The sequence below is a fragment of the Adiantum capillus-veneris genome, chromosome 13 (genome assembly GCF_014529385.1).
Source record: "Adiantum capillus-veneris isolate H3 chromosome 13, ASM1452938v2, whole genome shotgun sequence".
Taxonomy (NCBI): domain Eukaryota; kingdom Viridiplantae; phylum Streptophyta; class Polypodiopsida; order Polypodiales; family Pteridaceae; genus Adiantum; species Adiantum capillus-veneris.
In genome coordinates this window covers 741,906-885,991 of record NC_140943.1, presented here as the reverse complement: position 1 = coordinate 885,991, position 144,086 = coordinate 741,906, and the positions used below count along the sequence as shown (strand labels likewise).

The following is a 144,086-nucleotide window of genomic DNA, read 5'->3' as shown; positions in this document are numbered from 1 at the left end:
ATATAGATACGATGATCGAAATTAAGCATGCACCAGTGAGGAAAATATATGGCTAAACTACTTTGACAAACTCAAAAATACAAAAGGCACAAACAGACTATAAACATTAAACTACACTACTAACCTGATAATCGTGTACGAATGTCATCCAATTGTGCAAGCTGGAGGAACATGTCTGAATCAAGCTACAAAAAAGCAATGTGAATAGTTAAACATATCGTCTTGCAATGAAACATCACAGGCTAAAACTGCAAAGTATACAGTGCACGTCATGCAGAGGTGCCATACAAAAGTACGATGGAGAGCTGGCACTGTGGTCTCTCCAAAAATTATAAGAAACGGAAGCCGTGTCCTGCCCCGTAGCGTTTATGTGTTGCGCCAAGCAAATGCATAGTCGTGGGGTGTTGGATATAGATAACGAACCTCGTAGTGTTGTCAAGCTGGAGTCGCGGTTGTGCAATTGAAACGTCGACTATTGTGAATATATGTCCGAACTGCTGCCAACAAAAGATATTAATGGAAAAGTACACGCAATACTGCCAACAATGCACTTCAATTACGTCAAAGAAGACGGCAAGGGAATGGGGCATGTCGTCTGTTGATCATGAATCTACGTCTATCCATGTGCAGGTAGATGTTGAGACTCAACTCCATCTCTCTAAGGACACGTCCATGCTCACGCAGCTCTGTGTGTACCCTAGTATCCCTCATTGCCATGATATCCTTTTTCAGTCTCCCTCGCATGCAGGTGTTATCCACCATCTCTGTTTGTAAAAAATGCTATGAACAAAAAACTCCTTTTTCCGTATCAGGAAGGAGAGAGAGAGAGAGAGAGAGAGAGAGAGAGAGAGAGAGAGAGAGAGAGAGAGAGAGAGAGAGAGAGAGAGAGAGAGAGAGAGAGAGAGAGAGAGAGAGAGAGAGAGACCTGTCGTATAGTGCTTGTTGATTGAGAATCCGAAGCCGAGGTGAAGCAAGGTGCAGCCGGTGCTTTTTCAGAGTGCTGGATACTTTTTCACAACATTGGATGCTCTTTTCACTGTGCTTGTTGTCACCTTGGTGGAAGCCGAGGTACAGAAGGGCACGCAACGAGGATCTAGGCATCTAGGCTCACCAAGCGATAAGCAATAAGCAATAAAACAAAAAAAGCATCCATCACTGTGAAACTAGATCGTCTGATTCTAGTGAAAAGCAAATGGCCTGGATTGTGCCAAGCGGCCTGCTTGTTCCAGCCCTCGATGCTACTTGCTGATGATGATGATGATGCCCTTGTTTCCTCCAGTCAGGTCCCTCTTGTAGGTCCTACGTCCAATCAAGCAGGCCATGCTTCAACAACGTCGTCCCTCCTTGCAGCCATGCTTGAGGCCCTTCAAAGTTTCTCACCTCTTGGGCATGATCTCCTTTTTCCATTTGATGCCCAATGTTGATCTAATTTCATCCCTTTGGTGGCTAGCTATCATGCTGATGACGCCCCAATCTGCTATTGCTCTAGTGCACCCCCTATTGTGCTGGCGAAGCCTGTCCAAACGGGACTACCTCGCAAGATGTCTCACCTTGCGGAACCTCCTCCAAAAGACGAAATTGTGCCACGTGGTCGCTTGCGAGCTCAAAGAGTCGAATTAGGACGTTTGGCTCACCAAGTAAATAAATAAATTAGTGCTATGCTATGTTCAACACTACTTTTGTCCAGTGCTCTGCTTCTTTCTTGAAGGCCTGATTAAATAGAATTTGGATGTCGATGTTTTGTTCTTGGACAAGCAAAAGAGACGAAGCAAACATTTGTAGGAATTGAGGGGTCAAGGCCATGCCACATCAACCACGCAGCCCTCTACTTGGAGCTCCCTCAAAGAATTCTTAAAACTGTCGACAAGTGCAGGCGTTTTGTAATTGAATGCCACTTGAGGAATTCTTCTTGTGTTGGTAGCAGGCACAAGCTTGTTAGCCAAGCTGATAGATGCATATGTGTCAAAACTACCCTGCAAATCACGCTCAATGGATATGTTAATTTTCTATTTGTCGTGCAATATGACAAAGTGTTCATGAAGTTCAAAGCCATTCTCTTCAAGGATTTCAACAAACATTACCTGCTTCTAACTCTTATGAGTGTGGGCAATGAGATGAACGCTATTAACACTTTATCAAAACAGGCAACGTTGGCTTCGAGCTCTATGCTCAAACTGACCCAATGCTGCATGCACGGAGTGCTCTGCCATCCATATTGTGCCATCTGAGACCATGTAGACGTCACTATTTTTGCGCTCGAGGAATGCAGGGATAATATCCTCATAATCAACTGAAGTGGACTACTTTTTGATAGGCAAAGTTTCTTGACATTGAGAGGGTAGCTCCACCGTGGAAGGTCGTGATCCTAGTTTTAATTTTAAAGGGGTTTCAGAGGGCTTGCAGGTGCATGCCGAGCGTGTGAGACTACAGCGCTGAACAACGAAGAAGCTTATAAAGCGTATGCAGGAAAAACGATCTTGGTTTTAATTTTGAAGGGGGTTCAAAGGGATTGCGGGTGCATGCCGAGTGAATGAGGATGCAGCCTGAACAACGGAGGAGCGTGCTCATCTAGAATGTAAATTCCTAGGGCTTGCTGGCCGTGCAACATTTGGCATACATGTCGACCAAGGTAGTGCCAAGCATAACAGGTTTTTTTGACGGCCCAGAGCTTCTTGGCCCTGCCGCTGTTGAGCATATCCCGCAATCAGCATGTTCAAAGAAATGACATTCTTGACAGAAGCACTTTTTGTGTTTTCTCAAGCACGTCACATCTGGCATACATGTCCATCAAGGCAGTGCCAAGCACGAAGCTCCTGTCTAACAATATCATTATTGCTCATATCGGAGTCCTATGTAGTGCCACATGCTTACAAGATGCAAACAGAGGTGATTACATCAAGAGTAGTGCCCTCACTTCGCATCCTAAAAACAGCCAGCGAGAGCTTCGTGGCCCTATCTCTGTTGGGCATATCCCGCAATTAATGCATTTCAAGAGAAGACATTCCGAACATACATATCAACCAAGGCAGAGGCACATACCATTAAGAGGAAAGCATAGATGATTGCATCTGGCAATCATCTGGAGAGATGCCCTCACTTCACATCGATTGAAAACACCCCAAGCTTCCTGGCCCTGTCACGTTTGACATACATGTTGGTTAAGGGAGTGCCAAGCATAGCTTTTTGTCGACAGCCCCAGACTAACACTATCATCGTGAGTTCTATTGCCCATCTCAGCGTCTTTGAAATTGCCACATGCCTTCAAGATGCAAGTATAGATGATTGCATCTAGAGGGAGGCACTCGCTTCACATTAGCTGAAAAAAATCCACAGCTTCTTCTATAAGATGTTGACCAAGGTAAAGCCAAGCACAACTCCTTTTGCTAACAGCCCCCTTGACTAACAATATCCTCATGAATTTGTTGCTCATATCAGATTCTTGCGTAGTGCACCATGCCTTATAGTTGAAAGCATAGGTAATTGCATCTGGAGCAATATCCTTGCTTCGCATCTGCTGAAAACAGCCCAGGGTTTCCTGGCCAAACACATTTGGCATACATGTCGACCAAGGCAGTGCCAAGCATAATGTTTCTTCAGTCCCTTACTAACACACTTCTTCAGGCATTCGGCAAACGTTTCCTGCTTCATAAGTCTGCAGGTGTTATTCCCTCCAACCTTTTTGCTTGCTTTTGTGAAATCTCTTGTAGCATTTCTTCCTTCTTTATCTGGTATCTTAACTCCCCGATGTGTGCTACTGTGCTGCACATCTCCTACCCAAGCATGGCCACATTCTTGCAGACAGACACCGAACCAACCACATCTGTTGGCGTTTGCTCTGCAATAGCCTCTACCTCATTCACAAAGATCAAGTAGTCTGCATCCGATGGCATGTCTGGCATCTCCAGTGTGTCAACCAATCAGACGACTCTGCGCTCGCAAGCTTTTCCCAAGCTGTTGGGGCCAATTTCTTCTTTTTTCTTTTACCAACTTTTGATAACATGCTTTTATTAACTGCTTCCTATATTGTAGATGCGCCACGTGGTCAGTTGTGGGCTCAAAGAGTCCAAAAAGGACCTTTGGCTCACCAAGTAAAAAGACATATTGTTGGCCTCTGCTAGCGCTACAAGGTAGAGAGAGAGAGAGAGAGAGACTATAGTTTCTTTGATATCAGCTTCGGACTCTTCGACATTGAGTCTGATCTCTCTGTCTTTGACATTGATACACATAGAGTGTGCGTGTACATCTCAACCTTTGACATCGACTTAGTTTGAGAGAGAGAGAGAGAGAGAGAGAGAGAGAGAGAGTAGAGACATTACTAGTTCTCTGACATCGACATCGTCTCTCCGGCTCAAAATCCACGACATTCGTTCTCTAATATCGGGTTTTCTTTTAGTCTCGATGTTTTTGACATCGAGATCACTTTTGGCATCCGTTCTTCTTGACATCTCCGGCATTGGCTTTTTCGTGGATGACCATTTTTCATGGACGATTGCGTTCATGACATGTGCGGGTGAGGTATCTCTATCATAGAGGAGTGACACCCGACATCGGCATTGAGTGCAACGATTACGCTTTATAGTACAGCTTTTGCTTCAACTCTTTTGGCAGCTACTGAACTATCACATTTTCGTCCAATGGCAGAAATCGGCATCAATCTCATAATCTACACCGACACAGAGGTTTACAGGTTCTCAGAGAAGCACAAGTATAATGCCTATTTCATGCATTTTGACAGTCATTTTTTGGTAGCATTTTCTTTGCAGATGGTTATGCGTTGATAGATGCATACTTTTTTGAGCACACACAGTGCCATTGAGCTCTTTTGAGAGCAGATATCTCAACAGATTTGTGTACTGTATACAGTATTTTGACGCTCATTTGTACATGGTTGTTCATGTACGTTGAGTTACGATTACTGTTTATTCTACTTCGTGTGGAGCCATTTTTTGGCTATTTTGATAGTTTTTTTTGGCTTTTTTGAGATTTGGATCGAAAGAGCCCTTTTTGAAGCTGTGGCTAGTCTTGAGTCTGCTTTAGTCTTTTGGAGTGTCGTTTGCGTGAGGTTTTCTTGAGTTGGAGTGTTTTTGAATGTTGATACACTTTCGATGATACAGGTTGCTGGAGTATCCCTGTTTCGGTATCTTTTCCATAGGCCATGTATCTGAACGGGCTCTTGTGCTTTTGACATCGAGTTGGTGGTCACATGACAGTTTGTTACGTCAGTCTTACGTCCAATGGTTGTTTTTGGCAACTTATGTGTTGATTTTATCCAGTTGGTTTGAGAGTTTGCTCCTTGTACAGAGGAGACTCTGTCAGATTTTTTTCGTGAGTCCACCATATGCGTTTTTGGCACACTTGAGTGCTTATAGCCAATGATTTTACGGCATTTGCTTTGAGTTTCTGCTCCTATTCTAGGAAAAACCTTGTTAAAATTGTCCCAACATTTTTTGCCATAAATCTTTGGTGATTTTCTCTTGAGTTATGGCTGCTAGTAGTGCTTCGAAAAGGGAAGACTACTACATAAAGAAGTTCGATGGAACAAATCTCATAATTTGGAAGCAACATATGCTTGATGTTTTGGTCAACAAGGGTCTGGCAGCGCCATTGAAAGAGCGTAGAGAGAATGCTTACACTGATGATCAGTGGGAAGAGTTGGATGCCCGTGCTATGGCTACGATTATATTACATCTTGGCGGGACCATATTCTTCACAATTATGGACAAGACTATAGCATGAGAGCTTTGGGATTCTCTATACACAGCTTGGGATGGAAAAAGTGCTTCCAACAAACTTTTCTTGATGAATAAATTTATGTGTTTAAATATGAAAGAAGACAGCAGTGTCAGTGCACATTTGAATGAGTTCAATAGCATCAGTTCTCAACTAACATCAAAATCGTTGAATTTTGAATTTGATGATGAAATGAATGCCATTTTCTTGTTATGCTCTTTGCTTTCCTCTTGGGATACATTCAATACACGATTAGTAACTCCACACCTGGTAGTAAACTGAAGTTCATTGATGTTACTAGTACTGCTCACTGAGGAGATTAAACGTCAATCTCTAGATAGTGTTGGACATAGAGATGTATATATGGCAGGTGGGATCTTTTAAAGCATGAAAAGGACAAAGCTATTGTGAAATCTGATGCTCGAAAGAGCACTGTAAGGATAGAGGAGACCAATGTGGTTGAATCTCCACCTCCAGAGATTGTGCGTTATTGGCTCTTGATGAGTGTTATGCATAAAATTGGATCATTGATTCAGGTGCCAATTTCCATGATACTCCCCATAGGGAATGGTTCTCCACATATACTGCTATGCATGGTTTAGTCAAGCTTAGAGATTCCTATGAGCTTGATATATGTGGTATGGAATATGTCAAGTTATGCATGAAGAATGGCAATGAGTTTATGCTTTGTGGAGTCAGACATGTTTCTAAAGTGGCTAAGAGTTTGGTGTCAGATGGTTAGCTTGATGCTCTTGGCTATACTACTGGTTTTGGCAATGGTTCTTGGATGGTGAGTAAGGCAAATTTATTTACATAAAAGGTCACAAATCTGGTTCATTGTACTCTTTGTATGTCTATTCAATCAAAAGAGTTCTATCTATGTAGCCGAGCAGCCTTCTACTGAGTTGTGGCATAGCTGGCTAGGCCATATGAGCCAGAAAGAAATGAAAATCCTTCAATGTTTGGCCTATTTACCTTTTGATTTCAATATATGTGAGAATTGTATCAACAAAAATCAAATTAGACAAACTTCATTGTCATTACATGGAGGGTTGGAAAACCCTTTAGATTTGGTTCATAGTGATTTATGTGGGCCCATGCCACACAAATCTTTAGGAGGAGCACTATATTTCCTGACATTCATAGAGGACTCTGCTAGAAGGTGTGGGTCTACCTCTTGAAGGGGAAAGAAAAAGTGTTTACTACATTCCAAAAATTCTTACCCATGGTTGAGAACCAATTTGGTAGAAAGCTCAAAGCTTTTTGAACGAACAATGGTGGAGAGTATGTCTGCACAGAGTTCAAGAATTTTTGTAGTAAACGAGGGATTCGGCGATAGTTTACTATGTTGTATATACCTACTCAAAATGGTATTGCTGAGCGTATGAATCGCACGATTTAAGAAAGAGTCATAGCCATGTTATCTATGGCGAATTTACCTCCTGAGTTTTGGGGAGAGGCTGTTATGACAGCGGTACACGTTATCAATAGATCCCTTAGTGCTCCGTTGAATTTCAAGATTCCGCAGGAGATGTGGACTGGCAAGAAGCCAACTTACGATAGACTACGTGTATTTGAGTGTGAGGAATTCTCACATGTGCCAAAAGAGCTCAGGCAAAAGCTGGACTTCAAGTCACATAAGTGCATCTTCATTGGTCATGGTGCAGATGGAGAGATGGGATATCGTCTCTGGCACCCGTGTTCTAGAAAGGTCATTCGCAAATCACAAGTGATATTCAATGAGTCTAAAATGCATATACAGCCTGTTATAGAGGCTGAATATCAAAAAGTCAGATTTGAGGATGTAGCCTCCACAAATTTGAAAAAACCAACTTAGTCTACTGGTGATGTTCCTATCACTAGTAGCACTCCAAAGAGAGCAGAATCGAATAGGCAGACAGTGAAGCGATCTACATGTGCACCTTGTGTCCCTCATCGGTTTGAGCCAAGATTGGACTATATATTAGTCATTGACTGCGATGAGCCCACTTCTTACAAAGAGATTATCCAGATGGAAGATAGCATGAAGTAAGAGCAAGCTATGCAATCTGAGTATAGCTCAATTTTAGCAAATGAAACTTGGGAATTGATAGAGTTACTAGAGGGTAAGCAGACATTGCCTTGCAAATGGGTGTACAAGAAGAAGTACACGGCAAAAGATCTGGAGCCTAAGTATAAAGATAGATTGGTTGCTAAAGGCTTAAAGCAGAAGAAAGGCATAGATTTCGATGAGAACTTTTTTCAAGTAGTTAAAATGACTACACTACATCTTGTGCTTGGTTTAGTAGCCACTGAGGACATGGAATTGGTCCAAATAGATGTGAAGACAACGTTTCTCCACGAGGATCTTGAAAGTGTGGGTTTTGTCCTAGAGTCTAAGTGAAGGAGGGAAGAGGGGGAATTATCCCACATGTAATGGAGTCAAGTTGTAGAGCTACTTAAAGCTCACTTTCATGCATAAAAAACACAATTCAAGTTTGCACTACATGCTTGTCTATGGTGAGCCTGTGCTAAGCTAAGTCAATACTCAAGATTGTGTTTATGAGTCCAAGCTAATCGATGAGATTACGCTTCTCAAGGATGCCTTAAGCAAGCAATTTGCCATGAAAGACTCGGGTGATCCACATAATTTTCTTGGTGTGTCTATCCAGAGAGATTGTAAGTGTGAAATACGTGAACTATCATAGGAAGAGTATATTCACAAGGTCTTGCAACGTTTTAACATGCAAGCATTGAGTACCCCAATGGCTGCATATGTAAAACTTAGCAAGAATGATTTCCCCAAATCGGATGCTAAAAAGGCAGAGATAAAAAATGTGCCATATTCCTTGACAGTTGTTTGGAAGTCCCATGTTCTCCACGGTTAGCACGCGATCAGATATTGCATTTGCAGTGGGAGTGGCTGGTAGGTATATGGAAAATTCGAGCAGAAAGAATTGGGAAGCAGTGAAGCATATCTTGAGATATATCAAGGGTTCAGTTAGCAAGTGCTTACGCTTTGGGAACACTGATGCATCCATAGTTGGATACACTGATTTGGATTATGCAAGTTGTGTGGACACTAGGAGATCCACATATGGCTATGTTTTCTTGTTTGTTGTAGCGACAGTTTCTTGGAGAAAAAGTCTCCAAAATTGCACTTCGTCTTCCATCATTGAGGCTGAGTATGTTGCAGTTTTTAGTGCTAGCAAGGAAGCTGTATGGTTATCTCATCTTGTGGGAGATCTTAGTATACACCAGATTCCGGTGTTACATTGTGATAGCAAAGAACTCCATGTTCCTTTCCGAGTCGAAACACATCGAGGTCAGGTATCATGTGATACAAGATATTTTGGCTAGAAAACGCATTGAGTTAGCAAAATTTCACACAGATGATAACCCTGCAGATGCTCTTACGAAGAGCTTAGCCACAGAGCATTTTGCGCTTAGCGTTGAGATGATGGGCATAAGGTGAAGCTTCACGGTGCTTCACATTTGTACAAGTTTGTGCTAACATAGGGCACGTGGGCCACTCTGGTCTCCAAGTGGGAGATTGTAAGGGTGCAGACCATATTGGCCGGGCATCGAGCACTGTCCATCTGTACACTAATCTTATTATTTAATAACTAAAGCAATAAGGATCAGTGTTTAGTTATCCACTCATGCTTCACCCCAAACCCAAGCGTACTATCTCTTGCACACGTACTCGTGCACTTGCATAAGTGCATCCGCTTGCCTCACACATGGTGCTGGAGCGGTCTTATACAAAGACTCTCTGAAGTAGTGTCTAAAATCCAAATTACAAGATATTTGCATAGGCATGGTAAGCGTTGTTGATGTTCTCCTCAACCTTCTACAGTTGGCGTATTCATAGTTGGTCGTCAAGAGCCTACCTGCCAAAAATCTCAATGTTGTTTCCTTATAAGTCTTGGTGTGTATGTCTTCAAAACCTTGTGTTGATTTGTTGAGGTAGAGTCTCTTTCTATGCTAAAGGTAATAAGGGATGGTACTAGGGACACCACCTCAATGGGAATAATCTCTAAGACAAAAAGTGCTCAAAGCTTCTTAAAAAACCACGTACGATGACTCAAGCACTATAAGATGAGCATGGTCTTGCTAGCGTAGCAAGATCAAACTCGGATGCTTGGCAGACGACAATTTGGTGGCGTGGAAAAGCTTGGTAGATACAATACGACTAGTCAGTTGACAAGGGGCCCTTCTCGTGATGTCGCCAACGAGAAGGTATGGGTAGTGGGTATGGAGCTTAGGCAAGCTAACGATGCCACCAAGGAGAGCTACGGGTAGCGCTTGGCAAAAAATAACAGGTGCAAGATTATAGCAATTGAGAGAAGGTGTTTTTGGCAAGCCGTGAGGCTATGGCTCCTTCAAGGATGGTGGCATGAATGCGTGTGGGTATATTGCACTTATAAGGATTGGGCCAAAGAAGGGCTTGACCCAAGCCTTACAAGTGCGTGCAAAAAGGTGACAAATAAGAAAAACAAGAAAAATTGGGTGCTAGTAAGGTCAAATGGCCTTCAAACTTATTAAATACTCAGAGTTACATGTGAAGCACATGAGGCATGGCCTTTACACATGATATGCATGCAAAAGGACATCAAAATTCTCTTTAAAAATAGAAACCTCAAAAAAGAAATATTTACAATGAAATGGATATTTTTAATAATCATAAAATGAGCCTTACATAAGCTTTGATACCACTTGCAAGGCTAAATTTAAGGAGGATAATTTTGAGTAGTGTTCATCGTATTAGTAACAAACTTAATAATGTTTCATGGAGAGTCGATGCCAAAAGGATATAAAAAAGACGAAAATGATTAGATTCATGAGGTATGTAAAATGCTAGGCTTGTATAGTACGATGGGATGTGCTATGCTTCAACAATCATATTTGTAAAATGAGGTGTAAAATGTACAATGATATGTGCTTATATAGCACTATGGGATGTGCTATACATAAATCCAAGCTACTTCAAGGAAGTTTCTTTTGGCCAAGATTGGAGTGAGATGTGTTATGTTACCAAATGCTTCACATGTCAATGCATTAAAGTTAAATGATTCCAATATCGTGATAAGCTTTATCCAACGGTGCACCTCAATCCATGGTTCTATATCAATTTATAGTAATGAGAAGTGTTTCATTTTATTGATCAACTGGCCCAGCCATTTGCACGCTCTTACTATGGACATAGAGAATCTCAATGCATTGAGAGCGAGCCAGAACACCTCCATCCCATGCCAACTTTTCCTCTCTCCATGAGCACGAGCTATGAAAGGATTCCAAGTACCTGTCGGTGGTAGGATATCAATACCAACTAAACACATTTAGGTGCCATGTCTCTTCGTTGAACCTCATTGAGTGCCAAGAGAGACCTCTTATATGCAATGAGCTGTATAGACCTGACACATATATTTTTGGTTCTCAATAGATTCGGTCCCTTGGAAATCCTACCTTAGCCAACCCCTCCTACATGGACACAATGGAGCTGACCTGTAGGTCCCCACTTGATTGTTGTGTAGTGGATATTGCTAGGCGGTTATCCAACAAAGTTTCATATCAATAAAAACATGAGTTTTATTTATGCGTCCTCATATGCATTAAATAGTTTCTTCCAAGACAATCAAACATGGGCCTTTACCCTTAGCATGAACCATAAAATGCAGGCATGGATCACATCACATACCATCGCACCTTGGCTACGATCACGAAATAAACCATAATCAAACTATAAAACATAATCCATCGTAGGGGTGAGCACTCCCCCCCATTTTGGATGATACACAACCATCCTGTAAAACCACTTTAGTACATCACATTGTTGTAGAAATCCTAAGAGCACAATCATACCACCCAAGAAAATTTCCAAGAGCCACATCGACTATCACAACCAAAACCATAAGGGAAATTTCAACCCTTGACCATAAACATATAACTATCCTTGAAAACAACTCCCACACTTGGAATTTAATTGTTTCCATTTTCAATAAACTCATCATATACATGTGATGTTTGGGACCATACCTTTATGCATAAAAAAATTTCCAACCAGCGAGTGGGCATCTTCTTAAATCACCAATTTAAATGCTTTTAATCATATGCAAGCGACACACCATAACCACACCTCATCCTTCTTATACATAGAGTTAGTTTTGACCTAAACAAATGAAAAGCAATACATATATTCACATGAGATATCCACATATTCTCTTTAAAGTTCCATGCACAACAGAGCATCATCACATGACCATACCCATGATACAAAGCAGTCCCCATCACTTTCTAACTTCATTCTTATGTGCAAAATGAATATTTTCAAGAGAGAGAGAGAGAGAGAGAGAGAGAGAGAGAGAGAGAGTTTGATATCATATCAATGCATCAAGATAAACCTTACAACATAGGCTACCACCTTATCACATCACTTCACTCATATGAGAATCATGTAAATAACTATGATGTGAAAAGAAAGCCCTTTTATGCAAAATTGACTATATAGCTCGATGTAGGTAGCCATACGTCCACACATATCTTTATTTTAAACAAGTGGAATCAACTCACACAAAAAAACCATAAAAATATATGAACTTCACATCAAACCTAGGACCACATATGGTACCCTCTCTAAGTAGCACCTCTATCTACACATGTAGGCAATCCCGTATTCATAGCGATTAATAACTCACAACCTTCATGAGAATGTTTAATCAAGGTCTTTCTTGGCTAAGTAGGATCCTCCATCTGACAAGTACATATGGTAGCCCTTCAAGGAGCCTACGGTCCAAAATTTTGACTTCAATACAGAAGACAACAGCTTGTATATTGACCGTAACTCTTTCTGCAAGCACAAATTTGATATCAACCATCCTATAAGAGAAAACACCCTTAACAATGTAGTTAATAATGGCTTTGAAGGGGTAGACCTAATTCATAGCGGTTTGGGAGATGCAATCGAAACATTGTCCCTACTACATGATGACATAGGAAAAGTGCATGCTGCATGCTTTTTACATGTCTACGTGAGCTACACACCATACATAGACATGATCATGTTAAACATAATTATAGAAGCATGAATCAACATCGAACGCTTTTGACAACCCCATGCATGCCTATGTGCAAGCAAAAACACCAATCAAGAGCATAGTTTCGTTGCACGAAACCAAAATGAAAGTAGAGAGAGAAAGAAATGGTGGATATGGAGTTTAGAGCTCCTTATCATAATCAAAGAGTAATTCTTGATTGTCAAGAGACTTCTTGTGTTGCAACAAGACAACGTGATAAGAGCTACGTAGAGATTTCTGCCATGAAGTTGATGACGAGCACACTCGTCGTGAAAGGAGAAGAGTTACATAATGAGAGTAGAAAGAGAGTGCTTTTTCTTCTGGCATTCAATGAGTGAGAGCTTGTGCATAGATTATGAAGATGGTTATGGAGAACTTGCTTCACCTTCGATAAGTAGTTTAGAGTTTCACTGCATATGTAGGCCATCGTACATGTGTTGTGTGGGAGCACACATGCTCCTTATATAGGTTCTCCGGTAGGTAGAGTGGAGGCCAAGCACAAAAGAGGGTGTTAGTTTTCAGTCTTAAAAGCGACCCCAATTTCGTAAAAAACAAATTTTCCCCAATTTTTCTTTCATAAAAAACATGGCTTGCTTTTGGTAGTCAACTCTCATCCCCATGACCATCCAATTTTAGGACCAATTTACTCGCTAAAAAGGTAGCTTATGCAAACAGTCTAAATCTTACTACCCTATCCTTGCATAATCATAGTGCTCATCATACCACCTTGGCATATTTACGATGTCGCTTTCATAAAAATAATTCTCGTAAAATTTGTTTAATCTTGTTTCTTAGTACATCTAATGGTAAAAAATATTGTTTTTAGGCTTAGATAGTATCAAAAAGTATCTCTTTTAAAGCACAAAAAAAAAGAACGCAAAAAGTGAAATTTTTTTTCTAAAATTGAACTATGGCTTCACTTAGCCTACCAAAATTAGGAAATAACACTGCATTCAACCAAAAGCGTTGAAAAGAAAAACAAAAAACAAAAATTGGACTTCAGAATCACTAGAGCTAGTAGTAATAGGATTTGGCTCTGCTTTTTGCTAAAAAGCACGAAAAAGCATGAAAATCAAGAAAAAGAAAAAATTTCCAAAATTAAACCAAGTGTCCGTGTGACTGAGTAGAGCCTAGAAACGGTTTGGGTTTCCACTTTAAAACATTACAACATTTCATAGCAAGCATTCTATATCAAAATGATCAAGGTAAATTTATGTGCACTTGGAAAACGTATTTTTAAAAGAAACATGAGGATCTTACATCCTCTCACACTTGAAAGATTCAAAGTGTCATCACCTCAACATAAAGGTAGGGTAATTTTGTATCAAAATGATCAAGGTAAATTTATGTGCACTTGGAAAACGTATTTTTAAAAGAAACATGAGGATCTTACATCCTCTCACACTTGAAAGATTCAAAGTGTCATCACCTCAACATAAAGGTAGGGTAATTTTGTTTCAAAATATCATCACGCTCCCAAGTAACATCGTTTTTAAGACACATTGACCATTCAACAAGATGCTCAATAAGAGTCTTGTTACCAAGTGGTTTGGTTCTACTTTGAAGAATGTATACTTCAAAAGTTCCATTTGTGGAAGTAGTAAAAAGAGAATCATCAAGTATGTAATCTGGGTTGGATACATATTTCTTAATTAAACTCACATGGAAAACAACATGTACCTTGATGTAAAGTAGCAATAGTAGTCGATAAGCTTGATCATTAATGTGATGACAAAAGATCCACAATACCTTTCACTAAGTTTCTTGCACTTATCCATTGAAAGAGAATCGAGTGTATGTTTCTCTCTCAAAAATAGTTTATCTCCTTCTTCAAAGAGCGGAGTAGATTGTTTAGGTCAGCATAACTCTTTTGTCTCTATCCTGAGCAATCTTTATAGCTTGGTGTATAAGTAAGGTCTTTAACTACATCTCATCCAATATATTTTTAAAGGCTTGAACTCTTATGAGTGAATCCATCCATTTTATTGGAGTAAAGCTTGAAAAGGAGACATCTCAATTGTACATTGAAATAATGAATTATATGCAAATTCAACCAAATATAAATACCTTGTCTGCTTGCTTTGTTCATGCATATAATAAGCTCTCAATACATCTTTGATTATTTAGTTTGTCCTTTCTATTTGGCTGTCAGGCTGAGGATGGTAAGTAGTACTAACGGCTAATTGAGTTCTTGTAGTAAAAAATAAGGCCTTTTGAAAATATGAAGTAAACTTTTCATTGCGGTTCAAAACTATGCGGTGAGGTAAACCACAATGCATAAGAACACCCTTCATGAAAACTACCTGCATCAAGAACATCCACAAAATTTGTAAGCCTTAAACTCTAAATTTTAGTTTTCAATGAGTTGTAATTCAAACACAAAGCATGCTACCTTGACCTTTTGAGTCATCCTTGGTGAAGCGTATTTGACTAAAGTTAAGAAATGTTGGTAGTATGATTCTAGGTCTCTAGTTCCTTGAATGCAATTGAGAAATGCATTCATACGGTTTGAGTGATATGCTTTGTTGCGATAATTCTTCTTTGTTTGTTAAGGTATTCTCAAGTTGTTGTGGCTTGGTTGATGTGATTCTCATTGTAATGATCCTTCCACCAACAATTAACGGTGTTTTCAAACCTAAACTTAGCAATTATGGTCTTGTTATCTGCAGATGAATTCTTATGATATATAGCATATATACTATATTACTTTTTATCTTGAACACTATGCTATAAAGCTTGCACTATGCTCATAGCATCTAGCATCGGCCAACATGGCACACACCATGTCATATCACATTGTCCTTGCTATTTTCCTTTGTACAAAGCATAAAGGTTTTTTATAGAATCAAGCCTTTTCTATAAAGCACACAAAATTTCAAATACTGTGATTATTGTAATAGCACCCAGGCAATAAGTTATGTAGTGAACAATCTATCAAAGAATGGAATAAGTGAGGTGGCTAGATAGCATTATGCCTCTCATTTTGTTGTGATATAGCACTAGACCTATCATCCCATAGCAAAGGCTCATTGCAATAAAAGCATGGTCTTATAGTTGAAAGAAAGACTCTACACGCTATGAGAGAATATCTCTCATAACTGAGAATCATCAAGGAAATGAAATGCATTGGATGCTTGATATATTTCTGGGGCCAATTTGACGTTAGGTGATATCTTTGTTATTTAGAGATACTCAAGTGTGGTCCATCCAAAATTGGATTGCAACCGCCTTCATTTTAGACGATAACTTGCTATTGATGGCCTTTCTTTTACATAAATGCAATGCCAGCATGTTGGAAGATCTTTCATCAACCTCAACTCAAGTCATAGTAGCATACATATTTCTTGGATGAATATTGAATGAAAATTTGATACTTGGATAAGACTTACTTCCTTATCAGCCGTTTCATTGGAATACATTCGAGCATTCACAAGCATGGTAAGAGTGTTTCACTTTAAAAACATTCATCATTGCTTTTGATATACTTTAACAATTGAAGGGAGCATCTCAAAGCATTGACAAGACTAGTAGAATGGTCACATGTCCTCTCTGTGAACTCTAAGATGTCCTCACCACCTTCAAATGTGTTGAACAAATTGATCAATTATTTCTTCTTGATTGCTTGAAGGTCTGGTTTCTCAAGATCAACAATTTGCACTTGTTTTTCTAAGCGGCATCTTCTTTGTACTTTTGCTTGACAATACATTCATACTTCTTTATTGAATGGATTTGATGCTCATCAAGGAAATCCTTTCTTTCACGATGATGAGAACAACCTTCGTCCATCATTGTCGTTGTATATGGGTATGGAGACATTTGACAAGTTGGTGATAAGGATTCAAAAGAACACTGCACAACAACGATCACCTCTCTAGAGACATCTACCATATTTTCCTATGTAAATGGAAAGTTCAGCTCTCAGTTTCCTTCCAAAGATTCTTCCCTTGAGGAAGAATATGCTTAAAAACTATAATTTTTGACAACTCCATTCTATCCATTTGCAAAATGAATGTGTGTGTGTGTGTGTGTGTGTGTGTGTGTGTGTGAGAGAGAGAGAGAGAGAGAGAGAGAGAGAGAGAGAGAGAGAGATTAGGGCTTTAATAAGGAGAAAGAGAAAGAATAGCACTTGTGTGTGTGTGTGTGTGTGTGTGTGTGTGTGTGTGTGTGTGTGTGTGTGTGTGTGTGTGTGTGTGTGTGTGTGTGTGTGTGTGTGTGTGTGTGTGTGTACGAGAGAGAGAGAGAGAGAGAGAGAGGAGCGAGTTCCAGGAGATGGAAGGAAGGAAGGAGATGAAGCTCAGTGAGCCTCTATGTGTTTCAAAAGCAAGGAAGGAAATGGAGCTTAGTAGGCTCTCTTTGTGTGAGAACATGAATAAGGGGAGAGAGAGAGAGAGAGAGAGAGAGAGAGAGAGAGAGAGAGAGAGAGAGAGAGAGAGAGAGAGAAGTCGTTCACACTATTGGCCCACCCACATTCTTGCTTTAGTTTCTTGCAATTTTACTTTAACTTGTGACACTTCCATATTCAGGGTATGTGATGGGAATAGATCAAAAGCTAGTGTCTATGGACACAAGTATTTGCACCATCCTACCATGCATTCACCCAAATTCTTTAACAAATAACCATGCATACAGTAAAGATTAAGTGCTCAATGTATTATAGCCTAAAAGTGATAGTAATGGGTTAGTAGTAGATTATAAGTAGTACTTAAGACCATATCTTGAATTCTGCAAAAGGGAAATTCTATTGGAAGTTTTGGCTTTGCACACTTGTAGTGGCTTGTCGATGAGACCTCTGCAAAATGTACAATTGTCACTTTCGTGCATTAAAATGATATGTTTCATCAATACACAAAGGCTTTTAAATCAAGCCTCCCTCCCCAAGAGTAGCTCACATCTTTTTTGAAGACGATTAATTGTTGTGTTCCCAATAACTCGAATTTTTTAATCCAATGTGCATCTTCCCTTCATTCTCATTGTCCTCCTTTATGGACAAAGAATTGGAGTCCTTCTCTCCTATCTCAGCTTTTTCTCTTAGGTTCAAGATCTCGATGAAGTTGTTGGCTTGAACCCCCGTTTTGGTGTATTTTTCTTAAAGCCTTTGGTTTGAGTTTCAAAGTTAGTTAGTTCTCTAGGCTTAAGCATGCGCAACTAGTGCAATGTGAATCCATCTAGGGTGTGACAAAAGCGTTGCACCATTATGTGTGCATTGCTTACTCTTTCAATATACACCACGGGCTAAAAATACACCACAAGATGACATGTGACATCAAATTTGTTGCACTATTTTGCTAGCTTGGATGGCCTTGTTTTGTTGTGACAAGCATTAGTAGGCCTACTACTTTGTTCCAACTATAGAAGGCCCATCTAAGCTGTCAAAGTCAATGATGCGAAAGCGTAGGGTTAGAGAGATGATGCATGAGAGAGAGAGAGCTTCTTGAACCAACGAATTAATTAGATCATTATACAATGGGAGCCTAGTGCTCCTTTATACTAACTTGGGGAACCTTAAGGACCACCTCTCAGGACCTAGTACCTAAAAGACAAAATAACAAATGGGATCACATTGGGCATTCACTTGAGATGCATAAACTTTAGTACCCTCTCTACCAAAGTCCATGAAGAAGTTACCATGGACACCCCAATAGTACATACTACCGGATACACCTTGGGCAGATTTGCAACCACCAACATGTCCTAAAAAAAAGAAAGGCATCTTAAGAACCTCGGATACACCTCGGATTTGCATCCACCAACTTGTCCTAAAAAAGAATTGCATCTTGAGGACCGGTTTCCTCATATAAAGTTGAATTGTACACCACACTACATTCAAGAATCCCAATTTGTGAACTGTGAACACATCACGTCCAAGATTTTTCAAGATAATGAAATTTCAAAACACACCCTATCCATAATCTCGCTAAGAGCAATGGATTGCATCACAACATCCATAGTGTTTTGAATACATCATGTTGGTTTTGACACACGGGCCAAAACACTAATGAATTGAACTTTGAGACACAGATCCAAATCAAGGATTGGAGCCCTTGCCCCTCTTTGCCACTCACGTGCCTCTCTTTGGCTGATGAAGCATATTGTGGCACTCCCTTACTTGGAGTAGAGGGCGGCCTAGACGAGTTCCGCCACACAGGGGCCCTCACTATACTTGAGTTCACTAACATCCTCTTTCCTAGCACCTTTGACCCTATCCATGTCTTTAGTTGGGCTCTTGTCGGTGGAGTCTCAATCACAGCTACAGTAGAGGCTATGCCAAACTTTGTCACTTTGGCTTCCCTCTAAGCAATAAGGCCCGACTCCTCCTCGATCAAAGAAATACTCAATACATCAAAATCCAACTTTTCCTTTGTAATCTGCAATTAAATTGCTTGCCCAACAACAACATACTCCTTCGAAATTTGGTGAGTACCAAGGCCGCATATTGGGTAACTAGTCAATGCACTTTTCATAGCTAAGTTGATCAAAGTTTTGGTGGGAGCACCTTCTTCCCTAAGCATCTCAAAAGGCAAAAGAAACATACAGCAAAAACGTAGCCGCCGTCAATAGCGTTTCAAAATGTAACAGACATAGGTAGTTTTCTTGCACCGCTTCTTTTCCTCTTCATCATGCCACTCCTTTCCTTTGATCGAGGAACACGAGGAAACGAGAGAGAGAGGCACAAGAGAGAGAATTTCTCAAACCAACTAATTTGGCAATGAATTGAATGATTCTACAATGCGGGCAACATGCCCTAGCACTGTTTGACACCTCCTTGTTTGGAGGGGATGTATGATCCCAGAACATTGTTGATTATGGGCCATTTGATCCATTTGGAGGAAAGAATATGGGTTGGGTGAGATTTGACCTCATGACCTCCCTATCCCACGGCCATTACTTTACCACTACGCTATTGTAGGCATTTGGAAAGGCATGGAGAATGGTAGCATTATATTGCATAGTTTTGGCTCGTCGTGATCTTAGTTCACACCGAGTTCACTTCGAGTTTACAACAAGTTCACAGTTAGTTTACACCACAATAATATAGTGCTTCAGAGTATGTCTTCAGATACTCAAGCAGGGTTACTTCTCTCTCTCTCTCTCTCTCTCTCTCTCTCTCTCTCTCTCTCTCTCTCTCTCTCTCTCTCTCTCTCTCTCTCTCTCTCTCTCTCTCCCGAAGAGTGTCTCGACACACTCTCGACGAGTGTCTTGAGCAGATTCTATCTCCTCTCTCTTGTTCGGCAAAAATAAGGGAAAACTTGAAATTCTCTCGATTTTTAGGTCAAAATTTGAAGCTTAGCCGATAATTACACTAAAACTTGTGTAAATTTTCCGCTTTTCTCAAAGGCAAGCTCAAAATCTAACCAAGATTTGACAATTTGTTGGCAAAAACACATTGCACCTCAATATTTTTCTCGCATTGTTTCTCGCATGCTCAAAGTTGGACCTCAATTTTTTTCTTGCACTGTTTCCCGCATGCTCAAAGTCTGTGGCCCTAACCTCATGCTGGCTTGTGTTTAAACTTTTCTTTTGGGGTGTGTGTGTGTGTGTGTTTTGGTTGGGGGGGGGGGGGGGGGGGACTCATGACTAAGTAACACGGGGTATTGAAGGAAGCTAAACGCTTGTATGCACGTGGATTTAAGGACCCGTGCTACTTATGTTTTTTTTTTTTTTGGGGGGGGGGGGGGGGGGTTATCTCCTTAATCAATATGATTTATTATTATAGTTGCCAGGATTTTCTTGGTCAAATAAGTAAAATAATACCCCCAAAGACAAAAAAAAACTAATAAGATCACAATGGGCATTTCTTGAGATGCATAAACTTAATAAGTTTGGGTGCGGCAGGTCTTTATTGGCTGGATGGCTGTCGTTTCTTGTTGGATATGGGGCCATAGGAGTTATTTCGATCTTGTGTCCACATTTAGGTCTTCTGCGAGTATCCATCCTTCAAACCTAAGCAAGCAGTATCCCAATGTTGTGTTTCCCATTGATTGCGACAGAGACCTATAAGAACTCAAACTCAAAGTGCCTATACTGTCAAGCACTGTGATAAAGAGAGAACCTTTTTTCTTGCCATCATCAAGTCCACGACCTTCAAATACAAATACATCATCAAGTACTTCCTCAATCGACAAAAGTCTTGCAAGATCATCTTACAACCAAGATCACACACCTCAAAGTTAATTCCCAATTTGACTCTACTTTGGCAATCAAAGCAGTAGAGATATGATGAATTTAAAGGGGGGTCACCGCTAAAACCCTCCTATAGCCACCAATCTCTCTTATAATCAATCCTCTCCTACTCTCAACTAACTACCCTCACCAACACCAACAATAGAAAGTGATTAAAACATCACTTTTGAACTTGAAAAATGACATTAGTCTACTGACCAACCAAAATTGGACAACAAAGGTCAGGTTGAGGAAATGGCATTACAATAAATAAAATCTTTCTGCCTTATAACAACTCCAGAAAAACATTTTGAAAGAGAGAACAAGCATCATAAAGTAAAAAGTTTCCAAATGTTATTCCTTTATATTAGCATATCCATGTTGCTTCCACGCCCATTTTACTTTGCTTGCTTCTATGTGAGAGGCCCATCATGACACGTTTTGTGTTTTTTCTTATTTCTTAGATTATGATGTTTGTAAATCATCAAAATAGGAATTTTCCTTGCCACGGTGTGAACTAGCTTTAGTTTGATCAACCTTACTTTCTACGTATATTTATGAGATTCACTTCGAGACTCATTTGGTTATTTTCATGCTAAGGAACTCTCTCCATCAGAATTTTATATTAACAAACATAAACTCGAAGCAACAACCGAGCCCTTTCATTTGTAAATTATCCCCCCAATTCATTAGATCAATGATAATCCTTGAAGAAAATGAGTGAAAGCTCCTTCTGTTGAGAAAATGGCACATATTCTTGAGCTCTCTTTGTTCTTAGCAAAGTTGTGGTTTGAATGGAGACACTTTCTAATCCTTCGAACTTTCCAGGTAAACACCTTGACCAGAGCTTGTACCAATTGCTCCATTTTGCAGACTCACAATTGACCCCCTTCAAGTTTGTTTAAGTAGTCAATTGAGGTTTGAAATACTTCTTAACACGCATGAGCTCTGTTTTGGGAGTCCTCTTCCTCTTTTTTGTCACCTCACATTTGTAACAATGCCAACTCCAACTCCAGTCCGGTGCCGACAGTTGATAAATTGCTGACATATTTCTTAGTGCTACATCACACCTTTTCAGCAAGTCACATAGCTGATATTCCTCTCTAGACTTCCTTCACCTTGTTGAGATTCACCCTTTGGATGCCCTACTCAATCATGCTCCATGTTCAGTGGACAAGCTCGGTGGCCATAGGACGGGCTCCTAAGTCAGTTGACATGAATACTTCACTGCTTGAAAATGAGGGGCTTATTGCTTAGCGATATTGCCTCATGTTGCATGCGCAAAGATGAGCCTGTGGATGATGTGGCCAACATTTCCCTTCATCCACTCCTCCCTACCAAATTCTGACCACTCAATAAGAAATGGAGGCCAGAGTGACTATCCTCTGACATTCCAAGTAGCTTACACAATATCATAGTCACATGACATTTGACAAGGACAAAAAGTCCTTGTTACTCGAGCCTGAGAGTGATCATAAGCTGTAAATAAAAGGCATCACTGAAACTACCTGGTGGCACACAGCCCCCATAGCCAGATTTACCTATGAAGGGAAAGTGCAAGTTCCACACTCATGGTAGTCATCCACAAGACAGTATGCCCATCAGCTCCAATGGTGGACAATACGAAGCAGAATCATATGATTAGAAGCAGACACTTGACTCCAGCTTTTTATTTTCCTTCAAAACTGTGTATTTAGACTGATTGCTCTTTATTTCTAAGTTCTAACAAGCAACAAATGCGAAAAGTACACTAAGGCCTTCGCCAAATACAACCGCTGTTCTAAATTGCTGCCTGAGCAAAACCTCAAAGCTTAGAAGCTGCAGGTTTGTCTAAAAACCACACCAGACTCCCCTCTGTTGGAAACACCATTTGCACAGGCAAAACACCAGGAGCCTGCAAATCCCCAAAAGCCTTCTCGAGCACATCAGCCTTGTTCGCTCCAGTGAGTACCATCGCAATATTGGCAGCAGAATTTAACACAGGAAAGGTGAATGTGATTCTCTCAGGAGGAGGCTTAGGGGAGTCCTTAATGGAGGCTATCCATTTCTCTTTTTCATGAGTCAAAGGATGACTTGGAAATAAGGATGCAACGTGCCCATCTGGCCCCATTCCAAGTAATATAAGGTCAAACCTTGGGCAGTCAGAACTTGTAGAAACGTCCACAATTCGAGTCTTGACTAGTTGCCTCAAACCAAACTCATAGTCTTCTGCAGCACCATCTGCAGACATGGCATCGTTGATGGAGTACACTTGGCCAGGGATTATTGGAACCTGCAACCAATGAACATAGTCATGATGCATCACACATTTGCAGCAACAAGCGAAAACTGTTTTAATTGACCATGGGCTTGGGTATGGAGCCAAGTACACAGTATAAGGTTCTTCTTTGTTTTGCAACATAAAATTTGTTTGAGCCACTCTTTTGCCACCATGTACAATTATTTTGAATAAAAACAAGTGACAGCTGCTTTAGCCTTTTTTGCCACCATGTACCAAACTTACGAACTGTGGGAGAAAATGGAAACAAACACATGCCATATGCTAATGTGAGCTATAACTCATAGTTTTTTATGTTGACTAAGGCAGAGTTCACTTTGAGTTGATTATGTCTGGTCTCTACTAAACGATCCAAAAAATAAAAGTCCAGAATAACAATGTAGCCTTAGCTTTTCCACTAAAAATTCCAAGATTCGTGACAATGCTCACAAAATTTTCCCTCACAACACAGTTGAGCTTGTCAAAATTTGAGAAAATCCATACTATTGTATTGTTCAAAAAGTTAGAGCAACCCTTAAAGGCACATTCTGCATTTTATGATAAAGAACTTTTTCTTTTCAAACAATATTTTGTCTCCTTCAAAAATAGTAAGCCAGTAATTTTTATCTGTTGCCTTTACAAACCGGTTATTCATGTTTTCCTACAAATGTTAGCAATTCATGTTTTTAAAAAGCACATTCTACATTTTATGATAAATAACTTTTTTTTTCAAACAATATTTGGTCTCCTTAAAAAATAGTAAGCCAGTAATTTTTATTTGTTGCCTTCACAAACCCGTTGAAAAAGTCTGGAATCAGCTATCTGTTAAAGAAGTGGGTAATTGCATCCTCATATCTGAAGGCACTATGGCCCAGCTGTACAAGTCCTCCTGAAAAGCCACTGATATCAAAAGCTGGTGCCCCAAAAGATCTATTAAGTCAATGCTTTCATAATGGCCGAAAAACAGCCCGCATCCATGCTGCCTCGTCACCAATGACAATCTCTCCATCAACAAAAATGAGTGATCTGCAATAGACTGCTTGAAACTAATCTTCATCAGGAACCTGCTTATCTTCTCACACCATGCTCTAGGTGTCTGCTTCAAACCATGAAGTACACATACAGTGCGGAAAATCAGGATGCGCATAACCTTCAAGCTATGTCATGTAAGCTTTCTCTTGCAAGTCACCATTCAAAAACGCATTTTTGACATCCATCTGCCACAAGTTCCAACCATACAAACTCACCATGGCTATCACCATTCTCGCTATTGTCATCTTTGCAATTGAACTGAATGTCTCATCGTAGTCAAGACCTACTGTTTTGTAACGTTTAGCAACCAGCCTTGCCTTGTATCTTTTCACACTACCATTTGACTTGCACTTCACTTGAATCAATTGCTTTCTTTCCAACTGGAAGGCGAACCAAATGCCAAGTGTCATTCTTGACAAGAGCATCGATCTCTTCATCCATGCCTGGTTCCCCTTCCACCTTTCCAATTGCCTCTTGAAAATGTGTGGGATCTTTATGTTGCACATGAGAAACCCTATATGCATAGTGCATACGATTATAACCATCGTATGTCAATCTATCCATTAGATAGCGTGCCCTTTATGACCTTAATTGTAGTGCACTCTTCTCTTCAACTCTTGCATGTGGGGGAACATACTTCTCAACATTTTTAGTGCCAAATCTTCTCACATGAGGCAAATCATGCTCTTCATCAACACTTTCATCTCCATACTCTCTTCAAACACTTTTTTCTTTCAATGTCATATTGCGTAAACGATCACTCCATGTATTCACACTTTCTGTACTCTCTTCTGACATTTTTGGTCCTAAAACATTTCGTGTAGATGGGTACTAGTTCATCAATAGCGTGACAAGCATCTTTTTTTTTCGAGAAAAAGATCCTTGTATTAGTTAATGAAACTGCCCATAGGGCTACAGCCACCTCTACTAGAGAGGGCAACAACAATCATAAGGGGAGACTCCCCCAATGAAAAAACAGCATATGTACAATGAGGCTAAATCAAGAAATGGGAGGGAAGAGCCACACAGGTAGACGGTAGTGCCATCTGAGCCCACCCGGACCATGGTGAAGAAAGAACCAGGGCGCCAGAGTCGAAGGAAAGCCTCTCTACGCTCCCGTATGCGGTCGGAGCTGCCCTGGAGTCTCTCGAACTGAAACCGGCCCGTAGGGCGGTAGGCGTTGGCTTTCACCCGAAATTCTTTACTTTAAACACACACACAGAGCACTTTGTAAAAGAGACCTGTAACGGGAATTAACACTTAATCACAAACACGGCTCGGAAGCTAGAATGCTCCGAGCAGACGCCGACAACCTGTAGGCCCCAAAATTGGCGCCCCTTTCGGTATTTCTTTATTCTTTAGGAGGGTAAATTACAAGGTAAGGTCCTGGGAATCCTTCACGTGTATCCACCTAGATACCATTTGATTTGGCCAAATTTCGACAGCATAACAACCCCAAAACTTGCGTGAAACCAATTCCTCTGCTGAAACTCGCTTGCACTGGCGTATACCCTCTGATTCCTGTCCAAAAACAGTAAATTCAGCACGCTGTATTTACTGGTTTTTGCCCTGTTTTCAGCCCTAAACAGTCCCCTAACTGTCCTTTGGCAGTGGGGCACGGTTCCCAATGATCCTGGCGTCCGTACGACTGAAAAACAGTGAATTTACAACGCATACACAGCGCTGATTTTGCACCTGTTCGGTGAGGTTATGACCCTCACCAGTGCCTGCTTTGGAGCAGCAGCTAGCTACCCCTGTTCCTGCTCAAGGAGGCTCTTGCCTCAGCACAAAAGCATGAACCCACACAACTGTACATCAGTCAAATGAGTAGCCCTCTTGTGGGGCATCACATAACTGCACGTAGGGGAGAGAGAGAGCAGTGTGTAGTGTGCAGGGCATCACTCCTAGCACCACACTGTACATGAGAGGGAAAGAAAGCACTCCATAGCTCTTAACCTGTGACAGGTTGCAAATGAGGCCTCTCCCAGCATAAAAATCAGCGCCCATTTTTTTGCAAGAGGCAAGTGCATGAAAAGTTGACACTTGGCGCATTTACAAGCATTTTCCCGTTTCGGGTTCGCCGCTTAAAAATATCCCAACCGACGCGTCAGTTGACTTCGCGGCAGAGTTATAAAGTGTTCCCCTAGTCATACCGGAGGTAATGACACGAACACATTTCACGGCCCAAAATAGCAGTTCCCTAAATTTTAGGAGATGCTTCCGTTGGGCTCCCACTGGTCTTCTGACCATCTATCCTCATTGGAGCCGCATCCAAAAGTGCAATGTGGCCCAACTGTCGGATACTTTTTGTTGGTAGTCCCACCTTGACTTTACGCCTTAATTGAGTTCACTTCCTAGTATCCACCAACTTGCTAAGTGTGACGGGGGGACCTATATGATCTTGCTCTGAGCCTAGACATCCTCTTACCATACGAATTCCAGTGCCGACCACTTCCCGTCTGCGGGTGAATCTACCGTTCACATTGGCCATACAATGTCCGACCATTTGCTACTTCAAAAAGAGGGTCTCAAAACAAATAAAATAAACCCCATTGGAAAGAAACCAACAACCAAGGTTAGCAGTTGCCACATCTCTGTGACATGGTTAATAACTGCCACGTCCTCGTGACATACCCCCCTCTTGAAATCGCAAACGTCCTCGATTGCATACCATAAATACACGCCATTGATGATCTTGTGCTATTAACACTCTTTTATCATCGCATGTATCCGCAAGAAAGGTCGTAACATACATAGATACAAATGACTTAATGAGGCCTTCATACTTTTGCCATTTCCATCTATGGCACTGAATTCATATGTACATTTGATGTACTAGCTCTATCATTACCCCTCCTTTGCACACGTTGGGTTGGGGCATAAGTAGGCTGTAACCCAAAGGCTTCAAGGTAGAGCTGCAATACATTTGGTGACTCTGACAGTTCATGCTCTTCCATCCACTTTGCATCCATAGGCGGATAGTTCTTGAACTTCACCAAATAACGTCTTGCAACTTGTCCTTTAAATTTTCTGTCCTTATGTGCCAAAACTTGCTCAGGTACCAGGATCTCATCAAGTTCCTCAACTTCTGGCTGATCCTCAACTGGCATATCTTCTGGCACATCACCCACGAAGGGTCTTAGAAGACTCACGTGAAACGCATTATGAATCTTCCACGCATCAGGCAGTTTCAGCCTGTAAGCCACATCGCTGATCTTGTCAAGCACTTGAAAAGGCCCATAGTATCGCATGCTGAGCTTAGGAAACAGTCGTTCCTTGCCCTTCATCTTCTTTAACCTTGCCTTTTCGAACCTTAAGAGAACCCAATCACCAGGTGATAGTAGCAATTCACGACGGTGACGATCAGCAGCCTTTTTCTATTTTGCCTGAGTCTTCTCCAAGGCAACTTTAATCTTCTTATACATCTCATCCATGTTCTCAACATATCGATCTGCCTCAAAGATCTTGTCCTTTGTATGCAAAATGGGAGGAACCTTTTTGCCGCCTTCAACAATTTCAAAAGGTGCTTTGCCAGTAAACGAATGCACCGTATTATTGTACGCATACTCAAGCATAGGCAAATACTGTTCCCACTTGCCCTTATTATCTGACACATAGCATTTCAACAGAATTGGCCTCTTCTGACTGTCCGTCAGTTTGTGGATGAAACGAAGACGAAAACTTGAGCGTAGTGCCCATGTTCTCAAACAATCCTCTCCAGAACAAACTGGTCATGCGAGGATCACGATCACTGATAATCGATTGTGGCATACCATGGTACTTAAACACATTGTACATGAACAAGCGTGCCATCTGATCAGATTTTATCTTCTTCCTGACAGGGATAAAATGGGCTTGCTTGCTGAACCTACAGATAATGGTCCATATACCATCATTCCCTGTTGGCGTCCTTGGAAGATCAAAGATAAAGTCCATAGCAATGCTTTCCCATGGCTTATCCGGAATCGGCAGTGGTTGTAACAACCCTGGTGCCTTTTGCCTGTCAAACTTGACCTTTTGCCAAACTATGCATGCTCGCACAAAGGCATCCACATCTCTCCTCAAGGTAGGCCAATAGAAGAACGTCTCTACCGCTTTAACTGTTGCATCAATGCCACGATGCCCTGCATACGGTGGGACATGACTCTCTTCCATGACCTTATGTCGCAGTGGCCTAGTGACACAAAGTCTGCCATGCATCATCATAAAACCATCTCTGAGGAGGTAGTGCTCGTGATGTTGCCCCTCTTGTAACTCTTCAAAGATCCTTGCAAAATCTTCATCAGCAGTATATTGTTCCTTCATGTCATCTAACTCATGATGATAAGGAATTGACACAACTGAAATTTGTGGCTTTCTTGATAACGCATCAGCCACAACATTCTTCTTGCCTTCCACATGCATAATCTGGAAGTGGAACATGGAAAGAATGTTTGCCCATCGCATATGCTTTTCGGATAACTTTGACTGTATCAAGAAGTATCGCAAGGTCTGATGATCTGTTTGGACAACAAAATCAGCACCTAAGAGGTAGTGCTTCCAGCTAGAAAGCGCATGAATCACGGCCAAGAGCTCTTTCTCATACACTTGCATAGTCCTCTCTGGCCCTTGCAAAATTCGGCTTTCATAGGCTACTACCCGTCCATCTTGCATTAGCACTGCTCCGATGCTACTGCCACACGCGTCACACTTGACCACAAATGACTTCCTGAGATCTGGCAAAACAATAACTGGATCTGAAGTCAACTTTTCCTTTAAGAGACTAAAAGCTGAAATCTCTTTTTGGGTCCATCTGAAAGTGACCTCTTTCTTTTGCAATGCGTGAAGAGGCGATGCTATCTCTGCAAAATTTCTGATAAACCTTCTATAGTAGGAACACAATCCCAAGAAGCTTCTGACATCGTGCACAGTCTTCAAGTCTGGCCATGTCTTGATAGCTTCGACCTTTGCGGGATCCATTCTAACACCATCCTTTGAGACTATGTGGCCCAGAAAGTGGATCTCTTCGAGGAAGAATTCACTTTTCTTAGGATTGACAAGTAACCTGTGACTGCGCAACTCTTCGAACACAATGGTCAAGTGCCGCCTATGCTCCTCTTCATTCTTCGAATACACAATCATGTCATCGAAAAATGTTCCAACAAACTGTTGATGCGAGCGGAAAATCCGGTCCATCATTCTGTTGAACGTGGCAGGAGCATTTGTTAGCCCAAACGGCATCACTAGAAACTCATAAAGACCAAATGTCGTTCTAAACGCAGTCTTGTGCACATCCTCTGGGCTTATACGAATCTGATGGTACCCACTCTTAAGGTCTATCTTGCTGAAAATTGCAGCACCCTTTAAACGATCGAGAATATCATCAATGCGAGGAATAGGAAACCTATTCTTGATGGTATTCTTATTCAACGCACGGTAATCAATACACATGCGCCATGAGCCATCCTTCTTCTGCACTAGGAGCACTGGGGAGCAAAAGGGTGAAGAACTAGGCTGAATCAGCCCCTTCTCTAATAACTCCTCAACCTGGCCCATAATCTCTTTCTGCTGCGCCGCACTAACCCTGTAGGGAGGTCTATTTGGTGGGCTACACCCTGGCACCAAATCTATCCGATGGTCCTCAGGTCTCTCTGGCGGCAATTGCGACGGTAATGAATCAGAAAAACAGTCACTAAACTTTTGCAAAAATGCTGACCTTTCTTTATCTAACACAGATAAATTTGACTGATCACTATCTGAGACATCACGTGCAAAAATCAAGTACACAGAAAGATGATTCTTTATTACAGAAGTGATAGCAGAAGCAGATACAATAGGGACTGACTCTCCTTTAAGCTTTACATCCAAGATGTGAGTTTTGCCCCTATGCTGTACAGTGATCTTTTTGTTGTAGGCATCCAAGACTCCATGCACTCGGAACATCCACGGGATCCCCAACAAGGCGTCACAACCTTCCAATGGCATGATGTAAAACTCTTCAGTGTCCACATACGACTGAATATGCAGACGCAGTTTTCCAATGATGGGAGTAACACACTCTGAGTGGCCAGGACATGCCAACCCTGCCTCTGCGGTGTACCCCATCTCTTCAGCTCTGATGCCCAGCTTCATAGCTAACTCTGGTGAGATAAAGTTGGCTTTGGCACCTGGATCAAAGAAGATGAGTGCCGTCTGATCCCTAACTTTACCCCATGCCCTGCATAACTCACTGGCATCTGTGCTGGGCCTGTCACCCACCATGTCTGGCACTAAACCTGCCGTGGGTTTAGGCTTCTTGCCTTTCTGGTCTTCTTTATCCTCTGAGTCAGCTGGCCTTTTCCTTTGTGGACAATTTATAGAAATATGACCAGGCTACTCGCATATAAAGCATTTGTTTTCAGCCATTAGGACCTTCTTTTCCTCGAGCGACTTGCGCACAAAAGGCTTCCTTTTCTGTTTCTTTGCCTGCGCTCCAGAAGTCCCAGCTGAATCCTTGTCTTTGGTGGCCTGTTCTGACCCCTGTGACGCATCAGGAGCCGTTTTCACAAAGGGCTTCTTCGCTGAATTTTTCTTTTGCTGCCCTCCTTTATCACTGCTCGGAAATCCACTGTCCTCTCCTTTCAACAGGGCAAGACCAGGGTTCGCAACTTCCATAAGCTGAGTAAGGGTAGCCACTCTGTTCTTTGTACAGTAGTCACGAAGCCCTTTAGGCAGCCCACAACAATACTTCTCTATCTGCTCTGTCAATGGCACAAATTTGTAGGAGGTCACTGAGAGTAATGCTTTACAAAACCTCCTATTGTACTCCAGCAAGCTCTTACACGAAGCTACCGTAAGCTAGTGCCAATCTGTCAGGACATCAGCTTCAAATTCATTTGATAGCCAAGCAGATGCAAACATTTTCTTGAAGTAAACCCAAGTGGCGGGTGCCTGTCCTTGCATTAACAATGTCGTCCACCATGTAAGCGCATTGTCCTTTAAGAAAGTGGCAGCTTTCCTGACCTTCGAGGCCTCTGTAAAATTCCCTCCCGCATAAGCTGTATCAAACTGCTGGAGGAAAGTGAGTGCCTTTGTCTTATCCTCGAAACCACTGAAGGTACTGAACTTTACCGCTGCACCACCTTCTTTGTAAGCCTTCGGCTTCTCTAGTGCCCCCAAGTTGTCATACGGGATGGTCTGCAACATGGGCACTGTACTAGGCATGATCGGCACGCCTTGGCCATTCACATTTTGCGTAAGAGGTGCGATATCTGGCTGCTGTCCAGAAAAACCAGCCATGCCAAAATGAGCCTGTGGCACCCCAAACTAGCCCTGGTTGCCGTGGAAACCTTGCTGCATGCCGATAGTACCATACATGGGGTTTGGCATGATGCCCTGCATACCCCCGAACACTGTTCCTGGCATGTACGGCTGACTTCCAGACGCATAACCAGCCATACTTTGGAACACTGATCCACCCCCGAAATACCCAGGATGTACCGTGGGTGGTGGAAAAACTGAGTGCATAGCCTGGTATCCAGCTCCCTGTCCATTCAAGACAACATGCTGGCTGTGAAAGGTGGCGGGCTGAACTGGCATAACCTGTGGAATAGGCGTTCTAGCCACCTGTTCAAGCACGGGAGGAACCTGCTTTGGAGCCCCCGACTCCGCAACATGCAAGTGTTCCCTTTCCTCCTGCACCTCATGAAGTACCTGGGCTTGAGCTTCAACAAGCTCCGTACGCGGCGTAGGTTGCCTATTTTGCTGCTGCAGTGGTGGCGCTTGCAAGAATTCCATAAACCTCGGATTCTGCACCAGCTACGAAAAGACATTCACCGCGGCAACTAGCTGAGTCTTAAACGCATCATCCTCAAGTTGCCCTGTCATAAAGCCCTGTACTACTGGAGGGACATTCACGTTGACAGGAAGTACAGACTGACGTGGCCGTGAGCTCTCGCCAATCTCAAAAACCATAGGAATCTCCTGCCTGTCCTTTGGAGAGGAACCCTCTTCCATAATTCCCTTCCCCTTGTCGGCCATAGTGTAATCCCCGCGTTCTTGCACTGTGTGTCTTTACCCTGAACAATCCAGGCTCACTCTTTGAGAAAAAAGTGATTGATGTCCCGGCAATGGAACCATGAAACCGGCCCGTACGGCGGTAGGCGTTGGCTTTCACCCGAAATTCTTTACTTTAAACACACACACAGAGCACTTTGTAAAGGAGACCTGTAACGGGAATTAACACTTAATCACACACACGGCTCGGAAGCTAGAATGCTCCGAGCAGACGCCGACAACCTATAGGCCCCAAAATTGGCGCCCCTTTCGGTATTTCTTTATTCTTTAGGAGGGTAAATTACAAGGTAAGGTCCTGGGAATCCTTCACGTGTATCCACCTAGATACCATTTGATTTGGCCAAATTTCGGCAGCATAACAACCCCAAAACTTGCGTGAAACCAATTCCCCTGCTGAAACTCGCTTGCACTGGCGTATACCCTCTGATTCCTGTCCAAAAACAGTAAATTCAGCACGCTGTATTTACTGGTTTTTGCCCTGTTTTCAGCCCCAAACAGTCCCCTAACTGTCCTTTGGCAGTGGGGCACGGTTCCCAATGATCCTGGCGTCCGTACGGCTGAAAAACAGTGAATTTACAACGCATACACAGCGCTGATTTTGCACCTGTTCGGTGAGGTTATGACCCTCACCAGTGCCTGCTTTGGAGCAGCAGCTAGCTACCCCTGTTCCTGCTCAAGGAGGCTCTTGCCTCAGCACAAAAGCATGAACCCACACAACTGTACATCAGTCAAATGAGTAGCCCTCTTGTGGGGCATCACATAACTGCACGTAGGGGAGAGAGAGAGCAATGTGTAGTGTGCAGGGCATCACTCCTAGCACCACACTGTACATGAGAGGGAAAGAAAGCACTCCATAGCTCTTAACCTGTGACAGGTTGCAAATGAGGCCTCTCCCAGCATAAAAATCAGCGCCCATTTTTCAGCAAGAGGCAAGTGCATGAAAAGTTGACACTTGGCGCATTTACAAGCATTTTCCCGTTTCGGGTTCGCCGCTTAAAAATATCCCAACCGACGCGTCAGTTGACTTCGCGGCAGAGTTATAAAGTGTTCCCCTAGTCATACCGGAGGTAATGACGCGAACACATTTCACGGCCCAAAATAGCAGTTCCCTAAATTTTAGGAGATGCTTCTGTTGGGCTCCCACTGGTCTTCTGACCATCTATCCTCATTGGAGCCGCATCCAAAAGTGCAATGTGGCCCAACTGTCGGATACTTTTTGTTGGTAGTCCCACCTTGACTTTACGCCTTAATTGAGTTCACTTCCTAGTATCCACCAACTTGCTAAGTGCGACGGGGGGACCTATATGATCTTGCTCTGAGCCTAGACATCCTCTTACCATACGAATTCCAGTGCCGACCACTTCCCGTCTGCGGGTGAATGTACCGTTCACATTGGCCATACAATGTCCGACCGTTTGCTACTTCAAAAAGAGGGTCTCAAAACAAATAAAATAAACCCCATTGGAAAGAAACCAACAACCAAGGTTAGCAATTGCCACATCTCTGTGACATGGTTAATAACTGCCACGTCCTCGTGACACGAACTGTCCCTGCCAACAGTACCTGACTGCGTGTCACATGTGTCCGTCTGTAAAGAGCTGACACGCCTCTGATTCAGGCATCTGAGAAGCCCATCCTACATAGAGTGCCCTCCAAAAAGTCCCAGTCAACTCTATCATAGGCCTTCTCAAAATCGAGAAGAAGTATCACCAGATCCTCACCGTGGAGTTGAGCAAGGACAGACGCCTCCCAAAATGTAAAGATGTTGTCAAGGGTACTACGCTCCTTGACAAAACCTGTCTGTGTCCCATGTATAATGCTCTCTAGAGGTGGCTGAATCCTCAAACTCAAAGCCTTGGCAAGAATTTTGTAGGCTGAGTTGAGGATGATGATGGGCCGCCACTGTCGAATCTCATCCAAGGAGCCACCCTCCTTGGGGATGAGGTAAATTAGACCCTCACTCATGCTGTCAGGCATCTCTCCTGCGTGCAGGATATACTGAAAAGCGCTGCAAAGATTTGAGCCAAGCACTAAAGAAAAAGCTGGGAGTCAAACCATCCTCGCCTGGACAACTAATACGGGGAAGTGCTCTGAGGGCCGCGTGGAGCCCCTCTAGCTGAAGAGGCAGCTCAAGCCTCTGGCGCATCTCCTCAGTCACAAGACAAGGCATTTGTGCCCAAACCTGCTATTGTATGCATCCTGACGCTCTGACTGAGGCTTTGCTGACAACAGGTCAAGGTAAAAGTCGGTGGCAACTACTTGCATGTCCTCTGGCTCTAAAGCCACTGATCCGTCAAGCCTCCTGAACTGGCTGACATTAGTATGCGTATGTCGGGGTCCCACTGTCTCAAAGAAAGCCCCTGTCACTCTATCACCCACATGGTCCACTGAGATGCCTGTCGATGGAAAGCAAACTCATCGCGCCTCTCCTCTGTGCTGGCAAGCTCTTGGCGAGCCTGCTGCAACTGCTCCTCCAACCAAGGACTGTCTGGATGCTGCTCTTGCATCCTCTGCAAGGAAGTGACGCCCCGTCGAATACGCTGCTCCTCCTCTCTCGCTACAGCCAGGTGGGCCATGGACTCCTAAAGAAATAGCCGACTAAGCTGAGCAAGTCCAGAGGCCACTTTGTGAGCAAGAGAGTCTTGCATGTCTAAGCCCTCTGTCCAAAGAGCTACCACTCGCTCTCTGAGCGCAGAGTCCAGCAAAACCCTCTAAAGGATACGTAGCATCGTGCTCCCCCTCCTCTGTCTATCTGTCACTGTGAGGATCACTGGTGCATGGTCCAAAAAAGAAGTCCCAGCCAGAATGCAAACTGTCTCACCCAAGTCACAGAAGCGGTCACTAGTATAGAAGCGATCTATCCGAGATAGATTCAGTCCTCCCACTCTGCGGTCCGAACGAGAAAAGGCCACGTTGTCTGGGGGCCTCACAAAGCTAGAATGTTGCCACACATTTGAAACCCGCAGAGCCATACATAACCTCTCCCAAGCTACCAGCTCAACTCCATGCACAGTAGTATGGCTACCTCCAATCTTGTCAGAGGGGTCCTCCAACATGTTGAAGTCACCCCCAATGCACCATTGCTCTGCCTGCGACAGAGACTCTAAAATTTTGAGACCAAAACTCTGCACGTGCAGCCTAACCTACTTATTTACTGGTACAAGGGATGCTCAAAAGCAGAGGCCCAAAAGCAGTAATCCAAAAGCTTCTCAAAAATAAAGCAACTGAGCCCAAAAGCTGCCAATTCAGCCAGCAATTTTCCGGAAATCCGTACGCTCTGCCACGCCAGCAAGTCAACGCAAAAAGCATCAGATTTTACGGAGCATCCATACAGTACTGCCACGTCAGCCTACGCCGCATTTTGCAGGCTTGTACCCTGCTGCTGCCAGTCTAAGTGAGTGTGTCTGGGCATGCCACGTCACCAGTTTGTGACACCGCATGCTATCGAGAGGCCACTGTGCAACTCCCAACTGCAATCGCTCTGTGTGTCACCAGCCACTGGAACAAGGTAACTCTCCTCGATTGTCGATTGTCCCACAACCGCACGCGAAAGTCTGCTAGAAATTCTGCCGCGAGGCCCTCCTCTTGCCAATGGGTCGCTGCAGCAAGCCGAGCCTCTCTCCGAGCTGTCGGTATGTGACGCCCCAGCCGAGCTGTGTACTGAAAAAAGGGGTCCCAGGGTAGTCAGCTGGCGCAAAGGAGTCTCACCAGAACCACTCCCTTGGGTCGCATTGTAGCCGTGTCAAAGGCCGGCTCTCCCATGCCCAAAGCCGCCAATGTCCTGTCTCTAGAGCAGTAGGTTCGGGGTCGATGACACAGGTCCTCCCACTTATGCCCACTACTCGAATCCTCTAGAAGCAGCACTCAACCACCTTGGGTGCCTCGACAGGGACGCCGAGGAGACGACCCTCTCTCTGTACCTCAAAGAACAAGCAAGAGCCCGAGTCTGAGCTCGCCCTCACTGCTATGAGGACCTCTAGTCGCGTGAAGGCCCCCATCCAACAAGGAGCTGACAGCTCCAAAGGGATGAGCCAATCTGCTGATAGAGCCTCGACAATGTCCTGACACATGCTCTCTGCCCCTCTCATGCCCTATAACTGTGTGCTATGAAGCTCCTTTGGAAGACCTGTAAACTACAACCAGTCCCTAGGCGAAATGGGCTGGCCCCTTTGCTATGGGGCCCCAAGAGATGTGGTCGGCTCCCAAACATGTGGTGCAACCGGGCCGTAGGGCAGTAGACTTTGGCTTTCACCCGAAACTTTACACTTTAGGACACAGAGAAATTTTGCAAATAAAACCTGTAACTGGAATTAACACTTCAAACACACACAACTTGGAAGCTAGAGCGCTCCAAGCAAACGTCGACAACCTGTTGGCCCTATTCTTATAAAAGAGGGAATAAAACTTGCGTTTTCCTCCGACCTGTGCCGCATAATCCGGGCTGAAAAAGACCTGTTCTGGCCCGATTTCAGCAACATAACTAAACTAGGAAACTCATAGACAAAATCCCCACGCAATGGATGACTTTCCCGGGCTTTACAAAACCTGGCGAGAATCTGCAGCACGCTGAATTCTCTGTTTTCTGCCCTGAAAATGCACCAGATCACCTATTTAATGATCCCCTCGCTTCCTAGGACCTCCTGGGGGTATTAGGGACCAAATAGGGCTGAAACCCTAAACGTGCAATTTTACACAGCAGGCTGTAATTTCCTGTCTTGGGCTCTGTTTCGCGAGCTGAACACATCCGTAGCGAGCCCTCGTACTCCCACACTTGTTGGGCTACTTGCCCTCTGAATCGGACAAGGATTTTCGCTCCGAATCCACCTGTACCTACGGGGGATTAGCAATTAGCTAATCCAGTACCTGGACAAGAGGCTCTTGCCTCGGCATACGCGATGAACCCACGTAACTGTACATACAGATGAGTAGCCCTCGAGCGGGCATCACGATTCTGTATTCAAAGGGGGGGAGAGGTGTGCGAGAGCGGAATCATCGCACTACATAGTGCAAGGGAGAAAGCAAGCTTTCCATTAAAGCTTCATCACCTGCACCAACTACTCACACACACTCTATAGGTCACACTGAGTCAAATCAGCCTCCTCTCTCAAAATGGGCGCCTCCTCTTCATGGAAGCTAGGAAAACTGCTCTAGAGCCGCCATGTGTCCAGTTTGCCTCTTTTGAGTTAATTTCGTAGTTCCCAATGACTTAAAAGTGTAGCGAGGGGCCTAAATGACTTTGAACTGAGCCTAGACACCCTTTTACTGCTCGGATTCCAGTGCCGGTCAGCCCGACCAACTCGTGGCGACGAGGCCTTCCCATCTGCCGTGAAACTCTTGGCCGTCTGCCGTTTCACACTGTCCATACAATGTCTGGCCATTTGCAACTTCAAAAAGAGGGTCCCAAAAATTAAATAAAAATCATTGGAAAGAAACCAACAACTAAGGTTAGCAGTTGCCACGTCCTCGTGACATACCCCCCTCTTGAAATCGCATACGTCCTCGATTGCATGCCATATATACATGGCATTGATGATCTTGTGTTGTTAGCACCCTTTTATCATCGCATGTACCCGCAAGAAAGGTCATGACACATAGATACAAATGACTTAATGAGACCTTCATACTTTTGTCATTTCCATCTATTATAGGCATAGTTACAGGGGAACGCCCTTTTAGGGGGGGGGAGAACGCCGGAACGGCATTCCGGGATCCAGTCAAGCCAAGGAACGTTTCGGAACGGCTGGCCGTTTCGGACAAGCAGTTGATACAGGAGCGGATGGCGGCGGTCAAACTTTCAGATTTTGTTCTTGTGAGCCAAATTTTCAGGTTTTGGTTTTCTATCTTGTAAGCCTTTGGCTTATAAAATGCCCCACCCCTTGCCTTCACAATGCACACAAGGCTCAAGCTTTCAAGGGCCAAGCCTCAAGCTCTATCCTCTCGAGTCTTGACTCTCAAGCTCTAGCCTCTTTCAAGATCTCAAGTCTACATAGTAGAAGCTCTCTCCCTATCTCTCTCGAGCTCTCCCTCTCTCTCTCCCCCTCTCTCCCTCTCAAGCTCTCGAGTCTACACAGCACACGTCGTGCCACGTTTGCCATAATAATGTTGAATGGTCTTCAAATCTAGGTTTTTGTGAGTATTAGAGTCAAAGGAATCAAGGACTTTCATCATTTGTCTCACATCTTTGGCTTCATGCGGCTTGTCCAGCATCCGGTACTGAGTGTAAGGTGCAGCGGAAATGAATGTTGACTTTGCCCAAGAAGAGTGCTCCAAACTGTGCTCAAGGGTTCCTTTTACTTAGGGAAGGGAGAGCCTTCCGTTCCTTTAGTGAGAGTGCAATGATCACAAACAAAGTGAATGCTGCTATGAATGAAGGTGCTGAGAGAGAGAGAGAGAATACAACAACCGACGGTTCTCAAACCCTCCTCCAAGGGCCCCCCTCTCTATGGCGAGAGAGGTCTATGCTATTGATTGCCCAAATCTGGTACAATGGTCTAGATGCAATGGACTTGCCGACGATGTCGATGACAATGATGACGACGACGAGGATGGGCTGAAATCTGAAAATGCTAGGGCTGAAATCTGTAAATGCTAACGTTCTGCTGAATTCTGACACTGTGTCGACGAGGACGGCGATGGAGATGGCGACAACACGACGACGATACGCTGCAAACGCAAATACTGAAATCTGTGGGCAGCGGGCTGAATCTGAAAACGTTGGCTGACTCGACGGTACGTCGAGGATCTGTTGTGGGTAGGTGAGATCTGCGAGGCTAGGGGCTGAATCTGCGGTGTCTAAGTGCTGAAAACTAAAAACGCTGATGCCCTGGGGCCGATCTGCGCCGGAAACTGCAAAATGCTAGGCAAGGTCTGTAACTGAAAAACGCCAAGTGATCTGTAGCAAAAACACCAAGGCTGATCTGCAACCTGAAAATGCTATGCTGAATCTGTTGGCTGGAAATGCTAGGGCCTCCTAGCGGTCTTGCTGAGAAGGGAATTGCAAGTTGCTGGAACTTCTTCTGCCTCTTCTACCAGAAAGTGCTAGCACTAGGTTTCTTATATAGTGACTTAGCAAATTTGCCCTACCCAGTTTTTCAACAAAAGTCACTTATTAAATAATAAATGAAAAATGAGTAGATTGGGAAAATGGGTTCTGTGCATTGTAAAATGCTCATGATGGGTACTGAATGTCATGCTGATGATCATGCTGTGGTCAACCAGAGGATATGCAACTACTCTAAGTGCCTGGACATGCACAGCCTGCGCACAGGCTCACAAAGGTGCCAGAACACTTCCTAAGCTGACCTGAACCCTAAACCTGAAGTAGCTTGTCCACATGCACATAGGGTTAGATGTGCACGTGACATCCCCTCCTTTTCAAAGTGAGGTATTGGTACCGAACTGTATGGCTTCCTTGTAGTCCGCCAACAACTATGGGTAATCTCTAAAAAACTCTTCGCCGGCCCACTCTGATGCGTGGGGTCGTGCGATACTTGTACTTCATGAAGGTCTGCAATGCTTGCTTCTTTGGGCCGCGCCGAAAGCGACACAAAGTGATATGTCGCTACTTCAATGCTCCAACTTCGGCTATGGACGTAGGTCCACCTTCTGCAAGAATCTCCAAGGAGGAAAATTCCTAAAACCATTTCCGACATAAAATCATAATCATACCCATTCCATGTAGAGTAACGTGAAAAATACAATGATTGTGTATGCAATGCAGATGAACAAAGTGACGGAGTGTCACACCATTCATCAAACACACACAACGAGTGAGATCGAATCTTGACTTGTCGACCTAAACCTATCAACTGTAACAAATCACAACGGAAATGCCGATGCTTGATGGACAATATTTCTTATGCTCTTTCTGAGACTGTGTCATGCTAAGGAAGAGACCAAGGAAGAGACATGTAAAAGCGATTGACCAAATGGACAATCGGGAAACAATGTGAATTCCTTGAATGCAAACTTTTTTCCTTTTCAAGAGAGATCCGCATACATCCGTGCTCATCTATAAGTGAGTCATGTGCATCGTACAATACGGCATGCCTGTGAAAAGGGAACACGTAAAGAGGGTGACGAAAATACAAGAAACCTTCGGGAATGAAACACTCGAACAATGCGTGCTGACTAATCATGCGAACACACAATACTTCTTGAGTGGGTTCTTTGGACCTCGACTCGAGAGCCAAGATCGAATCTGCGTAATTTATCGTACCTGCAATGAGGTTAGCTTCACTAGAAAAATCATCATCTAAACCATCATCCTTGTGAACAATCACATCTCTATGAGAAGGTGGGATCTGCGAGGTTTGGGGGTTCTACTACGGAGTTTGATTGCTGAAAACTGAAAACTGAAAACACTGATAGCCGATGAACTGCCAAAACACTGGGCTGCTCCAAAAACGCTAGGGCTGAATTGGGGTCTGCTGCAGAAACGCTAGGTAAACTGCTAGAATTTGCTACCACCAAGCTTCTCCTGCTGTCTGCAAAACGCTGGCTGATCTTGGTGAAAAACGCTAGGCTCTTCTTTGGTCTGTTGGCTGAAAACGCTATGTCTCGTGCCGGGGGGTCTTGCTGAGAAGGTGCGTTGTCGAACACGCGGTTCCTGTTGTCTCTTCTGCAAGAAAGTGCTAGCGCTAGGGTTTTCTAATATACATGCTTGTCAAAATTGCCCGACCCAATTTCCCACAAAATACTAAGTGAAAATTGGCTAAATAGGGAAAGTCTCTTGGCTGAAAACGCTATGTCTCCTGTCGGGGGGTCTTGCTGAGAAGGTGCACTGTCGAACACGCGGTCTTTGCTGCCTCTTCTGCCAAAAAGTGCTGGCGCTAGGGTTTTCTTATATACATGCTTGTCAAAATTGCCCTACCCAGTTTCCCACAAAAGTCACTTAAAAATAATAAGTGAAAATTGACTAAAATAGGGAAAATAGGTCTATGCACTGTAAAAATGCTCCTGATGGGTTCTGATGGAAATCTGACGATCATACTATGTACAGCCAGAGGATATGCATCTACTCAAGTGCCTGGTTATGAACGGTCTACAAACAGATTCACAAAAGTGTCGGAACACTTCCTAGGCTAAGCTGATCAAACCATTGTCATGAAGTAGCTTGTCCACGTACACATAGGGTTAGTGACAGCCCCTCCTATTCAAAGTGAGATACTGGTACCAAACTGTATGGCGTCGAGGGAGATCGCCAACAGCGTCTGGAATCTTGGAAAGGACTCTTCACCGACCCACTCTGATGCGTGGGTCGTGCGATACTTGAACTTCATAAAGGTCTGCAACGCTTTCTTCTTTGGGCCGCACCGAAAGCGACACAAAGTCATCTATGGCTACGTCAAAGCTCCAACTTCGGCTATAGTCGTGGATCTTCCTTCTTCAAGAATCTCCGAGGATAAAAATTCCTGAAACCACTTTCAACGCAAAAACATGAACATACCCATTCCATGTAAAGTGACTAAAAAAAGACTATTCTTTCAAAAAAACTGTGCATGCAATGCAGATTAACAAAGTGACGGAGAGCCAAACCGTTCATCAAACACACGCAAAAATGGGGTCGAATCTTGATTTTCTGATCTAAATCAATCAATTGTGGCAACACACAATGGAAATGCCGATGCTTGATGCTCAATCCTTCTTGTGCTCTTCCGGATACTGCGTCATGCCAAGGAAGAGACATGGAATGTGAATTCCTTCAATGCAAACATTTCTTCTTTTCATGAATAATCCGCATACATCTGTGCTCATTCATAAGTGAATCGTATTCATCGTACAATATGGCATGCCTGTGAAAAGGGATCACATAAGGACGGTGGCTAAAATACAGGACAACATCACGAATGAAACACTCGAACAATGCGTGCTGACTAATCATTCGAACACATAATACTTCCTGTGGGGGTGCTTTGGACCTCGACTCGAGAGCCAAGATCGATTCTTCGTGATCTATCGAATCTGCAACGAGGTTAGCTTCACTAGACAAAGTATCAACTAAACCATCATCCTTGTAAACAATCACATCATTATTCTGCAAATCATCATGCTCGTGAATAATCACATCTTGATCATGCAAATCATCATGCTTATCATTATCATGTAGATCATGTGTATCGTGCTAGGGAGAAGAAAAGACTGAGAGAGTCTCCTTCTCTTGATTCTTTCCAATCTGTGTGAAACCGGCCCGTGGGGCGGTAGGCTTTGGCTTTCACCCGAAATTCTTTACTTTATACACACACAGAGAGAACGTGCAAAGGAAACCTGCGACGGGAATTAACACTTAAGCACACACACAGATCGGAAGCTAGTATGCTCCAAGCAGACGCCGACAACTTGTAGGCCCCAAAATTGGTGCCCCTTTCGCTATTTCTTTATTCTTTAGGAGGGTAAATTACAACGAAGAGTCCTGGGAATCCTTTATCATTATCGAGCTAGATACCACCAGTTTTGGCCAAATTTCCGCAACATAACAGCCCCAAAACTTGCACGAAACCAATTCCCCTGTTGGAACTCTCTTCCATTGGCATAAACCCTTTGATTCTTGCCCAAAAACAGTAAATTCAGCACGCTGTATTTACTGGTTTTTGCCCTGTTTTCAACCCCAAACAGTCCCCTAACTGTCCTCTGCCAGTGGGGCACTATTCCCAATGGTTTTGGCATCCGTATGGCTGAAAAACAGTCAATTTACAGTGCATACACAGCGCTGAAAATGCACCTGTACGGTGAGGTTATGACCATCACCGGTGCCTGCTTTGGATAGCAGTTAGCTACCCCTGTTCCTGCTCAAGGAGGCTCTTGCCTCAGCACAAAGCATGAACCCACACAGCTGTACATCAGTCAAATTAAGAGCCCTCTTGTGGGGCATCACATAACTGCACGTAGGGGGGAGAGAGAGAGAGAGCAGTGTGTAGCGTGCAGGGCATCACTCCTAGCACCACACTGTACATGAGAGGGAAAGAAAGCACTCCATAGCTCTTAACCTGTGAGAAATTGCATAATGAAGCCTCCTCTCTTAAATTTCAGCGCCACTTCTTTTGTAAGAGGCAAGTACATGAAAATTTGCCACTTGGCACGAAACAGACTTTTGCCCGTTTCGGGGTTGCCGCCTAAAAATCTCCCGACTGGTTGTCGGGTTGACTTTGCGGCAGAGTTGTTAAATGTTCCCCTGGTCATACTGAAGGTAATGACGCAAACACATTTCACTGCCCAAAATAGCAGTTCCCTAAGTTTTAGGAAATGATTCCGTTGAACTTCCACTGGTCATCTGACCATCTATCCTCATTGGGACCGCATCCAAAACTGCAATGTGGCCCAATTGTCGGATACTTTCTGTTGGTAGTCCCACCTTGACTTTATGCCTTTATTGAGTTCACTTCCTAGTGTCCACCAACTTGCTAAGTGCAACGGGGGGACCTACATGATCTTGCTCTGAGCCTAGATATCCTCTTACTATACGAATTCCAGTGCCGATCACTTCCCGTTTGCGGGTGAAACTACCGTTCACATTGGTCATACAATGTCCGACTGTTTGCTACTTCAAAAAGAGGGTCTCAAAAATAAAAGAAAAATCATTGGAAAGAAACCAACAACTAAGGTTAGCAGTTGCCACGTCCTCGTGACATAGTTAACAGCTGCCATGTCCTCGTGGCATACCCCCCTCTTGAAATCGCAAACGTCCTTGATTGCATACCATAAATACATGCCACAGATGATCTTGTGCTATCAACACTCTTTTATCATTGCATGTATCCGCAAGAAAGGTCGTACACATAGATACAAATGACTTAATGAGACCTTCATACTTTTGTCATTTCCATCTATGACACTGAATTCATATGTACATTTGATGTACTAGCTCGATTATTACCCATCCTTTGCACACGTTGGGTTGGGGCATAAGTAGGTTGTAACCCAAAGGCTTCAAGGTAGAGCTGCATGACAGTTCATACTGTTCCATCCACTTTGCATCCATAGGCGGATAGTTATGTGCCAAAACTTGCTCAGGTACCACGATCTCATCAAGGTCTTCAACTTCTGGCTGATCCTCGTCTGGCATATCTTCTGGCACATCACCCACGAAGGGTCTTAGAAGACTCACGTGAAACGCATTATGAATCTTCCATGCATCAGGCAATTTCAGCCTATAAGCCACATTGCTGATATTGTCAAGCACTTGAAAAGGCCCATAGTAACGCATACTGACCTTAGGAAACAGTCGTTCCTTGCCCTTCATTTTCTTTAACCTTGCCTTTTCGAACCTTAACAGAACCCAATCACCACGTGATAATAGCAATTCACGACGTTGACGATCAGCAGCCTTTTTCTGCTTTGCCCGAGTCTTCTCCAAGGCAACTTTAATTTTCTTATACATTTTATCCATGTTCTCAACATATCGATCTGCCTCAAAGATCTTGTCCTTTGTATGCAAAATGGGAGGAATTTTTTTGCCACCTTCAACAATTTCGAAAGGTGCTTTGCCAGTGGACGAATGCACCGTATTATTGTACGCATACTCGAGCATAGGTAAATATTGTTCCCACTTGCCCTTATTATCTGAGACGTAGCATTTCAGCAAATCTAAGACTGTAGAATTAGCCTCTTCTGACTGTCCATCAATTTGTGGATGAAACGAAGACGAGAACTTGAGCGTAGTTGGTACTTAAACACATTGTACATGAACAAGCGTGCCATCTGATCAGATTTTATCTTCTTCCTGACAGGGATAAAATGAGCCTGCTTGCTGAACCTACAGATAATGGTCCATATACCATCATTCCCTGTTGGCGTTCCTGGAAGAATAAAGTTCATAGCAATGCTTTCCCATGGCTTATCCGGAATCGGCAGTGGTTGAAACAACGCAGGTGCCTTTTGCCTGTCAAACTTGACCTTTTGGCAAATTATGCATGCTCGCACAAAGGCATCCACATCTCTCCTCAAGGTAGGCCATTAGAAGAATGTCTCTACCGCTTTAACTGTCACATCAATACCAAGATGCCCAGCATACGCTGGGACATGACTCTCTTCCATGACCTTATGTTGCAATGGCCTAGTGACACAAAGTCTGCCATGCATCATCATAAAACCATCTTTGAAGAGGTAGTGCTCATGATGTTGCCCCTCTTGCAACTGTTCAAAGATCCTTGCACAATCTTTATCAATAGCATAATGTTCCTTCATGTCATCTAACTCATGATGATAAGGAATTCACACAGCAAAAATTTGTGGCTTTCTTGATGACGCATCAGCCACAACATTCTTCTTGCCTTCCACATGCATAATCTGGAAGTGGAACATGGAAAGAATGTTTCCCATCGCATATGCTTTTCGGATAACTTTGACTGTGTCAAGAAGTATCGCAAGGTCTGATGGACTGTTTGGACAACAAAATCAACACCCAAGAGGTAGTGCTTCCAACTAGAAAGCGCATGAATCACGGACAAGAGCTCTTTCTCATAGACTTGCATAGTCCTCTCTGGCCCTTGCAAAATTCGGCTTTCATAAGCTACTACCCGTCCATCTTGCATGAGCACTGCTTTGATGCTACTGCCACAGGCGTTACACTGGACCACAAATGACTTCCTAAGATCTGGCAAAACAATTACTGGATCTGAAGTCAACTTTTCCTTTAAGAGACTAAAAGCTGAAATCTCTTTTTGGGTCCATTTGAAAGTGACCTCTTTCTTTTGCAATGCGTGAAGAGGCGATGCTATCTCTTCAAAATTCCTGATAAACCTTCTATAGTAGGAACATAATCCCAAGAAGCTTCTGACATCATGCACAGTCTTCAAGTCTGGCCATGTCTTAATAGCTTCGACCTTTGCAGGATCCACCCGTTTTCACAAAGGGCTTCTTCGCTGAATTTTTCTTTTGCTGCCCTCCTTTCTAGTTGCTCGGAAACCCACTGTCCTCTCCTTTCAACAAGGCAAGAACAGTGTTCGCAACTTCCATAAGCTGAGTGAGGATAGCCACTCTGTTCTTGGTACAACAATCACGAAGCCATTTAGGCAGCCCATAATAGTACTTCTCTATCTGCTCTCTCAATGGCACAAATCTGTAGGAGGTCATTGAGAGTAACACTTTACAAAACCTCCGATTCTACTCCAGCAAGTTCTTGCATGAAGCTGAAATTAGCTGGTGCCAATCTGTCATGACGTCGGCTTCAAATTCATTTGACGACCAAGCAAATGCAAACATTTACTTCAAGTAAACCCAAGTGGCGGGTGCCTGCCCTTGCATTAACAATGTCGTCCACCATGCAAGCACATTGTCCTTTAAGAAAGTAGCAGCTTTCCTGACTTTCGAGGCCTCCGTAAAATTCCCTCCTACATAAGTTGTATCAAACTGCTGGAGGAAAGTGAGAGCCTTTGCTTTATCCTCAAAGCCACCGAAAGTACTAAACTTTACAACTGCACCACCTTCTTTGTAAGCTTTCGGCTTCTCCAGTGCCCACAAGTTGTCATAAGGAATGGTCTGCAACATGGGCACTGTAATAGGCATGATCGGTAAATCTTGGCCATTCACATTTTGCGTCAGAGGTGTGATATCTAGCTGTTGTCCAACAAAACCAACTATTCCAAAATGACCCTGTGGCACCCCAAAATGACCCTGCTTGCACTGAAAACCCTGTTGCATGCCAATACTACCATACATGGGGTTTGGAATCATGCCTTGCATACCCCCAAACACCGTTCCTGGCATGTACGGCTGACTTCCAGGCACATAACCAACCATACTTTGGAACACTGATCCACCCCCGAAATACCCAAGATGTACGGTGGGTGGTGGAAAAACTGGATGCATAGCCTGGTAACCAGTTCCCTGTCCATTCAAGACAGCATGCGGGTTCTAAAAGGTGGCAGGCTGAACTGGCATAACCTGTGGAATATGCGTTCTAGCCACCTGTTCAAGCACGGGAGGAACCTGTTCTGGAGCCCCTGACTCCGCAACATGCGAGTGTTCCCTATCCTGTTGAGTCGCATGAAGTACCTGGGCTTGAGCCTCAACAAGCTCTGTATGCGGTGTAGGTTGCCTATTTTGTTGTTGCATTGGTGGCGCTTGCAAGAACTCCATAAACCTTGGATTCTGCACCACTTGCAAAAAGACATTCACTGCGGCAACTAACTAAGTCTTGAACGCATCATCCTCAAGTTGCCCAGTCATAAAACCCTGTACTACTGGAGGGACATTCACATCGACACGAGGTACAGACTGACGTGGCCGTGAGCTCTCGCCAATCTCGCAGACCACAGGAACTTCCTGTCTGTCCTTCGAAGAGGAGCCCTCTTCCATAATGCCCTTCCCTTTGTCGGTCATAGTGTAATACCGCGTTCCTGTACTCTCTGTCTTTACCCAAAACAATCGAAGCTCACTCTTTGAGGAAAAAGTGATTGATGTCCCGGCAACGGAACCTTGAAACCGGCCCGTGGGACGGTAGGCTTTGGTTTTCACCCAAAATTCTTTACTTTAGATACACACAGAGGGAACGTGCAAAGGAAACCTGCGACGGGAATTAACACTTAAGCACACACACGGCTCGGAAGCTAGAATGCTCCGAGCAGACACCGACAACCTACAGACCCCAAAATTGCTTTTCTTTCTTCGCGTTCACGAGCCAATTTTGCCTTTCTTGCTTCGCGTTCTAACTTCCTGTCCATCATCATCTTGTTGAAAGCCTCCATAGGAGTTAATGCAATCCTTGGCATAGATGGGGAAGGGGGAGTGTCAGAAAAACCTCTTGATGGGAAAAATTCTTCTTCGCCACTTCCATGCTCATCACCTCCATGCGAAGTATCCATTCCGCTTCGGGTAATAACCATACACTGAAGTCTTGGGTTCTTAAGTTCACGAGGGACTTGGGTTCTTGTGGTTCTTGGGTTCTTGAGGTTCTTGAGGGTCTTGAGTTCTTGAGGTTCTTCTTTCGCTTGCAATCTGTGTTAGAGAAGGATCTTCTCTTACCCGAGCTCTCCTCTTTGCCGCGGGCGCACCCCTTGGCCGCCTTGCGCTCAAACCAAGGTTGCTTTTTCCCACCTCACATCGATTGGCCGGCCGCTAAGTGCACGGTCCGCTCTAAATGAGTGAAAAGAGAAACAAGGGGAGGCTGGACAAGCCCTTTTTTCTTGGGATTCCTGCCACTCTTCAAAAACACGATTAGGAATCGGCACGCCCAAGTGGACTTGGGTTACGTGCAACCGCAACAAGCAAAAATATTTCTTGTGGTTCTTTCCTTGAGTGATACAGAATACTGTCAAAGCTCTAATACCAATGTAAGGTGCAGCCGAAGTGAATGTTGAACTTTGCTCAAGATGAATGCTCCGAACTATGCTCAAGGGTTCCTTTTACTTACGGAAGGGAGAGCCTTCTGTTCCTTTAGTGAGAGAGTGCAAGTGATCACAAACAAAGTGGATAAACAATGTGAATGAAGGTCCTGAGACTGAGAGATAGAGAGAGAAGAACACGACACCAGAATGTTGTCAAACCCTCCTCCAAAGGCCCCACTCTCTATGGCGAGAGCGGTCTACTATTGATTGCACAAATCTCTACAATGCAATGGACTTGGCGACGATGAGGACGGCGACGAGACGGGCTGAAATCTGAAAACGCTAAGGGCTGAAATCTGCAAATCTTGTATCTACTGAATTCTGACTCTATGTCCGACGACAACGATGCAACAACGACGCGCTGAAAACACAGATGCTGAAATCTGCGTTTCCTGGGCTGGATCTGCAAACTTCGGTGGATCTTGGTGAAAAACGCTAGGCTCTTCTTTGGTCTGTTGGCTAAAAACGCTATGTCTCTTGACGGGGGGTCTTGCTGAGAAGGAGCACTGTCGAACACGCGGTTCCTACTGCCTCTTCTGCCAAAAAGGGCTAGCGCTAGGGTTTTCTTATATACATGCTTGTCAAAATTGCCCTACCAAGTTTCCCAACGAAAGTCACTTAAAAATAATAAGTGAAAATTGGCTAAAATAGGGAAAATAGGTCTATGCACTCTAAAAATGCTCCTGATGGGTTTTGATGGAAATCTGACGATCATGCTATGTGCAACCAAAGGATATGCATCTACTCTAAGTGCCTCGTCATGCACGGTCTTCGAACGGACTCACAAAAGAGCCATAACACTTCCTAAGCTAAGCTGACTAAACCCTTGTCATGAAGTAGCTTGTCAACATACACAAAGTGTTAGATGTGCACGTGACATGGATTATGACCTTTAAACCACTTAATGCCAAAACTCACATCGTATCCTGAGAGATGAGAAATCAAAAACTTTCGACCAAAACGGACATTTTGAATGGACACGGTCACATCAGGACATTCATGCGTAAACAAAGAATGCATGCCAGGAGCAAACCCAGAGGCCGCAATGGGATCAATGGGTCGAGCTTCTAGACGTGCGCTAGAGTCGCTAATCACATCATGCATACTACCAGAATCAAAGAAGACCACAATGCGTTGACCATTCACATAACCATAACAATGCATGAGAGATGCATCAGCATGATCGTGGAAAACTTGGTACACATTAGTATGCTCTCTGATTGCATTAATAGAAGATGTGAATTCTGTGGGTTCTTTAGGTGAGTTCTTAGGACAATCTCGTCTTATGTGATGTCACGTGCACATCTAACCCTATGTGTACGTGGACAAGCTACTTCATGACAAGGGTTCAGTTCAGTTAGATTAGGAAGTGATCTGGTACTTTTGTGAGTCTGTTCGCAGACCGTGCATGTGTAGACACTTAGAATAGTTGCATATCCTTTGGTTGCACATAGCATGATCATCAGATTACCATCAAAATCCATCAGGAGCATTTTCTAAGTGCATAGACCTATTTTCCCTATTTTTGACATTTTTCACTTATTAATTTTAAGTGACTTTTGTTGGGAACTAGGTAGGGCAAAATCAGTAGCCAAGTATATAAAGAAACCTAGCGCTAGCACTTTTGGCAAAAGAGGCAACAGGAACTCCGCGTTCAACAGGCAACTTCTCAGCAGGACCCCCATCAACAAACCTAGTGTTTTTTCTACAGCAAAGACCTAGCGTTTTCAGCAAGACCAACCCCTGGCGTTTTCAATTGCAGATCAGCCCTAGCGCTTTGCATTGCAACAGCCTGGCGATAGCAAGACCAGCAGTTCTCCTAGCGTTAGCAGATTTCCACCGCAGCAGAACAGTTTTCAACCCTAGCGTTTCGGTTTGCAGATAAGCCCCTGGCGTTTTGTAGATTCTCCGCGACAGTTTTCCACAATAACACCAACATTTTCAGTTTTCAACAGTTAGACACCGCAGTAGAAGTCCCAAACCTCACAGATCTCACCTTCCCACAGTAGATCCTCGCCGCACGGTCAGATCCATCGAATTTTGCACATTCAGCCCGGGAAACGCAGATTTCAGCATCTGCGTTTTCAGCGCGTCGTCGTCACATCGTCGCCACCGACATCGTGACCGACATAGAGTCAAAATTCAGCAGATAAAGATTTGCAGATTTCAGCCCTTAGCATTTTCAAATTTGTTGTCCTCATCGTCGTCGACATCGTCGGCAAGTCCAAAGCATTGTAGAGATTTGTGCAATCAATAGTAGACCACTCTCGCCATAGAGAGTGGGGCCTTCGGAGGAGGGTTTGACAACATTCTGGTGTCGTATTCTTCTCTCTCTATCTCTCAGTCTCAACACCTTCATTCATAATGTTTACCACTTTGTTTGTGATCATTTGCACTCTCTCACTAAAGGAACGGAAGGCTCTCCCTTCCGTAAGTAAAAGGAACCTTGAGCACAGTTAGGAGCACTCATCTTCAACAAAGTTCAACATTCACTTCCGCTGCACCTTAATTGGTATCAAAGCTTTGGCAGAGTTTTGTATCACTCAAGGAAAGAACCACAAGATTCTTTTTTGCTTGTTGCGGTCGCACGTAACCCAAGTCCTCTTGGGCGTGTTGATTTCTACTCGTGTTTTTGAAGAGTGACAGGAAACCCAAGAAAGAAGGGCTTGTCCAGCCTCCCCTTGTTTCTCTTTTCACTCCTTGAAAGCGGACTGTGCACTTAGCGGCCGGCCAATCGACGTGAGGTGGGAAAAAGCAATCTTGGTGTGAGCGCACGGCCGCCAAGGGGTGCGCCCGCAGAAAAGAGAAGAACTCGAGTGAAGAGAAGATCCTTCTCTAACACAAATTGCAAGCTAAAGAAGAACCTCAAGCACTCAATAACCCAAGAACCCAAGTTCCTTGTGAACTTAAGAACCCAAGACTTCAATGGATGGTCACCACCCAAAGCGGAATGGATACTTCGCATGAAGGTGGTGAGCATGGGAGTGGCGAAGAAGAGTTTTCTCCACCAGGAGGTTTTTCCGACCCTCCCCCTTCCCCATCTACACCAAGGATTGCACTAACTCCTATGGAGGCTTTCGACAAGATGATGATGGACAAGAAGTTAGAGTGCGAAGCAAGAAAAGCCGAAAGAAAGGCAAAACACAAAGAAAGAATGGCAGCCATAACACGTGAACACGAAGAGAGAAGGGCAGCCATAAATGGTGAATACACAGAAAGAAGAGTCGAGTTGGATCGCGAGCGCGAGCAAGCGTGCTTGGTGGCCAAACAGAGAGCCCAACATATGCAAGAGTTGTTCTGACTCTTTTCTAATGTGCAGGCACAGATGGCAAAGGATCAGGAGAAGGAGACTCTCTCTCAGTCATTTCTTCTCCAAAGCATGACACACATGATTTGCATGATGATGATAAGCATGATGATTTGCATGATCAAGATGTGATTACTCACAAGCATGATGATTTGCATGATAATGATGGGATTGTTCACAAGGATGATGGTTTAGTTGATGCTTTTTCTAGTGAAGCTAACCTCATTGCAGACTCGATCAATCACGAAAAACCGATCTTGGTTCTCGAGTCGAGGTCCATAGAACCCCCACAGGAAGATTCGATCGATCACGAAGAACCGATCTTGGCTTTCGAGTCAAGGTCCAAAGAACCCTCACAAGAAGTATTAAGTGTACGAATGATTAGTCAGCACGCATTGTTAGAGTGTTTCATTCGTGATGTTTTCCTGTATTTTAGTCACTGTCATTATGTGAACCCTTTTCACAGGCATGCCATATTGTACGATGAAAACGATTCACTCATGAATGAGCATGGATGTATGCGGATTACTCATGGAAAGATGAAATGTTTGCACCCAAAGAATTCACATTCCATGTCTCTTCCTTTGCATGACACAGTATCCGAAAGAGCACAAGAAGGATTGAGCATCAAGCATAAGCATTTCCATTGTGCTTTGCCACAGTTCATTGATTTAGATCAGAAAGTCAAGATTCGACCCCATTGTTTGTGTGTGTTTGATGTAACGGTTTGGCACTCCGTCTCTATGTTCATCTACATTGCATGCACAGTCTTTAAAGAAGACTAGAATTTTTCCAGTCACTTTACGTGGAATGGGTATGTTCATGTTTTTGTGTTGGAAGTGGTTTCAGGAATTTTCATCCTCGGAGATTCTTGAAGAAGGTAGACGCAGCGGAAGTGAATGTTGAACTTTGCTCAAGATGAGTGCTCCGAACTGTGCTCAAGGTTCCTTTTACTTACGGAAGGGAGAGCCTTCCGTTCCTTTAGTGAGAGAGTGCAATGGACACAAACAAAGTGAATGGACACTGTGAATGGAAGTACATGAGACTGAGAGATAGAGAAGAAAATACGACACCAAAGACGTTGTAAAACCCTCCTCTGAAGGCCCCACTCTCGATGGCGAGAGTGGTCTACTATTGATTGCACAATCTGGTACAAGATGCTAAATGCAAATCTAATGGCTATGTCGATGTCGACGGAGTGGACTACGAGGACGATGCTAAGGCTGAAAACTGAGTGCTTGGGATGCTTCTTGTCGGGTTGTCTTTTCTTGCTTGGAATGGTTGAATCTGTTGGCTTCTATCGGCTGAATTTACTAATGAAAAACACTGATATGGCTGAGGTAAAATGCTGAGTTTGGCTGGGGTTTCCTTGCCGAAGTAGCTGCTGCAATGTGCAATTATTCGCTGAAATTTCCCTTGCTGAAAACGCTGGACAGCTGCCGTAAAAACGCTGAAAGGGGCTGGCTGAAAAACGCTAGGCAGCAGGTAAAACAAACGCTCACTTAAGAGGCTTGTGTTGTTGAATTCGCTGGCTGAAAACACTGCTTGGAAACGCCAATGCAAGGCTGAATTTGCTGAGCAAAAACGCTGGCTGAGGCTGCTCCAAAATGCTAGGTTGAGAGGGGGGAAATCATTTTGCTGAGAAGGGTCTCCAGAGGCCTGCTGCGCTTGAGTGCCTGATATTCTCCTTCTTCTTCTGCCAGATAGTGCTAGTGCTAGGTTGCTTATATATTATCTTAGCAAAATTGCCCTACCTAGTTCCCAACAAAAGTCACTTAATAAATAAGTGAAAAATGTCAAAAATAGGAAAATGGGTTTAATGTACTGGAAAATTCCCCTAATGGATTTTGATGGATTCTGATGGGAAAGCTTATGGTCGTGCTGTGTGCAACCGGAGGATATTCATCTAATCTAAGTGACTGGTCATGCACGGTCTGCGAACAGACTCACAAAAGTACCAGATCACTTCCTATTCTAGACTGACTTGACGGAACTGAACCCTGGTCATGCTGTAGCTTGTCCACGGACACATAGGGTTGGATGTGTCACGTGACATCCCCCCCTTTTCAAAGTGAGGTACTAGTACCGAATTGTATGGCGTCGAGGGAGATCGCCAATAGCATCCGGAATCCTGGAAGGGACTCTTCGCCGGCCCACTTTGATGTGTAGGTCGTGCGGTACTTGAACTTCATAAAGGTCTGCAACGCTTGCTTCTTTAGGCCGCGCCGAAAGCGACACAAAGTCTTCTATGGCTCCTTCGATGCTTCAACTTCGTCTAGAGTCATGCTTCTTTCTTCTTCAAGAATCTCCATGGCTGAAAATTCCTGAAACCACCTCCAACGCAAAAACATGAACATACCTATTCCATGTAAAGTGATTGGAAAAAATCTTGTCTTCCTCAATTACTGTGCATGCAATGTAGATGAACAAAGAGACGGAGTGCCAAACCGTTTACCACACACATGCAAACAATGAGATCGAATCTTTCTCTTCTGATCTAAAGCAATAACTGTGGCAATTCACAACGGAAATGCCCATGCTTGGTGCTCATACTTTCATGTGCTCTTTCTACAACTGTGTCGTGCCAAGGAAGAGACATGCTTGAATGCATACTTCTCAACTTTTCATGAACAATCCGCATACATTCGTGCTCATTCATGAGTGAAACGTGCTCAACATACAATATGTCATGCCTAGGAAAAGGAATCACACAAAGACGCTGACTAAAATACACGAAACGATCACGAATGAAACACTCGAACAATGCGTGCTGACGAATCATTCGAACACATAATACTTCCTGTAAGGGTTCTTTGGGCCCAGGCTCGAGAGCCAAGATTGGTTCATCGTGTTTGATCGAATCTTCCTGGGGGGGTGTTGTGGACCTCGACTCGAAAGCCAAGATCAATTCTTCGTGATTGATCAAATCTGCAACGAGGTTAGCTTCGCTAAAAAGCATCAACTAAACCATCATCCTTGTGAACAATCACGTCTTGATCATACAAATCATCATGCTCATCATTATCATTCAATTCATCATGCTTATCATCATACAAATCCTGTGTATCATGCTTTGGAGAAGACGAGACTAAGAGAGTCTCCTTCTCCTGAATCCGTTCAATCTTCGCCTGCACATTAGAAATGAGAGATGGAGAATGAACAACTTGCTCTTCACGAATGACAATGGGAGAGTCACTTTTGGCATTGAAAGTAAACGTATTTTCCGCCCAATCAATGAGAGGGTTGTGCTCATGAAACTATCGAACGCCCAAAATCATATCACATCCTGAGAGAGGAGAGACAAAAAATTCTACAGAAAGAAGCTTGTTGAACTGTAAACAACACATCAAAGCACTCCTTCGTGATGAGAGACTCCGTACTGAGAGCGAAGCCAGAGACCTCGAGAGGAAATTTCTAACTAACCTCTAGGCGGACTCTCTCAAAAAGAGAGGGACTGATCACATCATGCATACTGCCTGGGTCAAACAATATGACAAAACGTTGTCCCGTCATATGACCATAACATTTAATGAGAGACTCATCAATGGGAGGGTCATGAGAAACTTGGGGCACATTCGTGTTGTCATTTATTGCATTGACAGAGGAAGTGGGTTCTGTGGATTCTTTAGATTCATTCGATTCAAGCTTAGAACATGTTCTTTTTATGTGACCCTTAATGTGACAATGGAAACAACGACCTTCCTTAGAATAAGTGCTTTGCTCTTCCGACGTGATGTATCCTCCTAAAATTCCTTGTGTAGCTACCTTTTCATCTGGAGTGAGCTTAGGTTTAGCGATTGTGTTAGCTTTACCCTTAGGTTCACTTTCACAGTTCTTTTCTGAGAGACTATTGGAAGATTGGTTAGAAGAGTTACCGTTCTTACCGTTCTGAGGGTTCTGAGAAGTCTGAGAGGTACTTGTCGAAGTCTTGTTTTCCTTAGGCTTTCCCTTGTTGTGCTTCATCTCCTATGCGAGAGGAATCGCTACCGCCTTGTTGAGATCGATTGGATCGAGCACCTCGACATCATACTTGATATACTCGTCCAATCCATAAAGGAATGCCTCTTTGTGCTCATCATCCGACTTGCGTAATTGGGTACCTAGCTGCAAAACAGGATTAGAGAAAGATATAACTGGCATACCATTTTGCTTGAGAGCGCGTCAATTGTCCTTCAATCGTGCAAGGTATTGAGGTGGCATAAACCGCGCCTTGAGCATGTCTTGGAAATCAGCCCAATTGAAGGAAAGGGACGTGAATTCGTCGGCTTCCTCTAGGTGCACGGCTAACTGTGCCTCTTGCCATGTGTGGTACCAATTTATGGCATCACCGGCAAGGTACATGGCTGCCGTAAAAACCTTGCTATTTCCTGTCTTCTTAGTTGTCGCAAAATAAGCATTAAATTGATGCAACCAAGAATGAATAACTGTAGCATCCATCTTACCATCATACTTACTGAAAGTCAACTTCTCTGTGACTTGGTTGTTGGAGTCCGAATCTCGGCTTGAGCCACTTGAGGAACTACCAACATCTTTGGCTAGTTCAGACTTCGAGGCAAGAACCTGTCGAACCAATTCTTGAGTACGGAGGTCCCTTTGAACCTCTCGATCGGCCTCGAAGGCCGCTCGTCTTAGGCGCATTTGCTCACGCTCAATAGCCGCTTTTCTGTCTGCTTTTCTTTCTTTGCGTTCATCGCGCTCGCGTTCCTTGTCAATGCGAGTCGCTTCTTGTCGTGCCTTCATGTCCATCATTGATTTTACCAAGGCCTCCATAGGATTTGGTGCAATCCCTGGCATAGATGGCGTAGGGAGAGAGTCAGGAAAACCTCCCTGGTGAGGAAATTCTTCTTCACTACTTTCATGCCCATCACCTCCATGCGAAGTATCCATTCCGCTTCGGGTGATGACCATGCACTGTGAGCTTTGGTTCTTAAGTTCACGAGGAACTTGGGTTCTTATGGGTCTTGGGTTCTTGGGGGTCTTGAAGATCTTGAGTTCTTGGGGTTCTTGAGGTTCTTCTTTCGCTTGCAATCTGTGTTAGAGAAGGATCTTCTCTTCACCCGAGTTCTGCTCTTTTCCGCGGGCGCACCCCTTGGCGGCCTTGCGCTCACCCCAAGGTTGTTTTTTGCAACCTCACGTCGATTGGCCGGCCGCTAAGTGCACGCCCACTCTCAATGAGTGAAAAGCGGCACAAGGGGAGGCTGGACAAGCCCTTCTCTCGTGGGTTTCTTGTCACTCTTCAAAAACACGATTAGAAATCGACACGCCCAAGTGAACTTGGGTTCGTGCAACCTCAACAAGCAAAAAAAATTATGTGGTTCTTTTAGTTCTTTCCTTGAGTGATACAGAACACTGCCAAAGCTCTAATACCAATGTAAGGTGCAACGGAAGTGAATTTGAACTTTGCTCAAGATGAGTGCTCCGAACTGTGCTCAAGGTTCCTTCTACTTACGGAAGGGAGAGCCTTCCGTTCCTGTAGTGAGAGAGTGTAATGGACACAAACAAAGTGAATGGACACTGTGAATGGAAGTGTATGAGACTGAGAGATAGAGGAGAATACGACACCAGAGACGTAAAACCCTCCTCCGAAGGTCCCACTCTCGATGGCGAGAGTGGTCTACTATTGATTGCACAATCTGGTACAAGATGCTAAATGCAAATCTAATGGCTATGTCGATGTCGATGGAGTGGACGACGAGGACGAGGCTAAGTGAGTGCTTGGGATGCTTCTTGTCGGGTTGTCTTTTCTTGCTTGGAATGGTTGAATCTGCTAGCTTCTATTCGCTGAATTTACTGATGAAAAACGCTGATATGGCTGAGGTAAAACGCTGAGTTTGGCTGGGGTTTCCTTTCCAAAGTAGCTGCTGCAATGTGCACTTGTTCGCTGAAATTGCCCTTGCTGAAAACGCTGGACAGCTGCTGTAAAAACGCTGAAAGGGGCTGGCTGAAAAACGCTAGGCAGCAGGTAAAACAAACGCTCACTGAAGAGGCTTGTGTTGCTGAATTCGCTGGCTGAAAACACTGCTTGGAAACGCCAATGCAAGGCTGAATTTGCTGAGCAAAAACGCTGGCTGAGGCTGCTCCAAAACGCTAGGTTGAGGGGGGGGGAATCATCTTGCTGGGGTCTCCAGAGGCCTGCTACACTTGAGTGCCTGATGCTCTCCTTCTTCTTCTGCCAGATAGTGCTAGTGCTAGGTTGCTTATATATTATCTTAGCAAAATTGCCCTACCTAGTTCCCAACAAAAGTCACTTAATAAATAAGTGAAACATGTCAAAAATAGGGAAAATGGATTTAATGCACTAGAAAATTCCCCCGATGGATTCTGATGGGAATGCTTCTGATCATGTTGTGTGCGACCAGAGTACATGCATCTAATCTAAGTGACTGGTCATGCACGGTCTGCGAACAGACTCACAAAAGTGCCAGATCATTCTAAACTAACTTGACGAAATTGAACCCTGGTCATGCTGTAGCTTGTCCACGGACACATAGGGTTGGATGTGTCACGTGACACTATCATTATGTGATCCCTTTTCACAGGCATGCCATATTGTACGATGAACACGATTCACTCATGAATGAGCACGGATGTATGCGGATTACTCATGGAGAGATAAAATGTTTGCACCCAAGGAATTCACATTCCATGTCTCTTCCTTGGCATGACACAGTATCCGAAAGAGCACGAGAGGGATTGAGCATCAAGCATAGGCATTTCCATTGTGCTTTGCTACAGTTGATTGATTTAGATCAGCAAGTCAAGATTCAACCCCATTGTTTGCATGTGTTTGATGAACGGTTTGGCACTCCGTCTCTATGTTCATCTACATTGCATGGACAGTCTTTAAAGAAGACAAGAATTTTTCCAGTCACTTTACGTGGAATGGGTATGTTCATGTTTTTGTATTGGAAGTGGTTTCAGGAATTTTCATCCTCGGAGATTCTTGAAGAAGATAGACCCATGACTATCAACGAAGTTGAAGCATTGCAGGAGCCACAGATGACTGTCGCTTTCGGTGCGGCCCAAAGAAGCAAGCGTTGCAGACCTTTATGAAGTTCAAGTATCGCATGATCCACGCATCATAGTGGGCCGGCGAAGAGTCCTTCCAGACGCTGTTGGTGATCTCCCTCGACGCCATACAGTTTGGTATCAGTACCTCACTTTGAAAAAGAGGGGATGTCACGTGCACATCTAACCCTATGTGTACGTGGACAAGCTACTTCATCACAAGCGTTGGGTTCAGTTTGGTTCAGTTTAGTTCAATTCAGTTAGATTAGGAAGTGATCTGGCACTTTAGTGAGTCTGTTCGCAGACTGTGCATGTCCAGACACTTAGAATAGTTGCATATCCTCTGGTTGCACATAGCATGATCATCACATTACCATCAAAATCCATCCTGAGCATTTTTACAGTGCATAAACCTATTTTTCCTATTTTTGACATTTTTCACTTATTATTTTTAAGTGACTTTTATTGGGAACTAGGTAGGGCAAATTCAGTAGCCAAGTATATAAAGAAACCTAGAGCTAGCACTTTCTAGCAGAAGAGGCAGCAGGAACTCTGCGTTCAACATACAACTTCTCAGCAGAACCCCCATCAGCAAACCTAGAGTTTTTTCTACAACAAAGACCTAGCGTTTTCAGCAAGACCAGCACCTGGCGTTTTCAATTGCAGATCAGCCCTAGCGCTTTGAATTGCAGCAGCCTGGCGACAGCAAGACCAACAGTTCCCCTAGTGTTAGCAGATTTCCACAGCAGCATAACAGTTTTCAGCCCTAGCGTTTTCGTTTGCAGATCAGCCCTTGGCGTTTTGCAAATTCTCCGCGAGACGGTTTTCCACAGTAGCACCAACGTTTTCAGTTTTCAGCAGTCACCGCAGTAGAAGTCCCAAACTGTCACAAAACGGGGGCGTACACGAGCACTTAGAAAATCTGAAAATTATAATACTTTGCAAACATGAGAGAAGGGAGAAGATCGACACAGTATTGGGGACCAGAAGATGGGCTGGTCCCCCCCCCCCCGTTAAGAGTATTCTTTTATTCAGGGAGAATTCTTATACAAGCACGAGAACCCGAGGAAACCCCTCCGTTCTGTAATCTTAGACCCAAAGGTCGTGCTTTCCCGTAAAGGGCTTGGGCACAAGGCCGTTCCTTCCCGTAAGGGACTTAGGCGCGAAGCCGTACTTTCCCGTAAGGGACTTAGGCGTGAAGCCGTACTTTCCCGTAAGGGACTTAGGCATGAAGCCGTACTTCTCGTTAAGGGCCTTCCCGTAAGACGGGAGATTCCTGCAAAACAAACCACACAAAGCAACAATTCTCAATGCGTATCAACACCTTGTACCTGTCACTCCTTGCTCGGAGAATCGACCTCCGTACTCAGTCGTCACGCGAGCACTTGCAATTTCCGTCGCCAGCCTCTACTCTAGAATCCCAGCACTAGCACTTCCTGTTGCTTCCGGCATGTTGAAAACTGGAACGCTGGCTTACCCTTTTATAGGGTCTGGCACCCGGCGGGAATAGAGGCCCAACAAGCAGAGCCTGGCGCTCCTAGAGAGAGGAGAGAGAGAGATCGCAATTTCAGCCCCCCTGCGTTAGCTTTTAGCGCTGGCTTTTTTTTAAGAGCCTTGCTTGCTTTATTTTATTAATAAAAGGGCTGGTCACTTAGAAGTGACCGGCCACTTTATAAAATAAAGAGTGAACCTGTTCAAACTTAAAAAACTCACTCAGTTAGTGAAAACAATGCTACACGAACACATTCCAGGCGTCCTCGGGTGCAGGACACGGCACAGATGCAATGCATACATAGACTCCTCGAGGGAAAATATCTGCCCTCCCGCGACTGTTCCTGCTTTTCGTAAAAAGCTTCATTGAACCCATCTTTATTCTTGTGCTTGCGTTCTTACGCGTATTTTCTTACTCAATCGGATTTCCTCCTTAGCCTATAGAATGCCCCCTTACTGATGCACCCGTCACCCATCATGTGACGCATAAGGGGCACTCGTAACCCGGCCCTTTCCACCGAACTTACGGAAACTCCTTCGCGATGTTTACGGTCACCCATCAAATGACACATCAGAGTTGTCCGTTCCTCATGGCAATTCTTGTAGATACAATCTTTTTTACAGTTCTTAGTGCACATAATAAAATATCCTAAAAAAGAGATTTAATCATTAAAAATAAGAAAATAGTCCAATTAGCAACATCCCTCTGGCTTCTAAACAATTGACCTCAACTGTAGTGCTTGGACATATACCTCCAGTATCTCGGGATAAGCTGCTAATTCCTCCTACGTCATCCATTGAGCATCTAGATTCGAATAGTTCTTAAACTTAACCAAATACTTCCGTGTTAGCTTTCCAGATTTGAGAGACCGCTCCTGATGACTTACTATCTGCTCCGGTTGGAGTATTTCTTCTGTTTCCTCAACCTCAGGAGGTTCCTCAGCGCTAGGCTGGCTCGGAGGCGGTCCTACATACGGCCGGAGTAAACTGACATGGAAAGCATTATGGATCTTCCAATTAGGCGGTAGCTCTAATCGGAAAGCGACATCATTCACTCGCTCAGTGATCTTAAACGGCCCATAATAACGGGTAGAAAGTTTTACCACTTTCCCCTTATGAGACGCTTGTTTCTTAAGTCTTGCCTTCTCAAACTTGAGTAAGACTAACTGTCCGACTGTTAAGTATAGATTCCTTTTGTGCTTGTCTGCAGCTTTCTTATGCTTTTCCTGAGAGCGTAGAATAGCTCTCCTAACTTGCCCGTAGGCGGTGTCCAAACCCCGGACAAATTCATCTGCTGCAAAGATCTTATTTTTAGTTAAAAGGATGGGTGGAAGCAAAGGCTTACCATAAAGAATCTCAAAAGGTGCTTTCCCCGTCGATGAGTGTATGGTATTGTTATACGCATACTCGATGAGAGGCAATTCTCCCAGTCAGATTGCCGGTCTGACACATAAGCTTTTAACATATCCAATACTGTGGAATTGGCTATCTCACTTTGCCCGTCCGTTTGAGGATGGTAGGCAGATGAAAAATTCAGCTTTGTACCAAGATTATCCATCAAGGCACGCCAAAAATTTCCTGTCATGCGAGGATCTCGATCACTCACAATTGACTTAGGCATTCCATGATGCTTAAAGATCTGTGCCAGGAAGACCCTAGCCATATGATCTGCTTTGATCGTTTTCTTGACTGGTATAAAGTGTGCTTGCTTGCTAAACCTGTCCACAATGGTCCAGATCGCGTCATTTCCAGCCTGAGTTCTAGGGAGGTCCATGATGAAGTCCATGGCAATACTTTCCCAAGGTTCATTAGGCACAGGCAAAGGTTGTAGCAACCCAGGCGTCTGATGCCGATCATACTTCACTTTTTGGCAAACCAAGCATTCCCTGACATACTTATCAATGTCTGCTTTAAGGCTAGGCCAAAAGAAATATCTTTCCATTGCTAAGGTCGTAGGGAGAATACCGCGATGACCCGCATAAGGCGAAGCGTGTGCTTCATCCATGATCTTCTTTCTTAATGGTTCCGCCACACATATGGCCTGATGGTGGTAGAGATAACCGTCCCGAATGGAATAGGGAAACTCATTCTCTCCACGATGTAGCTTTCCCCAAACGGTGGAGAAGTCTGGATCATTCGGATATAAATCCGGTAGTTCTTCTAATTCTTGGTGATACACCGAAGTGATAGCGTTCACCCTTGGCCGCCTAGACAGTGCGTCTGCGACTACATTCCTACTCCTAGCCGTGTGAAGGATCTGGAAGTGAAACATAGACAAAAAGTTTGCCCCCTCATCTGCTTCTCAAATAGTTTCCTTTGCGTAAGAAAATACCGCAAACTCTGGTGATCAGTACCATAGTGGGAATAGGCCAATCTTCTACCACTCGGATCTTGGCAGGATCAATACTCACTTTATTGTGGGAGACTATATGGCCGAGATAGTGTATCTCAGAGAGAAAGAACTCGCTCTTCTTTGCATTCACATGCAACTCATGCTTTCGCAATTCTTGAAACACTAAGTCCAAGTGCTTCCGATGTTCCTCTTTTGACTTAGAGAAGATGAGTATATCGTCAAAGAATACTCCCGTAAAAGCTCGATACGGGCTGAAAATGCGGTCCATCATGCGATTGAACGTCGCAGGAGCATTGGTCAAGCCGAAAGGCATTACCAAGAATTCATATAGTCCAAAGGTTGTGCGAAAAGCAGTCTTATGGACATCCTCAGGGGCGATCCGTATCTGATGATACCCACTCTTTAAGTCTATGCGACTAAAGACACTCGCACCCTGCAACTTATCAAGTATATCATCAATCCAAGGGATCGGAAAGCGATTCTTGATTGTGATCTTGTTTAAAGACCGATAGTCTATGCACATTCGAAACGTGCCATCTTTCTTCTGCACCAGTAGAACTGGAGAGCAGTAGGGTGAAGCACTTGGCCGTACTAACCCTTTCTCTAGAAGCTCGTTGACTTGCTTCAAAATTTCCTCTTGCTAAGCAAGACTTACCCGATAAGGGGGTTGATTGGGAGGCGAGCTACCCGGTATGAGATCTATGCGGTGATCTTCCGGGCGTACCGGAGGGAGTTCATCAGGAAGTGTTTCCGTGAAACAATCCTTGTACTTTTCAATAAATTGAAGACGCTTAATTTCCACACTAGAGAGAGTCCCTACTAGTTTTATCCTTTGCAAAAATCAAGTAAGCAGAAACACACTTCTTCATTTCTTTCTTAATGGAGATATGGCTTACAATTGGGAGCTGCCAATCTCCTGCATCAGCTTGAATCTTTATTTTCTTACCCCCATGATCAAAAGTGAGGGTCTTTTCCACATAATCGGGAATAGGTGTCATGTGGAAGTGCCCTGGCATACCCAAGATGATATCACATCCCTCGATGGGTGCCATCAAAAATGATTCACGGTCCTTGTACTCGCCAATCCGAAGATTGAGCTGTCCTTGCACGGGAGTTGCATTGGTTGTCAACCCCTCGAATGCCGATCCGGATGTAACCGGTGTGCCAAGCTGAGCCGGTGTGAGGCACAAACGTTCTGCAGTATCCAGTGAGATGAAGTCATCCGTGGATCCTGGATCATAAAGAATCAGTACTCGCTGGTTGTTCAAAGACCCCCAGCCCTTCAGAAGTTGACGCTTCCCTTTCTCCGTTTCTGTGTTTCCTTGAACATCTAGAATTGAGTTCGAGCTTGGTGGTACGGGTTCCTTCCTTGCTTTCTCTTGCCTCGTAGAGGCTTGCTCTTGCCGTTGCTGCTTTAGCGGGCAGTCCGGTTTCATATGTCCTTTCTCGCCACAGTAGAAGCATCTTCCTTCCTCTCTAAAAGTTTGAAGTTGGGTAGGAGAAAGATACTTAGTTCGCTTGCCAGTGCCCTCTGGCTTCTTAGAATGATCATCGTCCCTAGATGGAGGACGTTTTCTTCCTTGGCCCCCATGGTCATCGTAGACCCCTCTTTGTCTTGCACGGTAAGTGCTATGCTCCATCTTTCTGGGCGTCCCAGTTGAGTGCAAATCCACAGCAATGATTGCTGACTCCATCATCCTCTGAAGAGTATCATACGGATACACCTTCATACTCTTTCGAAGCTGCGGTTGGAGATCCGCTTCGAACTTTCGTTTCTTTTCCTCGTCGGCAATCTTCATGAAGGGAGTGACCTTCAGAAGAACCGACCAATACTTGTATACATAGGTCGTTACTCTTTCATGTTCCTTCTGGGCAAGCCAGTCCCATTCCTTCCGTATGTCCTGCTCAAAGTCAGGCGGAAGAAATTGTTCATAAAATTCAGATTTGAAGCTCTCCCAAGTTCTGGCCTGAGAACCTTCCAGAATCTTGGCTAACCACCAATTACTGGCCGTTTCCTTGAGGTGTATCCCCACATGGCGTAATTTGGATCTTTCTGTGAAGTGCCCATTGGTAAAGGCGGCTTCAAACTGTCTGATGAAGGACAGTGCTTTGGAGATGTCTCTCCGTCCGTTGTAGGTTTCGAACTTGATGTCCTTGTCACCCGATTTGAAGACTCTCATGTGATGTTGAGACTTGCGACCGTGCTTCTTGAATCGAGGCTTATCTTTAGGTTGATGTAGGGTAGTGGCAGTAGTAGCGGCTTCCATCTTCTGACAAGATGATCGAGAAGTAGAAGTATAATCAGGAGAGTAAGATGGAGATGAGATAGAGATGTCCTTGCTCTCGTCTAGCAAAGAGAGCGCTTTTTCCTGGCCTTTCCTTGAAGTAGGCCGTTCATTCCGATCCGTAGATCCTTTGTACCCCTCTGCACGTTCTGCTTCTCTTGCCTCCTGTGGTCTCACGCCAACAGTGTTGTCTGGATGCTTGGCTGCATCAGTTCCATTCGTTTTCTTCATTCCGCCCAAAAGCTTTTGGACGTCTGGCAACAGTAAGATTTGTTGCAACTCCGCAAGTTGAGCTTGCACTTGTTGAAGCTCCTCTTCAACGCTTCTCCCTTGGCTCAACATGGTTCTTCCCGTTCTTCCCGGAATCGTCCTTCTTTGCAGAGAAAGAGAGGAGTCCGAGCTCTGATACCACTGTCACAAAACGGGGGCATACACGAGCACTTAGAAAATCTGAAAATTATAATACTTTGCAAACATGAGAGAAGGGAGAAGATCGACACAGTATTGGGGACCAGAAGATGGGCTGGTCCCCCCCCCCCCCCCCCGTTAAGAGTATTCTTTTATTCAGGGAGAATTCTTTTACAAGAACGAGAACCCGAGGAAACCCCTCCGTTCTGTAATCTTAGACCCAAAGGTCGTGCTTTCCCGTAAAGGGCTTGGGCACAAGGCCGTTCCTTCCCGTAAGGGACTTAGGCGTGAAGCCGTACTTTCCCGTAAGGGACTTAGGCGTGAAGCCGTACTTCCCGTTAAGGGCCTTCCCGTAAGACGGGAGATTCCTGCAAAACAAACCACACAAAGCAACAATTCTCAATGCGTATCAACACCTTATACCTGTCGCTCCTTGCTCGGAGAATCGACCTCCGTACTCAATCGTCACGCGAGCACTTGCAATTTCCGTCGCCAGCCTCTACTCCAGAATCCCAGGGCTAGCACTTCCTGCTGCTTCCGACATGTTGAAAACTGGAATGCTTGCTTACCCTTTTATAGGGTCTGGCACCCGGCGGGAATAGAGGCCCAAAAAGCAGAGCCTGGCGCTCCTAGAGAGAGGAGAGAGAGAGATCGCAATTTCAGCCCCCCTGCGTTAGCTTTTAGCGCTGGCTTTTTTTTAAGAGCCTTGCTTGCTTTATTTTATTAATAAAAGGGCTGGTCACTTAAAAGTGACTGGCCACTTTATAAAATAAAGTGTGAACCTGTTCAAACTTAAAAAACTCACTCAGTTAGTGAAAACAATGCTACACGAACACATTCCAGGCGTCCTCGGGTGCAAGACACGGCACAGATGCAATGCAGACACAGACTCCTCGCGGGAAAACATCTGCCCTCCCGCGACTGTTCCTGCTTTTCGTAAAAAGCTTCATTGAACCCATCTTTATTCTTGTGCTTGCGTTCTTACGCGTATTTTCTTACTCAGTTCGGATTTCCTCCTTAGCCTACGGAATGCCCCCTTACTGATGCACCCGTCACCCATCATGTGGCGAATCAGAGGCACTCGTAACCCGGCCCTTTCCACCGAACTTACGGAAACTCCTTCGCAATGTTTACCGTCACCCATCAAATGACACATCAGAGTTGTCCGTTCCTGATGGCAATTCTTGTAGCTACAATCTTTTTTACAGTTCTTAGTGCACATAATAAAATATCCTAAAAAAGAGATTTAATCATTAAAAATAAGAAAATAGTCCAATTAGCAACACAAACCTCGCAGATCTCACCTTCCCGCAGCAGATCCTCGCCACACGGTCAAATCCATCGAGTTTGGCAAATTCAGCCCGGGAAACGCAGATTTCAAGATCTGCGTTTTCAGCGCATCGTCGTTGCATCGTCGCCACCGACATCGTCACCGACATAGAGTCAGAATTCAACAGATAAAGATTTGCAGATTTCAACCCTTAGCATTTTCAGATTTTAGCCGTCTCGTCGTCGTCCTCATCATCGTCGACATCGTCGGCAAGTCCAAAGCATTGTAGAGATTTGTGCAATCAATAGTAGACCGCTCTCGCCATAGAGAGTGGGACCTTTGAAGGAGGGTTTGACAACATTCTGGTGTGGTATTCTTCTCTCTCTATCTCTCAGTCTCAGCACCTTCATTCACAGTGTTTTACCACTTTGTTTGTGATCATTTGCACTCTCTCACTAAAGGAACGGAAGGCTCTCCCTTCCGTAAGTAAAAGGAACCTTGCACAGTTCGGAGCACTCATCTTGAGCAAAGTTCAACATTCACTTCCGCTGCACCTTACATGTGACCCTTAGTGTGACATTGATAACATCTACCTTCCTTAGCATACATGACTTGGTCCTTTGACGTTCTGTATCTTCCTATAATTCCTTGTGCAGCTTTGGTGAGCTTAGGTTTAGCAGGTGAGTTAGCTTTACTCTTAATTTCATTTTGAGAGTTCTTTTCCGAAGGATTAGAGGAAGATTGTCCAGAAGAGTTACCGTTCTTACCATTCTTACCGTTCTAAGGAATCTGAGAGGTACTGTGAGAAGACTTGTTCTCCTTAGGCTTTCCTTTGTGGTGCTTCATCTCCTGTGCGAGAGCAATCGCTACCGCCTTGTTGGGATCTATTGGATCGAGTACTTCGACATCAAACTTGATATACTCGTCCAATCTATAAAGGAATGCCTCTTTGCGCTCATCATCCGATTTGCGTAATTGGGTGCCGAGCTGCAAAACACGGTTAGAGAAAGACATGACTGGCATACCATTTTGCTTTAGATTACGTCAATCTTCTTTCAACCGCGCAAAGTACTGAGGTGGCATAAACCCCGCCTTGAGCTTGTCTTGGAAGTCGGCCCAATTGAAGGAAAGGGGCACGCCTTCTTCGGCTTCCTCTAGGTGCGCGGTCAACTGTGCCTCTTACCATGCGTGATACCAATAGATGGCATCATCGGCAAGATACATGACTGCCGTCAAAACTTTGCTATTTCTTGTTTTCTTAGTTGTCGCAAAGTAAGCATTAAATTGATGCAACCAAGAATGAATAACATTAGCAGCCATCTTACCATCATACTTACTGAACGTGAACTTCTCAATGACGAGGTTGTTGGAATCCGCTTCTCGACTTGTGCTACCTGATGATTCGCCCACGTCCTTGAGTGGCTCGGACTTCGAGGTGAGTACCTGTAGGACCAACTCTCTGCGCCTCACGTTCTAATTCCAAGGCCTCTCGTCTGTCTTCGGCCGCTATGCGTTGAACTTCGCGTGCTTGCTCACGCTCAAGGTCAATAGCTGCCTTTCTTTCTTCGGCCGTGTCACATGACATATCCCAACCCTATGTGTCCGTGGACAAGCTACACCACAACAGGGTTCAGTCAGTCCAGTCAAGTCTAGATTAACAGTGATCTGGCACTTTTGTGAGTCTATTCGTAGACCGTGCATGCCCAGTCACTTAGCATAGATGCATATCCTCCGGTTGCACACAACATGATCATCGGAATTCCCATCAGAATCCATTAGCATCAGTTAGGGGAATTTTCCAGTGCATTTAGCCTATTTTCCTATTTATTGGTATTTTCACTTATTATTTTTAAGTGACTTTCCAACAAAAGTAGGTAGGGCAATTTTGCTAAGTTAATATATAAGCAAACCCAAGTTAGCACTTTCTGGCAGAAGAGGCAACAGGAGCTTCCCGCTCAACAGGCACTTCTCAGCAGTACCCCCCAGAACCCTGGCGTTTTTGGCTTTTCCATCCTCGCCTACACTCAAGCATCCCTAGCGTTTCCTGTCTTGGCAGTCACCGCCTCGGCAGCAGTACCCAGCACCCTAGTGACTGCAAGTGCCCGTTGTCGCCAGCAGATTCAAGCCTTGCTAGCGTTTTTCCCACTTCAGCCCATTGGCGTTTTTGGACCTTCAACAAGCTAGCGTTTTTGGCAAGGGACAGATTCAGCCAGCGTTTTTAATTCTCAGCCTTTACCGCATCAGACCACAGCGTTTTCAGCCCTATGGACAACAGTAGATCAGCCCCAAGATGGTTGCAGATGTTCCCCCATTTTCAGCCATAAAAACGCAGCCAAAACAGTCATTTTCAGCCACCGAAACAGTCCCGAAATTCAGCGATCAGAAGATCTCAGATTTCAACCATCAAGTCGTCGTCGTCGTCATCGGCATAGTCCAAGTTGCATCAATCCATTGCATTCGCATTGTACACCTTTGTGAAATCAAAGTAGACCACTCGCCGATGAGAGTGGGACCTTCGGAGGAGGGTTTTACAAACTCTCGGGTGTCGTATCTCTTCTCTCTCCTTCTCTCAGTCTCATTCACTTGCACGCACAATATCCACTCACTTTGTTCGTGATCATAGCACTCTCCATAAAGACGGAAGGCTCTCTCCTTCCCTAAGAACTAAAAGGAACCTTGAGCAAATAAAGATCACTAATCTTGAGAAAATACAACATTCATTCCGTTGCACCTTACAAGCCGCCAAGCGCACTTGCTCACGCTCACGCTCCAAGGCTACCTTTCTTTCTTCGCACTCGCGATCCAAGTCTACCTTTCTTTCTTCGCGCTCGCGATCCAAGGCAACGCGTTACGCCTCTTGTTGTAACATCATGTCCATCATCGACTTGACCAAAGCCTCCATAGGATTTGGTACAACCCGTGGCGTAGATGAGAAAGGGGGAGGGTCGGAAAAACCTCCCGGTGGGGAAAATTCTTTGTCACCACCTCCATGTTCATCACCTTCACGCAAAGTATCCATTCCGCTTCGGAGTGATGACTATACACTGAGATCTTGGGTACTTAAGTTCGCGAGGAACTTGGGTTCTTGAGGTTCTTGGGTTCTTGAGATTCTTGAGGTCTTGAGCTCTTGAGGTTCTTGAGTTCTTGACGTCTTGAGGTTCTGTAGCTTGCACTCGGTGTTTAAGAAGGCTTTTCTCTTACCCGAGCTCGACTTTCCTACGGACGCACCCTTTGGCAACCTTGCGCCCACACCAAAGTTGCTTTTTCCCACCTCACGTCGAGTGGCCGGCCGCTAAGTGCACAGTCCGCTCTCAATGAGTGAAAAGAGGAACACGGGGAGGTTGGGCAAGCCCTTCTTTCTTGGGTTACCTGTCATTCTTCAAAAACACGATTAGGAATCGACATGCCCAAGTGGACTTGGGTTATGTGTGACCGCAACAAGCAAAAAAATTCTTGTCGTTCTTTCCTTGAGTGATACAGAACACTACCAAAGCTCTGATACCAATGTAAGGTGCAACGGAAGTTAATGTTGACTTTGCTCAAGATGAGTGCTCCGAACTGTGCTCAAGGGTTCCTTTTACTTACGGAAGGGAGAGCCTTCCGTTCCTTTAGTGAGAGAGTGCAATGATCACAAACAAAGTGAATGCTACTGTGAATAAAGGTGCGGAGATTGAGAGAGAGAGAGAGAGAGAGAGAGAGAGAGAGAGAGAGAGAGAATACGACACCACACGATTCTCAAACCCTTCTCTAAGGGCCCTCCTCTCTATGGCGAGAGAGGTCTATGCTATTGATTGCACAAATCTGGTACAATGGTCTAGATGCAATGGACTTGCCGACGATGTCGCCCACAATGATGACGACGACGAGGACGGGCTTTAAATCTGAAAACGCTAGGGCTGAAATCTGCAAATGCTAACTTTTTGTTGAATTCTGACACTGTGTCGGCGAGGACGGCGATGGCGATGACACGAGGACGATGCGTTGAAAACGCAGATACTGAAATCTTCGGATAGAAAACCCTGGCTGACTCGACATTACGGCGAGGATCTGCTGCGGGTAGGTGAGATCTGCAAGGCTAGGGGCTGAATTTGCGGTGTCTAAGTGCTGAAAACTGAAAACGCTGATCCACTAGGGCTGATCTGACGCCGGAAACTGCAAAACACTAGGCAAGGTCTATAACTGAAAAACGCCAAGTGGTCTGCAGCAAAAACGCCAAGGTTGATCTGCAACCTGAAAACGCTATGCTCAATCTGTTGGCTGGAAACACTAGGGCCTCCTATCGGTCTTGCTGAGAAGGTGCACTGCAAGTTGCTGGAACTTCTTCTGCCTCTTCTGCCAGAAAGTGTTAGCGCTAGGTTTCTTATATAGTGACTTAGCAAATTTGCCCTACCCAGTTTTCCAACAAAAGTCACTTATTAAATGATAAGTGAAAGATGAGTAGATTGAGAAAATAAATTTTGTGCACTGTAAAATGCTCACGATGGATACTGAATGTCATGTTGATGATCATGCTATGTGCAGCCAGAGGATATACAACTACTCTTAAGTGCCTGGACATGCACGGCCTGCGCACAGGCTCATAAAGGTGTCAGAACACTTCCTAAGCTGACCTGAATCCTAGACCTGAAGTAGCTTGTCCACATGCACATAGGGTTAGATGTGCACGTGACACTGAGACGGGGTGTTAGACTTACACCACTCTACTGCTTCACAGATCATGGGCATGCATGTACGGCTAGTGTGCCTCCGCGCTGGCCACCCTTTGCATATGCATTTAGACTGCATCACCGTCCGACAGCCCACTCCGGGCCGGCTGCCCACTTTTGTTCGGGCGCGCTCATATATTTCCATATATCATTTTCTTGTTGGGTTGTGGGGATTTTTATCAAGCTTTGCCCTACCTCCCCTTGGGCACCTATTTATAGGGCGAGGGGGATACCCACTTCCATAGTGAGTGATTGGCATTTGTATTGGGTCTTCTGTTATGGTAGTCATGGGGGGCTGATCGCCCCTCCTCACATCTTCATGTGCTCTTTCTACAAATGTGTCGTGCCAAGGAAGAGACATGGAATGTGACTTCCTTGAATGCATACTTTTCAGCTTTTCATGAACAATTCGCATACATTCGTGCTCATTCATGAGTGAAACGTGCTCAACGAACAATATGTCATGCCTAGTAAAAGGGATCACATAAAGACGCTGACGAAAATACAGAAAACGATCACGAATGAAACACTCGTACAATGCGTGTTGGCGAATCATTCGAACACATAGTACTTCCTGTAATGGTTCTTTGGACCTAGGCTCGAAAGCCAAGATCGATCCTTCGTGATTGATCGAATCTGCAACCAGGTTAGCTTCGCTAGAAAAAGCATCAACTAACACATCATCCTTGTGAACAATCACATCATCTTCGCGCAACTCATCATGCTTGTGAGAAATCACATATATATACCTAGATGAATCCAGGATAAGCCCAGATTCACCCTTGAAAGAAAGTGCAAGGTATAGACCCATGGTAGTCACCCACAAGACAATATAACCATCAGCTCCATCATGCATAGTATTGACTAAATACCACGACATCCCCACTAACGTCGTCAGTGCCCAATAGTGGGTGTAGAACTAGGTACTAACATATGCTCCCCAACACAACACACACCACACACACACACACACACACATGAGCATACATCAACACAAAGTTCACCGTGCTGAGTTTCTGTCATGACTCCGGAGATCAAGGGCAGACTCAGCCATAATGAAGCCTAGCACTAAAAGAAGCATTAAATCGGAAAAATTAGCACAAAAATGAGGTAGTTGATAGGGCATACGCACCACAAAAGATAGAAAGAATTAGCACAATATCAACTGGTCGTAACTCGGACGAAAACTTCACAATGTGAAGTCTGCATGTCCGCAATACGACTAAGATGATCAAGAAATCACATCTTGATCATCATGCAAATCATCATGCTTGTGAGAAATCACATCTTGATCATGCAAATCATCATGCTTGTCAATGTCATCCAAATCATCATGCTCATTATTATCATTCAAATCCTGTGTGTCATGCTTGGGAGAAGAGGGGAGTGAGAGAGTCTCCTTTTCCCGAATCTCTTGCATTTGTGCCTGCACTTGAGAAAAGAGTCGCGACAACTCTTGCATGTGTCGCGCTTGTTCATGCTCACGCTCTATGGCTGCCTTTCTTTCTACTTCTCTTTCTGCTTTTCTTTCTGCGTCTGTGATCCATTTCAGCCATTCTTTCTACTCTTCTTGCTTCGCGTTCTAACTTCATATCCATAAACATGTGCTCCAACTCCTCCATAGGAGTTAGTGCAATCCTTGGCGTAGATGGGGAAGGGGGAGGGTCGGAAAAACCTCCTGGTGGGGAAAATTCTTCTTCGCCTCTCTCATGCTCATCACCTCCAAGCAAAGTATCCATTCTGCTTCGAGTGATGACCATCCACTGAAGACTTGGGTTCTTGTGGGTTCTTGTGTTCTTAAGTTCACGAGGAACTTGGGTTCTTGTGGGTCTTGGTTCTGGGGGTTCTCGAGGGTCTTGAGGTTCTTGAGGTTCTTCTTTCGCTTGCAATCTGTGTTCGAGAAGGATCTTCTCTTCACCCGAGTTCTGCTCTTTTCTGCTGGCGCACCCCTTGGCGGCCTTGCGCTCACACCAAGGTTGCTTTTTCCCACCTCACGTCAATTGGCCGGCCGTTAAGTGCACGGTCCGCTCTCAATGAGTGAAAAGAGGCACAAGGAGAGACTCGACAAGCCCTTCTTTCTTGGGATTTCTGTCACTCTTCAAAAACACGATTAGGAATCGACACGCCCAAGCGAACTTGGGTTTGTGCGACCGCAACAAGCAAAAAAAATTATTGTGGTTCTTTCCTTGAGTGATACAGAACACTGCCAAAGCTCTGATACCAATGTAAGGTGCAACGGAATGAATGTTTGAACTTTGCTCAAGATGAGTGCTCCGAACTGTGCTCAAGGTTCCTTTTTGTTCTTATAGAAGGGAGAGCCTTCCGTTCTTAATGAGAGTGCAATGATCACAAACAAATGAATGAACACTGTGTGTGTAAGTGTATGAGACTGAGAGATAGAGAGACAAGAGAAATATGACACCAGAGACGTTGTAAAACCCCCCTCCGAAAGCCCCACTCTCGTCGACGAGAGTGGTCTACTATTGATTGCACAAACTGGTACAAAGTGGATGCATGTGACTGATGCAAGTCTAGGCTAGATCGATGACGACAACGGGGATGGCGAGACCGATCTAAGGGCTGAAAACTGAAAACACTGAGGTTTCTTGATGTTCCGTCGTGGTCGGTGAATCTGCAAAACGTTGGGTTATGATGCAGATGCAAAAACGCTAGGGCTGAAAATCTGCAAATCTGTCCCCGGTTGTTCTGCAAATGCAAAACGCTAGGCTGATCTGCTATGTAGCGATGGCGCCAGGGCTGATCTGTTGTGCACCAACACGTCAAGGCTGACCTGATCCAAAACGCTAGCTTTATGCTTGTGAAGCAAAAACACTAGAGCTTGGGGTTCTGTTGAGAAGTTGCCTGTTGAGCGAGTGCTCATGCTGCCTCTTCTGCCAAATAGTGCTAGTCTAGGTTTTCTTATATACAAACTTACTCAATTTGCCCTACCTACTTTTCAACAAAAGTCACTTTAAAATATTAAGTGAAAAATGTCAAAAATAGGGAAAATAGGCTAAATGCATTGGAAATTTCCCCTGAAGGATTCTGATGGATTCTAATGGGAATGCTTATGATCATGATGTGTGCAACCAGAGGATATGCATCTACACTAAGTACCTGGGCATGCTCGGTCTGCGAACAGACTCACAAAAGTGCCAGAACACTTCTAAATCTAGACTTACTGGACTGACTGAACCCTTGTCGTGATGTAGCTTGTCCAGGGACACATAGGGTTGGATGTGTCACGTGACACGATATCCCTTTGAAAGAGTATTGTAGCCGACAACAACCAGACAACAACCATTCTCCTGGACTTGGGGTCAAACTTTCCCCTCTGCTCCTCCTGTACATGGACATATGCATCACTTCCAAAGATCCGAAAATGGGAGACGTCGCACTTCTTACCAAAATAAGCTTCGAACATGGTCTTATATACCTAGATGAATCCAGGATAAGCCCAGATTCACCCTTGAAAGAAAGTGCAAGGTATAGACCCATGGTAGTCACCCACAAGACAATATAACCATCAGCTCCATCATGCATAGTATTGACTAAATACCACGACATCCCCACTAACGTCGTCAGTGCCCAATAGTGGGTGTAGAACTAGGTACTCACATATGCTCCCCAACACAACACACACCAGACGCACACACACATGAGCATACATCAACACAAAGTTCAGTGTGCTGAGTTTCTGTCATGACTCCGGAGATCAAGGGCAGACTCGGCCATAATGAAGCCTAGCACTAAAAGAAGCATTAAATCGGAAAAATTAGCACAAAAATGAGGTAGTTGATCTTGCCTGTGTGAGGATTCTAGGTACTAATCCTTAATTAAATACTTAAACTCATGATTACGACTTAAGAAACTTGAACATGGTCTTGCCTGTGTGAGGATTCTAGGTACTAATCCTTAATTAAATACTTAAACTAATGATTAAAACTTAAGAAACTTGAACTGAACTCAGAAACAAGACTCAGAAGACTCTGTGTTTGATTGATTGAATGATTGCTTGAAACTGAGACAATAGGCTCCTTATATAGGAGACGAAGAGACACAAATGAAAAGACACATCTCATGGTGCAGAGACGCGACTTTAGACGTAAAGACACATCCTTTTAGCGAAGAGCTGCAACCATTGGACAAAGAGTCGCACCCATAGAGCGAAGGGGTGTGGCTTTTGGCGAAGAGGCACGTCTCTTGAGCGAAGGGTCGTGACCATCCAAGTGTACGGGTTCTCCTTGGCATGGCACTTTGCGTATCTACAACTAGGAGTAGATGTAATACTGCAACATAGTCACAATCGTGACATTCCCTCCCTCTTTAAATAAAACCCAACGTAGATGAAGAAAACTCCAAGAGAAGGAAATGTATTTTTTGTAGTGCTTTTGCATCCAAAGCTCTAACTGTCAAGTCCCATGTCATGGCACTGTTATTGACCATGTCTATTTCGCCAAACTTAAAACCAGAGTTACCCGGAACGCGGAACGGGAACGACGACGGGCCTCCCTGCGGAACGGGGGAACGGGAACGGCGCGGAACGGCAGGCTAAAAAAGCACCCAAATTTTTATTTTTTTTGCGTTATGTGTTTGAATACAAGTAGTATTAGAGTCCTTTGACTCTAATACCCACAAAAAACACGATTCGAAGACTATTTAACCTTATTATGACTTGATTGGGATGTGAGGCGCCCAGAGTACATAGCCAGATGAACAACATAGCCAGATGAACAACAATGAGCAAACACAATGCCCATAGTACATACACAATGCTCTCAAATAATTGCAAGAGTAGTAGTCAGAGATAACACTTTGGAATTAATTATGGCTGACATAGTAACAAGCCTCAAGGGTCGCCAGCGGCCAAGGTGCTACAAAAAAACCAAAGGGGGGCAAAGTTCAAACCAAACTTCAGTGACCACAATACCAAAAGACTGAAGGTGACAAATACCATAAAGATGCTAGTAGCTACAAATGGCAAAGAGGGCAAGGCTCAAGCAGCCATACAAAAAGGTGGATAAATGGCAAAGACTCAAGACTCAAGAGCCACTAGCCTGAGAGGCCTCCCAATCCGTAGTAGCCGGCTGTAAATCATGCACATCCTCCCATTCCTCATCATCGAGGTCTAGGTCCGGCTCGATCTCAGCCACAGATGAAGTACTTGGTGTTGGTGGATGTACATCTCCACCCGCCTGAGAAGCCTCTTGCTCCATCTCCCACTGTGTAAAAGGATCTGTCTGTTTGTCTGTACTCTTGCAAAGCATTTTCAAATTTGCGCTGACGAAGACAAGATCATTAGCCTTCTCCACTCCAAGCCGATTTCTCTTCTTGGAAGCAATGTGGCTAAAGGTACTCCACAATTGCTCCAAGCATGAGGTACTAACTGACTGGCTGAGAATACGGATCGCCAATCTCTGAAGCTCAGGGCCATCATAGCCATAGTCCTCCCACCAAAGCACTGAACCTATTTTCCTGCGATCAATCTGAGCATCTGGACTGCCAAATGACCCCCGCATCTCTCTGTACTGTCTCAGCTGATCTCTGACAATGCGTCGCCCATCTCTGTCTAGAACCATCTTGTTTAAGATCTCTGTAAATTGGTTCATGACTTCCCTAACTGTCTCTTGCCCTGCACCTTGGAACTCTGGATCCACCATGTACGCTGCCCCGTGTAAAGGAGAGGCATATGAATTCCACCTCGAGCTGCAAAGCGCATGGATCTCCTCATATCACTCTGCGTTCGGCTCAAGCTGTGCAAGCTGCTCAATCATGCGGTCCATTGCCTCATAAATCTTGCCAATGCAAGGATCCATGCCATCCAGAACTCGAAGCAAATGAACCACCGGTTTTACCTGTGCATCTAGACTCTTGAGCTCCTTCCAGAACTCAAGATCCTCTGCCTTATCCTTGCACAAAATCCCTGCAACTGTCTTTGCATAGGGGGAGGTGGTGAACTCATCACTGATGAAGACCTGTCGGACCGCATTTTGACATTCAGACAGCCTGCGTACAAGAAGAAAGTTGAATGCAAAGCGGGTATCTGAATACTTAAGAAGCACTTTGCCGCCCGACCTCTTGAGGTACTCACTCCAAACCAAGTTGTGATTGTTGATGAAAGTAACCATCTTCACTGCATCAGCAATGACTGGAGCAATCCAGTCTAGCTTGCCGATGTCTTTTAGAAGGTTGTTCAAGCAGTGTGCCATGCAAAAGCACACTCACATGCGGATAGTGGCCCTCTATGATAGCTGCTGCTGCCCTGTTTGATGCCTCCCCATCTGTGACAAAGGCCACCACATGTTGCTCACCGATGGTTTCTATGGCCGCTGTCCACTCTGCAGAGAGGACATCGACGGACTTGCCACTCTCAGTGGCATCATGAGAGTGCACAAAGTACATCTCTCCACTGGAGTATGCGACGAGACCATGGATAGATCTCTTCCTTGTATCGCTCCACCCGTCAACAATGAGGGAAACGCCATGTTTTGCCCAAAGACGCTGAATGTTGAGGGTTGCTTGCTCCACGATAGCCTTCTCTCGATCGAGAAAGGTGGTTCGGAGAGCCTCTGAAGATGGCGGCACATAGCCGGTGCCACACTCTCCTATCCGTTGCACCATGACTTTCCAATACTCCGACCTATTTCGATCAAACATAGAAGAGGTTAGTATCAAAAAAGTGAAAACGACGATAACGGAAGAAATGAGAGAGAAGATTGATGAATCATAAAACAATGAACATACCTCATTGCGACAAATGGGATATGGTCGTGATAGAAGAATCGGGCCACGGCCGCATCCACCTCTTCCTTCTTCTTTGGGTCCCAAGAGGTGGCAAGGGTCTTTTGGCGACGAATTGGACCTTTTGAAGATGCACCAACACCTACACCGGGTAGAGACGAAGAAGGGAAAATGAGGGTCTTTGGATCAATACCTTTGCGTGCCGGCTTGGCTTTATGGTTGAATTGCCGATCCTTTTCCTCAAGCTCCTTCCTCTTCTCGATGGTTACGTTGGCACAAAATTTCACCTCATGTCCCGGCACTCGAAGAAAGTGTGCCCTCACTTTGTCATGCCCCCCTTTCCGCGTGTAAGAGCATAGCTTGCATCCCCATGCACGAGAACCTCCCGCCGCCGACAAGGTGCCCTCCGAGGTCACTTCATCCCACCACGACCATTCCTTCGCCTTTTGAGTGTTGCCTGCATGAACGGAGGGGGTTGAACGAGAAGAAGAGGCCATGGATGATGGATTATCCGTGAAAGAGAGAGCTTGATCTTGAACTTTGAGAGAGAGAGAGGGATTGAGAGAGAGAGGCTTGCCGCTTGATTCCGTGAGAGCTTGAGCCTTGAGCCTTGAAAGTTGAGGGTTAGAACTTAGAAGTTAGCCCAAGAGAGAGAGAGGTTGAGAGCTTGAGCCTTGAGGCATGCCGCAGCGCCACACTATGGCTTGAGAGTTGAGAGCAAGCTAGGGAGAATGAGCTTGGCTTGAGAGTTGAGAGCAAGGCTCAAGCAAGGGAGAATGGGCCTTGAGGCTTGATGAGTGTGTGAAGAATGGGGGAGGAGGGAGGCATTATATACTTTTTTGACTGCTGAAAATGGTCGTTGGCTGCCTAACAGTCATTTTTTTCAATTTCAAAAACTGCCGTTTATGGCCGTTGGGGCCGTTCCGGTCCGTTCCGTCCAGTTACAGCCCGTTCCGGTCGTCCCGTTCCGGTGACAGTTTCCAGCCGGAACGCCGTTCCGGCGTTCCAAGGCCCGAAATGTCCGTTCCCTGGTAACTCTGCTTAAAACTCATCATATCTGCAACTTGATTAGTGTCTTTGTCAAAGTCATTTGTAATTTCGAGCTTTGTTCAAGAAAAGATTGAATCTTTATCTGCTTCGAGTGAAACTATTGGTAAATTGACTCGAGTTTTTTGTTGAGTGATGACCATTGGTTGAAAATCTGCAAGGTATTCCATTGGTTTATTTGGAACAGTAAAATCCTCTTGAAGGGATGTCGTAGACTGAGACAGAGTAGTGTTTGGAGGTATATCCAGCTGTAAAGGTTTATCACTGGAACAAATTGTACCCAAAGATTCAATTGCAACGATTGAAGTCATGCTGCAAGAGTCTGCATCTGTTTTATCCTTTGTACCACTGAAGGTAAGGACTGGTATCTTCAAGTTTGAAGAATTATCATTCACCACTGCATTTGGTATCTGTTCAGAACAAAGACTGTATTCCACAAGGGCGGTGATGAGGCAACTTTTTCTACCTGGATCACGGCCATAGAAGGGGTCTTGTGCTTGTCCGTTGTCACACAAGAACCAGAATCTTCTGGTTCTTCAGCTGTTTCACCGGGTATTAAGGCTTCCAATTGACAAGGGGGAAGTTGAGGGAATTATTGCCTCTTAGACCTCTAAAGAATCCTCTTGCACAAGGAAAGGATCAATAAATCTTCAATTGTACCACCATCAGACAAGAAAGATTTAAATGTAGGGCATGGCTTACGAGGGGGAACTTGTCCAACATCGCGGCATTCACGACCCAATACTCGACTAGGGTCGGATATATGTGCCAGTAAATAAGCGCATCTTGATATTGCTGATGATCCTTTGGAAGCTTCATATTGCTGCTTCTGTTGCTGACGATTCCAATAAGAAGTTGGTTGCTTAGAACAACAACATTTCCAAGAATTCATGCTGAAACTTTTGATGCTCGCACGAAGGTACTTTGTGTCTAGTTGTCTCTGAGAAACCATGCTTTGGGTGAGAAAATTTGGGCTCGAAAACCTTTGGTTTGAGCGGTTCTTCCTGGTCAACCATTGAAGCTTCAGAAGAAGATGGCGGATAAGCAGCATGAATAGTTCGAGAAGCAGTAGGGTGACTTCGTGAAGAGGGTTGCATCTACATTTGATCCAAGCGAGTGAGTCGATGCGAGGCTTGTTGAAAGTGCTGCCATCTGCTCTTTGAAAACTGCTATCGGGTCCTCTGGTAAAATATTGTCGTCGCCATCTTGTGATTTGGCCATGTGATTGCTCAGCGCGAGTAATTGAAACTGTGTGGCGTGACGATGTCACATACCCACAATACTCCTGCTAGATGGGGTCTGCATCTGGTGTTGGTAATGGATCTTGAAGACGTTGAGGAGCAGGACCAGAGTCTATCTCTAGCAGGATCTCCTCAGGAAGATCGTCCATTGCACGTACATTGCACTTGTACTAAGGTGAAAGCATGTTAACCTGTCATGCTTTTTCATGTCCCGGACAATGCTAACTAGCACAATTTTGACATATGCTAGCTAGTACAATAACTTGAGCTACATCTCCAAGATCTATGACATATGATATATCAATAGAAAGCACTTGAAACAAGGAATCCAAATGTACAGCCTCCGACAAATTTTGATATTATTTGTAAAAAAATTACCGGACGCCCAACTTTTTGAAGATGTGCTAACTTAAAACTGCTCACTAGCACAAAAAGCACGACATGTTGACATGCTTTCACCCACTAAGAGAATCTCGCAAGCGTGTGAGTGCGAACAAGAGGGCTTGCTGGCTGAATGTGGTTATTGGAGCCATTGTGAGAGGCTGCACTACAGATGCATCAACACGAGCATGTTCGTACGATGCCAAAAAGGGGTGAAAACACAAGGTAAGTTTGTGCCCTGCAATAGCTGAAGGCTACTCCAACGCATGGGTAGCAGCCGATAGTAGCCATCAGATACGGGTCAATGTAGTGGCTACGCAAGAGCTTGTTGCTTAGGTACAGGACAGTGGCTACACAAGAGTTTCATGATGCAGCGTTGGGTTTTGGTTTTTTTTTTTTTATTCAACCTTTGGTGTCCACACTGCAGCGAGTTGGTTGGCCAATTTTTTAAAATTTTAATAAGGTAATCTGCAAAGCGAAACAGAGGTTGGCTGCCAACATAAAAATTCCCAGGTAAGAACTAAAACGCTGAAACGCTGCCACTCTGAAGGAAACGCTGCACACTATGGAGACGCCAAGAGGGTATGTTCCTTGGGGCAAATTTCTGCCAGCGAAGAGGTGCGAGGTGCAGCCAGCCGCAAGAGGTGGGGTCCGCTCACATCAAGGGGCATGGAACCGAGACGAAGAGACATCCCCCGCCAAAGAGGTGCGTGAATCGATCTCTAGCACATAATTTCCGCAACACTTTGTGGGTATGCCATGCCATTCAATATCTGTATAATTTGTGTTACAGATAGAGGGAAAATAGAATTACCTCCTTGTGTACCACCGAACGCCGGCTTCCATACAACTCCGGTAAGGGAGAGAAGGGAGGATAGGGTAGCGACGAGGGTGCGAGGCTCACAACCTTCGGGTCCGGGAAAAAATTTTGCTCTGATACCACTGTGAGGATTTTAGGTACTAATCCTTAATTAAGTACTTAAACTCATGATTAAGACTTAAGAAACTTAAACTGAACTCAGAAACAAGACTCAGAAGACTCTGTATTTAATTGATTGAATGATTGCTTGAAACCGAGTACAATAGGCTCCTTATATACGAGACGAAGAGACAAATGAAAAGACACATCTCATGGTGAAGAGACGCGACTTTAGACGTAAAGACACATCCTTTCGGCGAAGAGTCGCACCCATAGAGCGAAGAGGTGTATCAGTCGTCGAAGGAGTGTGGCTTTTGGCGAAGAGGCACGTCTCTTGAGTGAAGGGTCGTGACTATCCAAGCGTAGGAGTTCTCCTTGGCATGGCACTTTGCATTTCTGCAACTAGGAGTAGATGTAATACTACAACATAGTCACACAATCGTGACAGCTTGGAACTGAAGAAGTTGGAGATCGTTTATGGTATGAATTGCCGTCGCAATTGCCTCTGCCCATAAAGGCTGTGGCAAACCTCAATACTCAAGCATGGCCCGTGTCATTTCTACCACTATCCTATTCTTCCACTACGCAACTCCATTCTCTAAAGGGGATCCGGTATTCGCAAGCTCTCGCTTGACACCATTGTCCACACAAAATTGAATGAATGCTTTGAAAATAAACTCCCCACCTTTGTCCCATCGAATAGTCTTCAACACTTGATTGATTTCCTTCTCCACAAGAGAACGTCAATTCTTGAAGAGGCCAAATGCCTCATACTTGTGCTGTAGAAAATATACCCAAATAAAGCAGCTCAAATCGTCTACGAGCAACATGAAATAGAGAGCTTGCCAAGGGAGGAATCTGCATAGGTCCACAAAGGTCGATGTGAACCAACTCCAAGGCGGCAATGGCTTGGCGTGTAGCAAGCCTCTTAAATTTTAATAGATTCTCGACGTTGCTTCCACGAATACAAGTAATGCATTTGCCATGCTTACTCCCAACACCTAGTAAGCCTGTAAGCATCTGCTCACCAAAAGCAAGCCAAAAAGCATCATTGTTCAAATGACCAAATCTGTAATGCCAAAGATCACTTGTAGGTATCCTTGTTGCTAAAGAAAGAGCATGGAGCATGTAGAGTCCGTTCTTCACTAAGCCCCCTCTGATCTCCTTGCCGGATTCACAATCCCGAATAGATACCGCATCTTCTATAAAAATCACCTCCATGCCAAGCTTGCACACCTCGTACACAAACATAAGATGAAATCCCAGCTTCGGAGCATAAAGTACCTTGGGAGATGCATACCTCCTCTGTCATCGGGAATCAACTCCATAGATCCCTCGTTGTAATAGGAATTCCAGATTTGTCGCCAATAAAAATGGTAACGCAGTGTCGCCGCATGTTGGATAAAAGATCCTTCGAAGGTGTAATGTGTCGAGAGGCACCACTATCCAGAATCAAGAATAATGAACCGTGTCCACCATATGTGCCGTACCAAATAATATTAACCATTGCTTCCCACAAATGTCACTCCTCTTGTTAGGCACACCATGTGACAACTACTTGCCGGAGAGCATGTACATGATGTGTACAAATCTAAAGTAGCAAGAGGAAGCTATGGATGTACATTTGGATGGCAGGATTTTAAACTTTAGCTTTAGGCTGGTTTTGCAATTTCTCTTATACGAGGAGACAGGTTAATTGTATGTACTAACTACTTTGTTTGATCTCATAGGCCATATTTTTTAACCTCTCTCTCTCTCTCTCTCTCTCACAGAGTCAACAAAAGCGTACTTTGGAAAGGAGGCCATCTTTGGCGAGCTTATAATTGCTATCTTGGTGATTGCGAGGCACAACGCGCTCATCAGCCCAGAAGACATGCCATTTGGACCAGTCGATGGTCTTAAGGTAAGGAGGTTCACAGAGCTTGCTGAAAGTATCGAAAGAGAAAAACAAAAGGGGTATGCATGTTAGTAGAGGAAGCTCCTTCTTGCAGGGGATGGATCGAGAGAGAGAGAGAGAGAGAGAGAGAGAGAGAGAGAGAGAGACCTCATTGTGCTGATGAGGGAACCCCCAGAAAGGGCAACGGAGAAGGCCCCCCTCTCCTTCACAGCCACATCAGATACCTCTGCGATGTAGTCGGCAAGGCTCGTGGCCAACTCTTGCAGCCCCTCAAAGACCCTGACGTCTCCGCGCTTGCTTGCCATGGCCGTAACTCGCCTTCTTCTCTCTGCCCGCACCAACAAGGGTCTATACGTTCCCCTGCTCGCTTCAAATGAGCGTGGAAAAGCAAGAAAAAAGGCGCGAGAATGGAACAATGCTTTAGGACGGTACTGCGGTGCCAGCAGCAAGTGCGTTTGTTGATGACAAGGAAGCAACGCCATCTTCTTTATCGGGGTTTCTATACAACACGTGTGTGTAGCTGCAGGGTCTGTTCTAAGGCCAATTTGGGCTATACAAACTATCAAATGAGTTTTCCATTAAAGATGAACTTGAACGGGTGCGCGTAAATTTCCAATCTCTGTCTCACCACACGCATCCGAAGCTTCTCTTCATGTTCTTCCCTGTCTCGCACTACGGCTTTCTCTCCACACATGCACCACACAAGGCCTCGGAAGCTCGCCTCGTGATTCTTGTAATGGTGGCCTGTTTTGCAGCATCATTTCTAAAGTGAATAGGTTCAAAGAAACTAGCTTGTTTTGCATACAATCTCTTCCGATATTCGCAAGGGTTCTTCTTCTTCAATAAGGTCCGCAACCATTGTGAAAAATGATCATAAATCTCATAAAGATGGAGATAGCAACCCAACAAGTCCATCAACGACATCAGAAACCATGATTATGTCGTACTTGGTATTGTTACAAGAGACCATAAACAAGCAAGGTGAAGATGTGGTCCAAAAGTCCTTTGTGTACTTGCAATGGAGAATTGTTGCTGAGAAAGAGTTTCTCAAGAGGGAACTTGAGATGTAAACAACACGCTTGATACAACTTGAAGATGAAGTCGAAGGATATAAATGCTTTCTTGCTAATTTAATTGCTTTGAAGAAACGCATAAGCAAAGTGAAGCCTGGCCATGTGTTGAAAAAGGAGAAGTTTGACACCAAAAGTCGTGATGTAAGTGAAATGAAAATGCACAATCAATTCTTGGACTGATATATGTAGTAGCAATGGAGAAGTGATTGTGTTGCTAGAATGAATTGGTCACTCTAATAGGTATTCCAGGTTGGAAATTCAAAGTCAGATGTCAGATCAAATAGAGAGACAACAGATTCAAATTTCAGTTGAGCATAAGGAAACCATATATAAATTGAACTAAAAGTACAAAGTCAGATGTTGAACACAATGTAGTGGAGCTAATATATTCAGATAATGATATAGAAGTACAATTGACATTGAGTGCTGGATTAAAATAGAGCTTCATTACAATAGGAGCAATAGCTCGATGACTACAAAGACTCGAGATAGCCCAACGGAGTGCCTTCTTGTTGGATTAGGACCAATCCTCTGGAAATCTTCCAAAGTAGAGAAAATCATACACATCTTGCCACTGGATCTTTCCCATCTGTTTTCATATTCTTGAATAATTCAACATCGATTGGTTCATCTTGTAGTGATGTAGCTGAAAGTCCCTCATTACCTTTGGATAAAAAATTAGCACCGCAGTGAGTTTTTTCTCGACTTGTGGAAGATCTTGAATTCAAACTCCAGTAGAAACATCATCCATCTGATTGACCATCCTTGAGTCACCAGCTTGTTAATAAGAAAGATGATTGACCATCCATCTTGATGATCTACATAGAAGTGGAATAACTTCGCTAGATAGTTTCTAAATTTGGTTGCACTAAACACCACTCTCAATGCTTCCCTCTCTGAGTCGTGGTGTCACATGCACATGGCTCTATGTGCCACATGGACATGTTTCATTGACTTTCAGAGCCATTTTTCCACTATCTCTCGGTAGAAGTGTCTAGAATCCTAGGAGGATTAGTGCTATTAATTTTTGAGCCTGTTCAATAAGATCTAAATGTTTGGACTGTTGTGGTAAAGGCGTTGCACCTTTGCCTAGGGCCAAACGTCCGGTGTCCAGTCGCCCGTCCATCGTATGTACATACCCTTATTCTTTGTATATGAAGAATAAGGAGATCCTCACTCGCTAACACTTCCAGAGGTTGCTCCACCCACACTATTGTGCTTCTCCCCTTCCCCACACGCACCGCTCCACACCAAAGCGCGCACACATCCGCGCACACGCGCACTCATAAGTGGTATCAGAGCTACGGCTTGGCAGCGGCGGCAGGTGCTCTCTTTGTGGCAATAGAGCTTCCATGGAGCTCGATGCTTCACGACACCAAATTGGAGTGGTTCGGGGCGGATCCGGCACGGATCGGGCGAGATCATGGATCTCGACACCCCCACGCGCGCAGCCCCTCTCGGGCATGTGGAGAATCTTGAAGGAATTCAAGGCATCTCTGCAATGGGCAGAAGAGAATGGTTGTCTATAGAGCTTGGTAGAGCTTGAGGCAATAAATCAAGCAAAGGCAAAAGATGCAGGTCTGCAAGCTCGGAAGCAAAAGAGCACGGGAGTGTGGTGTAGATACACACACACACACACACACACACACACACACACACACAGTGTGCTTGACTCAACAGCTCACGGGCAAAAGATGCAGATCATCAAAGAGCTAGTACAAGCATTAGTGCAGTGAAATCGAGGGCTTTGAGCAAGACTTAAGGCAGCGCTGTAGTAGAGCTCACAAGCAGGAAATTGAGAGCACTTCGATTGCATGCAAGGAATTGTGAGCAGCTTGATCTTGTGAGCAGAGCATGGGAGCTTGGAAGTGTGTGTACACACACACACACACACACACACACACACACACACTTACATAGGATGTCTTGTCGGTGTGGATGACTTGCACACCTACTTAGAAATATACCTTTCCAGGTAATTGTACCTTATCTCGAGCTTAAGGCCACTTTTTGGGGCACATTATCGGCTCATTTTTTATTTTTGTCATAACATCCTTGAGCTGTAATATGCTCATAGGAGTGGCGATGGTATTTAATGATACCCATGTAACATATTGGAAATTTTCTCTTCCATGTCTTTCTCAAATAATGAGGTGAATGTGGCGAGGTGGCCTACGCTTATTAAACCTCCCGTCAAATCACTCTGCACATCGCATCTCTCTGTCAACTCACCCACCGCGTGAAGGATTGTGCTGGCAGGCTGGCTGGCTTACACAAGTTTATATCCTTGGGAAAATTTATGAGGTTGTGCATGTTACACCAACCCACACTACATGAGCCCTCATAACTCCCTCTCTCAGCTGCCTCATTGGGCTCATAACTAAGCATGGGAATGTTTTCTCTAACTTTCAAGTGCACATAGATGCCTTCTTTTTTCACTCACCGGGCCACGCTCTGAGATTGCACAGAAGTACCACTCAACACGCGCACACACACACACACACACACACACACACGTACACACATTTCACCACCTACTGGTACTAATTTTTTCAAAGCTTAGTTCACACTTGCTGGCACACACACACACACACATTGAACCGCTTGCTGGTAGCCACTTTTAAGCAGCAGATTAAGGAGTATTTTGTTTCTCGATACTCTAGGTTCTATTTAAGGGGACCTACTACTCTTGAAACATGGGATAGGACCCTTAGAAGGGTATGATGGCTACAAAGCGTGAAAAAATTACTTATTACGAACTTTTACTATGCCGTGAAGTGCTTGGGTTTGACCTACTGTGCATTGCGGGCGGCTACTCTTCCACATTTCCCCAAGGGGAGCTCGATCTACTTAGGATACACTGTAGACGATCAGCCATGAGTGAGTGCGGCCGTCCTTCTTCTATTTAAAGAGGTGAGGACGCATTCTACCCCTCACTTAGCTTTGTGTGTGTTTTACTTGCGTCAAGAGTAAGGAATGTGTATTTTTTCATCTCTATTGCACCAAGCATGGAGCTTATAACTCAGCCAATGCAGGTCGGTCACTAAGCTTAACATCAATAATCTTGTTACTATCATTTTTTTGATTAAATAGTAAAGCGTTGTTTTATAAAAATGCCTATACTTAGCAAATGGTGTACTTAAATAGTCTGGATGACTATACTTAGCACAACATAATATAAGTGATTGGACCTCTGTTTTGTGGGCTCTGTTCCTCGATCTACAACATGGTAAGGACCACTACAGTGGTCGGCTTTGATTGGCATTACATGATAAAGATGGTTCCTTTTGGGAGCATTACTATGATACTATTTACTGTTATTTTTTGAAGCTGATCATTATTTAACTGTAGGTACATAAAAATTTGAAAAAAAGGGGTTTTTCATACCCGTTATTCACGGTTTTTTCCTACCTAATATTCACAGTACTTAAATAGTCGGGATGACTATACTTAGCAGGACATGATATAAGTGATTGAACCTCTGTTTGGTGGGCTATGTTCCTCGTGCTACAGTATGGTAAGGACCACTACAGTGTTCGGCTTTGACTGGCATTACATGGTAAAGGTGGTTTCTGTTGGGAGCATTACTATGGTACAATTATTGGGTTTTTTTTTAAATTGGTCATTACTTAACTGCAAGTACATAATTTTTTTAATTAAAAAAAGGGGTTTTCCATACCCGATATTCACTGTTTTTTGGCACTTAAGCAAAAAACTTTTTTTTTTTTTTGGGGCATAATTTCTCGTACAGCCTGATGAAATTAAAACCACCGTGTGGTGGCCTTGGTAAAATATGGCACTTCTGAGGAGTAACGTTCCTTGCTGTTTAAAACAAGTATAATACATCATATGAGTTCGCTAAGTCTATATAGTAAGGCCGCTACTACTGCTTACTGTGGTGCAACATTATACATGGATTGGGGGTTAGCCGATTGGCTTGTGGCATACTCACTATACCTTTTTGAAAACACACACTTAATTTTTTACACTTGGTCTAGCTAGGCATCGTGTTTATATCTAAAGATCTCTGCTAATAGGCTTACTCATCAGAGTGAAGGTAAGTAACATTTGAGAAAGGAGAAGGACATAAAACCTTAATTAGGGTTAAACTTTATCTATAAATACTAAAAAACTTGTTGATTATTCTCAAAACAAATATAATTTATATTGCTTTTGCTTTATAGCAAAGTGAATATGAAGCTTCATCAATGGAGCTAGTTCTAAAGGTAGTATGACCTTCTAAAAAACCTTTACACTTTGGGTGATAAAATAAATACAAAGCAGTTGTCCTTACAAGATTTCACAGACACTTTTGATAAGGGAAGTACTTCTGATATCTGTATACTGGAATGAAACTTCATTCATATAAAAATTGTACAAAGATGATTCTGAGACTGAGTTATTTTTGTACTTATCATTCCTTCTCTCTCCCAAGCCAGCTGTCTTTGAATATCAATTATGTCTTATTATTTATGGTAAAGCACCTACACACACACACACACACACACACACACACACGGGGCACCTGTGTCGTTGCTGGCTTGCCAGGGTGGTGCCTCGCCCATATCCTTCGGCCATCCTTGTTAATACTGCAACTTCGCATATTCAACACACCCCCTGCTCGCATGTGAAGGAGATCTTCCCGGTGTCCTTACTCCACTCGCGTATGCTTCTCTGCAAGCAGTCTCAAAGATCTTCCATACTCGACAGCCCATATGGAGAGGTATGGTCTTGGAGCTTACCACCTTTGTACATCTTTCAACATAGGGATCTAATACCCACACACCCACACCTTCATGCATGCGCGCGTACACACACACACACAATTCAGTTGTGAACATACTCATGTTTTTTATTTACTCACACACTTTTTGTCTCTCCTATCTTGCAACAAATCTAAGTATGTCCACTAATCTAAAATGACTACAAACACACACACACACCTTGTTGCTCGCACATAAACACACATTTACGCTCTCTACTTGTGCATGAATGGTTACCTCACACACAAACACACACATGCACACACATAGATGCACACACACACACACACACACACACACACACACACTTGCATATGATCCCTTACTGCCATACGCAACCTGCTTGGTCTTGAGCGTGATGGACTTTGCTCACAAGGTGTCTGACTTTGCTTACCCTGGTTACTCAAAACTGATTAGCTCATCCACACTACTCAAGGAACCCCATTATACTCGCAAGGAGTCCCCAGATGCTTGCCTTCGACCACTCACGTCTCATACAAAGTATCCATACATAGTATGCACAAAAGCTTGCGACACCCAAGTGATACCAGAAGGAATTCTCGCTTTTGTAATCCTTTCCAACACATGGCTCAAGCTGGCATTTGACTACTTACGTAGGTGTTCATGTACCTACTTAGAATCTGGTTATATTTAAGTCTCCAAGAAGATCATGGTAAGGAAATTGTTGGTAGACATACCCAAAATGGTATCTTGTTTAAAGTTATTTATATATTTAGATCATTATGCTGGACTGTCTCATGGCTTTGTATGAAGAGAAAAGACATTGAAGTTATAAAAGTTTCACATATTACATTGCAGGACAGAAAAGATGTGTTGACCTAGCCTTAAAATATATCGTAGTGTGTCTCGATAAAGATAGCAATCTGGCTTTTTGTACAACAATTCATTTTGCAAAATAAAATGCATAAACTTATAAACTTAAATGCATTGAGAAATCTATGGTTTAATGACTTTTGCTTTCAAAAATTAAGAAGGAATTTGGGTATAAGCCATGAATGGTGAGCCGTTAACCTCCCATGGAGGGTCTCATTGTGAGATGGCACAAACTAAGTTTTTGAAAATTTGTATGATTTACAAACAAGATGCTGCCCGATTTGGCTAAGCAGGTAATGTTAACCGTACCTACCGAGAACTGAATCTCTTTATTCAAGCTGGAGTGACATAGTGACTCCTATCAACAAGAACAAAAAAAGCTTGCCTCAATTGGTAGCTACCTTTCTGAATGGCGTATGCATGCACTAATTTGACAATGGTGGCTAAAGATGAAGAGCTAAGAAGAGCACTTCGATTACAATGCAAGGAATTGTGAGCAGCTTGATATTGTGAGCAAAGCATGGGCTTGGAAGTGTGTGTACACACACACACACACACACACACACACACACACACACACACACACACACACACACACACACACACAAGGGCGTTCTGTGCAGAGCTCGAGCAGCTCTGTTAAGTGTGCAGGAAATTGAGTAGAGCAGGTGCAATTGGGAAAATTGAAGGCATTTGGGGTAATGTTGGAAGCAATTGAGGGGAAGCATTGGATGAGCAGCTGGCTGTGTCTAGATATTGGACTCTAAGTGATGTGGCACACCTTAGAGCCAGCCAAATGTCACGCTTAGCAACCGATCAAGCCAGTTGCCAGTCATTTTCTGTGCCTTAGAATTTTTCAAGGCAGCAGGGTAGGGGGGATGTTTAAACCAAAAGGGTGATTGGCCAAGGGAGGGTTTGAACGCACATCCACGCTATTAAACTCTAGAGCTCAACCACTACACTAACGACGTTGGATGCTCAATCCCCACTTGCAATCAGCTATAGATTAAACTAAAGAGCAGGTTGCACCCACGTGGAAAGAGGGGGGGGGGGGGTTCGTTTATGTGTACGGGCACCCCCGGTCACCGGTTGTGCCACTTACACAGAGAGTTTGATTATAAGGACCAGCCCGAGCAGCTTGACACATAGTAGTGCAGCAATCCTCGGCATCAAAGTGTGTGGTGGTGGTATACAAATACACACACACACAGAGTTAGTTTAGCATTTCAAGCTTTAGCTTCGCGAGACTGGGATCGTGCTACGAGGAACTCTCGACAATAGATTTTGACATTAGCAACATCGTTAACAATGTCCAGTCTTGACAGAGAATTTTAAAAAAATAAAGAAATACTCTCTTGGGTTTGTGTGTAAGAGAGCATACACACACACAGGCACTATCTCGGGCACCGAAGAGAGAGGGATTTCCGATGTGTCGCATACACATATGTTCAAGGATCTTGTCTTGATGGCTTGGCATCAACGTGGCTATGCCGATAAGCGGATTGGCTCCAAAGATCAGCTTCTTGACATCGGGCCTATGGTCGGGCAATTCTCGATCTGATGTTCGGTGAGCAATTTCCACCGAGCGGTTTTCCTCTATGGCTGCACATCGGCTCAGCATCGGTTTCGACCTCGACCAGATGGCTACAATGATTTTGTCTAGCGGGGTAGAAGTTGACATCAAGCATTTTCTCGACTTCGAGCACAGGTGGCCACAGTATCGGCGCTTTTGCCCGATGATGAAAGACGGCATCGACGACATTTTCCTCGGCTTCTACGTAGCGAGAGTGAGTGAGAGCATTTCGGCTCTCCACTAGTGTAGCTTTGCTCACGGCTCCCTTCCCACACCCATTCCGGAGCGGATTTGGCTCCGAGGGACATCCCCGACTTTCCGACCTAAACATTAGTAGGAGATGGTAGAGCGAGAGTGGCATCGACTCTCCCCTACCCCTGGAGCGACCCGGCATTTTAGCTTTGACGATTTTTCCCAGTTTTTGGCTTTGATGGCAGATACTGACACTACGGCTCTGAGGGCCCATTTTGGAGCGGGTTTTTTCTCGAGCGCACTCAGCTCTTGGCGGGTGTTCCCAGTTGACGAGTTTATTGATCGATGAGGTAGCATGTGCCAATTTCCCAACAGTTTTGCTCATAGGTTGCACAGTCTTTTGGAGTACATCTAATGTGGCACATGTAGTGCTCATGTACGATTGTGTGGAGCATTTTAATGAGCTTTTTTGCACAATTGTGCAGTTGTATGCTATGTACGCGTTTTGTGGATACATCTTGAGCTAGGTGTAGCTCACAGGTAGCGGGTTTATAGGTTTGCAACCTTTTCTGGACAGGTATACGTCCATAGAGCCACTCAGTCAAGAGTGAGTCAGTTTGCCAAGCTTTTGGCATTGCATGTAGACCATTTGTGGATCTGTTTACTGAGACACTGGGTGTTTGTCTTCATGCGATTTGGTGAGATTTTTTGATTTTTTCCTCAGTTTTTAGGGAAAACTTTGTCAGATTTTTCCCAAATTTTTTGCCATGGTTTATGCGTATCCGCAGTTTGCTTTTGATGGTTTAGTGGTCGAGCATGACTCCCACTTTTGATAGGTTTTGTCAGCTTGGACACAGGTTGGTGTTCTTATATCCGCTCTTGCAGGAGAGAGGATTGCGTATGCTTGTGTGGCTACAAACAAATAGTTGCAGGTTTCATAGTTTTTTTTTCCAGAGTTTGTAGGCAGTTTCTCTTGTGGGATGCGCTTTGAGCTAGTTTACTCTCTACTTGCATATATGTGTTAGGTAAAGGCGGTGTGCCTTACCGTGCTTTGCCTGTGTCTATCGGCCAATGTCCGACCGCCCACATTTATCTCCTTATTCTTTATACATACAAAGAACTTATTCTTTATACATACAAAGAATAAGGAGCTCTCACTCATTCTCACATTGTGCTCATACAATGAGATTTGTGAGGGTGCTCCACCCACACCGGCTTGTGCTCTTTCCCCTTTCCCGCACGCATGCACCGTGCACACACGCACTCATCAACTGGTATCAGAGCTACAGCTAGGCGGCGGCAGCAATCTCTCGATGGCGACGAATTTCGGTGCTTGGCGGTGTCGGATCGGAGGCGGTTCGACATGAATTCAGAAAGTTGATCTCAGAGATCAAGGTAACAAGAGCTTACACTCCACTAGGCAAAAGGGGAGAGAGAGACCAAGTTTTCTGTGAGCTAAGGACACTGAGAAGCAGGCCACTCAGGTTTGGCAGTAGTTCAATATTTTTGCTATAACTTGAGCTAGGAAGCTCCGATTTCAAATCTTTTTTTTATCAAAACATAGATCTCTTCAAGATCTACAACTTTGTAGAAGAAATTGTTTTCTGATTCGGAGTGCAAGTGGGTCAAAAATCCAAAACACAGAGACTTTGTTTTTCAAGCTAGCTCTGTGTACAACTGCTTGGAGAGTGAAAGGAGATTGAGAGAAAGCGTACTGTGTGAGAACACACTGGCTACATGCGGACGAGTAAGCCCGACCTTATACGACATCGGTTCGAGTTTGGTCTTCTAGCGTCGTCTATGGCCTCGAGCATTGACGGCTCGGCTTGGCGCATCGGTTTAGACATCGATTTGCGGCTATTCGACTAGCGCGCTTTCGCTCGAGCGGCGGCAAAAGCCGACATCGAGCACAGACAGGCATAGCATTGGCACTTCCGCTTGGCGACGAAAGACGGCTCCGGTGGCCATCCCTGGCTTTACGACCTCGATGGTCATCTCCAATTTCGGCTTCAATGGCACATACCAATAGATACGGCTCTAACGAGCCATTCCAGAGCAGCTTTTTCCTTGAGCACACACAGCTCTTGGACAACGTTTTTGATCGACGTGTTTACCAATCGATGAGGTAGTAGTTGTCAATTTCTCAGCGGTTTTGCTCACAGGTTGCAGTGCAGCTTGTGTGGAGCACTAGAGAGCAATTTTTTGCACAGTTCGGTGCAATTTCATGCTATGTACGCATATGTGAATACAACTTGCGCTGAGATAGCTCGTAGGTAGCAAATTTACATGTGTTTTTGGATAGGTACACATCCATAGAGCCACTCGGTCAAGAGTGAGCCAATTTGCCAGGCTTTTGGCAGCGTATGTAGACCATTTGTGGATCTGTTTACTGAGACACTATGTGTCTAGTTTTCATGCAATTTGGTGAGATTTTTTGAGTTTTTGCTCAGTTTCCAGGGAAAACTTTGTCGGATTTTTTTCCAGATTCTCACCATGGTTTGCACGTATTCACAATTTGCTCTCTGATGGTTTATTGGTCGAGTTGACTTCCATTCTGGCAATTATCTGCAGTTTTTTGGCTTGCGGTTTGCGTTGAGTTTTGACTATTTCGCAAAGGAAATTTCTCGCCATAAAAGTTCGTAGTATTATGCCATCTTGTACAGTTGTTGATATATTCCCACTTTGATAGTGATTGAGTGCTTACTCTCACTTTGACAGATTTTGACAGGTTTTGTCAGTTTGGACACAGTTTGGTGTTCTTGTACCTACTCTCGCAGGAGTGAGGATTGTCATTGTGTATGCTTGTATGGCTACAGATAGACAGTCACAGGTTTCACAGGTTTTTGGTGATATTTTTGCAAGCAGTTTCTCTCGTGGGATGCATTTTGAGATAGTTTTCTCTCTACTTACGTATATGGTTATGCGCTTTACGCTCAGTTGAGCAGTTTGTCCCAGTTTATGCTTGCAGAGTTTGCAAATTGTGGAGTTGCTTTTAGGCATATGTTAGCGTCATATTTGATGCGATTGATCATGCTTTTGAGCATTGTGTAGTGGTTGAGTTATCTCCCATTTTGTTTGCCATAGTTTTTGGCATGGATATGGAGATGCTTCACATTAGAGGTGGTTCTCCCTCACGATCGCGACTGACATGTTGGCGCTACGGCCACGATGGACATATTAGGCACTGTTGCTTCAGGTGTATGAGCTAGTGAAAGAGGCAGATGCATGGTGCTACTATGAGGATAGATGCTAGAGAGTATGCATGTGATGGCCATGTCACTTTTGAGTCTAGCTTGCCTTCAGACTACTTTGTGTCTTGGGATAGCACATTGTCTACTCGTTTTCTACTAGACGAGCATGCAATTTTTCACATGACGCCACGTCGTGATTTGTTTTGCTCTTTCTCTAGTGGGAGACTTAGTTGTGTGCAGTTTGCTGATGGTTCAACATATGATATACAGGGTGTTGGAGATGTCTGCATGTCTTTACCTAACGGTGCATTGCTTACGCTATGAGATGTACGCTATATACCAGGACTCAGCCAAAGTCTCATTTCAGTGCGTCAATTTTGCAGAGTAGTAGACATTGTGTACCGCTTGGAGAGCGGTCATTTAACATGCATAGGGGATCAGTGGTGATATCTAGAGGTGCTAGGAGTGGTCTGGTATACCCTTTGCATATTTATGACACACGAGGTGGTGTAGTCATGTTTGGAGCGAGAGATGAGGCGTGTCTGTTTTGTGGATATGCTGCATGGAGAGCAGATTGTGCATTTGTGTTGTGGTGGCATTCACACAGACAGTGGTCAGTCATCAATTGAGGTGACATCAGTTGAGCGAGAGACCGATGCATTGTTCCATGATGCACCTGATACATTTGAGGATGATAGTGTCCTTCAGATAGTTGTGTGTGATTGTACTGGTGCTGATTTTTTGATTTTGCAGTCATTCTCAGCAGATATGCCTTTGCTAGACGATGCTGACATGGTGATGCATAGTCAGGTGGTTCCTGATAAGGATGCACATGGCACTGAGGTTGCTTGACAGGCATAGGTTGGCACACATAGTGCTTTTGTCAGCTTTTGGGTCTCTCATGTCTGACCTTTTGTTCTCGAGACCTGATCTTGCTTATGCGGTTGGTGCATTTGCAGTGGGAGTGGTCAGTCGTGCGATGATTGACACTGGCATTGTGCATTGTGGAGCCATGCAAGTCGTCACTTGATACTTGCATCAAGAGTGTCATCGTAGCTCTAGCTCTAGTGGTATGCATGTTGCATCTACACTAGAGCGGTTACAGAGTGAGTCAGTGGGCATAGGTTGAGAGCCATCTTCTCTCACCTCTTGTATATACTAGTTGTAGGCTAGTCTTCTCGCCACTTATTGGCACACAGCCTTTAGTGGGAGAATGTTAGGTAAAGGTGGCGTGCTTCACCGTGCTTTACCCGTGTCTATCGGCCAATGTCCAGTCGTCCACATTTATCTCCTTATTCTTTATACATACAAAGAATAAGGAGCTCTCACTCATTCTCACATTGTGCTCATACAGTGAGATTTGTGAGGCTGCTACACCCACACCGACTTGTGCTCTTTCTCCTTTCCCGCACGCACCGCACCACGTGTGCATGCACGCATCCGTTCACACACGTACTCATCAATATGGTTATGCGCTTTACGCTCAGTTGAGCAGTTTGTCCCATATTATGTGCTTGTAGAGTTTGTAGATTGTGGAGTTGGTTTTATGCATACGTTGTCAGGCATTTTTTGGATGAGCATAAAGCTAGTAGATCATGCCAAAAAGCTTGCTAACTAGCCTCATGTATATATGTGTACATAGTGCTTCGAGTCTTGGGAATGACCATGTAAAAATTCATGTACAAAGGTTTGGTTTTTCTGGGCTTGGGTACTAGTGTTTTGGGTTGTTCGAGTTTCCAAAACATGTGTTGGACGGGTGACTCACACACCCATGAAGTGCATGCAAACACTACCTAGATCAACATAATGTCAATCGAGGACACAGATGACACGATAGGCACATGGAGGAAATCTCTTTAGCTTGTCAGGCTGAGACCATCCTACACATACAACACTCTGGAAGGCCAACTAAACCACAATCAAGAACCTCACTGCCCTCAACTACACCACCTAGCCACATACACACATACACACATACAGAAGGTAACTCACCTAATCATGCCAGATTCATACGAAACTTAAGGAATACCATCCCCTCACTAGGATACACTTGTCCCTAAGCTTCTACACTCAAAACCCTCACTCTAAACCCATCTGCGGAAAACGCGTAGGATGACAGAGCTGAATTTTGAAAGTGCCCGAAATTGAAATTTATGAGTACCTATGCATAGCTTATGTCGCCACGATTCTATAGACTACTAGCATGCAGAAAACAGACATCGTTTGATACACTTACGGCCACAAATAGCTCGTAGATGCATCGGCGTGTGCGCTTCGTCTCGCATGGAATGCTTGGCGTTGTCGCGTAGCTCTCCTCGAGCCTACAACAATGGTGCAGTCGGATCTCCAATGTGTTGAGCGAGCCGGGCGTAGTGAGAGGATAAAGGTCACGCTCACTCTCTTTCTCTCTCACACACAGTAGACGGCAGCGCTAAAGTTTTGATTATGAAAAAAGTCTTTTTACAAAATGACCTAGGTACCTTATATACTAAGGCTAACCAAAAATGGGTTTGAAAGGGTCAAATGGCTTTGTATTTACAATCTGGAAGTGCCATTGCACCCTGTCTTCTGAAACTAGAATAACTACTCATTACAAATGATGTTTATAGCCATAATCCGCAGCATTTCATAACTCGCAAAAGATAAGACTTTGGTACGAAACTTGAGTTATGTTATGTTGTTGACCCGGTGGTCAACAACATGGTTTTCAATAAGTATTTTTAGCCGTGCTTTATAGCTTGTGAATCGGACTTGTACATCATGAGTTATGTGTGTCCGAAGCGGGCGGTCTCGACTTAGAAAGTGGTTGCAGATGCATGCGACAAAGGCAACTGGGCCAACTTGATGATCTAAAATTAAAAATACTGAGATTTTAAATTTCTAGAGATAGCCGGAGTAATGGGCATCAACTCGTGCTTTACGACGCCGCATTTGGTGGCCGGAGGGGTGCGCTATGCCCCTGGGAAGTTGGTCCTGAGAAGGGGTCAAGCTGGAAATTTTCTGTGGGAAGGAGGGAGTTGAAAAAGTGTGGGAGGAATGTGCCATGTGGCAAGGAAATAATCCCACATAGGGGAACTTGGGCTCAAGGCAAGGGGTATAAAAGGGGGATTGGGTTCCCATTTGGGGTGTATCAAAGGAGAGAGGAGCTTGGGAGAGGCTTGGCTATGGGGGCTCATGGACTCTTGGGAAAGAAGGGGCACCATTTTGAGTTACCACTTAGTTGCCCAGGCGCCTGGCCATCTTTTTGGTCCCATGGACATTTGCTCCCACCCCCTTCCTTGGCCCAAAAGTCACCGGCTGCCCAGTTCTTACCCAAATTGAGCCCAAAAAAGGACCAATTAAATGGAGCCTTGTCCGAGAGCCTTGTCGGCTGAGGAGAGAGAAGAAATCTCTTGGGATAACAGACAAGAAAATCCCCCATTATTGTAGTTGGAATTCTCTGCAACACCTGCAAACTTTCCAGAGAGCTCATTTTTTAGCAAGACGGAGACACCCCCGACTTCGAGTGGCTATATCTCTCTCATCTTTCATCTATTTTTAGCCTATGGATACTCTCTATAAGCAGCTCCAAAAGATGCTCGACTGAGCAAAGGAAGGCAATTGAAGAGAAATTTGAGAGCTCGTGCGACAATTAGAGAGGTGGTTTCAAAGATTTCTTAAGGGAACTTGGGGGGGTGAAGATTGCCATACAGAGCGAAACTTCACAGAACTTTTGAGGGCTATTAAAGCAGGGGAAGATTAACATAAAAGAGAAGATTTGTAGAATCCAAGAGGCAATTAAAACAAGAAGACCGACATGAAGGAAAATTATCACCCTCATCAAGTGAAAATTGATTAATCATTTTGAAAAGTCTCGGAGCCATTAACAACCCGCTTAATCTTGTAAAGGGAGATTAAACTCCTAATTATCAATTAATCCAAGTGAGGGTGTTGTTAACAGCCCACCTTGGTTATTGATTAAGTTGTACCTAAAGATTTACTTGATTTATTGATGATTATGGTGATTGCTAGAGTTGTCAGTATCTCTTGTTCTCTCTCTCTCTCTCTCTCTCTCTATATATATATATATATATATATATATATATATATATATATATATATATATATATATATATATCCCACACCTCTCACAGCTAGAGGCCCCGCACCTACCTGGCTCACATTTTGAACACATATCCCTCGACATCTTTGGTGAACCTGACATGAAACCGAGCCGGGGTGGGAGATAAAGATGGAGAATTTAGAGCAGATGATGAAGTTGATTGAAGAGTTAAGCGCAAATGGTTTTGATGATAAGTCAACAGTTCTAAATTTTTCCAAGAAGTTTCAATTGATTCAAGGATCTCTGCTTGAAATGGACGCCATGAAGAATAAGAATCAAATGGATGAATCTTTGGATGTAGCTTTAGGTGCGGTATACGACAAAAGACAAGTCTTAGGTGGATATTATCGAGAAGTCTATCTAGAGTGTTATGAGTCAGAAACCAAGCTAAGAGTGATAACATAAGAGTTGATGATCAAATCCTTTGAGCAGTTAGTGAGTTCAGATTTGACGGAGCAGGTTGAAGAGGCTACCAAAGCCTGCAATGATCACTAGGAATACTTCAAAGAAGCTATTGTACAAGTAAGTTATGAGCATTATGCAAGCTATCAAGAACATAGTCCAAGTCTACCAAACTACACTGATATTCGAAGACAAATATGATCAAAGTTAGAAGCTGTGATTGATGACTGAATTGTACAAGATGATGCCTTCTTATAGGCTAATCAAATAAAGATATAATTGAAGCTGCGTATGAAAAGTTGGGTTTAGCACATGCCTTACATGGAGTAGAAGTCTTTGAGGGTGAGGCTCTATAGCCTCAAGATACACGGGGTGAATTTTGCAAAGAGCCTATACATGCAATACATGAGGAAAAGAAATTAGAATTTCAAAACAAAGAACAGGCTGAAGCTCAAGAAGAAATTGTGCAGGTGAATGAGCGCAACCATAGACTACATGAAGATTCGGTTTCAAGTGATACTTTTGCTACTGGCTTAGAATTAGAGAAAAATGTTTTTGGTACAGATTCTACCATAGAGTTGATTGATGATACATATGTTATAGGTCAAAGCAAGGCTGCAATTGAGACCAACAGGACCATGGATTTGGGTATACCGGATTTGTCAAATTTGGATATACAATATTTTGAGGACTTTGTTAACTAAGAGAATGTGTTTGAAGATTTGCAAACTATTGATTTAGAGGGGTGCAGACTCCTTCATTGACAAGTTGTTGTGACATCAAGCTACCAAAGTGGAAAACTGATATTTAATGTGATGATGATGATTGAGAGGGGTTGCAGACTCCTTCTTTGACAAGTTTTCGTGACCCAAAGCTACCGATGTGGCAAACTACTCCCGAATTTGGTGATGAGTTAGAGGGGGTGCAAACTTCTTCTTTATGAAGATTTTGTGACACAGGGCGCACACTATGGTAGAATGATCATGAACTTTATGATGCTTATTCAGAGGGGGTGCATAGTGACGTGCAATCTCTTGGTGTTGAATATGATTGGTTTCATTGTGCCAATGATAAACATACAGGGTAATAGATGAAATTTTCAATGTGCATGCTGAACTTTGTCCTACAGAAGTGCAAAGATATTTGGATGAGGGTAAAATACTTGAAGAGCAGTTTACAACAGATGTATTTAGTATGCATGTCATATGTGAAAATATTAGTTTACAACAGTCTGATATGTGCAAGATAGAGGAACGTTCTGAAGCGGTGGACCTAGATCTTATGTGCTTATTGGACGAAGCTTTGGAAGGGTTCTCAAATATACATGCTAAGGATACCAATCAATCTAGATTCATGCATGAGCAAGTTTGTTCAGATGCAGCTGATGATGACCTTATGTAGTTGTTGGATGATGCTCTACTTGATTTTGAGCCTCAACAAGATAGAGAATTGTTTTTTGATGCATCTTGCGAGCCTAATGAAGAGAGTTTTGCCAGAGACTTGATGTATTCAGATATGCATGATTGGGATTCCAATACTAGTGAGAGTGAGGGTGCACTACCAATTCTTTTACCTGTGAATGATAATTGACAATTGGATGAGCCAGTTGCACAGGGGATATGGCAGTATCTAGTGACACCTGATGCTATATGGGATCTGATGTTACCCTATGATATAGGAGATTTTGACTTAGCTTTTGACCAAGGAGGTGACAAGTATATGCACGGGCCTAGGCAATTGACTTATATGCCATATGATCCAGGCGGATTTCATGAAGATTTGTGGGTTAATTCATGTTTATGCTCTATTGACTGGAAATTCTTGTATTTTCCCTATGATCCTGGAGGATGTTGCAAATTTTTTAAAGGAATGCTCAAAGATGGGCAAACAATTGGTTTTCCATTTAATCCTGGGGACTACTGAAGTGCAAGTTGTAGATTTGAAGAGTACAAGTTGTCTGTTCTAGCACGTTGCATGGTACAAGGTTTCGTTTTCTAGATTATGCTAAGGTAGAAGAGTTTTGGTTATGCATTCAATAAGATTACATGGCTAGCTTCCAATTGACTTCTTTGGACAATTGTTAAAGTATCTTCACATATCTTGAGTTGGTTATGCTACCAGATTATGAACTAAAGGACTTGATGTCCATTCCGTGTGCAACCAGAGTAAGGCATACTTGAACTTGACAGGGTTCCCTAAAGCGAGCTTGAGGGTCAAGCCGTGTACATCATTAACTGGAGCACTTGAGTCTGGTGGGGTTCATTAAACAATTTTTCCATAATTGAATGCTTTGGAGATATGGCAAATACGGTTCAACGATTCTTGATGGGCAACTCCCTAATGATTAAGCTAGAACATTGATGATAGGGTATAAGCCTTATATTATTTTCCATATGTTTATCAATTACGTTAGTATGATGATGGCAAAGAGCTTAAGGTACCTATAGCAGATGCAGATTGAAATGCAGTTGGCACAGACCGGAGGCTATGTAGGTTTAGAGGGGTTGGATGTCGTGCAGCTCCGCTCCCATGCTAAGAAAGATACCAGGAAGATGCAAATTGAGCTTAATTGAAGCTTACCTGATGAATGATTAGTGTTCATGGCTTGCTAACAAGCTAGTTTTATGATTAATGTATGCTAGGTGTAGCTTAAAAGGGCAAACAAATGCCTTGATGATGCTAAAAAAAAAAGAGTATGTTTGAAGTGAGCACAGATGGGAGTATATTGTTGGAATTAGGGTTGCAAAGAAACACACACAGCTTGGAGAAGACGAAGGAAGCTCAAGGCATACTATAGAGAGTGTGTTACTTAGTGTGCAATCGAAAGATAGATAGCCCTAGAGCGATGGGCGTATATACAATGCACGGGGGAAAAAACCTCCTAAAGAGAGAAAAAATGCCCCGGCGGTCCTAGTGTGTTCACACACATCACTACCACATGTATATGGTAACAAATCCCCCCTGGAGTGATGCGGTGAACGAGAGCTGGCACATGAGTAAAGGGAAGTGCCATGCCTTGAGGACAGGATCAGTCCACAAAGGGGAGTAAGCCCAAAGCTTTGTGGAAAGCTTCAAGCTTCTCACGAGACAATGCCTTTGTGAAAAGATCTGCAAGGTTGTCCTGTGTTGGCACATAAGCCAAGCTGATCTCTCCTGCTGAGAGCCTCTCCTTGACATAGTGGTAATGCACCTCAATGTGCTTTGTGCGAGCATGAAAAACTGGGTTCCTCGCAACTGCTAATGCGCTCTGACTGTCAGTGTAGATAGTGTTGGCAGTGTCCTGTCCAACACCCAAATCAGCCATAAGGCGTCTGAGCCATACACACTCAACCGTAGTTGTGAAGACTGCCCTGTACTCAACCTCACAACTCGAAGTGGCCACAGTAGGTTGCTTCTTGCTCAACCATGATATACATGAACTGCCAAGCATGAAACAAAAACCACTTGTGGACACTCGTGTGTCAAAACAACCAGCCCAATCTGAGTCCGAAAAAGCATGTAAGTCTGGCGGCAATGATCCCCCCTTGGGATAAAACAAGCTAAGATGTAAAGTGCCACTAAGGTAGCGGAAAATCCTCTTGACAGCCTGCCAATGCTTAGACCGTGGGCTATGCATAAATCTGCTGACCTGTGAGACTACAAACTGAATATCCGGACTCGTGTTGCATACATAAATGAGGCAGCCAACACCAGTTTGGTAAAGAGTGACATCAGCAGGATCGCCAGCATCATGTAGACTCAACTTCAAACCTGTTTCCATGGGAGTGGCAATAGGTTTGCAATCCTCAAGTCCAAACTTACATAGCAATGTCTCTATGTAACTTTTCTGACACAAGGCAATACCACCATCACACTGCTTAAACTGTATACCCAAGTAATGATGCAACAGCCCCAAATCTTTCATCTTGAAAGTAGCATTCAAATCAGCCTTAAATTCAGCAATATGTCTCTCATTTGGTCCAGTGATCAGCAAATCATCAACATAAAGAACCACGATGAGAAATACATCACCCTCACGCTTTACATACAATGTGCTTTCTGTTGGACTGTTACGAAAGCCTTGTTTGACCAAATGAGTGTCAGCTTTCTCATACCAAGCACGAGGAGATTGCTTCAACCCATACAAAGCCTTGTTACATTTGCACACTTTGTTCTTTTGTCCTTTTATGACAAAACCGCGAGGCTGCGTTACATAAACTTCCCCAAATATGTCACCATTCAAGAAAGCAGTAACAATGTCTGATTGATGTACATCCCAACCAAAATGAGCTGCCAATGCACATAGAAAACGCACAGTAGTCATACGACAAGTGGGAGCAAAAGTCTCTTCATAATCTATGCCTTTTTGCTGTGCATAACCTTTTGCAACAAGTCGAGCCTTATGGCGATCAATCTCACCATCCGGCTTGCGTTTCAACTTGTAAACCCACTTCGTACCAATGGCCTTTTTGCCAGGAGGCAAATCACATAAAGTCCATGTGTCATTTTCTATAAGTGCATCATATTCAGATTGCATGGTAGCCATCCAATTTTCTGAATTCTGCGCTTCATCAAAAGATAGAGGCTCCTCAACATCATGTAAGCTAGACACAGCCAAAGCATAACAATCTGATGCATAAGATGCATGGCGAGAGCCTGAACGAGTACGACTAGACAAAGGTGCATCCAATTTACTATCACGCAAAGTGTGCACCAGCCATTTTGGCATACCTCTAGCCTGCTCATTTTCAGCCCTTTCCTCATCAAGTACATCATGTACATCTGCATCAGTAATAGGCTGATCTAAAACATTTTCAGAAACCCCCATAGGCTGTACATTTGCCTCATTGGAACTTACATTCGTATTTCCACCACTGAAAAGAGGCAACAAAGTGTCATAAATGTCCTGTGAGCTTACATTACTGTCTCTAGTACATGACAGCAAGGGCTGAACAGAATCTTCCACAAACACTACATCCCGAGAAACCAGAATACGTTTTGTTTGCGGATGATACAACTTGTAACCTTTGCTTTCAGCACTATAACCAACAAAAATACATTTGACAGCCTTATCATCCAATTTTCTGCGCTGCACTTGTGGCACCAAAGCATATGCCAAATAGCCAAAAACACGCATGTGCTCAATAGAAGGCTTTCTATCATGCCATGCTTCATATGGAGTAATAGACTACAAAGCTTTCGTAGGACACCTGTTAAGTACATAAGTGGCACACATAATGGCCTCAAGCCAAAAAGAATGCGGTAAAGCTTGACTTTTGACCATACATCGTGCCATTTCCGTAAGTGACCTGTTTTTCCTCTCAGCAACACCATTTTGCTGAGGGGTATAAAGCACTGTACATTGGTGTTTTATCCCACGACTAGCCAGAAATGTATTAAATTCATGAGACATATATTCCCCCCCTCGATCGGAACGGAGGGTGCCCATAGTACATTTCGAGACATTTTCAACCATAGCCAGAAATTGTTTGAAGCACATAAAAACTTCGGACTTCGCTTTAAGCGGAAATAACCATGCATGCCTGGAGTAATCATCAATGAAAGTCACAAAGTATAGGTAATTTCCCAAGGACGGAGTTTGCATGGGCCCACAAACATCACTATGCACAAGCTGTAACCTGCATGTGGCCCGAACTGAACCATCCTTTGGAAATTTAGAACGGTGCATCTTAGCCAAAATACAGCCTTCACAAACATGTTTGACAAGTGCTTCAAGAGGTGGCAAAGAAGCAACCATGTCAGATTTTTGCAAACGCAGCAAACTGGCAAAATTCAGATGACCAAAACGTGCATGCCAAAGTTTTGCATCTGAAATAGCCCTTGAATCTGCAACAACATTTGCAAAGTTTTGTCCACACTTGTCATACAAAGTGAGCTTATACAGCCCACGGCACAAAAGCCCAGATGCAACAATTTCATCACCAAAACTGAGATCATGAACTGTACATCTGTCATCCACAAATTTGACTACAAGTCCAAGTCTAGCAAGTGCGGATACAGATAAGAGATTCTTCTTGATCCCAGGTACATAAAGTGCATCAACAAGTGTGAAAGAACTGCCATTAGCAGCAGTAAGCACAATCTTTCCAACTCCCTGAACTGGATAAGAGGCATTGTTGGCACAAGTGATTGAATTCCCATGAGGGACAGACTCGAGAGAGGTAAACAATTCACGATGTGAGGTAATGTGCTTTGTAGCACCACTGTCGAAATACCACACATGTGAATCTGCTGCAACTGACAAGCATGCATCATGGACAACAGGATTGTAAGTGCACTCTGTGCTAAAAGCCCATTCTGCATCAACATCAGCAACACAGTCTCCTTTCACAGAAGACTCAACAATGGCTGCATTTATAGTGGAACCAGCATTTGCAGTGGAACCACCCTCTTTCTTCTTAGCCTCTTTGGCCTTCAACTTAGGACACGACTTGATCAAGTGATCATTGGCTTTACAATAATGGCAACGCATCTTCTTTTTGCCCTTATCACCAGAATTACCAGACGAAGTACTGCCAGCGGAAGCATTAGGAACATAATTTTTGCCACTCGCAGCAGAACCATAAGAAGGGGCTGCATTGCTGTTACCACCCTTTCTTTGAGAAGCAATAAAAGCCTGTTCAACTGCACGCTGCCTAGTCCTTTTTTTTCTGGAAAGTCACTCTTGCAACAGCAATGTGCATAATGCATCAAACTTGACAACTTCAGGATTTCCTTGGGTCATCATTCTCCAAGTACTAGCAAAAGTCTGGTAGGAATCTGGTAAGGCATCAAGAACAGTCTGCACAAGGGAACTGTCTGAAATGACTTCACCTGCAGAAATAAGCTGCTCATTGATATCCTTGACACTAGCAAGGAAAGTGTCCATATCATCTTCCTCATGCATAATCTTCGACTCCAGCTCTTTACGCAACAAAGCAATTTTAGCCTCATTGCGGCTTGCATAAAGACTTGCTAAAATATCCCAAGCCTGTTTTGCAGATTTTGCTGAACGGATGTGAGGAACAATGGTGCGCTTCACAGACAACGCAATCAATGCATGAGCCTGCGCATCCTTAACATCCCAACGAGCTTGTTCTGCCGTAGGCAAAACAACTCTAACAGCTGCAATCCTTGCACCAAGAGGATGTTGCAGCAAGACTTGCAACATCCTCAACATCGCCTACATCCTCAGAACCAGGACGTACATCAATGCCCTGCATAATGTTCCAGACACCCTTTGACACAAGAACAGGTTGCATCATATAAGCCCACATAGGGTAGTTTTCCCCATCCAACCTGTCCTCAACAACAAACATCTTGAACACATCTGTGTTGTTGTTGTCAGCCATGGTAAATGCTGACCTGATGTGAAAACTGTCCGAAAATAGGAGAAATGGAGCGGGAACAACCTGTGCTATACAACACAAACCGTAGAAGACTATAAGGCACCTATTATGCAGAAAACGACACTGACAAAAATTCTACACAAAATGACAAAATAGCCTGTGCAGTACTTGTTAAGTATGGAGCCTGATTTACCCTTGTAATTTTCTGTGGTAAAAGCGCACATTTGTAAGGCCCCCATTATGAGGAGAAGCCATCGTGCGTGAAGGAAAATCACTCACCGCAAACCAAAATTTTCACGGACAAGAATCAGGGGCAACTTTAAAGGCCTCGGGGACGGAGGCCCCCGAGACTTTTTTTCGCCGGAATATTCTTTTTCGCCGGAATATTATGGCTGGACGGCGGCTGGAAAGTGGTCGGAAAACAACCGGTTGGTTGGCCGGTGGCCGGTAGTCAATGGCCGATGGCCGGTGGTCGGAAGTCAATGGCCGGTGGTCGAAAGACAATGGCCGGTGGCCGGTGGCCGAATTCAATGGCCAGTGGCCGAATTCAAATGCGGACTTGTCTTCTCAAGGGCGGCCACACATGGGCGGATTGGAGGGTCTGATTTGGACTTATTCGCACAAGGGCGGCTACACATGGCTGTCTCTCATAAGAGAGGGCAGCCCTTTTGGCCTATAAAAGGAGGCCATTTCTATACACATTTTATAGTGTGAAGTTGATGCAACAAGGTGAGTGTGAGGTGGTGAGAGTGAAGCAAGGCGGGAGCTCCATTAAGGGTATAATCCCTTTGTAAACTACTTCTTGTTTTGAAGTACTAAAGCCATTGAGTGGTTGCTTTCCCGTGGACGTAGCCCACATTGGGTGAACCACGTATATCGTGTGTACTCTCTCTCTCTCTCTCTACTCTATAATCTTGTGTTTATAAATCTGTCTCTCTCCATTAAGTAATCTACTCAATTATCTATTTAGCTACGTCTTATTTCCTAACAATTGGTATCAGAACAAGGTTTGCTCGTAGCTAAATTATCTCAAAGAAAGGATTCCTTGAATTGAGTGGGAGTTATGGTGGAGGAAGGGAAGCTCAAGATTGAGAAGTTCAACGGCAAAAACTACCAACATTGGAAGATGCAGATTGAAGACTATCTCTACCAGAAGGACCTCTATTTGCCACTAGGCGGTCTTGCGAAGAAGCCCGCAACAATGGCAGATGAAGCATGGATTGTCCTTGATCGAAAGGCACTGGGAACAATCCGGTTAAGCTTGGCGTCAATGGTGGCCTTCAATGTTTCGGAGATGAAGACCACGGAGGACTTGATGAAGTCACTTGACGACTTCTACGAGAAACCATCGGCATCCAATAAGGTATTTCTTATGAAGCGCTTGTTCAATCTAAAGATGGCAGAGAATGGTTCAGTTGCAGAACACCTAAATGACTTTAAGACAAACATAAGTCAACTTCGATCAGTGAAAATCAATTTCGATGACGAAGTGCGAGCTCTCCTTATACTATCATCTCTACCGGATAGTTGGGACAGCCTTGTGATGGCTGTAAGTAATTCTATCTCTGGCACAAATACTCTTAAGTTTGATGATGTTGTGGGTGTTCTCCTAAGCGAGGAAATGCGAAGGAGAAGCACAGGAGAATCATCAAGTGCTGCACTATCAGTGGAAACAAGAGGAAGGCTTAAGGAGAGGTTCAAAAACCAAAAGGGTCGTGATCGCTCAAGGCGGAGCAAGTCACGCACAAAGTCAGTTCTTGAATGTTGGAACTACGGCAAGAAGGGCCACGTCAAGAAGGATTGCTGGTCCAAGAAGAAGAAGGAGACAGAGTCTCAAGACAACAAGCCAACATCGGTGGCCAATGTGGCAGGTAAAGTAGAGCAAGATGCTCTAATTCTCTCATTAGACAATGTGTCTAATTCTTGGATAGTAGATTCCGGGGCTTCATTCCATGCGACACCACACAAGCAACATTTCCAAGACTACACCAAAGGTAATTTTGGGTATGTATACTTGGGAGATGATGAAGCTTGTGAGATTGTCGGCAAAGGTACAGTTTCTGTCAAAACTGCTAACGGAATGAATTCAAGCTTAAAGATGTTAGGCATGTTCCTTCTCTTCACAAAAATTTGATCTCTACAGGACAATTGGACGATGAAGGTCACAACATTGCATTCGGAAACAAATGGTGGAAGATCTCAAAGGGATCTTTGGTGGTTGCCAAGGGTGAAAAAGTCGGTACACTTTACTTGTGTACTGTTAGCACGCAACCTTCAGCTTGTGCAACAACTACAGAAGTTGACAGTGCGGTGTGGCACTACCGACTTGGGCATATGAGTGCCAAAGGAATGCAAATCCTTCAAACAAAGAAGCTTCTACCAGGTTTGAAAGAAGTGGACTTAGAGTTCTGTGAAGATTGTGTTTATGGTAAACAAAAGAGGGTAAAATTTCAAAAATCAGGAAATGAAAGAAAAAATAAAAAACTTGAGTTGGTTCATTCTGATGTTTGGGGTCCTGCAAGTACACCATCACTTGGTGGCTCATTGTACTATGTAACATTCATAGACGATGCGACTAGAAAAACATGGGTTTATGTCATGAAGAATAAATCCGATGTATTTTCCATATTTCAAAGGTGGAAAGCCTTTGTGGAGAATGAAACAGGTACCAAGGTTAAATGCCTCATATCCGACAATGGAGGCGAATATTACAGCCAAGCTTTTGAAAGCTTTTGTGCTAGCAATGGCATTCGGAGGCAAAGGACAACCCCAAGGACACCTCAACAAAATGGGATTTCGGAAAGGATGAACAGGACAATCATGGAACGAGCACGAAGCATGCGGCTACATGCAGGCCTACCGCTTGAGCTTTGGGCGGAAGCTGTAAGTACGTCTGTGTACTTAATCAATCGGTCACCCTCAACGGCATTGGATGGGGGAGTTCCAGAAGAGGTATGGACAGGTAAACCGGTGAATTATGCATTTCTCAAAGTGTTTGGGTGTGAGGCTTTCATGCACATAGATAGAAGCCTAAGATCAAAGTTAGATGCAAAGTCCAAAAAGTGTTTCTTCATTGGCTATGGAGAAGGATACTTTGGGTATCGCCTATAGAATCCTGAAGATGGTAAAATCTTAAGGAGTAGGGATGTAATTTTTAACGAACAAAATATGTACAAAGAATACTTGGAAAGAAAACAAACAAAAGAAACAGGTGATGAGTACATGGAGCTTGAGGACGGTGAAGACTCAAGGACTGCAAACGGTGACAATGTGCAACAACGTCAACCAAATGAGGAGCCTCAACCTATTCCCCGAAGATCTACAAGAGCAAGTAGACCTCCAGAAAGGTTTGTTCCTTCCTTCAACCATCTCTTGATCTCAGATTCTGGAGAGCCGGAATCATATGAAGAAGCTATGCAACACGAATCCAAAGAAGAATGGACGAAGAGCATGCAAGTGGAGATGGACTCACTACATCGCAACCAAACATGGGAGTTGGTTGAGTTGCCTAAAGGTAAGCGGGCACTTCAAAACAAATGGGTGTACAAGCTAAAGGAAGAAGAAGGTGGGAAGAAAAGGTACAAGTCTAGGCTTGTGGTAAAAGGTTTTTCTCAAAAGAAAGGTATTGACTTCAATGAAATATTTTCTCCTGTTGTAAAAATGAACTCAATTAGGCTTGTCTTAAGCCTTGTGGCTGCTCATGATCTAAATCTCAAGCAAATGGATGTAAATACGGCATTCCCTCACGGTGACTTAGAGGAGGAAATCTACATGCTTCAACCAAAGGGGTATGAAGTAAAAGGTAAGGAGAAAATGGTTTGCAGATTAAAGAAGAGCTTGTATGGTTTAAAGCAAGCATCAAGACAATGGTACTTGAAGTTTGATCGATGGATGTTGGATCATGGATTCACAAGATGCAACTCGGATCACTGCGTCTACACGGAGAATTTGGGAGATGGGAAATTCATCATCCTAATGTTGTATGTTGATGACATGTTGATTGCAAGTGCTAACATGCAGGACATCAAAGACCTAAAAGAGGAGCTGTCCAAATCTTTTTCAATGAAAGATTTAGGTGCTGCAAAGAGGATACTTGGTATGAAAATATCAAGGGACAGGACGAAGAAGACAATAAAGCTATCTCAAGAAGATTACATCAAGAAGGTACTAGAAAGGTTTGCAATGCAAAATGCAAAACCAGTTTCTACACCTTTGGCTGGTCATTTTAAACTAACGAAGGATATGTGTCCAAAGACACAAGAGGAGATAGCCTATATGTCTAAAGTTCCATATGCTGCAGCGGTAGGTTCTCTAATGTATGCTATGGTCTGGACAAGGCCAGATATTGCACATGCAGTGGGAGTTGTGAGTAGGTTCATGGACAACCCAGGTAAAGAGCATTGGCAAGCTGTGAAGTGGATACTTAGGTATCTAAAAGGGACAACAACAAATGCTTTGTATTTTGGAGGAATTGATATTTTTCTAGAAGGGTATGCTGATGCAGATATGGCAGGTGACAAAGATACTCGAAGGAGCACTACTGGCTATGTGTTCACGGTTGGAGGCACAGCAGTAAGCTGGGCTTCAAAGCTGCAGAAAGTGGTTTCACTTTCTACCACGGAAGTAGAGTATGTAGCAATGACGGAGGCAAGCAAAGAAATTCTGTGGCTTCTTAGATTCTTAGAAGAGCTTGGATTCAAACAAGACAATTGTGTCTTGTACAGTGATAGCCAAAGCGCTATCCATCTTGCGAAGAACTCAGCCTTTCATTCAAGGACAAAGCACATTGAGGTGAGATATCACTTCATACGCACTCTTTTGGAAGAGGGACAACTAAAGCTAGGAAAGGTGCATACAAGTGAAAATCCCGCAGACATGTTTACAAAGGTGGTCAACAAGGAGAAGTTGAGCTTTTGCTCATCTTCAATCGGCATTCAAGGATAAGAAGCCAGAATGGAAAGCAGTCACAAGTTTGGTTTGGAGATCAGTCTCCAAGTGGGAGATTGTTAAGTATGGAGCCTGATTAACCCTTGTAATTTTCTGTGGTAAAAGCGCACATTTGTAAGGCCCCCATTATGAGGAGAAGCCATCGTGCATGAAGGAAAATCACTCACTGAAAACCAAAATTTTCACGGACAAGAATCAGGGGCAACTTTAAAGGTCTCGGGGACGGAGGCCCTGGAGACTTTTTTTTCGTCGGAATATTCTTTTTCGCCGGAATATTATGGCCGGACGGCGGTCGGAAAGTGGTCGGAAAACAACCGGTCAGTTGGCCGGTGGCCGGTAGTCAATGGCCGATGGCTGGTGGTCGGAAGTCAATGGCCGGTGGCCGGTGGCCAAATTCAAAAGCGGACTTGTCTTCTCAAGGGCGGCCACACATGGGCGGGTTGGAGGGTCGATTTGGACTTATTCGCACAAGGGCGGCTACACATGGCTGTCTCTCATAAGAGAGGGCAACCCTTTTGGCCTATAAAAGGAGGCCATTTCTACACACATTTTATAGTGTGAAGTTGATGCAACAAGGTGAGTGTGAGGTGGTGAGAGTGAAGCAAGGCGGGAGCTCCATTAAGGGTATAATCCCTTTGTAAACTACTTCTTGTTTTGAAGTACTAAAGCCATTGAGTGGCTGCTTTCCCGTGGACGTAGCCCAAATTGGGTGAACCACGTATATCGTGTGTACTCTCTCTCTCTCTCTCTACTCTATAATCTTGTGTATATAAATCTGTCTCTCTCCATTAAGTAATCTACTCAATTATCTATTTAGCTACGTTTTATTTCCTAACAGTACTGCCTTTAGTGGAAACGGAGGCCGAAATGAGCCCAAATCAAAATTCTGAGCAGACCGAGCTCTTCGAGCTCGCCCAAAAAATTTTGTCGACCTGCGAACACTCGCCAAAGCTCACTGAAATCGGAGAAAGTGAGCAGGCGTGTGCTGGAGCAGCTCGCGACTAAGCCCGAGAGGATGTGACCTGCTCTGATACCAATTGTTGGAATTAGGGTTGCAGAGAAACACACACAGCTTGGAGAAGATGAAGGAAGCTCAAGGCACACTATAGAGAGTGTGTTACTTAGTGTGCAATGGAAAGATAGATAGTCCTAGAGTGATGGGCGTATATACAATGCACGGGGGAAAAAACCTCCTAAAGAGGGAAAAAATGCCCCGGCGGTCCTAGTGTGTTCACACACATCACTACCACATGTATATGGTAACATATATGGTATTGAAAGTGTAGTGCTTGAAGTGCTCTAACGACCTGTCTTTACGGCTTGTTGATTGGAGCTATGATGAGAAAGTTATATCAGTTTGAAGTTTGAGTTGCATATCTATACTGGATTGGGCAACTGCAGCAGCTGAGGGGACAAAAATGAAGTGAATGCATGGGGCTAAATTTCTCACTTTGTGAAGCACGTCGATCTTTTCAGATCAGTGATCAGAGTTATGGTTACCAAGATATCACCAGATTAAATATCACCGGGGGCCAGTTCCGTACGAGTCTGGTCGGCTAGATCGGAGTGCCATCTGAGAATTTTTGACTTCGACCAAGTTTCGGAACGTCATCTTTTGTAGTGCACTGATAACTCTATATACGAGAGGACTTGAACTCCACAGTACTTTAGTCAATATCTGTGTCATCACTGTGCATTGGCAATGCTTTAATTGATATGGTGCCCTTACAAAAGCACATTAAGCTCTTGATGAGATTTTATGCGAGATGCAGTGCCTTGGAGCGTGTTGATTGCAAGACATGCCCAACAAGCACTCAATTGTTGTCAAAGTGATGGCTTCTCACTAGACACGATCACCTATGCTAGCATTTTAAAGGAATGTGGCATTATGGAAGACCTTCTCATGGGCAAACGAATTCATGAAGATATTGTTAGTCAAGGACTGTTGGAGAAAGATGTTGTGCTTGGCAATGCTTTGGCCAATATGCATGTTAGATGTGGTGCCCTTACAAAGATGAATGACCTCCCAAATTAGCTAGGGCGCCCAATTGAGGCTTAAGGCTGCCCAAGAGTAATATGGCTAGCCATTTTAAATAAAGACACACAATATGTGTGAAGGGGAAATATAGAAAAGCCATGGTGTCGTGCATGCAACGAACAAGGGTGCAGGGGGAGAGGAAATTGCTTGCACAGGCCAGCTCGAGTCTCATATGACTTGGGCCATGAAGGCAAATGTTCTCAGCTCGGCATGGCAACCAAATTTGGGGCAATGCCCGCTCCATTCTGTGCACCTCTATCCGTCAACTGCCACATCATCACACTTGTTCCCACATAGTGACGGCGATGCCACTACTAATCAAAGAGGGGACATATATATATAGCAAGTGGGAGGTAACAAGAGAGGAGAAAAAAAGGAGGATTTTGCATGAACAGAGAGATTGAGGAGGATAGGAAGGACTCAACTCGCGGTGCATGAGCAAGGGAGGAAGAAACACGCTCTCTCTCGTGCATGAGCAAGAGGAAGAAGCGGTTCTCTTTCTCGTTCTCAGACATAAGCAAGTAGTAAGCCAATACTCTCTCTCTCTCTCTCTCTCTCTCTCTCTCTCTCTCTCTCTCTCTCTCTCAAGCAGGGTAAGAGCATGAAGTTCGAGGGATTGCAAAGCATGTAGATGAAGGGATGAAGCCCGAGTCTTGCAAGGCATGATTAAAGGGAGGGATTTGAGGGATTTTGACTCTATAAGTACCTCCAAAAGATGCTCGACCAAGCAAAGCAAGGCAATTAAAGAGAAATTTCAAAGTTCTTGACGACAATCAGAGAGGTGGTTTCGAATATTTCTTAATGGCAATTGGGGGGGTGAAGAATGCCATACAAAGCGAAACTTCACAGAACCCTTGAGGGCTATTAAAGTAGGGGAAGATCGACATAAAAGAGAAGATTTGCTGAATCCAAGAGGCATTTAAAGCGAGAAGACCGACATGAAGGAAAATTATCACTGTCATTATCTTAAAACTGATTAATCATTTTGAAAAGCCTCGGAGCTGTTAACGGCCCGCTTAATCTTGTAAAGGGAGATTAAACTCCTAGTTTATTAGCTAATTCAAGTGATGGTGCTGTTAACAGCTCGCCTTGGCTATCGATTGAGTTGTACCTAAAAATTTACCGGATTTATTGATGATTATGATGATTGTCAAAGCTGTCAGTGTCTCTTGCTCTCTTTCTCTCTCTCACCTCTCAGAGCCAGAGGCCCCGCGCGCTCCTAGCTCACGTTTTGAACACATATCACTTGACATCTTTGGTGAATCCGAGCCGGGGTGGGAGGTAAAAATGGAGAATTTAGAGCAGATGATAAAGTTGATTGAAGAGTTAAGTGAAAATGGTTTTGATGATAAGTCAACATTTCCAATTTTTTTGAAGATGTTTCAATTGGTTCAAGGATCTGTGCTTGAAATGGAGGCCATGAAGAAGAAGGTTGAAATGGATGAAGCTTTGGATGTAGCTTTAGATGCGATATACAACGAAAGGCGATTCTTCAATGGATATGATCCAGAAGGCTATCTAGAGTGTTATGAGTCGGAAACCAAGCTAAGATGGATACCAAAAGAGTTAATGATCATATCCTTTGAGCAGTTAGTGAGTTAAGATATAAAGGAGCAGATTCAAGAGGTTACCAAATCTTGCAACGACGACTGGGAATACTTCAAAAAAGCTATCGTACAAGTAAGTTATGAGCATTATTCAAGCTATCAAGAACAAAGTCCAAGTCTACAAACTATGCAGATATTTGAGAACAAGTACGAAAAATAGAAGCTGTGATTGATGAGTGTATTGCACAAGATGCTGCCTTCTTACAGGCTAATGATGAAGATATAGTTAAAGTTGTGTATGAAAAGATGGGTTTAGCAGATGCCTTACATGAAGCAAAAGTCTTTGAGGGTGAGGCTCTGTGGCCTCAAGATACATGGGGTGAATTTTGCAAAGAGCTTATACATGCAATACAAGAGGAAAAGAAATCAAGGGATCAAAACAACAAATTGGCTGAAGCTCAAGAAGAAATTGTGCAGGTGAATGAGTGCAACCATATTCAAGTAGACATGAATGAAGATTCGGTTTCAACTAATACTTTTGCTAGTGACTCAGGATTATAACAAAATGTTTTTGGTATAGATTCTAGCATAAAGTTGATTGATGATACATATGTTATAGGTCAAAGCAAGGCTGCAATTGAGTGCATCAGGACCATGGATTTGGGTATACCAGATTTTTTGAATTTGGATATACCAGATTTTGAGGACTTGGTTAAGAAAGAGTATTTTTTAAAAGATCTGCAAAATGTTGATTTAGAGGGGGTGCGGACTCCTTCATTGACAAGTTGTTGTGACGTCCAGCTACCAAAGTGGAAAATTGATCTTGAATGTGATGATGATGATGATTGAGAGGGGGTGCAGACTCCTTCTTTGACAAGTTTATGTGACCCAGAGGTAGCAATGTGGCAAACTGCTCCTGAATTTGGCGATGATTTAGAGGGGGTGCAGACTTCTTTTTTATGAAGATTTTGTGACACAGGGCTCCCACTATGGCAGAATGATCATGAACTTTATGATGCTTATTCAAAGGGGGTGCATAGTGAAGTGCAATCTCTTCGTGTTGAATATGATTGGTTTCATTGTGCCGATGATACATACAGGGTAATAGATGAAATTTTCAATGTGCATGCTGAACTTTGTGTTACAGAAGTGCAAAGGTATTTGGATGAGGGTGAAATACTTGAAGAGTAGTTTACAACAGATGTATTTATTGGGTTGTGGCCTAAGGGGGGTGAAGCCTTTGAGGCATGGTGCGCAGGTGCATCAGAAACGAGAAAGAGAGAGAGAGAGAGAGCTCGCCAAAAAAACTCACGCCATGATAGTATATTATTTGCTTTGTAAATTTTACAATGTATATAAAGATAAAAGAGGCCATGCAAACTAATTGACTTGCAACTGATTCTTACACCTGCATGCTATAAAGGATTCTTACACCTGCATGCTATAAAGGATTTTCTCACAGGCTAGACACCATTACCGGGCTTGCATACCCAACAACCCCCCTCAAGCCCAAACCACTGACTATGGACTTGAGACAGACCATGGCAAAGTCCAAGCACCTGAAACCATGAGTAGAAGTCCCCCCCCTTGACAATAACATAGGTGTGTGTGTGTACTTCCCTCAAACAACCATCAGAGTGAGACATACCAGAACCCAACCAAACAATAAAGGGTGGTCTTACCACTTTTTAATGTGGCACTGCCTAGAGCCCGTACAATTTTGATACGATGACAACTGACAAGCATGACAATAGCTGACAACAGATAATGTAAAAGAGGCTTTACAGATAATTTTGTGAACAAAAGACAAAAAACTTCTACGACACTTGACTGATAAAAGCAATTTTCACAGTCCAGTACCACATTCTCGAAGCAAAATAAATCACTATGCGATCAATATCCACCGAGCTAATCCTGATCATGTGAAGTTCGTAAAACTCCGTGATTAAGTACTTCTTCATGTTCTGAATCACTTGCCTCATTGCTGGGTGTATTCGAGCCAGTAATCTGACATAATTGACATACATATCCAAGAGAAGATTAAGAAACCTTTGTGAACTCTGTGGTGATGTACCGAGTCTTTGGCAAACAGTAGCAGCATCAAGAGATCTAAGGATTACACAAATCCAAAAAACTTCGTAGCTTCCCAATGTGGTAGTATCTTGGTGGATACACATCGAGAACTCGCCCAAAAACTCTTTGCAGTATATGAGGAACAAAAGGGTTTTTGGCAGCCTTTTAAGATGATGCAAATACTATGCTCTTATTTAGCCTCGCTTTTCTCCTTGTGTTTACACGCTACGAGAAGGTCTTGAGAAAACTGCCAACCACCAGCAACGTTTTGAAAGGTATGCTTCACAACTACCCTTTGCAGACGTTTAGAAGCTCTACCTACCTGCGCTCCCCTCTGCATTAGCTGTGTTTCGATATGCTGCCTTCAACCTGCACCAAGAAGCTACACAACGTTTTGAGAGGGGGTCTGTATGCCTGCGAGTGCCAAATGTGGCATTTAGACGAGCTCCTTGACCTCTTGCAGGGAAACCCAACTGTGTTTTAGAACGCCGCCTCTGAGAGTATGGCCGCCTGCAGTGCCTATGCTTCTGCCCACAACGCCTTTTGAGAGGCAACACACACCTCGCTCTGATACCAAGTGTTGGGTTGTGGCGTAAGGGGGGTGAAGCCTTGAGGCATGGCATGCAGGTGCAGCAGAAATAAGAAAGAGAGAGAGAGCTCGACACAGAATTGCAAAAAAAACTCACGCCATGATAGTATATTTTTTGCTTTGTAAACCTTAGAATGTATATTAAGCTGAAAGAGGCCATGCAAACTTGACTTGCAGCTGACTCTTACACCTGCATGCTATAAAGGAGTTTCCCACAGGCTAGACACCATTACCGAGCTTTCATACCCAACAATATTTAGTATGCATGTCATATGTGGAAATCTTAGTTCACAGCAGCATGAGATGTGCAAGATGGAGGAATGTTCTGAAGCGGTAGCACTAGATCTAATGTGCTTATTGGACAAAGCTTTGGAAGGGTTCTCAAATAAAGATGCTAAGGATACCAATCAATCTAGATTCATGCATGAGCAAGTTTGTTCAGATGCAGCTGATGATAACCTTATGCAATTGTTGGATGATGCTCTACTTGATTTTGAGCCTCTACAAGATAGATAATTTTTTTCTAATGCATCTTGCGAGCCTAATAAGAAAGTTTTTCCAGAGACTTAATTTATTCAAATATGCATGATTGGGATTCCAATACTAGTGAGAGTGAGGGTGCACTACCTATGATTGATGATTGACAATTGAATGAGCCAGTTGCACATGAGATATGGCAGTATCTAGTGATACCTGATGCTATATGGGATCTGATGTTACCCTATGATGTAGGAGATTTTGACCTAGCTTTGACCCAAGAGGTGACAGATATATGCATGGTCTTGGCAATTGACTTATATGCCATATGATCCAGCAGTTTTTATGAAGATTTGTGGGTTAATTCATGTTTATGTGCAACTGATTGGAAATTCTTGTATTTTCCCTATGATCCTTGAGGATGTTGCAAATTTTTTAAAGGAATGCTCACAGTGGGGCAAATGATTGGTTTCCCATTTGATCCTGGGGGCTATTGAAGTGCAAGTTGGAGATTTGAGGAGTACCAGTTATCTATTGTAGCACGTTGCATGGTACAAGTTTTAGGTTTCTAGATTATGCTAAGTCACAAGAGTTTTGGTTATGTGTTCAATAAGATCACATGGCTAGCTTCCAATTGAATTCTTTGGTGGACAATTCATAAAGTATCTTCACATCTTTTGAGTTGGTTCTGCTACCAGAACTTGAAGTAAAGGACTTGACAACCATTCTATTTGCAGATAGACTAAGGCATACTTGAGCTTGACAGTGTTCCCTAAAGTGAGCTTGATGGTCAAGCTATGTGCATCATTAACTGGAGTACTTGAGTCTGGCGAGGTTCACTAAACATGTTTTCCATAATTGAATGCTTTGGAGATATGACAGATACGGTTCAAAGATTTTTGATGGGCAGCTACCTAATGATTAAGCTAGAACATTGATGATAGGATATACGCCTTATATTAATTTCCATATGTTTATCATTTACGTTAGTATGATGATGGCAAAGAGCTTAAGGTACCTATAGCAGATGCAAATTGAAGTGTAGTTGGCACAGACCGGAGGCTGTGCAGGTTCAGAGGGGGTGGATGTCATGCAACTCCTCTCCCATGCTAAGAAAGATACCAGGAAGATGCAAATTGAGCTTAATTGAAGCTTACCTGATGAATGATAAGTGTTCAGGGCTTGCTAACAAGCTAGTTTCATGATTAATGTATGCTAGGTGCGGCTTAAAAGGGCCAACAAATGCCTTGATGATGCTAAAAAAAAAGAGTATGTTTGAAGTGAGCACAGATGCAAGTATATGGTATTGGAAATGTAGTGCATGAAGTGCTCTAACGGCTTGTCTTCACGGCTCGTTGATTGGAGCTACGATGAGAAAGTTATGTCAATTTGAAATTTGAGTTGATGTAAGATCTTTACTGGATTGGGCAACTGCAAGCTGAGGGGACAAAAATGAAGTGAATACATGGGGCTAAAGTCCTCACTTGGTGGAGCATGTCAGTCTTTTCAGATTAGTGATCAGAGTTACGATTACCAAGACATCGCCAGATTAAATTTCATCGAGGGCCAGTTTCGTACGAGTTTGGGTGGCTCGATCGGAGTGCCATATGGGAATTTTTGACTTTGAACAAGTTCCGAAACGTCATCTTTTGTAGTGCATTGATAACTCTATATACGAGAGGACTTGACCTCCACAATACTTTAGTCAATATTGTGTCATCACTGTGCATTGGCAATTCTTTAATTGATATGGTGCCCTTACAAAAGCACATTAAGCTCTTGATGAGATTTTATGCGAGATGCAGTGTCTTGGAGCATGTTGATTGCAAAACATGCCCAACAAGCACTCAATTGTTGTCAAAGTGATGGCTTCTCACTAGACACAATCAATCACCTAGGCTAGCATTTTAAAGGAATGTGGAATTATGGAAGACCTTCTCATGGGCAAAAGAATTCATGAAGATATTGTTAGTCAAGGACTGTTGGAGAAAGATGTTGTGCTTGGCAATGCTTTGGCCAATATGCATGTTAGATGTGGTGTCCTTACAAAGATGAATGACCACCCAAATTAGCTACGCCACCCAATTGAGGCTTAAGGCTGCCCAAGAGTAATATGGCTGGCCATTTTAAATAAAGACACACAATATGTGTGAAGGGGATATATAGAAAAGCCACGGTGTCGTGCAGGGAATGAAAAAGGGTCCAGGGGGAGGAAATTGCTTGCACAGGCCAGCTTGAGTGTCATACGACTTGGGCCATGAAGGCAAATGTTATCAGCTCGGCAGGGCAACCAAATTTAGGGCAATGCCTGCCGCATTCTCTGCACCTCCATCCGTTAATTGCCTCGTCATCACACTTGTTCACACACAGTGACGACTGTGCCACTTCTAATCAAAGAGGGGAGGTATATATATAGCAAGTGGGGGGTAATGAGAAGAGGAGAAAAAAGGAGCATTTTGCACGAACGTAGAGATTGAGGAGTAGAGGAAGGACTCAACTCACGGTGCATGAGCAAGGGAGAAAGAAACATGCTCTCTCTCATGCATGAGCAAGGGGAAGAAGCGGTTCTCTTTCTCGTTCTCAGACATAAGCAAGCAGGAAGCCAATACTCTCTCTCTCTCTCTCTCTCTCTCTCTCTCTCTCTCTCTCTCTCTCTCTCTCTCTCTCAAGCAGCGTAAGAGCGTGAAGTTCGAGGGATTGCAAACCATGCAGAGGAAGGGATGAAGCCCGAGGTTTGCAAGGCATGGTTAAAGGGAGGGATTTGAGGGATTCTCTCTCTATAAGTAGCTCCAAAAGACGCTTGACCGAGCAAAGCAAGACAATTTAAGAGAAATTTGAGAGCTCTTGACGACAATCAGAGAGGTGGTTTCGAAGATTTCTTAACGGCAATTGGGGGGTGAAGAACGCCATATAGAGCGGAACTTCATAGAACCCTTGAGGGCTACTAAAGCAGGGGATCGACATAAAAGAGAAGATTTGCAGAATCCAAGAGGCATTTAAAGCAAGAAGACTGACATGAAGGAAAATTATCACCGTTATCAACTTAAAAGTGATTAATCATTTTGAAAAGTCTCGGAGCCATTTTTAACGGCCCGCTTAATCTTGTAAAGGGAGATTAAACTCCTAGTTTATTAGTTAATCCAAGTGATGGTGCTGTTAACAGCTCGCCTTGGCTTTTGGTTAAGTTGTACATAAAAATTTACTCGATTTATTAATGATTACAATGATTGTCAGAGCTGTCAGTGTCTCTTGATGTCTTTCTCTCTCTCACCTCTCAGAGCCATAGGCCCCGCACGCTCCCATCTCAAGTTTTGAACACATATCCCCCAACATCTTTGGTGAATCCGACATGAAAGCGAGCCGGGGTGGGAGGTAAAGATGGAGAATTTAGAGCAGATGATGAAGTTGATTGAAGAGTTAAGTGCAAATGGTTTTGATGATAAGTCAACAGTCCCAATTTTTTTGAAGATGCTTCAATTGGTTCAAGAATCTTTGCTTGAAATGGAGGCCATGAAGGATCAAATGAATGAAGCTTTGGATGCAGCTTTAGATGCGGTATATGACGAAAGGCGAGTCTAAGATGGATATGATCCAGAAGGCTATCTAGAGTGTTATGAGTTGAAAACCAAGCTAAGATGGATACCAAAAGAGTTAATGTCAAGATCCTTTGTTCCAAATTTCTTGAAGATGTTTTAATTGGTTCAAGAATCTTTGCTTGAAATGGAGGCCATGAAGGAGAAGAATCAAATGAATGAAGCTTTGGATGCAGCTTTAGTTGCGGTATATGACGAAAGGCGAGTCTTAGATGGATATGATCCAGAAGGCTATCTAGAGTGTTATGAGTTGACAGCCTCAAGATACACAGGGTGAATTTTGCAAAGAGCCTATACATGCAGTACAGGAGGAAAAGAAATCAGGGGATCAAAACAACGAATTGGCTGAAGCCCAAGAAGAAATTGTGTAGGTGAATGAGTGCAACCATATTCAAGTAGACATGCATGAAGATTTGGTTTTAACTGATACTTTTTCTACTGACTCAGAATTAGAGCAAAATTTACGAAAATCCGTAGAGGTGCCACGTCAACACAGTCAATGTAAAATGCAAAATTTCGTACTGTCTGCCACGTCAGCATACAACTACTGCCATGTAATTGGTTCTCTTGTAAGTCTTCTAGGTGCTTTAATTTAATGCCTTTAGTCACTTGGGCCCCATCAAACGGGGTCCTATAGGTTGGTGGGAACTCTCTTTAAAAATAGGTAGGGCCCTCGGGTAGGATCTGCAGGTTGGCTCCGTTCTTCAGTGGCTTGACACATCAAGAGGTTGTGACAATTGCTATTGATTTCTCGCTTGGTTGTCTAGGCTTGATGGGCACCGTGTTTTTTTTATTCGGTGCCTTTTCATATTCTTAGATTTAGGGGTTATGTCCCCTCGATTTTGACCACTATAATCTAGGGAAGAGGAGCCCCAATTTTTGGCAGATAGTGCAGACCCTTGTGTGCCTCTTGACACTTGTGTTGTAGAGCATTGCCAGTGTAATCGGCAGACCGCATGCCACTTGCAAGGCTGTGAATCGATAGCAGACACACGTCTAACTTAAATGACTGTGCAAACCATGTGGTGAGGACTGAGGAGGGGGTATTTAGGGCTGAGGTCTTACTCTTACCCTGTTTTTCTTTGGGATTTATGTTTACGTCGATAATACTCGGTATGACGAGATCTGTATGTGATTCTATAGAGGAAATGGTTTGTCTCTTATGGCCTGAATCATAAAATGCAAACCATTATTGAATCTGTATCAGTTTACTGAAAGAAAAAGACAAGCCTTCCTTTGAAACTAAGATTCGCAGCTAGTGTCATCAATTACTGCTGGCGCTTGTTTTATCTTGTTTTAGATAGCATGGATATTATTGCATTCTTGTCAATCTACTTTGTTTGTATTGGATTGGATAGAGAATCTATTAGTCACTAGAGATCATATAGCAGATTTTGGACTTGCAAGGGAAGCGAGCTCACGACCTCCCTTTACAGATTACGTTTCTACTAGATGGGTGCTGCTTACCATGCAGTAGTTGTACACGCTAACTCCTTTTGTGTGGAACTCAGTTGTACATGATAGGTATTGCGCACTAGAGGTCTTACTCCAAGCAACCTTGTATGATGTTGCTATTGGTAAGTGCAAAAGATCCTGCAAATTAGATTGTGTATGAGGGAATTCATTTTTTTGGTTGTCATTTGTGGTGGCTGCACAAAAAAGAATAGATTCAAAATTCTTTTTAATTCATCTTGTGGTTTCCAAGTCATAACTTTGGTATGTTTTATTGTGGTCAAATCTACATCTTGCCAGCTCCAAATGCGGCTGCAGGCATCAATAATTTAAAGCATACATATAATACTTACAAACTCATGTCGAAGCGTATCGTAGCCTCCACTCCCAAGATGTGTGACACTCCAGCAGACTCCAAACGTGCTCTGGCTACATCTCTCTGCTGCTGAAATCTATTAGGATTGTCTTGTGTCTCTCATGCAATCCCCGTCCACTCCTTTGCGTCCAACCATGCCGGCTTGGGACTACCATCATTGTACCTGTCTCTCGCCTCTGACCGACGGTGTGACATTATGGACTTCGCCACGCTCAAAATCTAGTTGTTTGAGACTTGATCGTACCCCTCTGCCGGCTTGTACTCTCTGTGAATGGCGTGGACGATGTAATTATTTCTCTCAGCATCGAGATTATCCCAAATCTCCATCACAGAGTGACCAAATTGAATCATACAGAGCTGTCGAATCCTCTGTCGCATGGCCTTTTCCACCCTATTTGCCACAACAGCCCCATCCCTGCTCTTGTACACTGACCAAACTGAATCGTACAGAGCTGTTGAATCCTCTGTCGCATGGCCTTTTTGACCTTATCTGCCACAACAGCCCCATCCCTGCTCTTGTACATCTTGCTAGGATCATGCTCGTGTGATCCCCAAGGTGTACGTGGTGTGCCCATCGGTGAACTATCTATTGAAGAGAGTGGTGGACGCTCTCTCGGTGGTGTGGATGCATCAATAGAACCGCTACCACAACAACCACCGCCTCTAGAACAACGCCTACCTCGTCTCGAGGATGAACCACCCGTCGGTGTAGGGGGCACATGAGTCCTAGGCGTAGGGGGCACACTAGATTGAGGTGTGGGCCTGCTCGATGTAGGGACCACACTAGTCCCGGCGTAGGGTCGACCGTAGTAGGTCTAGAGGAACCTGCACCCAAAAGGTGTTGTGCTATCGCGATTTGCTTTGGTGTGAATTGAGACAAAAAGGAGCTCATCTGCTCGGGTGACATGCCGACCAAAGTGATAGGAAAACTAAAACTAGGAGAGTATGGCTCATCGTCATCGGCCATGGCTAATCATACACAAACAACACCCACAAAATACGTTAGTTTACGTAAGAAATGCTTAATCAATACAAATAACAAATGAATGAAACTGTTACACAAATGACAACATCTAAATTGTATTGTAAAGTAATAAAAAGAGCTTTACAAAAGGTTTCCTAGCAAAAGTCATTAGTTAATCTCTCATCCCCTATGAGATCTGATGCACCAAAGATGTCTATCTCAATATGTACTTCTTCATCTTCGCCATCGAACTCTACTTCTTCGTCACTCTCCGCATTAGCTTCACTATTTGATATCTCATCTCTAGGTTCAGACAATTGCTCAATGCTGACATCCACCTCAAAATCTAAACTTAAAGTTGGAGTCGGTCCTGTGCTTTGTTCATGAATCACCTCTTTGAGCTCAACATCCAATCCTTCACACACTTGCTTGCTACGTGGAGCAACTTGAACGACATAGAGCCAGCAGGGTTTAGACAGATCATTCTCCCCCACATTCTTGAAGATGTGCATTGAGTCGAGCAAATGATTAATCAACAGGTCACTCCAGTACGGGAGATCATGAAAAATAGAAAGTCTTTTCATTCCAGGTGGCATCCAATCACCCCTCTCCAGCCACATGTTTTTCCAATCGCTTGCTTTCAGTGGATGCATGTCATGTTTGCATATGTTTGGTCCACATAGCTCATGTCCTTCAGAAAAAAATCTACAATGCTCCTCGTAAACAGTCTTGCTCAAATGCTCAGAGCGGCGGAAGCCAAGTCGAGGACCACAAATCGGACATGCATGATTTCCCAAGTAACTCAAGCTTGGAACATCACAAAATTAAAATATAAACGCATTGACATAGCCATGAATGACATGTGTGTGAGGGTTTTAAGGGCACTTACCTGAGCACTCACCGAAGCTTGGACAATCGTGCATGGTCCACATGAGAATTCCTTGCACATGTACATTCCATCATTCGATTGGTTGGGACATACCAACCACATTGTTTCCTATCCACAAGATTTGGAGATCTTCTATAAGTGGTGCCAGATAGACGTCCATGTTCTTTGCTTTGTACTTTCCTGGGATGACCAATGACAACAACAGACGGCCCTTCTTGATAGCGAGCCATGCTGGAAGATTATAATTAACCAGACAAATAGGCCACGTGCTCCATGACGAACTCCGTAATCTGAATGGGTTTACTCCATCCATTCCCAGACCAAAGTGGATACATCGAGGCTCGTTCTTAAATGTAGGTCAAATTTCCTCTATGTGCTTCCATGCACGAGAGTCAGGAGGTACCCGCATAACATCATCTATCAATCTAGTATTTGAGTACCATGTCATCAAAGCAGCTATGGACTTGCACCTGAATATGCTCTTTATTATTGGAATGATAGGAAAGTGTTGAAGGACTTTTGCAGGGATAAATTTTCCTTGTGTGTCCTCCCTGTACCTGTTTGATACACAATTGGGACATTGTTCCAGGTTTGCATACTCATTGCGAAAAAGTATACAATCATTAGGACATGCATGTATTTTTTGATAATCCAAGCCCAAATTAGTAAGAAGCTTTTTAGCGGCTAGACAATAGGGGACATGTGATTCCCTTCTGGAAAGATTTTCTCATTCAGCAACCTGATATTATATGAGCAAGTCAGCCCTTTGATCACTTTATATGAACTATAATTTGCACTTTACCATGCTTAGGATAAAATATGTTTACCTGAAAAGCTCTCTGATTGAGGCGTCAGACCAACCGTAGACAGACTACAAATTAAGCATTGCCAACGCGGTACAGAGAACTGAGATTTTTACACCAGTGTAAAGCGGCATGCGTGCAAGACTTTGCATCATCTCGTCCTCTTCATCGTTGCTATCATGCAGTCGATATGAACGGGATGGCTGAGTTTGGTTCACAGTATTGCATTCAATGTTGTCGCCTTCTATGTTGGAATCCATGTCAAAGAACGCATCCAACATCTGCTCCATCTCTACTTCTTCAAATGCCGCTTTAGGTATTGGTTGGGAGGACTCAGTCGATGGCTACCCGTTTGCAAATCGTCTTCTCTGGGATGACGTTGGAGCAATATCTACTTGCGGACTTTGACCTTCAATATCTAGACCATGAGATCGATAATGCAGGTCTTGTACTTGCTCTATCGGAAAGAGACCGGGATTGCATATGTGTTGGTCGCAGATTTTTCGTGTTCGAAAGATCTGATGCTTGCAATGTGCACAAGAACACGCCATCCTATTGTCCATACTTTATCTACCAATGATGCAACAAATAATTAAAACGCTCTAGTTGTTATAACTACAGACTACTAAGTACATGACAAGCTTTAACAACCTCACATTCTCTAGCAAGTCCGATCCCCGCTACCCTCGGTCTAGAGGTGCACAGAGATTAGGACCACAGGGTAATAATCTCGTCTTTATTGGTCAATGACCATATATTAAAGTTCTTGAAGTTTGTGTGCACTTTTGAAGTCCGATTGCGTTTTTTCAACTATTTTCTGCTAGCTCTAACAACCTCACATTCTCTAGCGAGGCCCGATCCCCGCACACCTCGATCTAGAGGTGCACGGAGATTAGGACCACATGATAATAATCTTGTTTTTATTGGTCAATGACTATATATTAAGGTTCTTGAAGTATGTGTGCACTTTTGAAGTCCGATTGTGTTTTTTCTACTATTAATTTGACGCTAGCTCTAACCTAACCTATAACATAAACCCAACCTAACTTAATGTAACCTAACTTATAACCTAAGCCTAACCTATAACGTAAGCGAACCAAATTCCGTTTTCGTTTTTAAAAGTACACGAGTCATCTTTGAAGTCCGACTGCATTTTTTCTACTATTAATTTGACGTTAGCTCTAACCTAACCTATAATCGTTATGTCCAACCTATAATCTAACCTAACCTAAAACCTATACCTAACCTAACTTAATGTAGCCTAACTTATAACCTAAACCTCACCTATAACCTAATCTAACCGAAATCCGTTTGCGTTTTTAAAGTACACAAGTCATTTTCGAAGTCCGTTTGTATTTTTTTGACTATTATGCCATCGATAGCTCTAACCTAGCTTATAATCTCACCTAACCTATAACCTAAACCTAACCTAACATAAAAACAACACAATGGTGAGGCGTTTAGCAAAACGACAAGCCGTATAACTTGCCCACAATGCATAAGCGATGTGGGCAAGCTCTATGGCTTGCCAATTTGGCAAATGGATCACCATTGTGTTGTTTTTACAGTTGCGAAGTGATTTTATGGCCTGAAAACCGCTCGTAGACATATAGACAACACCATGGCAAGCCGTTGGAAATATGACAAGCCATAGAGCTTGCCCACAATGCATATGCCTTGTGGACAAGCTTTATGGCTTGCCGTATGGCCAAATGGATCGCCATTGTGTTGTTTTTAGGGGCACGAGGCAATTTTAGCGCTTGAAAATCGCTCGCAAACATATAGACAACACAATGGCCAGCCGTTGGCAATACGGCAAGCCATAGATCTTGCCCACTATATGCATTGTGGGCAAGCTCTATGGCTTTCCTTTTGCCAAACGGATCTCCATTGTGTTGTTTTTAGGGCTGCTTAGCTATTTTAGGGCTTGAAAACCGCTTGCGTTCCTACAAACAACACAATGGCAAGCTTTTTGGCAATACGAAAAGCCATAGAGCTTGCCCTCAATGCATATGCCTTGTGGGTAAGATTTATGGCTTGATGTATTGCCAAACGGATCGCCATTGTGCTGTTTTTAGGGACACGAGGCAATTTTAGCGCTTGAAAATCGCTCGCAAACATATAGACAACACCATGGCGAGCCGTTTGGCAATACGGCAAGCCATAAAGCTTGTTCACAATGCATATGCATTGTAAGCAAGATCTATGGCTTGCTGTATTGCCAAAAGGCTTGCCATTGTGTTGTTTTTAGGACCGCTTAGCTATTTTAGAGGAAGACCAAACCGTGAGTGGTCAACTAAGTGAAAATGATATTGAACTCATTAATGTGAGTAGAAATAGTGCCCTCTTCCTTCATACAAAGGTCAAACAGATTCTTCATCAAGAAAACCTTATTAGTGGCACTTTTGTTCTCATAACTGGAACACAACTTATCCCATACATCTCTAGCAGTTCTTTCTCCAACTATAGTAAAGTACACAGATTCGGCTAAATGCAAACGAAGGTTTGTTTGGCCTTAGCATCAAGTTTCTCCCACTCAACATCTGTATACTCACCCTCTGGGCACTCCATGATAGAATCCAACTGGCCTTTTTGTATAAGAACATCTTGAATCTATTCTTTTCAGATAGCAAAATTCGTCCCATCAAATTTCCGGATACTGTAAGTATCTTTTTCACCACTAGATGACATGGCTGCAAGCTAAAGATAATATGGCGATAAACACTAGTAATTTTGAAAAAAATTCGGTAGAGGTTTCCCAAAAAAATTGACAGAATCTCAATCCAAAACTGTCACAAGAGATCAGTAACGCATCAAAAGTAATGCTCTCAGAGCATAAGACAGGCGCATCAACCACTAACTGTGCATAAAAAAGTCAAAAGCTGACCCAAGACTGCCAACACGGCGTCAAATGAACCTAGTCCTCTTTGTACATGTCCTATGGCGAGGCCACGAAAAAGGGGTACTCCAACAACCTGTATCACCGAAAGGATCTCAACATTCGAGAATCCCCTAGCTCAAGAAAACCTCACGCTATCGACCCTCACAAAAGGTTATGCAAACAAGAAACCAACCCAATCTCAGAAAGGGCCTCCAAATCGAGTCTCAAAAACAGTCGGGACTGCCAGAAACAAGCCAAATCAGCTCCACAAAAGGTACATATGGCAGTTTCTGCAACTCAACGTACATCCACTGTCAACAATACCGCAAGGTGCAGTATACGCGCTCAAACAAGCGTCAAACAAAATATGCAAGCAGTAAACAAATCCGTGCGGGGATTAAAACCGCTCTCAAAAGAGCTCAAGCACTATCAAAAGTGCCAAAACAATGCATATCCGCATCAAGTACTCCCACTGAAATCTGTGCTGATGCAAAACACTGCAACCTGTAAGAAACGTGGATGTCCTGTATGTATGCAAAGACCTGTGAGGAGATGGATGCCTGAAAAACCCAAGACAAATGTCAATGCCGAAAAGTGCTCCTAATTAGCCCATAAACACCGTCTCAATAGCAGATAATAGCCATAAAGCGGCTATATACTATCCCAAAATAGTCTTGAACAACCTGCACCTTTGTCCTGTACATGTACCTATATTTGTAGCAAAAGTGGAGTTGAAAAAATACAACTCTTGAAGCGTAGTTCTAATGAAGCTTTCGACTGAGAGGGGGGTAAAACCCCAGAACACCAGTGGGAAAAGCTCTTGGAACGCTGAATTTGCCGATGCAAAAATCGAAAACCTGTTTGCACTTTTGAAAGTGCGCGTGCGGACGCAAAAACGGCAAGCACAAACCGTGCTTTGACACCAATTGTAGGTGCCAATGGAAGCGTGTGCGAGTGCAAGTGAGAGAGCAGAGAGAGATAGAGACCTGCTTTGGGTGGAGCGCATAGCAACGTTATCCTGTTGTTGCAGCTTCTTATTCTGTTGTATTAAAAAATAAGTGTATATAGACATGTAGTAGTGTTAGTGTGTATACGCGCTTCACCAGGGGCACTTTTCTCCCACTCGGTTTTTCCCCCTGGACATCTGGTGTGAAAGGACACCTTATCTCTTAGGGTTTCATATAAGCTTTGTAGCTCTGAGTTTGTATATACACTATTATTCTAATACAGAGAGATAGACTACAGAGATCTCGTACGCAAGCTCTGTGTCTTCTCCTTCTCCATCTTGTTCCTACTCTGAGTTGCTGTCTTCCTTCTGTTTCCTGTTTCATCATCTTCAACAATTGGTATCAGAGCAAGGTGATTTCCAGAGCCTCTACTTGCGTTTTCGCGTCTGCGCGCGCAATCGCAATTTTCAGGTAGTTTTCAGAAAATTTGCTCGTGGGAGCATCCTCAACGTTCCAGGAGCATTCTGAACAGGTGACCTGCGGTTTTACCCCCCTTTCGAAGCCGTTCGAGCCCTCAAAATTTTGTTCTGAGCAGCATAGCAGAAGTTACTTTTCGGAGGCGTTTAGATCAAGAGGGTGTGCTTTTTGACAGATTTTCTTCAGGTAAACAGTTCTTTTGGGAAGCATCTTGTCTTAGCTTTGTGCTGAGATTTTGTGTAGAGTTTTGCTTGCATTGGAGAGGAGATTTGTGAATCTCTTGGAGGTTCTTTTGCTCTCTTGTGTGCATCCACAATATGGCTCAATCTACGGAGAAAGAGATTTTTTGTGCGTTTACATCCGAAGACAAATTGGATGGTACCAACTATTCTCTTTGGTCTTTTATGGCCAAAAATGTTTTGGTTGGTAAAGGATTGTGGGATTATGTATCTGGAGATGAAGTTCGTCCAGGTAGCATTGCACCTGCCACACCTGGTCGTGGTGCAGCTGTTGGTGCAGGACCCTCACAAGTCACTCCAGAGCAAAAGAGATGGGATACTAAAGATGCACAAGCTATGGCCGTGATTGCCTTAACCATAAAGAGGACAATCACACCACATATAAGATCTTGCAGAACTTCTGAGGATGCTTGGAACACTCTGCAAGCTATGTTTGGAGGAAGAAATGCTGCAAGAATAGAGTTTTTGAAGAAAAAACTTGACAAAATACAGATGGACGAAGGTGACGATATCGTCGAGCATCTTACAAAAATCAGGGATCTTAAAGAGCAATTGCTTAGCATTGATGAAGTGATTCCAGAGAAGGACTTGGTTTCCAAAAAACTCAATTCACTACCACCATCTTATTTGACTTTTCAGACTTCTTTGACTCTGTCTTTGCGAGCTAATCCTGAGCCTCTTCATTTTGAAGAGTTAGTGGCTTTGCTATTGCAGGAGGATCAATCACGTAAGAACAAGTCTTTACAGGTGCATGGTATGGATCATGCTCTTGTTGTACAGAACAAAAACAAGGGTAAAGAGAGTGCTCATTACTCCAAGTCTAGTGCAGGACAATCTTCAGAGAAGTCTAAAGGTGATTCCGACAAGTCCAAGAAGAAAGGTAAATGTCACCACTGCAAGAAACTTGGTCACTACATTAGTGAGTGCAAAAAGCGAATTGCTAAAGAAAAGAAGAAAGAGTCAAGTTTGGTTGTTTCAGCTTCTGGTGATTCTTCTAGAGCTAAAGAAGAGTCTGCAAACTTTGTGCAGGATTCTTATGCTTTTGTAGTATGTTCAGATTTTTCTGCTTACAGTGTTGACAAGACACAAATGATTTGGTACTTTGATAGTAGTGCATCCAGGCATATTACTTCAAGGAAGGATTTGTTTTGTTCATTGGATGCAGCTCCAACAGGAAAGAAGGTGACATGTACAAATAATGCTTCTTATCCAATCAAAGGCGTTGGTAAGATTTTGATTACCATTTCAGATGGTTCAGATTTATGCTTGCCAGATGTCTTATATGTTCCAGGGATCAAGAAGAATTTGTTGTCTGTATCCTCTCTTGCAAAAAATGGTCTTCGGGTCATTTTTGAGGATGACAGATGTGTTGTACGAGATTGAGAGAATGGTTATTCTCTTATCACTACAGGTACGCTGGAAAATGGACTATTTGTGCTAGATCGTTATGAAAAGCAGATTCAGGTATGTATTGCAGAAACAAAGACTCAGGCCATGCACGATGCTGAGTTGTGGCATGCTAGATTCGGGCATGTTAGTTATGGCAGTTTGATGACTTTACAACGTCATAATATGGTGCATGATTTGTCTTTATTGGAGATGCCACCAAGACATGTATGTGAAGGTTGCGTTCTTGGAAAGATGCACAGATTTGGATTTTCGCAGGATGGTTCAGTTAGAGCAACACGAAAGTTGCAGCTTGTACACAGTGATGTATGTGGTCCTATGAGGACGCCATCTTTGGGAAACAGCCTTTATTTTGTGACCTTCATTGATGAATTTTCCAGGTTTTGTTGGGTGTATCTACTCAAAGCAAAGTCAGACGTGTTTGCAGTTTTTCAACATTATGTCGCCATGGTTGAAAATGAAACAGGTTGCAAAGTACAGACTCTTTGTACCGATCGAGGAGGTGAATACATGTCAGGTGCATTTAAGGATTTTTTGGGAAAGAAAGGCATTAAACACCAATGCACTATGCCATACACACCACAACAGAATGGTGTTGCAGAAAGGAAGAACATGTCTTTAATGGAGACGGCTAGATGTATGCTCAAGGCTAAGAGTTTGCCTCATAAGCTGTGGATGGAGGCAGTTGCTTGTGCAGCACATGTTTTGAACAGGTGTCCTACTTGTGCCTTGAAGACCATTACTCCATATGAAGCTTGGTATGACAGAAAACCTTCAGTCAGTTATCTTCGTGTTTTTGGTTGTCTTGCTTATGCTCACATCCCTCAGCAGTTACGTGGGAAGCTTGATGATAAGGCAATCAAATGTATATTTGTGGGGTATAATAGTGGAAGTAAAGGTTATAGACTTTACAATCCTGCTACAAACAAGATTTTTAAAAGTCGTGATGTAATTTTTGCAGAAACTACTGCTCAACCTATGGTTGCTTTTGATGTACCTCATATGCAGACACATGATGTATTTGAAGGTTTGCTTCCTTCTTTTGTGGAGAATCAAGAATCACAACAGGTTGATAACCTTGATCAATATTTTGATCAGCATGTGACACCTCATGATGTAGAGGAAATTGTGCGTGAAGAGCAAGAAGTTCTCTGGGAAGAAAGAACCTTGCCTAAATGGGTTCAGAAAACTTTGCAGGATAGGAAGTTGGATGCACCGTTGCCACGAAAAACACATGCTGGTACTACTTTTGGCAGAGAGCAAGTAGATCTGGCTTGCTTTACCACTCTTTGTGATGCAGATGAGCCTGATTCATTTGAACAAGCTTTAGAGTGTGTTCAATGGAAAGATGCTATGCAGCAAGAAATTGATTCTATTCATAAGAATCATACATGGGATCTAGTGGACTTGCCTACAGGTAAAAAGCCTATTGGTACAAAGTGGGTTTTAAGGTAAAAAGGAAAGAAGATGGTACTGTTGACAGGTACAAAGCAAGGCTTGTGGCAAAAGGCTATGCGCAATAGAAAGGCATAGATTATGATGAAACCTTTGCTCCCACTTCTCGTGTGTCCACAGTTAGATCACTAGTTGCAATTGCTGCTCATCATGGTTGGAAAGTGCATCAGTTGGATATCAAAACTGCTTTTTTGAATGGTGATTTGCAGGAAGAAGTTTATGTAAGTCAACCAAGTGGTTTTATTGTAAAAGGTCAAGAGCAAAAGGTATGTAGATTGCGTAAAGCTTTGTATGGTCTCAAACAGGCTCCAAGAGCATGGTATGAGAAGATACATACTTATTTGATTGGCCAGGGATTTCAGAATAGTCCAACAGAAAGTACTTTGTATGTCAAAAAGAGAGATGGAGTTCTCATTATGCTAACACTTTATGTGGATGATATGCTTCTTACAGGCAATAGTGCAGATGAAATTGAAGCGTTTAAAGATGCTTTGAGATGTCTGATCTTGGTTTGCTACATTATTACTTGGGTATTCAGTTTGTGCAATCAGAGGATGGCATATACATGCTGCAGGCAAAATATTTGCATAAAATTTTGGACAAGTTTGGTATGCAAAATTGTAAGCCAATCTCAACACCCGTAGAAACTGGATCAAAGTTGAGCATGCACGATGCTAGAGAACCTTTTGATGTACATACTTATGCAGCAGCGGTTGGTTGCTTGATATATTTGGCAGGCAACACTTGTCCAGACATTCAATTTGGGGTTTCACAAGCAAGAAGATTTATGCACAGCCCAGGTATGCATCATTGGCAGGCTGTGAAGCGCATACTTCGTTACCTTTCAGGTACCCCTAATCTTGCCATGTTCTTTCCAAGGGGGGATATGTATGGAAAGCACAGTTCTATGCAGCTTCTTGGTTACAGCTATTCAGATTGGGCTGGTGATTTTGACACACGACATTCCACAAGTGGCAATTGTTTTTTCTTGGGAAATGCATGTATATCTTGGCTAAGCAAGAAGCAACCCACAGTGGCTACATCAACTTGTGAAGCTGAGTACAGGGCAACTTTCACGGCAACAGTTGATTGTGTATGGATACGCAGGTTATTGGCAGATCTTTGTGAGTGTCAACAGGCACCCACTACCATTTTCACTGACAGTCAGAGTGCTATGGCAGTTGCAAGGAATCCAGTATTTCATGCAAGAACAAAGCACATAGAGGTTCACTACCACTATGTCAGGGAAAGGCTACATGCAGGGGAGATCACACTAATTTACTGTCCTACACAGGATAACATTGCAGATCTATTTACGAAGGCGTTATCACGAGAAAAGTTTGAAGCTTTCCGAAAGGCTTTGGGCTTACTCTCATACACATGATGATCTGCTACCTTGTACGGATTCACACTATCACTACAGGGGGGATTTGTAGACATGTAGTAGTGTTAGTGTGTATACGCGCTTCACCAGGGGCACTTTTCTCCCACTCGATTTTTCCCCCTGGACATCTGGTGTGAAAGGACACCTTATCTCTTAGGGTTTCATATAAGCTTTGTAGCTCTGAGTTTGTATATATACATAGAGATAGACTACAGAGATCTCGTACGCAAGCTCTGTGTCTTCTCCTTCTCCATCTTCTTCCTACTCTGAGTTGCTGTCTTCCTTCCGTTTCCTGTTTCATCATCTTCAACAGTGTATACGTGGTTAAGTTAGTAGATGGGTTAGTAGTAAGTGGAATGTCCGTCTAGTTGGCTTGAATCCCAACAGCATGCACATTCATGACATTAATAGCTTCTAAAGCATTTCACACAATAGGTGTGATATCTCTACAAGACTAATTAGGAATCTATCAATCACCAATCGAGGTCATGGATCAGTTTGGTGAGTGCTTGTAGATTAGTTGACTAAAGTTCGCCAAGGTAGTTGCTCCTAACATTGTTGATTACTCAACAATGCTGCAAGGAATTGTGATCCCTATTTACCAATCATTTTGGAGGACTATTTGTAAATGGTGGGGATACACATATCAGTAGTGCTAGTCATCTAGAGAGGATAGGGAGAAATGTTCACTAGAAATGTTCAATAGTTTTACCTTCATACCTTACATTCAAAAGAAAAGGGGTATTGGACGGCCTCTTATTTGCCATGGGATTAAAAATGAGATCATGGAATGGAAAAATGAGTGGATGCCATGTGGACTGAAATGGTTGTATGGCAGAGCTCAAAACTTGTAAGCTTAGAGGTGGTGGAAAATAAATCTTTAGTATTATAATGAGAAACTCTATTATAAAATAAAAATTTAAACCTTTTTTAAAAAGGTTGAGGTAAAAATCAATCTTTTCTCTCTTTAGTGGGTATCAATTTCTCTCCCTCTCCCTCTCCCCCCCCCTCTCTCTCTCTCTCTCTTAAATGGAGGTCCCTAAACATGTTGGTCATTCCCGCTCCTCTCTCTACTGTACCGTTTCAAATCTCTCTCCACTCCACCTTCCAAGTTGCATCTCCTTCTTCAATGTCCAACATTGGGAGCTCTATGAAAGTTTCTTCTCTACCCAAAGAGAAGCTATAGAGCAATTTGCAGGTCAATCACATACCTAAAATGTGGGAGAGCTATGGAGGATGGTGAAGCCTTGCAGCCATGGCGTGTAGGGAGAGTGTAGAAAATAGAGAAGGAGAGAGAAGAGAGAGTCGATACAGTATAAAGTAAAAACACGTTGTCTTAATTGAGAAAATAACCTTACATATATAGCTTTCCATGCTTGCCATGCAGACTGGAACTGCTTGCTATAGGCTGTACCCACGGGCTTGACATACCTAACAATCCCCCCTCAAGCCCGAACTAGACAGATCACTCTCATGATACCTCGAGTTTTTGGTGTACTCGTCAACCATGAGTTTTAGGTTCTCTCACAACCAAACATTTCTGGTGTATCCATAACCTGGTGTTATGATAGTAGAACCCCCCTTGAACAGATAGGGTGTAGGTCAAAAATTAGCTACCAAAAATGGAGTTTTTGGTTCACTACCAAACCTTGGGTTTAAGGTGTACCCAGTAACCTCATTAGAAGTGGTAACAAAATAGGACTTGCGAAAAAAAATTGATAATTTGGGAGGTCTTACCATTCATGTGTGGTAGTGTCTATAGCTCGTACAATTTATTTTGACTAGAAAAACAAAAACCATGAAAAGAGTAGAACTAAAAAGCTTCATTGTCAACAAAATATATTGGAGGTTCGGTGTCTCCCTTAATCATATGACTTTGATTTTTACCCTTTTGAAAGCATCTATTTGAAGGATAATTTGTTTTACCACAGTGAACACAAGGATTCTTCTTGAAGCAGTCTTTTGTCTAATGATTGTTGCACCCACAAATGGCACAAGATCTGGTACCACTGAATGTTCGAGATGAAGCTGAAGTAGCAACACAATTAGTGACTGCATAGGCACTGGAAGTATCAGAAGAACTGATGGTAGATACTGCAATGGAGACTGTATATGCACCAAGAATAATAGGAGAATTGGACGGGGTACCCTTCGTTCTTCTTCTTGCAATGAATTGGTGTTACCATCCAAGGAGGGCAGTGAATCTTTCTCCTTTAACACAGTAACAATCTGATGAAATTTTTCAGGCAAACTTTTTAACAAAACGGCTATGAGATCTTCTTCTGGTACTGGGGCTTCGACATAAACAAGTTGAGTTTTAATACTCTTCAGCCGGTTAACTAAAGTGTAATATTTTCATCTGCATGCATAGCAAGAGAATATAACTCCATCTTTAGACTCATCATTGAATACTTAGCTTTAGCACCAAAAACCTTCTCTAGCTGTATCCAGGCAGCGCTGGCAGATTGCATGTCATCTAGATAATGAATAAAATCAACTTTGAGAGATGTCAGAATAATACCTAATGCCTTGCATTGTTGCTTGCCAGATAATGCTCTTGTATCTGCAACGGATGTACCTGATTCGTTGGTTGATAGCAGCTTGACGACACTCCACAAATTCTTCCGCATCAGATATCCCTTCACTTTAATTAGCCAGGTGTAGAAGCCGGATATATTGAATTTATCCACCTTTGAGGCCATATTCGATATGTCAAGGATATCTTGGTCCTGTTTGCTATGCTTGTGGATAACGATTGTCGACCTTGGTTAATAGAATGTTGAATTGCCTTTTAGCATATCACCTTTTAACATATCACTGGATCCATACTAAACCTTCAAGACTGCTTGGAAGAGTTGGCAGAAACTGAATTGCATTTGTAGCCGCTTAAACTTGAACACTGAGCATCGAGCATCGAGAACATAACTCGCAGGGTGTGAATCCCTCTAGTTTAAGGGGTTACTTAAAATCGGTCACTTTAATAAGGTGTGAAAATAAAGCAATAAAAGCACTCTGTGTAGCATAGGAGATGGCGGGCACGATTGATGCACTCGTAGCGGGCCAAGGAGGCAGAAGTTGAAGGCGCTCAAGAGTCGAAAGATGGTTAGAAAGCCAAGGCAACCCAATTGCAACTGTGTTTACACTGTTTTATGCAGTTCAACATTGTTGCTTTCGTTCTCTGTAAGGGATTGCTCCCATGCGACTCTACGAGCATCGAGGACCGCTCTGATACTAGTTGATGGGAGAGCTATGGAGGATGGTGAAGCCGTGTAGCCATGGCGTGTAGGGAGAGTGCAAAAAACAGAGATTGAGAGAGAAGATAGAGTTGATACAGTATAAGTAAAAACACATTGTATTAATTGAGAAAATAACCTTACATATATAGCTTTCCATGCTTGCCATGCAATGGCCATGCAGACTGGAACTGCCTGCTATAGGCTATGCCCACGCGCTTGACATACCTAACATAAAAGAGGTATCCAAGGAAATGATTTTTGATGGGTAATTTATTGTTGTGTAGGTAGATGTGTTGTTGGAAATGAGGTTCCAACAAAAGCCATATAATTCTATAAACCAACAGGGCTTATTGGATTGCCGAGGAGAAGTTGCAAAAATACTCGCCGATTCAACTAATAGTCTAGTTGACATTATAGCCCTATGTAGAATCTGTCTTGATCGCTTTAGTGCAGCTGAAAAGATCAACTTGCCTTGTATCATAGAATTATTTACATGAAGAAATAGCCATTCAACACTGAGCAATTGTCAACAATAAGCAGTGATAGCGTTGGATACATGAATTCCATTCTCCATTAGTAACACTGATGGTGTCTTCATTTCATTAATGAAGTAGAAAATCTTTTAGACAAATTCATGGTAGTTCAGAGGAAGTCTGTTCCATACCATCCTCACAGGCTAATGGGCAGGTTGAAGCTACAAATAAGACTCTATGCACTTTCTTGACAAAAATAACACATGAGAACATTCAAAGTTATTCAGAGCTTTCAATCAAGGCAATGGGATGGACGGTGCTACATGTGCAAATTAATTAATATGTATAGCCACATAAGTTTAATGTGGTAGAAGATAAGCCATCACATCATCCATTATTGCTTGGTCAGCCATGGAAAAGAAAGTACAATGTACATAATGATTGGAGCTATGAGTTTAGTCAATATCTAGCATCCGAATGAAAACCAAGTGGTTCCATTTGCGGCAAAACAAAATGACAAACCATTGGTATCAAACCAAAAATCCAAGGGCAAACAACCCTTACGTACAACAGATAAGCAATGGCTTCCAAAAAGAAAAGCAAAGGACATTACTACTGAGAGCCAAGCAACGAGAATAGTCCACCAAGTCTATTCGGAAAAACCACCAAACAACAACCACCACAACAGCCACAAACAACACGAAAGCAAGTTGAGGTAAAAAACAAAGCTGTTGCATGTCAAGTTAAGCCAACACAACAACTAGCTACCTCGACGAAGACAAATGACACACCCCAAAAACAAACCCGAAGGTATAATCAAGTCTGGGTGCCGAAGAAATTGCTTGCTTCACAAGGTAGTCAAGAGAAAATTTGGATTCCAAAGCGGCACAAGAAGGAACTCTCTACGAGACCAACCCCTTAGATCAAACCAAGACCAAAGCCATATGATCCACAACCGAAGGTGAAACAAATTTGGGAACCCAAACAATTACGACAAGCTCAAAATAACCAAACAAAAATTTGGGTACTTAAACAAGACCACCACAAAATCCAATATGGATTGCGAATATTAACAAGATGTCAACAAAAAAGGAGCATCTGTTGTCAATCAAACAAAGAGTGGCACAGTCAGAACGCTTATTATTTCATCACTCTCCTGCCAACATTGCCATAACAGGAAACTTCACCATCGAATGCCACTAATCATATTGCTTATACCCTCTTCTCGCACAACATTAATGTTTTTCATGCATTGACTGAGTATGCATATAGGGCCGCATTACATGGCCTGCATTAGCACCAAGTTGTCTCCTATGCATAACACATGTCCCCAGGAGGACTCCAACTAGGAAGGGGGGAGGCATTCTCCATGCAAGCTCGACATACTTAAAAAGTACTAAAAAGGACACTGTTTTTTATGTTTTTGGGTTTTGATTTTTTTTTAATTACAAAAATTTGGTGAACCCAAGTATATATGCGCTTACCCAATGTGAGTCTACATAGACATGAGGACAAACGCCATTAATGAGCCTCTAGGTGTAGGTATATATGTAAAAACAATAGTTTTTATGCATAAAAATGGGAAAAATGGAGCAATCTAGTCAAAAATATTGTGAGCATTTATTTATTTGGATTTATGGATATTTTTTGTAGTTATTTTCCTTTTCATTATGTTAAATTTTGGATAAAAACATAGAAAAATCCAATGAGATGGAGATAAATGACAAAAGAAAAAGACAAGAGTGATCAGTAAATCAAGGGAAACATATGATGAAGTCAGGGTGCAATTATGAAAATGTTGTGAAAAGCCTGATTCGGCCAATTTTTGAACAAAATGACAAACTCTCCAAAAATGGGGCAAATGGAGTCTATTTTTTTTTTTTGAGCCTAAATTGCATTTCATGGTGGGACAGGACCACATGTCTAATTTCATGACAACTGGCCTACGGACCCCCTATATAAGATATTTTGGGCCCACTTATTCTCTCATTTCTACTATTCACAAGTTAGAGAGAGCTAGAGAGAGTTAGAACACGTGGACTTTCTACGGCTTCATATGACACACACAAGAAACCATCTGGCTCTAGATATGAGAGGTAGGCTCCTCACCATGTTTTGTCCTTGTTCTACACTACATCACAAAAAACCTACAAAAACGGCAATGAGGCGTTGTCGGGAAGAGACTGAAACGGGGCCGCAATGCAACAACCACTAGCCCGATAGCTATGAGACTTGATAAGGGGTTAACCCTAGGCTAAACATCTCACATTTTAAGTTGAAAATTAGCAATTAGGGCTTAGGCACAAGCACACAACACCCCAAGACATCAAATTCACTTTTTATCAAGAAAGACATCATAAGCGTGTGATGTCTCACGGTCAAATTTTGCACAAAAATCGGTCACTTGACTGCACAAACACATTGTGCATACCCTAAATATGAAGCACACAAAATTTGATAAGATTTGAAGCTAATTAGGGTGCTCAAGACCCCAAAAACACAAATTCTTGGCTTAATTCTACAATTTGGGCTTGAACCTACCAAAAATGCTCCAAACCAAGTGAAATTTTACAGAAGGCAGACACATAGCATATATATCATGTCTCCATGCTCAAATATCCAATTTTCAAGAAGAGGCATCATACGCGTATGATGTCTAGACATGTCCCAAAGGGATTCTCTCAGCATATTGGGTATCCAGATCTGTATAGCATGACACATACAACCTCTACACCAAGTTTGAGCACCATTGGGCATGGTTTGGTCATCATACCCTCATTTTTCTAATCAAAGAGTCAAAACCACCTTCAATGATCTTGGGCACATGAACCTTCATCCAACTTCAATTATAATCACACCAAAGCAATGTACATATCATAATCTAGCTACACACCAAGTTTGAGCAGAAACATAGCAGATAGACATCATATGTGTATGATGTCAAACCCCTATAAAATGGCATGTTGTAGAGCTTGTGAGGTTACCATCTCTTTCCACATATCCTTGTGAGTTTGTCAACCAATCTTCACTATGTCTGGATCTCATTTGACCTTATTATACCCATTTAGTAGAAATCTAGATGCACAATTCTCTTTTATGGCCGTTGATGTCAAAACGCATGTCCAATTTCAAATCTGAAGGTACCCAACACATGCACATGCTATGGACATATTACCCCATAAATTTTAACATGTTTTTCATCAGAAGACACCATACGCGTATGATGTCTCAAGGTGTTAAATTGTCAACCAGAGAAGGTTTGAGCCTACCCAATGTTCTTACCATATGCCCATGAGCCTACCACCAAGTTTCATCCCATTTGAACCTCATTTGCCTAAAGCTAAGACAAAATACAAACTCAAGGTCTGAAAGGAGCTATATTGGTCATATCTTGCCCAATGCCATGCAAATTGAAATACATGCATATATCCATGATGTACATGCTAGGAGCATCACTCAATTCTAAGCACTTAGATATCATACGTGTATAACGTCTCACAGTATGAATCTGCACCCAAAATGCACTTTTGACCACATGCATAGCACCCTTAGGCCCTCATTAGCTTGTGTTTCAATTTCAAAGTGATTTGGATAGCCAAAAACTGAGAAAATGCTAGATTTTGTCATAGATTTAACCTCTGCACTTGGAGTGCATACATGATCTATTGATGCCAGCAGGCCGCCAACGAATAAAAAGAGACTCTCATAGAAAGACATAACACTATCCCCGACAAAACACTAAAACCAACCAGAGCTTGGATAGATGAAGCCACACTGGAAGCTGAAGGAATTAGACTTTACCAAGGTACATTTAGAGATCCACAGGGCAATACAGTCGATGTGCCCATGATCCCCAGAGATCCTAGTGAGTATGCCAGCAAGCAAGGTATCCTCAACCACCTAGAGAGGGCTGATCTGCACAATTTATTTGTAGCAAAACCAATAGGTATGGATAGACACGGAATCTATGAGCTAGCAAGCTCCATTCAGAAAGACAACAAAGTAGTGATCACTACTTTGGATGGCCAGAAGACCAAGGTGGTAGTCACATCTCAAATCAGAGACAGTGGAACAACATAATGAGGGAAGCTCAATCAAAGAACAGAGAGATGATGTAAAGGTCTATGCTCACAAAAAGACAAATTCCACATTCGAAGACCTAATGGATCCAAGGGCTACAAAGATTTTCAAGCTTTACAAAAAATACTAGCTTTCATGTTTTCAACAAACGGCCACAGAAGTATATCATACCACCACATACAATGGCCACCACAATCACATGGGCACTAAGAAGCAGTGTGCCCAAAGATGTAAACTATGTCCAGTATCTGCATGAGCAAGTGCTTAGAATGGGAACAGATAAGCCAAGGTACATCGGTGGTGTAGAAGTTCTCACAACGATTGCCTATGAAGCAATAGGAGCAAGAGGAAGATGGCCAGAACCACCCACACAAAATGAGTGGTTGAGATTGAAAGAGGATGTTGAAGAAGAGGCTTCCAAAGTAGTAGCCCCACCTGTCTCTACCCGGTAGGCTAAGGATACAGAAGAGGAGCCACCAAAGAAAAAGGGGAAAGCAGCAATGATCAAAGAAGAGCGACTGAAAGAGACTGCTAGCCAAAAAGCCACCTGGATTGAATGCCTTATAGAAAAATTCAAGGCAGAGAGGGTATTAAAGAAAGACTTTGAAGAATATTTGGGTGCCAGACCAACGAAGGTGGGTGGTAGCTCCTCTTGAC

The 144,086-nt window shown here is 43.5% G+C and overlaps 2 protein-coding genes across 2 annotated transcripts; both read right to left on the bottom strand.

The window, feature by feature from the left end:
* Nucleotides 1-22,563: 22,563 nt before the first annotated feature.
* PGL1 (6-phosphogluconolactonase 1) lies at nt 22,564-84,272 on the bottom strand. Its single transcript, XM_086526307.1, has 3 exons — nt 83,792-84,272; nt 83,537-83,672; nt 22,564-23,217 (listed from the first exon to the last, which is right to left on the bottom strand). Exons 1-3 carry the CDS (start codon nt 84,124-84,126, stop codon nt 22,750-22,752), a joined length of 939 nt encoding a protein of 312 aa, XP_086382433.1. The 5' UTR covers nt 84,127-84,272; the 3' UTR covers nt 22,564-22,749.
* On the bottom strand, nt 76,249-81,743 carry LOC147443496 (uncharacterized). The gene is made up of 2 exons (XM_086526306.1): nt 78,163-81,743; nt 76,249-78,058 (listed from the first exon to the last, which is right to left on the bottom strand). Exons 1-2 carry the CDS (start codon nt 78,654-78,656, stop codon nt 77,557-77,559), a joined length of 996 nt encoding a protein of 331 aa, XP_086382432.1. The 5' UTR covers nt 78,657-81,743; the 3' UTR covers nt 76,249-77,556.
* Nucleotides 84,273-144,086: the final 59,814 nt, after the last annotated feature.

Bases quoted from the DNA above. Each gene is read 5' to 3' on its own strand.
- LOC147443496 (XM_086526306.1), bottom strand. From the start codon at position 78,656: ATGGCCTCTTCTTCTCGTTCAACCCCCTCCGTTCATGCAGGCAACACT. The intron at 78,059-78,162 runs GTATGTTCATTG...TGATCGAAATAG, and splicing joins ATCCCATTTGTCGCAATGAG to GTCGGAGTATTGGAAAGTCA.
- PGL1 (XM_086526307.1), bottom strand. From the start codon at position 84,126: ATGGCGTTGCTTCCTTGTCATCAACAAACGCACTTGCTGCTGGCACCG. The intron at 83,673-83,791 runs GTCTCTCTCTCT...CGATACTTTCAG, and splicing joins TCCCTCATCAGCACAATGAG to CAAGCTCTGTGAACCTCCTT. The intron at 23,218-83,536 runs GTACGCTTTTGT...CATTGGTTGCAG, and splicing joins AAGATGGCCTCCTTTCCAAA to GTTCCAATAATCCCTGGCCA.